The 144,179-nt window shown below is 38.4% G+C and overlaps 3 protein-coding genes and 1 non-coding gene across 10 annotated transcripts; all 4 read right to left on the bottom strand.

The window, feature by feature from the left end:
• Positions 1-35,369: 35,369 nt before the first annotated feature.
• On the bottom strand, positions 35,370-91,584 carry LOC103407895 (pentatricopeptide repeat-containing protein At5g27110). 2 transcript variants are annotated; one of them, XM_070819151.1, is made up of 4 exons: positions 91,261-91,553; positions 78,329-81,043; positions 77,124-77,700; positions 35,370-35,869 (listed from the first exon to the last, which is right to left on the bottom strand). In XM_070819151.1, the coding sequence occupies exon 2, from the start codon at positions 80,904-80,906 to the stop codon at positions 78,807-78,809; it is 2,100 nt and encodes a 699-aa protein (XP_070675252.1). In that variant the 5' UTR covers positions 80,907-81,043; positions 91,261-91,553; the 3' UTR covers positions 35,370-35,869; positions 77,124-77,700; positions 78,329-78,806. The 2 variants fall into 2 exon arrangements, with proteins under 2 accessions (XP_070675252.1, XP_070675253.1); XM_070819152.1 differs by having other exon boundaries at positions 77,124-81,043; positions 91,261-91,584.
• A 66-nt stretch (positions 91,585-91,650) lies between these two features.
• TRNAE-UUC (transfer RNA glutamic acid (anticodon UUC)) lies at positions 91,651-91,722 on the bottom strand. The gene has a single exon. It is a non-coding gene; the product is annotated as a tRNA-Glu (tRNA).
• A 1,884-nt stretch (positions 91,723-93,606) lies between these two features.
• LOC103426810 (PH, RCC1 and FYVE domains-containing protein 1) lies at positions 93,607-102,888 on the bottom strand. 2 transcript variants are annotated; one of them, XM_008364897.4, is made up of 9 exons: positions 102,147-102,888; positions 100,477-100,563; positions 99,969-100,058; positions 99,230-99,310; positions 98,911-99,105; positions 96,687-98,828; positions 95,398-95,544; positions 94,536-94,921; positions 93,607-94,142 (listed from the first exon to the last, which is right to left on the bottom strand). In XM_008364897.4, the coding sequence occupies exons 1-9, from the start codon at positions 102,213-102,215 to the stop codon at positions 94,010-94,012; spliced, it is 3,330 nt and encodes a 1,109-aa protein (XP_008363119.3). In that variant the 5' UTR covers positions 102,216-102,888; the 3' UTR covers positions 93,607-94,009. The 2 variants fall into 2 exon arrangements, with proteins under 2 accessions (XP_008363119.3, XP_028955843.2); XM_029100010.2 differs by having other exon boundaries at positions 94,511-94,921; positions 102,147-102,884.
• A 9,243-nt stretch (positions 102,889-112,131) lies between these two features.
• Positions 112,132-120,148, bottom strand: LOC103426792 (homeobox-DDT domain protein RLT1-like). Of its 5 annotated transcripts, none has more exons than XM_008364878.3 (9): positions 119,877-120,124; positions 116,486-116,593; positions 115,760-116,395; positions 114,495-114,571; positions 113,531-113,902; positions 113,338-113,424; positions 113,117-113,208; positions 112,951-113,008; positions 112,132-112,465 (listed from the first exon to the last, which is right to left on the bottom strand). In XM_008364878.3, the coding sequence occupies exons 1-8, from the start codon at positions 119,881-119,883 to the stop codon at positions 112,987-112,989; spliced, it is 1,401 nt and encodes a 466-aa protein (XP_008363100.3). In that variant the 5' UTR covers positions 119,884-120,124; the 3' UTR covers positions 112,132-112,465; positions 112,951-112,986. The 5 variants fall into 5 exon arrangements, with proteins under 5 accessions (XP_008363100.3, XP_008363092.3, XP_017184283.3 ...); XM_070819145.1 differs by lacking the exon at positions 112,132-112,465 and adding an exon at positions 112,678-112,793; XM_008364870.4 differs by lacking the exon at positions 112,951-113,008 and having other exon boundaries at positions 119,877-120,148.
• Between the last annotated feature and the right edge of the window lie 24,031 nt (positions 120,149-144,179).

Genomic DNA, 144,179 nt, shown 5'->3' with positions numbered 1-144,179 from the left:
TTCTCCAATTCGTCCGTCTTCTTGGCTTGATTTTGCATCTCTTTGTTTCAATTTTCTACTTCCTGGTTCAAAGAGGTGAGTAACTTACTAAACATATCATTATCCAAAGACGTACCTAAATTTGTTTGGGAAAATTGTAAGGGAGGTTATGGTGGCTGCATAGGCGTGGTGTAGAACTCCTCATATGGCTGCCAATATGCATCTTGTTAAGCCTCCTTGGCTTGATTTTGTGAGCTCTGCACCAAAGAATTTAATTCATTAAGAATTTGATTATAATCTATTGACGAACCAGAGTTTGATTGAGCATATTGCATAGGTCTTGAATAGAACTCCTCATATGGCTGCCAATATCCTTCGTGTTGAGCTCGTTGAGATTCCCACCACATAGAAGTTGAATGATCACTCCAATCTCTTTGTGGACATTGATTGGCTTGATATCCTTGCCTATAAGACGCACCAAATGTAGGGACACTTTGCATTGTAGTCCTTTCGGCGTACTACGACAATTTAGAAGTAAGATTTGCCAATTGAGCTTGAATGCTAGAAAAATCCATGTCCTACTTCTCTAGTACCTTAAATCAAAGAAAGAGAACTAAATCAAATATCAAAAGTAAAATAAACAAAACAAAACCAAACAAGAAACTAGAAGACACGAAAAGAAACAAAGTCAGTAACTAAAACAAAAGACACGAAAAAGAAACAAAAACAAACAACGGGGGATTAGCAAAGTTGCTAATCACTGGCAACGGCGCCAAAATTTGATGCGAAAATTAACTTAACACACAAATTAAACCCTCTTGTTGACAATTGTAGTATGGATAAGTAAGGATCGTTCTGGACCGGGGATTAGGAGGGATTGCTAATCTACTCTAAATTGACTTAGAAACACAAAAATAAACTTAAAAACACTTAACAAGACTCACAAGACTCAAAACAAACTTAAAAGACTCAAAACTGCCTAAGAACAACACTAAGGCAGTTTATGTTACTAACACAAGTTTTGGACGAAAATTGATTATATCTTGACTCAAAACACTTAAAAACACAATCTAAAACAAGTTCTAACTAATATGACTCAATATAGTAAAGGGGATTTTGGTTTTGGCCGAAAATAAGGAAAACAAAGCAAGACTTAAAACTAAACAGATTTGCACGAAATTTGTTGAATTAGATGGATGATGGGCTAGCTAGAGTGTTTTTCTCCACACATGACACACTTGCATTCAAATTGATTTCCAATTGCTTCTCTCAATAAGTCATGAAACTCAATACTCCAAGTTAACTGTGACAACACTTTTTTAACCTTCAAGGTCTCCTTAAGTTAATGAATTGGATGGGAAAGCACATACAACAACTCAAAGCATTCTCTAAAAGTCCCCTACGTGAAAAGCACAATAAAGGTACAATCAAAGATCATTAAGTTTCATGAAAACTATAAGCATTGACAAGGCAATTGTAACTATGAAAAGCATGAAACTTTTGCCAAGAATTCACTTAACACGATCGTTTATAATGACCTCCACTACTTGCAAATATAAGTTTGTAACTATTAGGTGAAACTCCCTTATATTTTAGCTTCAAATCCTTGCATGAAAACTCCACTACTTGCAAATATAAGTTTGTAACTATTAGGTGAAACTCCCTTATATTTTAGCTTCAAATCCTTGCATGAAAACTAAGTGTGCACTCTTAATAAACATACAAGAATAAGTTATCAATCAAACGGTTAAGCAAATTGCATTCACAACTTATGAAATAACAACTGAAGGTAATCAATTCATAATGCAAGTATAATCATGGTTTTGAATAGCTCCCTAGCCAAGAAGGGCTTAGTTCCTCATAAACGCAAAACAAAGATACATAAATTTAGACATTGAAAACAAAGAATGAAAACACCTAGAAACGCTCCAACAATCCAACGTCTTGAATGGCAAGCACATCCAAGGGTCTCCTTCCTTCTTCTTTGCTGTGGCACAAGGAATGGTTGAAGGTTTTTGTGGTGATTTATGGTGGTGGATGGATATAGGTTGGTTATGGTGAAGGGTGAAGTGGCTTAGAATGGTCATAAAGGGGTCTTATTTATATGGGAAGCAAGGGCTACGAATTTATTAAATTTGGAATCAGAAATCATTCAAAAATAGGCAAGTAAGGTGCATGAATTAAAGAGAATATGAAAGGAAATTTGGAAGAGTGTAGGACAGATTTAGGAATGTGTTTTGAGGCACAAAATAGGTAAGAATCCTCTCCCCTTGTGCAGCAAGGATTGAGACAAAAGGGTAATGCAATTTTGGGTCAGAAAATAGGTAAGAAAGAGGGATATGTGCAGATTTTGGAAGAGAAAGGGAAAGGGAATTGCGGCAAGGAAGGATCCTTGCAGATTTGGTGTGGCATGGACTTTAGGGAAGGTTTAGGGCTTCTAGAATATGTAATTAAATGTCCTAACATATTTTTGGAATCCTTTTGTGGCTGGAACATAGGTGAGAAAGGATTAGGAAACTTCCAAGCCAAGAATAGAAACTTTCAAGAATGGAAACCTCCAAGAATAGAAACTTCCAACTTTAGGCACTTTGGCTTCCAATTCTGAACTCTTTGTTCTTCATTTTCATTTCTTCATTTCTTTCATCTCATTATTCATTCCTAGCCTTCTTTGATCTTCAATTTCGTCCATCCACCTTGCTCCAAGCATAAGCTATCCATTCCATGCCCAAAATTGCTCCAAAAGGCTCCAAAATGCACTTCTTTGCCACTTTAACCCTTTGGACCTACAAACACACGAAAATGGCTTGAAATACTAAATTAACTAAGAAATAACAACATAATTGCATAAAAACAAGCTAACTAAGTCGCCTAAATATGCTCCTATCAGAGCATAAGACAGCATAGTAAATAGGATGAGGGTTATACCACTGAAGATAACCATCTCCTGAGATTTGCCAGAATCCTCGTTTACACATAAGCACAGCTACTAAACATGGAGGGGCGAAAAATAAAGTTGAGTGGGTCAGAAAATAACGTTTTGTAAAAACCTTTTCAAAAACATTATAACCCCTTGCCGTAAAATTAAGTATAGTTTCCAAAAATATAAGTACTACATATAGTAAGAAAATATTTACAGTAGCCTACAAAGTCTCAAGAAATCAATAAGATATAGCTATAGCAAATAAGCACAAGGTGACCAATATCACATAATCTCGTAATATGAAAACATAACATAACAAATGCTCATCGACACATGCTGACACACGAGTCGGAGTTGCCTAATGCAACATGTATGACAGGATTGGGTGTAATAAATGCGCTCTAATACTATAATCACATGAAGACTGACGCCGATGCGTGGTCACATACGAGTCGGAATTGCCTAATGCAATATGTACGACAGGACTGGCACCTAACTTGGATCCAAGGCAAGGAAATGGTGCGGATGTGAACATACATGTGAAAGACTGGCCTTGGGCGGAGTACTAACACCGGGATGCAACAATGATGAGCAGATGACATAAATAAAATCGTGCCACAAAGATTTGATAACTCTAATCAACGTAGTAATAATCACTGCTGTAATTATAATATCATGGTATCTCATGAAGGAAAAATTTTGTCCTAGCTAAGAACAAGTATGAACATTTGAATACACATGCAAGCTATTAACATTTTAAAGTAGGCATGCATCCAAAAACAATTCATAAAACCCATGACTTTCAAAGCCTAGTATATGGTGAACCAAAAATAAACTCTTTAACAACATTAAAGAGAAGTAAAGATTTAGTGATTCTTTACCCTTGAAGCTCATCCTTGATTACACAAGGGATTCACCCAAGTGGAGGGCCTTCAAGTCACCTCCAAGCTCCTTGAATCCTCCTTGTGTTTTCCTCCCTTTAGTGCTCCTTTGATGATTTGAGGAAAAAAGATTTGTTCTCCAAAACACCAAAAGCTTGATGTCTCTAAGTCTCTTCACCAAGGATGTATCTTGTGAAGATGATATGGATGACTAAGGAAAGAAGAGATTGCTAGATGTCCCTCCCCTTAGTGGCCGGCCTCCTTAGAAGAAAATGGAGAAAATGTTTCACCCAATTTCAACAAGAAGAACCCTAATTAGAAAATAGCTATAAAGTTGTATTTATAACCTTTTCTTTGGTGAGTGGCAAACTTGTAATTAAGCAAACTTTGCCCATCCACCCTAATGGCCGGCCATCCTTTGTTATTGGGCTAATTTGCCCATTTTGTTTTAGTTGTCATACAACTTAAACATAATGGGCCTTGTGGACCAAAACGTTTTTGGGCCCCGAAACCCAAAACCAACATATAAGCCCAATACGAACCTTTCGTATAATTAATTAACTAATTAATTAATCTTGACCATTCTTCAATTAAACCATTTAATTGCTTATCCATCTCATTTAATTTCTTCACATACATCCTTACTCGGTGTACGATCCATTAGGTTCTATTTAGCGAGGCAGTGGGCGATGTTACTCTTAACGATCGATTGTGAATTGAAACCACATTTCAATTCTCCCTTTTTGTTGATTAGTGTTTGCTAACCATTAGGGCTTCCACAAACCATGAGTGACGCCTAGCAGCATATCATGATTACCCAAGCTAAGTAGAATTGGTTGGAGAACCTATCCAGTTACAACTACAATGCAATACGATCCTTCTCTAATACAATACTCTTAATCACATTGTTTAAGTGATAGTTTGTTTCATGTCTACTATCCAATGTGATACTTTCCTATACGATTCCCTTGAATATGATTTGGAACAAACTTCCTAAGTCATATTCATTTGCTTTGGCCAACGACTTTAGAATCATATCTTAGAGTATTCTCCCTCCATCATGGAAGGTTAGAGATCCTTTGTTGTGCATTCATATGCCTACATGACTAGATAGCTTGACCCCAACAATGCCGTGGACACTCCAAAGGAATGCCGTTGACAGGATCAAAGATCAAGGACCTAATCATTAGACATCGATGATGCCTCAGGTCAAAGGACTACTTTGCATATTGCAACCTTAGAGTTCATACATGACATGTATGTTCGAACTCTCTTTTGATCGTCGTTCAGTGAACTCGAGTACTCTTTCGAGCACCTATGTGTTTGTCTTAGTGTCCAACACCAAATGACTTGAGACTAGTTATACTCACGATTGAGTCAACATAACACATACTAGCCTTAGCGGATTGTCAATGCCCAATTAGCAATCCTATGGCTAGGAACGTTTTAGGAATGAACATAAGAGAAAGGTCTCGATAATCTAACTCATTAGATCACTTATCTCTTAGAACAAATACATTCCTTGGATTCCCTTATTGGTTAAACACATGATACAATAAATAGTGATTAACAATAAGATTTGCCCTTCATTAAACATATAAAAGTTTAATACAATAAATATTCCAAAAAGCTATTACATCAAATGAGTGGCTTTGTGGGCATACTTCCAACAATCTCCCACTTGCACTCAAAGCCACCTTCCCATGTATCTAATACCCATCTTTTCCATATGACGGTCAAGCTGGATCTGAGACATTGGCTTTGTCAGTGGATCTGCTACGTTATCGGCTGAAGCAACTTTGAGGATGTTGATTTTCCCCTCGGCAGCATATCTTCTAATGATATTGAAGCGTCTGTCTATATGCTTGTTCTTTTGATGTGCCCTAGGTTCCTTGGCTTGAGCTATCGCCTCACTATTATCACAGTACAAAGTTACTGGTGATGTAATGGTTGGAACCACCCCAAGTTCAGTCATGAACTTCTTCATCCAGAACGCTTCTTTGCCGGCTTCAGCTGCAGCGACATATTCAGCCTCTGTCGTGGAATCAGCAATTACACTTTGCTTCTTGCTTTTCCAACTGACAGCCCCACCATTCAGAGTGAATACATATCCGGAGTTGGAACTTCTATCATCGACGTCAGATTGGAAATCTGCGTCTGTATAGCCTTCCACTCGCAACTCTGATGCTCCTCCATACACGAGGAACATGTCCTTAGTTCTTCTTAAGTACTTAAGGACCGTCTTGACAGCTCCCCAGTGTTCTGATCCTGGGTTAGATTGATATCGACTAGTAATGCTAACAGCATATGCAATATCTGGCCTTGTGCATATCATGGCATACATGAGACTTCCTATGGCTGAAGCATAAGGAATACAACTCATTTGCCGTATCTCTTCAGGAGTTTTAGGTTCCATGGATTTAGAAAGGTGAATTCCATGTCCAACAGGAAGAAAACCTTTCTTAGATTGTTCCATCTGGAACCTACTTAGCACCTTATCAATGTACATAGATTGGGATAATCCAATTAATTTTCTGGATCTATCACGATAGAGCTTTATCCCAAGTACATAAGATGCATCTCCCAAATCTTTCATGTGGAAGGTTTTGGACAACCACACTTTTACAGAAGAAAGTACTGCAGTGTCATTCCCGAATAGTAATATGTCATCTACATATAACACTAGGAATACAACTGCATCCCCAACGACCTTTTGATAAACACAATTGTCGTCTTCGTTTTGAGTAAAACCAAACGTTTTGATCTCATTGTCGAAACGAATGTTCCAGCTCCTGAAGGCTTGCTTAAGTCCATAAATGGACCTTTGAAGCTTGCATACCTTAGTCTTTTCAGACTTGGACACGAAACCCTCGGGTTGAGTCATATAGAGCTCTTCCTGTAGGTAGCCGTTCAGAAAGGCCGTCTTCACGTCCATTTGCCATATCTCATAATCATGGTACGCAGCTATTGCAAGCAAAATCCGAATGGACTTAATCATGGCTACAGGAGAGAAAGTTTCTTCATAGTCAATCCCTTCTCTTTGCCTGTAACCCTTGGCTACTAGTCTAGCCTTATAAGTCTCCACGTTCCCATCAATGCCTATCTTCCTCTTGAAGACCCATTTGTTTCCAACAGGTACAATACCTTCTGGAGGGTCTACAAGAGTCCAGACCTGATTTTGATACATGGAATCCATCTCGGATTTCATGGCCTCTTGCCATCTCTTTGAATCAATGTCGGACATTGCTTCAGTGTAGTCTCTAGGGTCCTCCTTTGTTTCATTGTCACCTAGAAGGTACAATTCATCAAAGTCATTGTCTAAGCCATACCTCTTAGGTGGCTTACTAACCCGTTCAGATCTACGTGGAGCTAGGGGTTCAGGAACAGGGTTGTCAATATGTCGAGTGCTTGTTTGTGGTTCATTATTAATCTCATTAATTTCCATCTGTTTGCTTACAGTTCCTTTGAGAACAAATTGTTCTTCAAGAAACATAGCATTTCTGGCGACAAAGACTTTCTGGTCGTCAGGATGGTAGAACTCATATCCCATAGTTTCTTTAGGATATCCCACAAAATAACATCTTACTGACCTCACTTCAAGCTTAGTAGCTTCAAACTTCTTGACATATGCTTCACAACCCCAAATCTTAACATGTTTAAGACTTGGCTTTCTTCCATGCCATATCTCATAGGGCGTTTGTGGAACTGACTTGGAAGGTACTCTATTAAGCAAGTAAGCTGCTGTATATAGAGCGTATCCCCAGAATGTTACTGGTAGATCAGCAGAACTCATCATAGAACGAACCATGTTCATCAAGGTTCGATTTCTCCTTTCAGAAACTCCATTGAGTTGTGGAGTTCCCGGTGGAGTCCACTGTGATATTATTCCACACTCTTTGAGGTAATCTAGGAACTCGTTACTCAGATATTCACCCCCTCGATCCGATCTTAGGATCTTTATCTGTTTCCCAGTTTGCTTCTCAACTTCATTCTTGAATTCTTTGAACCTTTCAAAGGATTCTGACTTGTACTTCATAAGATACACATAGCCAAACCGAGAGTGATCGTCGGTGAATGTGATATAGTAGGGGAAGCCTCCTCTCGACGTAGTAGACATAGGTCCACATACATCAGTGTGGATTAACCCTAGAATTTCAGTGGCACGCTCTCCTTTTCCAGTAAATGGAGATTTGGTCATTTTCCATTTCAAGCAACATTCACAAGTACATATCCGGTCATCACCTAATGGGCGGAAATATCCGTCTTTCGACATCTTGCGAATCTTATCAAGGTTCACATGTCCAAGTTTAAGATGCCACATCTTTTCTTGGTTAACTTCTTCTCTAGCCCTTTTGGGTTTTGAGGTATTCCCGCTTTCAACACAGTGCAACCCACTATTCGTCTCTAGGTGAAAAAGTCCCTCTATCATATTACCATGAGAGATAATACGACCGTTCAAGTATAAAGTGCAACTCATTTTGTCAAACAATACTGAGTGCCCATCTCGTAAAAGCTTAGAGATGGAAATCAAATTCTTTATACATGAAGGAAAATATAAACAATTTTTAAGTTCCAGGACTTCCCCAGAGGGTAGGTTAAGCATGTAGGTGCCTATTGCTTTTGCTGAGATTTTAGTGCCGTTCCCAACTCGCACAACCATCTCATTATTGCGCAGTGATTTGCTCCCCACTAGTCCCTGCATCGTATTACAGATATGTTGACTAGCGCCTGAATCAAATATCCAGGAACTGGAGCTCACTGTAAAAGCACTCTCTATGACAGAAATAGTCTCTTCAAAAGTTCGTGTCATAAGGCTCGCAACGCGCACCCTGTATTTCTTCTTCCAACGTTCATCCTTTCCACAATGAAAGCATGTTCCTTTGGATTTCTTTGCCTTCTTCTTATGCAACCTTTTCCTTATGTTTGCAATCTCACTCCCACTGTCCATTTTGAAACCTTTTTCAAATCTACAGCACATGTCAATCATCTCTTTCAAAGAATGATCGAATCTATTCACTTTATAGTTTACAATAAACTTAGTGAAATCATCCGAGAGAGATGCAAGGAAAAAGTCTTGGGCCATTTTCCCATCGATGGAAGTTCCTAAACTTTTAAGATCTTTAAATATCTTTTCCATCTTTTGTCCATGTTTATGGACCGATGTCCCCATTGCCATTTTGGCATTCATTAGACTACAAACATTTGAGAATCGTACATTACTAGTCTCAATGTCATGCATCTTATGCAAACTTTCAACCATGGCACAAGAAGTGTCCATGTGCTTATGTAGCTTCATAAGCTCCTCACTAAGTGAAGTAAGGATCAAGCATTTGGCTTGTAAGTCATCCTCATAGTGTCTAACATAATTTTGACACTCCTCATTTGAAGCTAATTTCGTAGGAGGTACATGAGGAGGGGATTGCTTAAGCACATACAATATGTCTTTAACCTTTGAGACATTCTCAATGTGGCGATACCAAGCAAGGAAACGTTGGCCCTTAAGGCCCCTTTTGTCAAGTATAATGGTGGGTATAATTTTAGGCATGTCGTTCACTACATAACATAACAGAAATCGTATTAGATTGTTTGTTTAAAGCTATTTGATTGGGTCTTTGAATCAAATAGTACCACCCACTATTTTTGGCAAATTCCACATCCCTCAATAGAATTCGAGAGTTATATTGAACTCTTAGTGGGTTATGGGAGACTCACCATTACCAAGACCACCTCACGATGATACGATATTGGTTAGCAAAAATAATGATGAGAGAATAACGCATTATTCATTTACAACTTTTGTAATTACCCATCCGTTTGGCCTCTAGAGAATGTTGCCTCACGATGATACGATATCGGCACCATTGCACTTAGTTAAGTCATTCCCACCATGCTTAGTTCATGAAGGGGTTCAAGAATAGCCTCACAATGATATGATATCGGCTATCCTCGTTGCCTACACTCACCTCATCATATGTTTATGGACTCCTCCTGGATGTAAGCACATACTTTGTACTCCCCCATGATAGGGTGAAGCCGGTGCATGAGTCACAAACGATTGGAGCCCACCATGGTGGAAGGCCTACGAAGAGATGTTCAAAACATCTCTCGCTTATCAACTTAATATTCGTTTGTCGAGGGAGTAGTTTTGGGCTACATCAAAACATTTTAATCACATTAAAAGAACTTGGGCCTATCACAACTATTGGTCCAAGTCAATATGATTTAGTAGCATATAATACTCCCACTGTTTCGTTGAAACAAGCGAGACTATATGGAACTACTAACGAATGCATTGCATCCTCATATGGACTATATAGTCATACTAGGTTTTAGGATGATTATGAACCGTTTGATTTGATCCAACACGAGCCTTGTGTTGGACCTTGGGTTTAAGGTAGATAGTTGTTGATTTTAGTTATGCGTTTAATCCAATTAAACGGTTATTTCCTATTGGGCGTTGGACCCAACTATTCCATTTTGCATACATATAAACAAAAAGGAATACATGAAATAATAATAAGGGCTTATGCCCTTTTACAACATAAATCAAATGATGGACTTATGTCCATTTACAACAAAATGAATTAATCAAATTACATTCAAATCTATACTACTAAAACCCAAACATTCAAAATGTATATCGGCCAATCACATAGCTCAATTATCGTGGCCTTTGGTTCATAATCACCCTTTTCTTAATCAATCACATTAACTAAGAAAACAACTTTAAACAATTGGTTTTTGGATCCATAGAATTGATTTAAATGGAACTAAATGAAATGAAAATCCAATTCTCATTAAAGAGACAAAACAATTTTGTTCTCATTTTATTTGGGCCAAAAGGAAACTATGACCACAACAATTGGGCCATAATGCAAATACAAAAACTTTTGGGGTCACTTTGTATAAACACAATAGTCCACAACTTCATGTAAATACAACTAGATCCCAAAATTTTAATAATGTAAAAACATCATTAAAGGATCAAAACAATTTGTCCTTTAGAGTTTTTAAGCCTAAACGTAAAAACGTAAACTTTTGGGCCAAAATGCAAATACACAAAAGTATCTAAAACTTTATGTAATTGCACAAAAGGCCCCAAAAGCACCCCCACTAGGGGTGGCCGGCCATTTAATGAAAAATTGAAAAAAAATCTAAAAAGTTTTTGCAAGTTGATTTTATTAGGTGAGGTTAAAGGTGAAGGTGATGGTTTGTAAGAAAAACTTAAAGTTTATGACAAACATTAAAACATTTCATCACATCTCACCAATAACATCACCCATCAAATAATAAATCAATTATATACCAAAACTTTATGAAAAACATAAAATTTTTGAATCAAAACTTCAAAACTTTATGTTCTTGGCAAGAACACCAAGAACAATGAAGAACACCATGAAAACTCATAATAGTTCCATGGATGTTTTCATTCACCAAAACTCAATTTTTCACCTCTCAAAAGAGGGCTAATATCCTAGGGTACTTAGGGGTTCCAAAAGTCACCTTAAAACCATTTTAACAAGACAAACATGAACCCAAAAAGTCACCCTAAGGATTTGGCCGAATTTCCCAAAACTCATGGCACCAAATTTTAGTTCCAATATTCATGCTTAAATGAAATACATCTACAACATTTGAGATGCTAAATTTTCTAGCAAAATTTATATATTCAAAAGCAAGAACAAAGCTTGTAACATTTACAACATTTAAATCACAAAATATGAACATCACAAAACCCAAAAGGATTCACCATAAACTAGGCCTAGGCTCTGATACCACTTGAAGGAAAAATTTTGTCCTAGCTAAGAACAAGTATGAACATTTGAATACACATGCAAGCTATTAACATTTTAAAGTAGGCATGCATCCAAAAACAATTCATAAAACCCATGACTTTCAAAGCCTAGTATATGGTGAACCAAAAATAAACTCTTTAACAACATTAAAGAGAAGTAAAGATTTAGTGATTCTTTACCCTTGAAGCTCATCCTTGATTACACAAGGGATTCACCCAAGTGGAGGGCCTTCAAGTCACCTCCAAGCTCCTTGAATCCTCCTTGTGTTTTCCTCCCTTTAGTGCTCCTTTGATGATTTGAGGAAAAAAGATTTGTTCTCCAAAACACCAAAAGCTTGATGTCTCTAAGTCTCTTCACCAAGGATGTATCTTGTGAAGATGATATGGATGACTAAGGAAAGAAGAGATTGCTAGATGTCCCTCCCCTTAGTGGCCGGCCTCCTTAGAAGAAAATGGAGAAAATGTTTCACCCAATTTCAACAAGAAGAACCCTAATTAGAAAATAGCTATAAAGTTGTATTTATAACCTTTTCTTTGGTGAGTGGCAAACTTGTAATTAAGCAAACTTTGCCCATCCACCCTAATGGCCGGCCATCCTTTGTTATTGGGCTAATTTGCCCATTTTGTTTTAGTTGTCATACAACTTAAACATAATGGGCCTTGTGGACCAAAACGTTTTTGGGCCCCGAAACCCAAAACCAACATATAAGCCCAATACGAACCTTTCGTATAATTAATTAACTAATTAATTAATCTTGACCATTCTTCAATTAAACCATTTAATTGCTTATCCATCTCATTTAATTTCTTCACATACATCCTTACTCGGTGTACGATCCATTAGGTTCTATTTAGCGAGGCAGTGGGCGATGTTACTCTTAACGATCGATTGTGAATTGAAACCACATTTCAATTCTCCCTTTTTGTTGATTAGTGTTTGCTAACCATTAGGGCTTCCACAAACCATGAGTGACGCCTAGCAGCATATCATGATTACCCAAGCTAAGTAGAATTGGTTGGAGAACCTATCCAGTTACAACTACAATGCAATACGATCCTTCTCTAATACAATACTCTTAATCACATTGTTTAAGTGATAGTTTGTTTCATGTCTACTATCCAATGTGATACTTTCCTATACGATTCCCTTGAATATGATTTGGAACAAACTTCCTAAGTCATATTCATTTGCTTTGGCCAAAGACTTTAGAATCATATCTTAGAGTATTCTCCCTCCATCATGGAAGGTTAGAGATCCTTTGTTGTGCATTCATATGCCTACATGACTAGATAGCTTGACCCCAACAATGCCGTGGACACTCCAAAGGAATGCCGTTGACAGGATCAAAGATCAAGGACCTAATCATTAGACATCGATGATGCCTCAGGTCAAAGGACTACTTTGCATATTGCAACCTTAGAGTTCATACATGACATGTATGTTCGAACTCTCTTTTGATCGTCGTTCAGTGAACTCGAGTACTCTTTCGAGCACCTATGTGTTTGTCTTAGTGTCCAACACCAAATGACTTGAGACTAGTTATACTCACGATTGAGTCAACATAACGCATACTAGCCTTAGCGGATTGTCAATGCCCAATTAGCAATCCTATGGCTAGGAACGTTTTAGGAATGAACATAAGAGAAAGGTCTCGATAATCTAACTCATTAGATCACTTATCTCTTAGAACAAATACATTCCTTGGATTCCCTTATTGCTTAAACACATGATACAATAAATAGTGATTAACAATAAGATTTGCCCTTCATTAAACATATAAAAGTTTAATACAATAAGTATTCCAAAAAGCTATTACATCAAATGATTGTGGGCATACTTCCAACATCTCATGCGTACCTATGAACCTATAGGGCGTAGAATAATTCCCTAGGTTCAGTGATTTCATTACTTCATGTAATTTTAGTCTAAGCAAGGCATACGTAGTAAATTCTTTTCAAAGTATAATTGGAAACTAGCAAGTATGCGTATACTTATAAAAAGAAATGACCCACTCACAGTTACATAGTCGAAACGAAGCCTCCGGGCCTTGCTTGACCTCGTACACCCTTGGGATACATTTCCCCTAAATGTGAAATTACTAATTTAATTAGTTTAATAACACATATATGGAAACTTAAATAAAACCTCCTTAGATTGCTCAAACATAGGGTTTGAATATACGAAATCAATCTGCTCGACATCACGGACCTACACAAATTGACAGAAAGTTAATCGGAGGCCGGACAGGCCGCCACACGCCGGCTAAGGCATAGCCATACACGCCACCACGAGCAGGCAAAGCCCTGCAGCCGTTAAGAATATTCCATTAGTTTGATAGAATATTTTGTTAAATAACTAACAGAGTTTAACGGCATTACCTAACGCCGTTAGAATATTCCGTCAACTTTGACGGAATATTCTGTTGTCTTCTCCGATGGTCCTCATCGGTCGTCGTTGTCCGCCTCCATCTGAACTCACCAGAATCTGGAAAATTTCGCTGGTTTCTGGGTAAAATTTCAAACCTTCATATCTTCTTCATTTCTCAACCATTTTTCACAAAATTTATATGGAAATGAAGCTTATGAAGAGAAGAACACGATTGTACCTTTTGGAGGCCAAAAAGTAGATGGAGGTGGCTTTAAAATGGATCGAAAGGTACGGTCGAAACTCCGACTTCTCAAAACCTTGTGTTTTGAGGTTGTTTCTCCTTCAAACCTTCACTAAAGACCTTAGGGAGTTGAGTGGAGGCCTTTAGACTTTCTAAAAACTTGAACTCGCTCGTAATGTTGGAAATGTGCCCTAAAGCCAATCATATGATGATACTTTACGGACATTTCACATGTTAAACTAATCTAAGTTTAATATCAAGGGCAAAGATTATTGTTTGAGCCGTCTCATATAAATGTTATATGCTTAAACGATAAAGTCCAAGGAATATGTGATTGGGAGAATACGATCTAAAGAAGTTAGATTTGAAGGAAAAAAAATGTCCTAGCTAAGAACAAGTATGAACATTTGAATACTCATGCAAGCTATTAACACTTTAAAGTAGGCATGCATTCAAAAACAATTCATAAAACCCATGACTTTCAAAGCCTAGTATATGGTGAACCAAAATAAACTCTTTAACAACATTAAAGAGAAGTAAAGATTTAGTGATTCTTTACCCTTGAAGCTCATCCTTGATTACACAAGGGATTCACCCAAGTGGAGGGCCTTCAAGTCACCTCCAAGCTCTTTGAATCCTCCTTGTGTTTTCCTCCCTTTAGTGCTCCTTTGATGATTTGAGGAAATAAGGATTTGTTCTCCAAAAACATCAAAAGCTTGATGTCTCTAAGTCTCTTCACCAAAGATGTATATTGTGAAGATGATATGGATGACTTAGAGAGATTTTAGATGCTAGTAAAAATCTTCTAAGTGGCCGGCCTCTATGTAGAAAAATGAGAGAAAATGTTTCACCCAATTTCTATTAGAAAACCCTTGTTAGAAACAAAGCTATAAAGATGACTTTATACTTCATCTCTTAGGTTAGTGGCAAACTTGCAATTAAGCAAAAATTCCCACTACCCTTGCTATGGCCGGCCTCCTTTTGTTATTTGGCTAAACACCCATATTTGTTTTAGTTGTCATACAACTTAAACATAATGGGCCTAGTGGACCAAAACAATTTTGGACCCCGAAGCCCAAACTAACTTAAAAGCCCAATACGAACCTTTCGTATAATTAATTAACTAATTAATTAACTTTGACCATTCTTCAATTAAACCATTTAATTGCTTATCCATTTCATATAATTTCTTCACTAACATCCTTATGTGGTGTGCGATCCATTAGGTTCCAATTAGCGAGGCAGTGGGCGATGTTACTCTTAACGATCGATTGTGAATTGAAGCCACATTTCAATTCTCCCTTAAGATTAGTGTTTGCTAATCTTCAGGGCTTCCACAAACCATGAGTGACACCTAGTAGCATATCATGGTTACCCAAGCTAAGTAGAATTGGTTGGAGAACCTATCCAGTTACAACTACAATGCAATACGGTCATTCTCTCATACAATACTCTTAATCACATTGTTTAAGTGATAGTTTGTTTCATGTCTACTATCCAATGTGATACTTTCCTATATGATTCCTTTGAATATGATTTGGAACAAACTTCCTAAGTCATATTCATATGCTTTGGCCAAAGACTTTAGAATCATATCTTAAAGTATTCTCCTTCCACCATGGAAGGTTAGATATCCCTTGTTGTGCATTCATATGCCTACATGACTAGATAGCTTGACCCCAACAATGCCGTGGACAATCCGAAGGAATGCCGTTGACATGATCAAAGATCAAGAACCTAACCATTAGACATCTATGATGCCTCAGGTCAAATGACTACTTTGCATATTGCAACTTTAGAGTTCATACATGACATGTATGTTCGAACTCTCTTTTGATCGTCGTTCAGTGTACTCGATTACCTTTTTCGAGCACCTATGTGTTTGTCTTAGTGTCCAACACCAAATGACTTGAGACTAGTTCATACTCACGTTTGAGTCAACATAACACACACTAACCTTAGCGGATTGTCAATGCCCAATTGGCAATCCTATGGCTAGGAACGTTTTAGGAATGAACATAAGAGAATGGTCTCGATAATCTAACTCACTTAGATCACTTGTCTCTTAGATCAAATACATCCCTTGGATTCCCTTATTGCTTAAACACATGATACAATAAATAGTGATTAACAATAAGCTTTGCCCTTCATTAAACATATAAAAGTTTAATACAATAAGTATTCCAAAAGCTATTACATCAAATGAGTGGCTTTGTGGGCATACTTCCAACAAGATTCATGAGACCATTCTTTCGTAGACACATCCTAAATGTTCCTGATCATAGGATTGCCAATTGGGCATTGACAGTCCGTTAAGATCAGTACGTATTGTGTCTTCTCTCAGGGAAAGTGACTAGTCTCGAGTCATTGGTGTGTGTGACATCAAGTCAAGTACGTAGGTGCTCAATAAAGAATGAGTTCACTGAACACGATCAACGAAGAGTTCTCATATTCATGTCACATGAGAACTCATGGTTGGGATAATGCAAAGTAGTCCTTTGACCTGAGGCATCACAGTTGTCTTGTGGTTAAGTACTTGATCTTTGATTATGTCAAAGTCACCCCATCGGGGTGTCCACGACATCATTGGGGTTAAGCCACTTAGTCATGGAGACAAGTGAATGCGCAACAAGGGATCTCTAACCTTCAAACCGTTGGGGGAGAATACTCTATGATATGATTTAGAATCTCTGGCCAGAGTATGAATGAGATTTAGAAAAGTCGTTCTAAATCACATTCAAGGTAATCATATAAGCACACGAATCACATTGGATAGTAGACATGAATAAATAAACTATCAAACCAAACAATGTGGTCAAGAGTATTGTATTAGAGAAAGACCGTATTGCATTTGTAATCCCAAACTGAATAGGTTCTTCACCTCTTCTGATTAGCTTGGGTAACCATGATATGCTGCTAGGTGTCACTCATGGTTTGTGGAAGCCCTAAACGTGTGTAATCACTAAAGGGAGAATTGAAAGTAAGTTTCAATTCACAATCGATTTGAAAGAGTTCTAATGGCCCACTGCCTCGCTAAAAGGAACCTAATGGATCGTACACCGTGTAAGGTGGAGATTGAAGAAACAATGGAGATGAGTAAGAATGATTAAATGGTTTAATTATTTATTTATGGCAAGGATTAATTAATATGTTAATTAGTCAAACGAATAAAGTTCGTTAAAAGACCACGGGTTAGTTTTGGGCCTCAAGGCCCAATGGGCTTCAAACGTCAAGTCCATTGACTTAAGTTGTATGACAACTTAATTCACAAAGGCCCAAAAGCCCAAACAAAACCCCATGGCCGGCCATTTAGAGGAAGGGTAGTGAACTTGCTTTAATTACAAGTTTGCCACTCAAATGAATAAAGGTATAAATATGACTTTATAGCCAAAATTCATTTAGGGTTTGTTTTGGAGAAAATTGGAGAGAACATGTCTCTTCATTTCTCTCTAAAGAGGCCGGCCCCTTGGAGGGTGTATCTAGCCATACTAACTACTCCAAGGTCACTCATTTCTTCTCCAATCTAACCTTGGTGAAGATACTTAGAGGTTCTCAATTTTGGGAACTTGGAGAAACCTTTTCATCCATCCAAATCCATAGATTTTAGATGCAAGGAATGAAGGCCCTCTCTTTGGGTGATTAGCCTTTGCTTATGCAAAGAGGAATCTACAAAGGTATGATTTCAACTCACTTTGTTTTGAGTTGAGTTTTGGTTCACCAATCTACTAGGCTTTGAATTTCTTGGTTAATGTTTTGTTTTTAAGTGCATGCAAGCATGGTTCCGCCTTTAATTGTTAATTGCATGCTTATAGATGTTGCTTAAATGAACATGTTTTCACAAAATAATCCTTCACGTAACTCGTCAGAGAAAAACTGAGCCGAGTCAGAGCTTCCGTGTTCGACGTCCAAGACTCGGTCAAACCATGATCCAATGGCACGGTTCTGTTCGTGGTGGTGAGACGAGTTCGATGGTATGGTTTTCAAGCCATGTTTGTGTGTTTTGGTGTTTGTTTGAGGGAGTTGCAGAGTCAGATGTGAAAGAGAGTCTTCGGGAGAGAGAGAGTTGCTTTCTGAAAATGACAATGAGAGGGAGTTCCTGATTGGTAAGGTAAGAGAAGGAAAAAAATGTGAGTGGTAGAGAGGGATTTGAGGAATTTGATTGGTGAATGGAACCAGATCCACCAATTAAGAAAGGGATTGGTGGATTTTGTACTATTTTTAATGTACAAAATCTGCCTCCCTATAGTATTTCAAGCACTGATAAATTTGTAAACGCATGTACAAAAATACCCGTAATTAACGTACTTTAATAGAGTGTAACTTTTTCATTACAAATCCGATTCGGGTCTAACTTGAGTCCATGCGTTCGTGACGACGAGTACTATATCCTAACTGCTAGGAATCGAACCCAGGTTTCCTGGGTGAAAGCCATATATCCTAACAGCTGGACGACAATGGATTATTGATTCTATGTCTAAATCATTACTAACAGTTAGTCTTTTGAAAGGGAAGACGTGATAGACGATACAATTAAGAGCTCATATTATCTGGTTGATTAACAGTGTTATGTATTATATTCATAGATTAACGACTCCACCAGTTATCCTTGTTGGGCAACTTTTCTTAGGCTATAATCTGGTGCTTGGGCCATGCTGCTTCTTAAAGCATCCAATGGTGGCTCTAAATAGAGTCCCTAAATATAGGGACCTAAGACTTCCAACGAACTGAAATTGAAGACCTCAAAGTATCCCAATATATAGGGAGTCGTTGTATATCTCAAATAAATCCTTAAATGTGAGGACTTTATATAGAGACTCAAAGAGTAGGACCATGTTGATTTTGAGTGGGAATGTTATGCGCAACAGCTGTTTTTTTTGTTTTTTTTAAAGCCTCTAAACGAGTCCTTAAAGTTGGTGGTGGGAGCCTCTAAGTAGGAGCATTTCATTTAATGATGAGAGGACATGTATGAACAACATTGAGATACAAATTGAACTTAGGTTTCTCTTAGTGTTGTAGTACTCTCTACAAACTGTAGAGGCCATCATTGCAACTTTGGCAGGATGGACCTTTACTATTCAAAAGATCAGATTGTTTCTATCATTCCATATTTGCCAGCAAAGGAGGAGAACCTTACTAAAATCAAACAACTCCACCTCATTGCTAGCATTCAACTATGAGTTAACCAATCTGTTTGTACCATACTTGACCAATCCCGAAACTACCGAGCACCGGTCAACGTTATACCGTCAAGGACCCAGAAGAGTTTCTTTCCAACCAGGAAGCCAATCACAACGTAACACGTGTCAACATCAGAAGCCAATCATAGCGCGACACGTGTCAACATCGGAAGCCAATCACAACATGACACGTGTCAATGTCAAAACAAAGTTAGAAACTCTCTTCTATAAAAGGAGATCATTCTCCCACAATATTGCCTAATGTCATTTGTACTAAATCATTCACTAGTACTTACTAAAGGAGAGCTTGAACCTATGTACTTATGTAAACCCTTCACAATTAATGAGAACTCCTCTACTCCGTGGACGTAGCCAATCTGGGTGAACCACATACATCTTGTGTTTGCTTCCCTATCCCTATTCATTTACATACTTATCCACACTAGTGACCGGAGCAATCTAACGAAGGTCACAAACTTAACACTTTCTGCTGTACCAAAGTCCTCACTGATTTTGTGCATCAACATTTGGCGCCGTTTGTGGGAACGACACTTATTCCCACTCTCTTCAGCTTTGTCAAGCTGGTTTCCACCAATCGTACACTTTCTTTTGACCAGGCATCCCTCTCCAACATGGGGAGTGAAGGAAGCCACAGCACACAGAACAACACCCCCTTCGCACCTGGTACGAAGCAACGAAAGAATGAACAAAAGAAGTTTGCTCTTCAGGCTAAAGTCAATGAGTTGGAGGCTCAGAGCAACAAGATAGCGATGAAAAATGAGATCCTCCAAGAGCAGTATGAGAAGGTCTTCGAGATGCTCCACGAGGCTAGATATACTAAAATACACGAGCTCATCACCTTTGTGGAAGTCAACCATCAACTGGGTGCCCCCCAACACGGAAGGTCATTTGCCCTCGACATGGGTATTCCTGTTGAGGAACGAGCTACTCATTGAAATGGTGACCAACATGAAACTTCTCTCAACCCAGCTGCTTCAACCCGAAGCAGGAGGAGTAGAGGAATGCACCTCCTTACAGAAGGAGTGGAAGGATCAAAAGCTGTCTTTCGCGACTGTCGAGACTTCCTAAAGCAACGTTGAGACAATCTCATCCATGTAAGCTCAAAGATCAATGACCCAAGGGTCTTTGAAATACTCGGTTCTCTCCCATGTCCCAGGCTGGCTACCAATTTGGGGAAGGGGCAACAAGTCCTAGAGAAACACGAAGGTATAGGGGACTCAGAGATGTTCCGACAGACATACCTTGGAAGTCAGTACGGCGAGTCCAGGGAAAAATCACATGCTCTTGATCAAACCTTTCTACTTCCAAGAGGAGATGGAGATTTACGAAAGAAATCTCCAGTGGTACATGACTCAACTCAGGACCCTCTTGTCCTACAGCTCCTTAAGGAAGTAAACAAGTTGAAGGCCGAATGACAAGCTGAGATACCTGATTGGAACCAACCTAGACTTGACCCTCTTACAAGAATGATCCTCGACACCCCCTTCCAAGCAAAGACAAAGCAGAAGCTTGGCTTGCAACTTTATACCGGAAATAAGGACCCGATTGAACACCTTAACCTCTTTGAGTCCACCATGGCATACCGGATGCACACCGACAAAAAGCGATGTCTTATCTTCCCCTCCACCCTCTCTGGCGGAGCTCTAAACTGGTATTGCGGTCTTCCACCTGAGATGGTAGACTCATTTGAGGAATTGAGGAAACTGTTTGTTTCTCAACACATTTTCCAGACCGATCGGTTGCACTCTGCGGATAACTTGTACACTGTTCGCCAGAATCCAGACGAGTCATTACGTATGTATGCTGGCCACTTGAGCCATGAGTATTCCCGTTGTGCTAAGGCAGATGACAAGACTGCCTTCAAAGCCTTCACGGCAGGCCTACGTGACTGTTTCTTTAAGTACATGATCAATGCCAACACTTAGAAGACTTACTCTGAGGTGATGGCACATGCTTATAACCATGCGTCCGTCAAGGCAAGAACATACCAAGAGAAACCCCCAACAACGATCCCCTATCAGCAAGTGGGAAGTGAAAGCCAGACCCACCCAAATGAGAAGACCTCAACCTTCCAAACAGTAGCGGTGCCTTCATCTGCCTTACTTAATACTTTGCCAAGACAACAGACATATCAATCTCAGGGCAAAAGGAAAGATTTCCATCTTCACCAGTCTCATTTTAGTAAAAGGAGTAAAGGACACTACCGTGATAACCAAGGGTATCGCCACGATAATCCCAGACCCCAGGTAGTCAACACAGTAGGTCAAACACGTGTCAGGACAGGCCTTACCCCTAGGTATGAGGCATACACACCTTTGAACGCCACATGCGTGGCCATTAGCATAGCACACCTGATACCGAAGCCAAAGCCGAGGCACCCGGATTACAAGCCCAAGAAGAACACGGGCACGTTTTGCTGCTACCACGAGCATAACGGCCATGATGGTGAGAACTGTATCACCTTTCGTGATCATATTGAAGCTTTGGCACGTGAAGGAAAAATTGATCAATTCCTCCTTCACCCTCTAAGGGGTAACCGTAACCAACGCCAGGTGAATGTGATATATTCCATAAGTGGCGGCACACCCATATCTAAATCTTCCAACAGGGCTATGAAAAATAGCGAACGAGCTTTAAGGCCTTGCCACCAAGTGTTTCACGTGGAAGACATCAGGGGAGGCAAGTATCAAAAGCCTAACTGGGATCCAATATGTTTCTACCCTGAGGAAGAAAGAGGTATCATCTACCCTCACAACGACCCACTGATCATGGAAGCTCACATAGCTAACTTTGAAGTATGACGAATCCTGGTAGACACGGGGGCTTCGATCAATATCATATTTGCTAAAGCTTTCAGGGCATTTAATGTAGCTGAAGACTTGCTCGATCGCTCGATTTCTCCTCTGATAAGCTTCTCCGGTGATATTGTGCAACCTTTAGGGAACATACACTTACCTTTTTTGCAAGAGAACACTGAGGTCTTCTCCTGGTCATACGAGGACATGCCAGGCTTCTCTCCCGATATCATATGTCATCGCTTGAGTATTGACCCCAAGACCAAGCCGGTGAGACAGAAGCGAAGATCTTATGACGCTGAACGCTACAAAGCAATAAAGGTAAAAGTTGAAAAACTCAAAGGCATAGGCTTCATCCGCGAAGTCAATTACCCAACATGGGTAGTAAATGTGGTCCTTGTTAAGAAAAATCCGACCAAAGAAAGTCTCCTGCTCCAAAAGGTCTTATGAAGAATGTGTGTCAACTACACCGACCTAAACAAAGGATGCCCGAATGATAACTTTCCTTTTCTTCTCATTGATAGACTTATAAACTCTACGGCAGGGTGTGAACTCCTGAGCTTCATGGATGCTTACTCAGGATACAACCAAATCCTCATGAACCCTCCGGACCAAGAACACACAGCCTTCACTACTAACAGAGGACTATATTGCTATAAAGTCATGCCTTTCGGCCTAAAGAATGCAGGAGCGACTTATCAGAGACTTGTCAATTCAATGTTCGTCGAACAAATTGGGAAGAGCATGGAAGTTTACGTTGATGATATGCTAGTCAAGAGAAAACATGCTGACCAACACATCACGAACCTATCTGAAACTTTCACCATTCTGAAGATGTATTGAATGAGGTTGAACCCCAAATGTGCCTTCGGCGTAGGCTCTGGCAAATTCTTAGGCTTCATGATAAGCCAACGAGGCATTGAGGCTAATCCCGAAAATATCAAAGCAATCATCGACATGAAGGAACCGGTAACTTCAAAAGACATCTAGAGCCTTACTGGCAATGTGGCAGCCTTAACTAGGTTCATCTCTAAGGCCACTGATAGATGTGCTCCATTCTTCAAAGCACTTAAGGGAAGTAAGAAGTACATTACATGGACTGATGAATGTGCCAAGGCATTCAAGAACCTCAAGGATTACATGAGTAAAGCCCATATGCTCTCCAAACCTAAGGTTGGTGACATTCTCATTATCTATGTATCAGTATCGGCTTCAACAGTAAGTTATGTTCTCATTCGAAAGGATGGTAATGAAGAACGGCCTGTCTACTATGCTAGCAAGGCCTTACAAGATGTGAACACACGATACTTCAACATTGAGAAATTGGCTCTAACATTGGTCATGTCTGCTCGAAAACTTCGCCCTTACTTCCAAGCACACTCCATCATCGTACTTACCAATCATCATCTTCTACAGATACTCCAAAGTCCTGACATTTCGGGGAGAATGACCAAATAGGCGATAGCATTGGGTGAGTTTGACGTCTCCTACCAACCAAAGCCAGCTGAGAAGGGCCAAACAGTGGCAGACTTCATCGCCGACTTCACATATCTTGTTGACATTGTTTCTACGCCTAAAGAAGTGGTTTCATTACCCTCATAAGCTCAGAAAATAGAACCAACAGCCCCAGCATGGAGTCTATATGTTGATGGCTCGTCCAACCAATAGGGTTGTGGAGCAGGACTAGTCCTTATGACCTCTGACAAAGTGGCAATGGAGTATGCTCTTCGTTTCAAATTCAAGGCATCGAATAATGAGGTCGAATATGAAGCCCTTCTAGCAGGCTTACGGTTGGCCAAACACCTTGGGGTTAAACGAATTGATATCTTCAGTGACTCCCAATTGGTGGTTAACCAGGTCACCAACAACTTTGACGCTAAGGATAACTCTATGGCAACATATCTGGCACAAACACAATTGTTGCTCAAGCACTTCCACTACCAGATCACCCAAATTCCTCAAGCGGCAAACAGTCATGCAGACGCTTTAGCTCGCCTCGCCTCAGTAGTGGAAGACAAAATTAGGAGAAAAATTCAGGTCAAATTGTTGGCAGCACCAAGCACCATGGCCACGGAAGTGTGCAACTTACAACAGGGGGATAGTTGGATTACCCCGATTTATAAATTTCTTACGCATGGTACCCTCCCAAACGATAAGGTCCAAGCTAAGCAGATTTGATACAAGGCTACCCGTTACTTGATCATTAATGACCAACTCTACAAACGGGGTTTTAACCTACCATACCTAAGATGCCTTACGCCCGCGGAGGCAGAAATTGTCCTTCTGGAAATACATGAAGGAGTCTACGGAGATCATACTGGATCTCGATCCCTAGCACAAAAAGGCTTTTCGCCAAGGATATTACTAGCCAACACTCCACCAAGATGCCATCAGAATATCTCGTTCATGTGATAAGTGTCAATGCTACGCAACTATTCTTTACTCTCCTCCCGAGCCGCTCCCTCCTATGATCAGCCCTTGGCTCTTCGCCCAATAGGGACTTGATTTGATCGACCCAATGCCTGCAGGGAATGGCAAGGTCCGCTATGCAATCGTTGCAGTTGACTACTTCACAAAGTGGGCTGAAGTAGAACCCTTGGCAACCATTACTGAGACAAAAATAGAAGACTTCGTATAGAAGAACATCCTTTGCAGATTCGGCATTCTTAATGCAATAGTCACTGATAACGGGCGACAATTCGACAACAATAAGTTCAAGATGTTCTGCTCTAAGTTCAACATCAACTTATGTTTTGCCTCCCCAGCTCATCCCCAGTCTAATGGACAAGTCGTAGCCATCAACAAAATAATCAAGGGAAATTTGAAAACCAGCTTGGACAAGGCTAAAGGTTGTTGGCCAGAATTTGTACCCCAAGTTCTTCGGTCATACTGCACTTCATATCGGACATTAACAGAAGAAACCCCATTCTCACTTGCCTTTGGTACAGAGGCAATTGTCCCAATTGAGCTTGAGCAAGCAACGTTCCGAGTACAGAACTACGTGCAAAGCGAAAATGACAAACAACTTACCCTCAACTTAGATCTAGTCGAGGAACACAGAAACCAGGCTCACTTGAGGAATGTCGCCTACAAGCAGCGCATCTCTAACTACTATGACTCAAGGGTCAAACCTTGTTCTTTCAAAGTGGGGGACTGGGTATTAAAGAAAAGATTACTTTGCGACAGAGTCCCGAGTGAATGAACACTTAGTCCAAACTAGGATGGACTGTTTGAAGTTATTGGCATCAGTCACCCTGGCTCCTACAAGCTTAGAAGCTCTGATGGCAAAACCTTTGGCCATCTATGGAACGCTGATCACTTGAAGTACTATTACAAGTAAACTCACATTGTACAAGTGTTAAGCTTTAGCCGTTCGGCATCCTATGTAACGAAGACTATTTGGCATGAATTCAATAAAGAGGTGATTTAGACAACTCAGTCCTAATCCTCTTACATTCCTAGCAATGAAACACTCAGGTTCAAAGCTTCAACATGAATGCTTCCAACATGAAACAAAGTCTAAGTATATGTCAAAAAGACTATACAAATAAATGAACAACTTTACAGTATATTCATTTAATTATACATTCCAACATATTCATACATAAGCTAACTGTGCTTCGAAAGGGTTTAACATACTTTGTGTCATTTGACACTTGTTACAATATGCCTCGACACCTTGCCCTTATTCTCACCAACCAGGTGATAAAATGTAAAGAATGACCTCATCTTCATGTCACCAACCTAGTGATGAAATGTACAACCCGTACTCTAATATCATTTGGCAACTTGCCACTCATGCTACCAACCAGGTGAAGAAGGAACTCACTATTCATTCCACCTACCAAAAGATGAGCGGTACAACTTGTACATGTGAACTCCTAACATTCACAAATAATCAAAAACCCTCAAACTTGACAACTCAACTAGGAGAGCACTTATGCCCAACAAGAGTTATAGTCACCAACAAAGTCTTATTGCAAGCCAACAACAACTTCAGTGCATGGCATACGAAGATCAAGCTATTTAGCCCTCTTACATCTGCTTCAGACATTTCTCCTCTGTAACAATGCAAACACTACAACTCGTAGAAAGCTTCACACACTCTTAATCAAGACAGTGTAAAGCAAAACCAATTTATGGTGCCAACAAAAGCTTCATCAAAGGAGTTCAACTATAATTCTCAAAAGCTTCACACACTCTTGATCAAGACAGTGTGAAGCAAAACCAATTGATGGTGCCAACAAGAGCTTTATCAATGGAGGGCAACCAAAATTCTCAAAAGCTTCACACATTCTTGATCAAGACAGTGTGAAGCAAAACCAATTTATGGTGCCAACAAGAGCTTCATCAATTCTCAAAAGGTTCACACACTCTTGATCAAGACAGTGTGAAGCAAAACCAATTTATGATGCCAACAAGAGCTTCATCAATGGAGGGCAACCATAATTCTCAAAAGCTTCACACACTCTTGATCAAGACAGTGTGGATCAAAACCAATTTATGGTGCCAACAAGAGCTTCATCAAAGGAGTTCAGCCACAATTCTCAAAAGCTTCAAACACTCTTGATCAAGACAGTGTGAAGCAAAACCAATTTATGGTGCCAACAAGAGCTTCATCAAAGGAGTTCAACCACAATTCTCAAAAGCTTTACACACTCTTGATCAAGATAGTGTGAAGCAAAACCAATTTATAGTACCAACAAAGAGCTTCATCAATGAAGGGCAACCACAATTATCAAAAGCTTCACACACTCTTGATCAAGACAGTATGAAGCAAAACCAATTTATGATCACACACTCTTGATCAAGACAGTGTGAAGCAAAACCAATTTATGGTGCCAACAAGAGGCTCATCAATGGAGGGCAACCACAATTCTCAAAAGCTTCATATACTCTTGATCAAGACAGTGTGAAGCAAAACCAATTTATGGTGCCAACAAAAGCTTCTTCAATGGAGGGCAACCATAATTCTTAGAAGCTTCACACACTCTTGATCAAGACAATGTGAAGCAAAACCAATTTATGGTGCCAACAAGAGCTTCATCAAAGGAGTTCAACCACAATTCTCAAAAGCTTCACTTACTCTTGAACAAGACAGTGTGAAGCAAAACCAATTTATGGTGCCAACAAAAGCTTCATCAATGAAGGGCAACTACAACTCGTAGAAAGCTTCACACACTTTTGATTAAGACTGTTCGAACAAATTCAATTTATATGGTTCATCCAAACCTTCGACTACTACAAGGTGTGGCTTGCATCACAATATTTTACTCAATAGTGTGGAAGCAAAATTTGTATATGTTGTCTCTCCCACATTTTCAAATTTCTAATTTTCCCAAAAAAAATAAAAAGGAAATTAGGAAATTCAACAACTTCAACAAATGGAGGGCAACTACAATTCTCAAAAGCTTCACGCACTCTTGATCAAGATAGTGTGAAGCAAAATCAATTCATGGTACCCAACAAAAGCTTCAACACCAAAGCTTCACCTACAAAGCTTCAACTCCAAACCTTCACCTACAAAGCTTCAACACAAAAGTTTCACCCACAAAAGCTTTACCCACAAAAGCTTCACACACTCTTGATCAAGATAGTGTGAAGCAAAATCAATTCATGGTACCCAACAAAGCTTCACCTACAAAGCTGCAACACCAAAGCTTCACCTACAAAGCTTAAAATATATATATATATATATATATATATATATATATATATATTTTTTTTTTTCGGAAATTCGAAAATTTGAAAATTCAGAAATTCGAAAAGAAAAAAAAAATATTGCTTAGGCTTCCTCTTCTTTTGGCCTAACAACTTTCATAACAAATATATATGAAGAAGGAGTTTTGGGCTACCACTTAGAAAGGAAATGCCTCCTTCGTCAACTCCCTCGACCAGAGACTTGGGGGACTCCTACCATATGCTACTGCACCTTGATACTCGGAAGTCTCACGACCACTCAGTAACTTGGATTTTTCAAGTTCTTCAACAAAGAAGTTTTCCTCACTCGGGAAATTAAGGGAGCATTACCTCAACATACATGCTTCACTCACAAAGCTTCAACATATAGCCTTCAACAAAAGAAAAAATTCAAAGAACTTAGTGAAGAAGGCTTTGGTGTATTTAACACAATACGTTGAAATGAAGCAAAGCTTATTTATTGATATCTTCGATAAGTTACAAATATGTACATATACATGAATCAAAATAAACAAACAAGAGGGAGCCTTCACAAAAGTTGCTCAGGAAAAGTCTCAGCAGTCAGCAGAGCCTCAGAAAGAGTAGGCACTGGAGGGTGATCATTCGGAGCCTCAGTACTGGGCAGAACCCCAGAAGGAGGAGGCACCGGAGGTTGATCATTTGGAGCTTCATTACGCGATACAGCCCCTGAAGACGAAGGCAATAAATGCCTTTGGAACAAACCCACAAACCTCTGATGATTAAGTAAAATATGACCATCAGATTCCTGCAGCTGGTCAAGCTTCCTCTTCATGTTTGTAGCATAGTCATGTGCAAGCCTGTGCAACTGTTTATTCTCATGCTTGAGTCCTATAATCTCTTGTTTAAGACTTATCACTTCAGCCGCCAATGATTCAACTTGGCGAGTTCGAGCAAATAGGCGTTGGGCCATATTAGACACAGAACCTGCACACTGAACACTGAAAGCCAGAGAATCCTTAACAGCCAACTCATCAGACTGTTTGGAAAGTAGTCTGTTATCTTTGGGAGTGAGAAGGTTCCTGGCCACCACCGCAGCGGTCATATCATTCTTCATCACAGAGTCCTCAACGGTAAGAGGACCAATAGGGGATAAGAAGGATGGGCGCCATATGTTGTCTTAAGCAGACATAGCTGCCTTTTCAGCAAAGTTCAAGTCAAAACGATGGTCGGATGGGCCAGACATTTTCAAAAATAATGAAGGAGAAATGAGGTCCAATAAATCTCTGAAGTAAAAAAATAAGGGGAAAATTCCTACAAGCAATAACTCTCTGAATGTACTTCTTGCACACAATTGGTGCCCCTACAAAAGAAAGGGCAACAGGGCCGTTGGTTCAAAAATCGAAGAGGCACCACTCTTCGGATTTCGAGAAACAGATTTTCCTGAGTAAAATATGTCGACAATCTTCACACGTAACATCAGCTCCTCAAGTACCACAGATAACTTTGTCAAAGATCTCTGACAAAATTTAGACACATAAATTTTAAAGGTCCAGCTACCCTAGTATTACCCACAAGGGTAAATGAACAGCACCACTGCTTGATAACTGGAAAGTCTATATGTGTGTCAACCTTCGTGCTCCGTGACAAGGCAGACTGGCAAAAATGCCAACCTTTACTCACATTCGAGAAAACACTCCCAACAAGTTTGCTTTCTCAAAAATTGAAAAGGCACCGCTCTCCGAATCTCGAGGGCCAAACTCCCAACAATATTACTTGCTCAAAAATCAAAGAGGGTGCTGAATCTCGAGAACCAGACTCCCAACAAGATTACTTTTTCAAAATCGAAGAGGCACCGCTCTCCGAATCTTAAGAGCCAGACTCCCAACAGGATTGCTTTCTCAAAAATTGAAGAGGCACCATTCTCCGAATCTCAAAAGCCAGATCCCTAAAAGGATTGCTTGTTCGAAAACTAAAAAGGCACCGCTCTTCGAACTTCAAGAGCCAGATTTCCTTAGATAAAGCTTGTCTGCAATCTTCACACGCAACATCATCTTTCTAGATACCACAGACCACTTTTTCAAAGTGCTCTGACAAAGTTAAAACACGTGAATCTTGTAGCTCCCACTACATTGCTATGACCGAGAAGGGTAAAGGAACAGCATTACCACTCACTATTGGGACAATTCCTATATATGTCGACCTTTATCCTCCACAGCCAGGCAAACCTGCAAATAAAAAAAAATGCTCAACTTTTCTTCACATCCGAGGGGGCACTCTCAGCAGAGTCTCTCGAAATACTCAGCTTCTTTTCCCCCCGATAATACATCTGCAAACAAGCCACACCAGAGCAAGAGTATCTCATATCATCAGGGTTAAAAACAAAAGTTTCCCATATCATGCGTTTTCCCTGTCTTTTCCTTTGGCCTTGTTCTTACCTGCAAGATAAGGAGAAATAGAGCAATCAGTCAGCACTTGCAATCAAGCTTCCAATCAGGAACTGACTACCTGGAACTCCTTGCTTGATTACTTACCTGGCATTGCTCTCCAGTACTCATCTTCAACATCTTATGCTTCCAGAAAAGATACCACATTTACCTGAGGAACAAATAAGGCAAGTGAGAAGGATACAAGGAAGCATGTGGAGACAAGCGCAACAGAACACATGCCGATTCATCTATTAGTTTGTCAACAAAAAAAGTATCACATATCATCAAGGTTGAACGCACTCTTGATTTGATGGACTTGTTTTGACCCTCAAATTCTTGAGTCGGCCTTATACTCTGGAGGAAACCAGAAAACCCTTCAGCCCAGTTTAAGAATAAGCATGTGGAAAGTTACTTCTTCAAAAGAAAAAGTATCGCATATCATCTCTTCTCATTATTCTTCTCTTTATCCTTCTTACTAACTGCAAGATAGGGAGAATGAGAACAATCAGCCGGAATTCAAAATCAAACTTCTGATCTAGGACTGATTGCTTAGAACTCTGATTGCTTACCTTGTCTGTCACCTCTTTCAGCAAATCTCCTAGCTCGGCGACTTAGGGGACTCCTACTACATGGTTTGTATCACACTTGACTAAGCCTGAAACTACAAGTAAGCTTCAAGTGAAATTGATACATTACCTTGTGCATCTCCACCGGTTAAAGATACCACCCTTAGATGGAGGAAGAGTACTTCCAAAGAAGATGCCACATTTACTTATGAGACAAATAAGGCAAGTGAAGACGATACCACACTTCGGTACTTAGAAGTTTTATGATTACTCAGCAACTTGGATCTTGTAAGTCCCTAACCAAGGAGTTTCCCTCACTCGGGAACTTAGGGGAGCACTATTTGTACCATACTTGACCAATCCCAAAACTACTGAGCACTGGTTAACGTTATACCGTCAAGGACCCAGAAGACTTTCCATCTAACCAGGAGGCCAATCACAACGCGACACGTGTTGACATTAGAAGCCAATCATAGCGCGACACGTGTCAACATCGGAAGCCAATCACAACACGACACGTGTCAATGTCAAAATAAAGCTAAAAACTCTCTTCTATAAAAGGATATCATTCTCCCACAATATTACCTAATGTCATTTGTACTAAATCATTCACTAGTACTCACTAAAGGAGAGCTTGAACCTATGTACTTGTGTAAACCTTTCACAATTAATGAGAACTCCTCTACTCCGTAGACGTAGCCAATCTAGGTGAACCACATACATCTTGTATTTGCTTCCCTATCCCTATTCATTTACATACTTATCCACACTAGTAACCGGAGCAATCTAACGAAGGTCACAAACTTGACACTTTCTGTTGTACCAAAGTCCTCACTGATTTTGTGCATCAACACAATCAATTAAATACATCCCAACACTAACAGGAGAAGGGCCACTAGATATTCTCCAAACTTGTTGAGCAAAGTCGCATCTTATGAAAATATGTTGTTGATCTCCCTCACCAATATTACGAAAATGACAAACAAGACTAGTATTAGGAAAAGATCTGTGAAATCTCAATCGTGTGTGGAGCCTAATGTGGCCGAGAATAACTACCTATCCCTTACAGGAATCGAATCTATGTCTACATACCTGTAAAAAATGAGAAGTTGAAAATACCCAAATCTTGGGCACAGCAAACTATTAGCTTAGTCGTAGAGTGCACCATTGATAATTGCATCATTATGTATGGGCTGTAAGGGCTCCCACAAAAAAAAAGCCAACAAAGTCTTTTTATCTCTTGGGGAATTAAAGTTTCCACATTTTATTCAATAACACAGCATATAGGTGTATTGTTGCTTAACTTGCAACCAAGTTGCTGACTTTATAGTGAATTCACCATTAGCAAAAGGACAAATCAATAAGGTCTTGTTCCAACTGTTGTTATCAATAAAATCACACTCACAAATTCCAATAAGCATTCCCTCTTTGGGATTCAGGTAAAAGATTGAAAAGAAGGAAAGGAAAACCCCAATTATGGGTCAAGACCTAAATGTCCTTGCCATTTCCCACAATCCATCTCAAACCTATTAAAAGAATATCCCTAGAATTTAGGACTCCCAATGAGCTAGGGAATGATGTTGTTTTACTTTAGTACTTAACAAACTCCCATTTCTTAAATATCCTTGCTTAACAATTTGGACCCACCAATTGCCTTTATTAGGAATAACCTTCCAAGCAAGTTTCGTCAAAGGAAGCATTATTAAAATGGTCAACCCTTCTTATACCAAGGCCTCCCATAGACTTAGGAGTACAAACATCCTTCCAGGCAACGAGGGCCAATTTAGTTTATTTACCTCAATGAAAAGTTCTACACTGTTTGTTAAAGCATAAGTTATTTTGTTAGGATATTTAAAACAAGCCATGACCTAATTAGGCATGCCAAATAAGTTAGATTTAATTAAGGTTAGGGTACCCACATGTGGGACCATGATTTTTCAAGGTTGGAGTAAGGCTCATCCACATATAGTTATCTTAGAAGTCCAGTCATGGACTCAACTAGCTCCGAGTGGAGCTAGAGCAGACAAAGCAGCGGTGCCACCATCACCTTGTTCCGAGGCAATACATAAAGTCCGAACGACTATGCTAGATGACCATGCTTGTCTGGCAAGATACGCGATCTGGTTTGGATATGGACTCAATCAGATCCTTATAAATCTTAAAGCTCCTACAATCTAAGAATTGGTGTCGTAAGTAATCACAACTCTTAAGAGGGTGCATTATCTACTTAGATGTCCTCTAGGACCCTCCCATCTTAGAACGAGGATTCTATCCTTAAAAGGTCTATTTCTCCACGATATGAATACACCCATCTAGGGTTCTTCTTTGGTAAAGCAATTCCCATACTTGAATTCTCTTGCCCACTACTTGAGTATAAAATTGCTTACTAACTTGATAGCTGTTAGTGCATTTTTTGGTTTCCTTCCTATGTTCCAATGACCTCTTATTTTTCAATGACCCAAAAAATCATTTCCCAAACATAAACTTACCAAACATGAGAAATGCAACAGTTTTCCATTCTCAAACCCTATTTACCACATACCAAATACATCAACACATGTCCTTAAGGATACCATGAATACAAGGCCCATCTATCCGAGCATTGTATACTTGAGCGTTCTCAAGATTCATTAAACCTAATTATTTTAAGTGCGACAAGTTAGCCACTCAATACTACGGTCTAGTGATATTCCTCTTCACTTGTAAGTGAAAGGTCTTGGGTTTGAATCTCATGGATGGAGAATTCGATACCAAATTAGTTTGCCCATTGTGTGGTTTAGCTGAACTCCCCCTCCCTCCCCTTCAGCTAAAAATTATTCCTTTTTTTTTTGGTCAAAAATAAAACTTCATTAATGTTCGGGAATATTACAACCCTTCAAAAACAAAGAAGATATAAAACAAAATAAAGAGGCCCAAGTAATAGGAGAGCAACAATCCAAAGCACAAAGAAAGCCCCATACTTAGGCCCAGAGAAAGTAAAGATAACAAAGCATAACAAAGAAAACCCTAAAACCAAAGTGAGCAGCAAACCGCCAGTAGCCACCAAGGTCACGGCCAGGGAGGAAAAAAACCCAATCAAGAAGTTGAAGAAAGCAACGCAGCACCACAACAGCGCCAAAATAGAAAAAGCACATGAACCAAAGAGTAGATTTGAAAGTGTTGTGCCAAATCAAGACACCCGCCACACCATCCACAACTATAATTGCAAGGGAGGTCAAAACAAGTAGCAAGAGGAAGGAAAAGACAAAGGCAATGTGTAAAACACCCTTGTTACAACGTGAGTCATACCACACCGCCAAATTTTGCCGGCATGCCAGTTCGGCAGCAGGTAAGGGGGATGGGTCAAGTGGCAAGACCGGATCCAACACTCCAAAATCTAAAAATTGGTTATGGGAGGGGAAATATGAGGGATAGCAAGGGGGATGAGAAAATATAAGGTGGGGGTATGCTGAGGAAGGGGAACGGCGTTGGTGGGTAAGGAAAAGAAAATTGAAAATAGAAATTCGAGAGAAGATGAAAGAGATGAGGAAAATGAGGGAGACCTCAAACTAGAGGAACGAAAGCGGCGATGATCACCAAAAAGGCATGCCAAGGACCCAAAAACCGGCAGAGCCGATTTGAAGCAGTGGGAGCTAAAAAAGGGTAAGGGAGAGGAAGAAAAAAGGGAAGGAAAACGAGAAAGACGGTTGTGGAAGGTGTATGAGGGCATGGAAGAGGCTAGGAGGAGGAAAGGAGAGGGTGCCTCCAACCCAAGCCTTAGCAAAGGGCCAGCATCACCATTGAAGCTAGGGTTTGGTGCTCTTTCAATTAAAATATCTCTTGAATCAAACACATAAAGTGCAATTGAAGCTAAAAATTATTCTTTGAATGGAATGCGTGATAACCGACATAATGATGTGATTTTATTTTTATTCTGAAGTCACACTCTAAAAGGTAGGATCAATTCACAATGGGGCTAAGAAATGCTAAAGGTATTTCAGCCTATTTCTGGCCACAGTTAAATGACACACGTCCTCTCAAGATTTTCAACCAGAGAATCACTTATGTTTTGTCAACTTTGTGTCTCAAACCCAAAACCAGAGAACTCCAACAAATTGCGCCGTGTAGGCGTTGGGCATTATTCATGGAGTGACTACATCAATTGACCATGTTGGGCTACTTTGCTTATTGGGCCGTATTGAGTTTAATGCGGTTATTAGCTTTAGCATGCCGATACGTGAGTCCAATTGAAGAGGCTACTTTGCTTTTTTACGCCGTGTAGACTCTGGATGCAAGTAGATGATTTCTATTGAACTTTAGTGTGTCAATGTGTCATATAGCGACTAACAAATCATGCGTTAAACAAAACATGAGATACCAATAAAAGTTTATGAAGCATTTTTCATTTAATTTTCTGTAAAACAAAGGATTTAGGGCTTAACGTCTCCGCCATGGAAATTCAAGTGATTGGCCCAACCAAGAGGATCGATTCTACAACTGTGTTCCATTGTTCCAGTACACAACATTGTGATTGGTGAATTATGTGCACTTCACATCACATGGCAGCGTAGAGAAGGTTATATCATGTACAATGCGCGCATGTTAGCGTAGGCAATGCCTCGAACATACACAGCGTAAACACATTTATGAACCATTGCGTAAACACATTTAGGAATTTACATTTTCACCCTCAAACCCCCACACAAGGAACATAGGGAAAAGTTGGAATACAACAAAATTAGAGAAAAATGGAAAAAATTAAAAACGCAATCAAACCCATTTAAAATCTCCCTCCTATACCAAACCTTTGCTTCTTCAAACCTTTATGAGAATAAAAGCCAACGCTAATTAACGAATTAGACCTTCGTAACCCAAGCTTGAACCTGAAAAAACATCAATCCCATTTACAGATGACTGCTCCTACATGTCAGCGAGCCAAGTCCTCGCTCCCAATGCCTACACTAGACTTGTCTACCATCCGCACATTGTATTGTTCATATACTCTTGCTCGGTTCTCTGCCCACCACTGTTCTGCTTGTTTCTCACTAAATCGTTTCCGACTGCATTCAACAACAACAACAACAACAAAGCCTTTTCCCATTAAGTGGGGTCGGCTATATGAATCCTAAAACGCCATTGCGCTCGGTTTTGTGTCATGTCCTCTGTTAGATCCAAGTACTCTAATTCTTTTCTTAGGGTCGCTTCCAAAGTTTTCCTAGGTCTTCATCTACCCCTTCGGCCCTGAACCTCTATCCCGTAGTCACATCTTCGAACTGGAGCGTCAGTAGGCCTTCTTTGCACATGTCCAAACCCATTTTGTGTACGTGTTGATGCTTCACCGCCCAACATTCTGTGCCATACAGCATCGTCGGCCTTATTGCCATCCTATAAAATTTTCCCTTAAGCTTCAGTGGCCTACGACGGTCACACAACACGTCGGATGCACTCTTCCACTTCATCCATCCAGCTTGTATTCTATGGTTGAGATCTCCATCTAATTCTTTGTTCTTTTGCAAGATAGATCCTAGGTAGTGAAAATGGTCGCTCTTTGGTATTTCCTGATCTCCGATCTTCACCCCTAACTCATTTTGGCCTCCATTTGCACTGAACTTGCACTCCATATATTCTATCTTTGATCGGCTTAGGCGAAGACCTTTAGATTCCAACACTTCTCTCCAAAGGTTAAGCTTTGCATTTACCCCTCCTGAGTTTCATCTATCAACACTATATCGTTTGCGAAAAGCATACACCAAGGAATATCATCTTGAATCTGTCCTGTTAACTCATCCATTACCAATGCAAAAAGGTAAGGACTTAAGGATTGTTGATGCACAAAATCAGTGAGGACTTTGGTACAACAGAAAGTATTAAGTTTGTGATCTTCGCTAGATTGCTCTGGTCATTAGTGTGGATAAGTATGTAAATGGATAGAGACAGGAAAGCAAACACAAGATGTACGTGGTTCACCCAGATTGGCTACGTCCACGGAGTATTTGAGTTCTCATTAATTGTGAAGGGTTTACACAAGTACATAGGTTCAAGCTCTCCTTTAGTGAGTACAAGTGAATGATTTAGTACAAATGACATTAGGAAATATTGTGGGAGAATGATCTCGTAAATCACGAAACTTCTAAGTACCGAAGTGTGGTATCGTCTTCACTTGCCTTATCTGTCTCATAGGTAAATGTGGCATCTTCTCTGGAAGTACTCTTCCTCCATCCAGGGGTGGTATCTTTAACTGGTGGAGATGCACAAGGTAATGTATCAATTTCACTTGAAGCTTACTTGTAGTTTCAGGCTTGGTCAAGCGTGATACAAACCATGTAGCAGAAGTCCCCCAAATCGCCGAGCTAGGGGATCTGCTGAAAGAGGTGACAGACAAGGTAAGCAATCAGAGCTCCAAGTAATCAGTCCCAGATCAGAAGTTTGATTTAGAGTTCCGACTGATTGTTCTCATTCTCCCTATCTTGCAGGCAGCATGAAGGATAAAGAGAAGAAAAAGGAGAATAGATGATATGAGATACTTTTGCTTTTGAAAAAGTAACTTTCCACAAGCTTATTCTTGAACTAGGCTGGAGGGTTTTCTGGTTTCCTCCAGAGTATAAGGCTGACTGAAGAATTTGAGGGTCAAAACAAGTCCATCAAATCTAGAGTACGTTTGACCCTGCTGATATGGGATACTTTTGCTGTTGACAAAGTAATGAATGTATCGGCACGTGTTCTGTTACGCTTGTCTCCACATGTTTCCTTGTATCCTTCTCACTTTCCCTATCTGTTCCTCAGGCATATGTGGTATCTTCTCTAGAAGCATAAGATGTTGAAGATGAGTATTCGAGAGCAATTTCAGGTAATTAATCAGGTAAGGGGTTCCAGGCAGTCAGTTCCTGGCTGGAAGCTTGATTTCAAGTGCTGACTGATTGCTCTCTTTCTCCTTGTCTTGCAGGTAAGAACAAGGCCAAAGGAAAAGACAGGGAAAAAGCATGATATGGGATACTATTGCTTTTAACCCTAATGATATGAGATATTCTTTCTCTGGTGTAGCTTGTTTGCAGAGGTATTATCAGGGGGAAAGAAAGCTGAGTATTTCGAGAGGCTTTGTTAGGAGTGCCTTCTCAGATATGAGGAAGGGTTGAGCATTTTTGCAGGTCTGCCTATCCGTTGAGGATGGAGGTCGACATATATAGGAGTCTCCCTAACAACAATTAGTAATGCTATTCCTTTACCCTGCTTGGTCATAGCACGGTAGTGGGAGCTGCTAGCTTCACGTGTGTTAGAGCAATTTGAAAAAGTGGTCTGTGATATCTGGAAAGCTAATGTTGCGTGTGAAGATTACAAACAAGCTTTATCCAAGGAGATCTGGCTCTCAAAGTTGAGAAAGCGGTGCCTCTTCGGTTTTCGAACAAGCAATCCTTTCAGGGATCTGGCTCTCGAGATTCAGATAACGGTGCCTTTTCTATTTTTGAGAAAGCAATCTTGCTGGGAGTCTGGCTCTCAAGATTCAGAGAGCGGTGTCTCTTCGATTTTTGAGAAAGTAATCATGTTGGGAGTCTGGCTCTCGAGATTCGGAGGGTGGTACCTTTTCGATTTTGGAGCAAGCAATCTTGTTGGGAGTGTTTTCTCGAATATGAGTAAAGGTTGGGCATGTTTGCTAGTCTACCTTGCCACGGAGCACAGAGGTTGACACACATAGACTTTCCAATTATCCAGCAGTGGTGCTGTTCCTTTACCCTTGTGCGTAATAATATGGTAGCTAGACTTTCAAAATTTATGTGTCTAAACTTTGTTAGTGCTGTTTCTTTGCTATTCTTTTACCCTTCTTGGTCATAGCGATGTAGTGGGAGCTGCAAGCTTCACGTGTCTAAACTTTGTCAGAGATCTTTGGAAAAGTTATCTGTGGTACCCATAAGCTGATGGTGCGTGTGGAAAGTGGATGATTGAACAGTAAGATTCACGTGCTTTCTACTTCACCAGAAATCTTCAACAGAATGCCCGTAATTTCAGCAAAGCTGAGTGTGCATGTGATAGGTGTTGACAAGGCTGAAAAAAGCAGGTGCCTCTTCGATTTCTAAGATCGGCCCTCGTGGTCTCTGAGCAGCCCAGCTTTTGAGAAAGCAAGCGCCTCTTCGATTTCTGAGATCGACCTTCGTGGTCTTTGAGCAACCCAGCTTTTGAGAAAGTAAACGCCTCTTCGATTTCTGAGATCGGCCCTCGTGGTCTCTAAGCAGCCCAGCTTTTGAGAAAGCAAACGCCTCTTCCATTTCTGGGTAGGCGATTCTTCGATTTCTGAAGCTCTGTTGAGTGCAGATTTTTATAGAGGCTGGCATTAAGTTCCAAAACACACTTGAATTTCCACCAGTAGAAGCTCCATTCTTGCACTTCTAAGATCTTGATTTGTCCGACCTCTTCTCTCTTCAACACCTTTGAAAATGTCTAGCCCCTCCGACTGTCGTTTTGACTTGAACCTTGTTGAAGAGGCAGCCATGCCTTCTCCAGACAACATATGGCGCCTATCCTTCTTATCCCCTACTGATCCTCTTACCGTTAGGAATTCCATGATGAAGAATGATATGACCGTTGCGGTGGTGGCCAGGAACCTTCTCACTCCCAAAGATAACAAACTACTTTCCAAACGGTTTGATGAGTTGGCTGTTAAGGATTCTCTGGCTCTGAGTGTTCAGTGTGCAGGTTCTGTGTCTAATATGGCCCAACGCCTATTTGCTCGAACCCGCCAAGTTGAATCATTGGCGGCTGAAGTGATCAGTCTCAAACAGGAGATTAGAGGGCTCAAGCATGAGAATAAACAGTTGCACTGGCTCGCACATGACTATGCTACAAACATGAAGAGGAAGCTTGACCAGATGAAGGAATCTGATGGTCAGGTTTTACTTGATCATCAGCGGTTTGTGGAATTGTTCCAAAGGCATTTATTGCTTTGGTCTTCTGGGGCTGTACCGCGTAATGAAGCTCCAAATGATCAACCTCTGATGCCTCCTCCTTCTAGGGTGCTGTCCAGTACTGAGGCTTTGAATGATCCCCCTCCGGTGCCTTCTCTTTCTGGGGCTCTACCGACTGCTGAGCCTTCTCCTAAGCAACCTTTGTGAAGGCACCCTCTTGTTTATTTATTTTGACTCATGTATATGTACATATTTGTAACTTATCGGGGATATCAATAAATAAGCTTTGCTTCATTTCAACATATTGTGTTAAATACACCAAAGCCTTCTTCACTGAGTGGGGTCGGCTATATGAATCTTAGAACGCCATTGTGCTCGGTCATGTGTCATGTCCTCCGTTAGATCCAAGTACTCTAAGTCTTTTCTTAGAGTCTCTTCCAAAGTTTTCCTAGGTCTTCCTCTACCCCTTCGGCCCTGAACCTCTGTCCCATAGTCGCATCTTCTAACCGGAGCGTCAGTAGGCCTTCTTTGCACATGTCCAAACCACCGTAACCGATTTTCTCTCAGCTTTCTTACAATTTCGGCTACTCCTACTTTACCTCAGATATCCTCATTCCTAATCTTTTCCTTTCTCGTGTGCCCACACATCCAACGAAGCATCCTCATCTTCGCTACACCCATTTTGTGTATGTGTTGATGCTTCACCGCCCAACATTCTGTGCCATACAGCATCGTCGGCCTTATTGTTGTCCTATAAAATTTTCCCTTGAGCTTCAGTGGCATACGGCGGTCACACAACACACTGGATGCACTCTTCCACTTCATCCATCCAGCTAGTATTCTATGGTTGAGATCTCCATCTAATTCTCCGTTCTTTTGCAAGATAGATCCTAAGTAGCGAAAACGATCGCTCTTTGGTATTTCCTGATCTCCAATCCTCACCCCTAACTCATTTTGGCCTCCATTTGTACAGAACTTGTACTCCATATATTCTGTCTTTGATCGGCTTAGGCGAAAACCTTTAGATTCCAACACTTCTCTCCAAAGGTTAAGCTTCGCATTTACCCCTTCCTGAGTTTCATCTATCAACACTATATCGTCTACGAAAAGCATACACCAAGGAATATCATCTTGAATATGTCATGTTAACTCATCCATTACCAACGCAAAAAGGTAAGGACTTAAGGATGAGCCTTAATGTAATCCTACAGTTATAGGGAAGCTTTCGGTTTGTCCTTCATGAGTTCTTACGGCAGTCTTTGCTCCTTCATACATATCCTTTATAGCTTGGATATATGCTACTCGTACTCCTTTCTTCTCTAAAATCCTCCAAAGAATGTCTCTTGGGACCCTATCATACGTTTTTTCCAAATCTATAAAGACCATGTGTAAATCCTTTTTCCCATCTCTATATCTTTCCATCAATCTTCGTAAGAGATAGATTGCCTCCTTGGTTGGGCGCCCTGGCATGAACCCGAATTGGTTATCCGAAACCCGTGTCTCTTGCCTCAGTCTATGCTCAATGACTTTCTCCCAGAGCTTCATTGTATGACTCATTAGCTTAATACCCCTATAGTTCATGCAATTTTGTACGTCGCCCTTATTCTTGTAGATAGGCACCAAAGTGCTCTTTCACCACTCATTTGGCATCTTCTTCGTTTTCAAAATCATATTGAAATGGTCAGTGAGCCATGCTATACCTGTCTCTCCCAAGACTTTCCACACTTCGATCGGTATATCGTCTGGGCCCACTGCTTTTCTATGCTTCATCTTCTTCAAAGCTACAACCACTTCTTCCTTTCTGATTCGACGATAAAAAGAGTAGTTTCTACACTCTTCTGAGTTACTCAACTACCCTAAAGAAGTACTCCTTTCATATCCTTCATTGAAAAGATTGTGAAAATAACCTCTCCATCTGTCTTTGACCGCGTTCTCTGTAGCAAGAACATTTCCATCCTCATCCTTGATGCACCTCACTTGGTTTAGGTCCCTTGTCTTCTTTTCCCTTGCTCTAGCTAGTTTATAGATATTCAACTCTCCTTCTTTTGTATCTAGTCGCTTATACATATCGTCATAAGCCGCTAACTTAACTTCTCTCACAACTTTCTTGGCCTCTTGCTTCGCTCTTCTATACCTTTCACCATTTTCATCGGTCATGTCCTTGTATAAAGCTTTACAACATTCCTTCTTAGCCTTCACCTTTGTTTGTACCTCCTCATTCCACCACCAAGATTCCTTTTGGTGTAGAGCAAAGCCCTTGGACTCTCCTAATACCTCTTTTGCTACTTTTCGGATACAACTAGCCATGGAATCCCACCTTTGGCTAGCTTCCCCCTCTCTATCCCACACACACTAGGTGATTACTTTCTCTTTGAAAATGGCTTGTTTTTCTCCTTTTAGATTCCACCATCTAGTCCTTGGGCACTTCCAAGTCTTGTTCTTTTTTCTCACTCTTTTGATATGTACATCCATCACCAACAAGCGATGTTGATTAGCCAAGCTCTCTCCCTGTATAACTTTGCAATCCTTACAAGTTATACGATCCCCTTTCCTCATTAGAAGAAAATCTATTTGTGTTTTTGACGACCCACTCTTGTAGGTGATCACATGTTCTTCTCTCTTCTTAAAGAAGGTGTTGGCTAAGAAGAGATCATATGCCATTGCAAAATCCAAGATAGCTTCCCCATCCTCGTTTCTCTCCCCAAAACCATGGCCACCATGAAAACCTCCATAGTTGCCTGTCTCCCTGCCCACGTGTCCATTTAAATCTCCTCCTATAAATAACTTCTCCGTCTGGGCAATTCCCTGCACCAAGTCTCCAAGGTCTTCCCAAAATTTCTCCTTCGAACTCGTTTCTAGCCCTACTTGAGGTGCGTACGTACTAATCACATTGATGAGTTCTTGTCCTATTACAATCTTGATTGCCATGATTCTATCTCCTACCCTCTTGACATCTACAACATCTTGTGTCAAGGTCTTGTCCACGATGATGCCAACACCGTTTCTCGTTCTATTTGTGCCCGAATACCAAAGTTTAAACCCTGAGTTTTCTAGATCCTTTGCCTTAAGACCAACCCACTTAGTTTCTTGTAGGCACATAATATTTATCCTTCTCCTCACCATAACTTCCACTACTTCCATAGATTTTCCCGTTAAGTTTCCTATATTCCACGTTCCTAAACGCATTCTACTCTCTTGAACTCTACCCTTCTGTCCTAGCTTCTTCACCGTCCCCCGTCCAATAGGATCAAAGTACTTCTTTTGTGTGTCATGTGTAAAGTTGATATGAGCATATGCTCCCAAACAACTTTGAGTGGAGTCGTTTGAAAAGAAGTTTCTATGGCCTCCTTGCTCATTTAACACTGCATCCGGGTGCCGATGGAGATACAGCGACCCTTACTCACTTATCACTGTGATCGGGCCACACAGTGCGCCACTTACGGGTGACGCCCTAGCTTTAGTGCGATTTCGTTCTTGATTCATTTTCATAAGGATTCGACGTAATCGAGGAGTGCCGGCTGTCGACTACCTGACGCCCTCCCCCTCCTCCTTTACCCGGGCTTGGGACCAGCAATGTAAGAAAACTTACACAGGCGGAGTTTTCCGACTGCATTCAACAATGATATAAATTAGGAATACAGTATGAGTATACTAATGATATGTTAAACTTCTATAGTTCTCACTAAATCGCTTCCGACTGCATTCAGCAATGATATAAATTGGGAATACAGTATGGTATACTAATTATATGTTAAACTTCTATAGTGCATATAAAATTCTCTCTCTCTCTCTCTCTCTCTCTATCTCTATATATATATATATATATATATATATATTATTCTCTCACAGATACTGTACCAACATAAGCAATCTATGAATCCAACCCACTTATTAGGTAGATTTTTGCCTGAAAACAGTCTAGAGTTTGGAAAGAGAACATTATACTATATGGAAAACTAACCAAAACACCCTCAAAACTTTACTTTTAATCATCAGGACAGATTTTTTCAAAAATACCGATCCTACCCTTCACACATATGTACAAGATTGGGTCAGTTTTATGCAAAGTTCATGTGGATACATCCAAAAGAAGAAAAAAGTGATTGACATTTTCAGAAAGCATTTGCATGCAAAAGGATATGTGGCAACAACCAAGACAATATAGATTCACATGCAAAAGAAAATGTGGTAAATGTTGGAAGTATGCCCACAAAGCCACTCATTTGATGTAATAGCTTTTGGAATACTTATTGTATTAAACTTTTATATGTTTAATGAAGGGCAAAGCTTATTGTTAATCACTATTTATTGTATCTTGTGTTTAAGCAATAAGGGAATCCAAGGAATGTATTTGATCTAAGAGATAAGTGATTTAAGTAAGTTAGATTAACGAGACCTTTCTCTTATGTTCGTTCCTAAAACGTTCCTAGCCATATGAAGGAAAAATTTTGTCCTAGCTAAGAACAAGTATGAACATTTGAATACATATGCATACTATTAACTCATTAATATAGTCATGCATCCAAAAACAATTCAATAAAACCCATGACTTTCAAAGCCTAGTATATGGTGAACCAAAATGAACTCTTTAACAACATTAAAGAGAAAGAAGAATTTAGTGATTCTTTACCCTTGAAGCTCATCCTTGTTTACACAAGGGATTCACCCAAGTGGAGGGCCTTCAAGTCACCTCCAAGCTCCTTGAATCCTTCTTGTGTTTTCCTCCTTTAGTGCTCCTTTGATGATTTGAGGAAAAAGGATTTGTTCTCCAAAACACCAAAAGCTTGATGTCTCTAAGTCTCTTCACCAAGGTTGTATCTTGTGAAGATGATATGGATGATTAAAAGAAGAAGAGATTGCTAGATATTTCTTCCTTTAATGGCCGGCCTCTTAGAAGAAATAGAGAGAAAATGTCTCATCAAATTTCAACTTACCAAACCCTAAAGCTATAAAGTTGAATTTATACTTCATTTCTTTGGTGAGTGGCAAACTTGCAATTAAGCAAACTTTGCCCATCCAACCCCAATGGCCGGCCTCCTTGGTGTTATTGGGCTATTTGCCCATTTTGTTTTAGTTGTCATACAACTTAAACATAATGGGCCTTTTGGACCAAAACGCTTTTGGGCCCCGAAACCCAAAACCAACATATAAGCCCAATACGAACCTTTCGTATAATTAATTAACTAATTAATTAATCTTGACCATTCTTCAATTAAACCATTTAATTGCTTATCCATTTCATTTGATTTCTTCACATACATCCTTACTCGGTGTACGATCCATTAGGTTCTAATTAGCGAGGCAGTGGGCGATGTTACTTTTAACTATCGATTATGAATTGAAACCACATTTCAATTCTCCCTTTCATTGATTAGTGTTTGCTAACCATTAGGGCTTCCACAAACCATGGTTGACGCCTAGCAGCATGTCATGGTTACCCAAGCTAAGTAGAATTGGTTGGAGAACCTATCCAGTTACAACTACAATGCAATACGGTCCTTCTCTAATACAATACTCTTAATCACATTGTTTAAGTGATAGTTTGTTTCATGTCTACTATCCAATGTGATTCTTTCTTATATGATTCCCTTGAATATGATTTGGAACAACCTTCCTTTAGTCATATTCATTTGCTTTGGCCAAAGACTTTAGAATCATATCTTAGAGTATTCTCCCTCCACCATGGAAGGTTAGAGATCCCTTGTTGTACATTCATATGCCTACATGACTAGATAGCTTGACCCCAACAATGCCGTGGACACTCCGAGGGAATGCCGTTGACAGGATCAAAGATCAAGGACCTAACCATTAGACATCTATGATGCCTCAGGTCAAAGGACTACTTTGCATATTGCAACCTTAGAGTTCTTACATGACATGTATGTTCAAACTCTGATTTGATCGTAGTTCAGTGTACTCGATTACTATTTCGAGCACCTATGTGTCTGTCTTAGTGTCCAACACCAAATCACTTGAGACTAGTCATACTCACACTTGAGTCAACATAACACATACTAACCTTAACGGATTGTCAATGCCCAATTGGCAATCCTATGGCTAGGAACGTTTTAGGAATGAACATAAGAGAAAGGTCTCGATAATCTAACTCACTTAGATCACTTATCTCTTAGAACAAATACATTCCTTGGATTCACTTATTGCTTAAACACATGATACAATAAACAGTGATTAACAATAAGATTTGCCCTCCATTAAACATATAAAAGTTTAACATAATAAGTATTCCAAAAAGCTATTACATCAAATGAGTGGCTTTGTGGGCATATTTCCAACAATCTCCCACTTGCACTCAAAGCCACCTTCCCATGTATCTTATACCCATCTTTTCCATATGACGGTCAAGCTGGATTTGAGACATTGGCTTTGTGAGTGGATCTGCTACGTTATCGGCTGAAGCAACTTTGAGGATGTTTATTTTCCCCTCGGCAGCATATCTTCTAATGATATTAAAGCGTCTGTCAATATGCTTGTTCTTTTGATGTGCCCTGGGTTCCTTGGCTTGAGCTATCGCCCCATTATTATCACAGTACAAAGTTACTGGTGATGTAATGGTTGGAACCACTCCAAGTTTAGTAATGAACTTCATCATCCAGAACGCTTCTTTGCCGGCTTCAGCTGCAGCGACATATTCAGCCTCTGTCGTGGAATCAGCAATTACACTTTGCTTCTTGCTTTTCCAACTGACAGCCCCACCATTCAGAGTGAATACATATCCGGAGTTGGAACTTCTATCATCGACGTCAGATTGGAAATCTGCGTCTGTATAGCCTTCCACTCGCAACTCTGATGCTCCTCCATATACGAGGAACATGTCCTTTGTTCTTCTTAAGTACTTAAGGACCGTCTTGACAGCTATCCAGTGTTCTGATCCTGGGTTAGATTGATATCGACTAGTAATGCTCACAGCATATGCGATATCAGGCCTCGTGCATATCATGGCATACATGAGACTCCCTATGGCAGAAGCATAAGGAATATAACTCATTTGCCGTATCTCTTCAGGAGTTTTAGGTTCCATGGATTTAGAAAGGTGAATTCCATGTCCAACAGGAAGAAAACCTTTCTTAGATTGTTCCATTTGGAACCTACTTAGCACCTTATCAATGTACATAGATTGGGATAATCCAATTAATTTTCTGGATCTATCACGATAGAGCTTTATCCCAAGTACATAAGATGCATCTCCCAAATCTTTCATGTGGAAGGTTTTGGACAACCACATTTTTACAGAAGAAAGTACTGCAGTGTCATTCCCGAATAGTAATATGTCATCTACATATAACACTAGGAATACAACTGCATCCCCAACGACCTTTTGATAAACACAATTGTCGTCTTCGTTTTGAGTAAAACCAAACGTTTTGATCTCATTGTCGAAACGAATGTTCCAGCTCCTGGAGGCTTGCTTAAGTCCATAAATGGACCTTTGAAGCTTGCATACCTTAGTCTTTTCAGACTTGGACACGAAACCCTCGGGTTGAGTCATATAGAGCTCTTCCTCTAGGTAGCCGTTCAGAAAGGCCGTCTTCACGTCCATTTGCCATATCTCATAATCATGGTACGCAGCTATCGCAAGCAAAATCCGAATGGACTTAATCATGGCTACAGGAGAGAAAGTTTCTTCATAGTCAATCCCTTCTCTTTGCCTGTAACCCTTGGCTACTAGTCTAGCCTTATAAGTCTCCACGTTCCCATCAACGCCTATCTTCCTCTTGAAGACCCATTTGTTTCCAACAGGTACAATACCTTCTGGAGGGTCTACAAGAGTCCAGACCTGATTTTGATACATGGAATCCATCTCGGATTTCATGGCCTCTTGCCATCTCTTTGAATCAATGTCGGACATTGCTTCAGTGTAGTCTCTAGGGTCCTCCTTTGTTTCATTGTCACCTAGAAGGTACAATTCATCAAAGTCATTGTCTAAGCCATACCTCTTAGGTGGCTTACTAACCCGTTCAGATCTACGTGGAGCTTGGGGTTCAGGAACAGGGTTGTCAACTTGTTGAGTGCTTGTTTGTGGTTCGTCATTAATCTCATTAATTTCTTTTAATTCTATCTTGCTTGTTCTATTAAGAACAAATTCATCTTCCATGAATATAGCAGTTCTGGCGACAAAGACTTTCTGGTCATCAGGGTGATAGAATTCGTATCCATAAGTCTGTTTAGGATACCCCACAAAATAGCATTTAATGGATCTCGATTCAAGCTTTTCAGCATCTTGTTTCTTAACGTATGCTGGACAACCCCAAATCTTAAGATGTTTAAGACTTGGCTTCTTTCCATACCATATCTCATATGGTGTTTGTGGAACAGATTTAGAGGGCACTGCATTTATCAAATAAGCTGCTGTGTGTAGTGCATATCCCCAGAATGATATTGGTAGATCAGCGGAACTCATCATAGAACGAACCATGTTCATCAAGGTTCGGTTTCTCCTCTCAGAAACTCCGTTATGTTGAGGAGTTCCTGGTGGAGTCCACTGTGATACAATTCCACACTCTTTGAGATAATCTAGGAACTCATTACTCAGATATTCACCCCCTCAATCCGATCTTAGAGTCTTTATTTGTTTCCCAGTTTGCTTCTCAACTTCATTCTTGAATTCTTTGAATCTTTCAAAGGATTCTGACTTGTACTTCATAAGATACACATAGCCAAACCGAGAGTGATCGTCGGTGAATGTGATATAGTAGGAGAAGCCTCCTCTCGACGTAGTAGACATAGGTCCACATACGTCAGTGTGGATTAACCCTAGAATTTCATTGGCACGCTCTCCTTTTCCAGTAAATGGAGATTTGGTCATTTTCCCTTTCAAGCAACACTCACAAGTACCCATCTGGTCATTACCTAATGGGCGGATATATCCGTCTTTCGACATCTTGCGAATCTTATCAAGGTTCACATGTCCAAGTTTAAGATGCCACATCTTTTCTTGGTTAACTTCTTCTCTAGCCCTTTTGGGTTTTGAGGTATTCCCGCTTTCAATACAGTGCATCCCACTATTCATCTCTAGGTGAAAAAGTCCATCTATCATATTACCATGAGAGATAATACGACCGTTCAAGTATAAAGTGCAACTCATTTTGTCAAACAATACTGAGTGCCCATCTCGTAAAAGCTTAGAGATGGAAATCAAATTCTTTATACATGAAGGAAAATATAAACAATTTTTAAGTTCCAGGACTTCCCCAGAGGGTAGGTTAAGCATGTAGGTGCCTATTGCTTTTGCAGAGATTTTAGTGCCGTTCCCAACTCGCACAACCATCTCCTCATTGCGCAGTGGCCTGCTCCCTGCTAGTCCCTGCAACGTATTGCAGATATGTTGACTAGCGCCTGAATCAAATATCCAGGAACTGGAGCTCACTGTAAAAGCACTCTCTATGACAGAAATAGTCTCTTCAAAAGTTCGTGTCATAAGGCTCGCAATGCGCACCCTGTATTTCTTCTTCCAACGTTCATCCTTTCCACAATGAAAACATGTTCCTTTGTTTGCCTTCTTCTTATGCAACCTTTTCCTTATCATTGCATTCTCACTCCCACTGTCCCTTTTGAAACCTTTTTCAAATTTACAGCACATGTCGATCATCTCTTTCAAAGAATGATCGAATCTATTCACTTTATAGTTTACAATAAACTTAGTGAAATCATCCGAGAGAGATGCAAGGAAAAAATCTTGGGCCATTTTCCCATCGATGGAAGTTCCTAAACTTTTAAGATTTTTAAATATCTTTTCCATCTTTTGTCCATGTTTATGGACCGATGTCCCCATTGCCATTTTGGCATTCATTAGACTACAAACATTTGAGAATCGTACATTACTAGTCTCAATGTCATGCATCTTATGCAAACTTTCAACCATGGCACAAGAAAGCTTCATAAGCTCCTTACTAAGTGAAGTGAGGATTAAGCATTTGGCTTGTAAGTCATCCTCATAGTGTCTAACATAGTTTTGACACTCCTCCTTTGAAGCTAATTTCGTAGGAGGTACATGAGGAGGGGATTGCTTAAGCACATACAATATGTCTTTCACCTTTGAGACATTCTCAATGTGGCGATACCAAGCAAGGAAACGTTGGCCCTTAAGGCCCCTTTTGTCAAGTATAATGGTGGGTATAATTTTAGGCATGTCGTTCACTACATAACATAACAGAAATCGTATTAGATTGTTGTATAAAACTATTTGATTGGGTCTTTGAATCAAATAGTACCACCCACTATTTTTGGCAAATTCCACATCCCTCAATAGAATTCGAGAGTTATATTGAACTCTTAGCGGGTTATGGGAGACTCACCATTACCAAGCCCACCTCAGAATTATATCATGTTGGTTAGCAAAAATAATGATGAGAGAATAACGCATTATTCATTTGCAACAACCTTTTGCAATTACCCATCTAGTTTGGCCTCTAGAGAATGTTTGCCTCAGAATTATATCATGTTGGCACCATTGCACTTAGTTAAGTCATTCCCACCATGCTTAGTTTATGCAGAGGTTCAAGCACAACCTCAGAATTATATCATGTTGGTCATACTCGTTGTCTACACTCACCTCATCATATGTTTATGGACTCCTCCTGGATGTAAGCACATACTTTGTCCTTCCCCATTATAGGGTGAAGCCGGTGCATGAGTCACAAACGATTGGAGCCCACCACGGTGGAAGGCCTACGAAGAGATGTTCAAAACATCTCTCGCTTATCAACTTAATATCCGGTTTTTGAGGGAGTAGTTTTGGGCTACATCAAAACATTTTAATCACATTAAAAGAACTTGGGCCTATCACAACTATTGGTCCAAGTCAATATGAATTTAGTAGCATATAATACTCCCACTGTTTTGTTGAAACAAGCGAGACTATATGGAACTACTAACGAATGCATTGCATCCTCATATGGACTATATAGTCATATTAGGTTTTAGGATGATTATGAACCGTTTGATTTGATCCAACACGAGCCTTGTGTTGGACCTTGGGTTTAAGGTAGATAGTTGTTGATTTTAGTTACGCGTTTAATCCAATTAAACCGTTATTTCCTATTGGGCGTTGGACCCAACTATTCCATTTTGCATACATATAAACAAAAAGGAATACATGAAATAATAATAAGGGCTTATGCCCTTTTACAACACAAATCAAATGATGGACTTATGTCCATTTACAACAAATGAATTAATCAAATTACATTCAAACCTATACTACTAAAACCCAAACATTCATAATGTATATCGGCCAATCACATAGCTCAATTATAGTGGCCTTTGGTTCATAATCACCCTTTTCTTAATCAATCAAATTAACTAAGAAAACAACTTTAAACAATTGGTTTTTGGATCCATAGAATTGATTTAAATGGAACTAAATGAAATGAAAATCCAATTCTCATTTAAAGAGACAAAACAATTTTGTTCTCATCCTTTTGGGCCAAAAGGAAACTATGACCACAACATTTGGGCCACAACGTAAAAACGTAAACTTTTTTGGGCTAAAATGCAAATACACAAAAGTATCTAAAACTTTATGTAATTGCACAAAGGGCCCCAAAATTAACCCCACTTGGGGTGGCCGGCCATTTGGGAAAAATTTGAAAAAAAAAATCTAAAAAATTTTGCTAGTGGTTTTTGGTGGGTGAGGAAAATGATGAAAGTGATGATTTGTTTGAAAAATAAAGTCTATGACTAATTATGACAAATATTAAAATCATTTCATCACATCTCACCAATAACCTCAATCATCAAAATTTAAACCAAAACTTTATGAAAAACATAAAACTTTTGAATCAAAACTTCAAAACTTTATGTTCTTGGCAAGAACTTCAAGAACATTGAAGAACACTCATGAAAACTCATAATAGCTCCATGAATGTTTTTCACTTACCAAAACTCAAATTTTCACCATTCAAAAGAGGGCTAACATCCTAGGGTACTTAGGGGTTCCAAAAGTCACTTTAAAACCATTTTAACAAGACAAACATGAACCCAAAAAATCACCCTTTGGATTTGGCCGAATTTCCCAAAACACATGGCACCAAATTTTAGTTCCAATATTCATGCTTAAATGAAATACATCTACAACATTTGAGATGCTAAATTTTCTAGCAAAATTTATAAATTCAAAAGCAAGAACAAAGCTTGTAACATTTACAACATTTAAATCACAAAATATGAAAGTCACAAAACCCAAAAGGATTCACCATAAACTAGGCCTAGGCTCTGATACCACTTGAAGGAAAAATTTTGTCCTAGCTAAGAACAAGTATGAACATTTGAATACATATGCATACTATTAACTCATTAATATAGTCATGCATCCAAAAACAATTCAATAAAACCCATGACTTTCAAAGCCTAGTATATGGTGAACCAAAATGAACTCTTTAACAACATTAAAGAGAAAGAAGAATTTAGTGATTCTTTACCCTTGAAGCTCATCCTTGTTTACACAAGGGATTCACCCAAGTGGAGGGCCTTCAAGTCACCTCCAAGCTCCTTGAATCCTTCTTGTGTTTTCCTCCCTTTAGTGCTCCTTTGATGATTTGAGGAAAAAGGATTTGTTCTCCAAAACACCAAAAGCTTGATGTCTCTAAGTCTCTTCACCAAGGTTGTATCTTGTGAAGATGATATGGATGATTAAAAGAAGAAGAGATTGCTAGATATTTCTTCCTTTAATGGCCGGCCTCTTAGAAGAAATAGAGAGAAAATGTCTCATCAAATTTCAACTTACCAAACCCTAAAGCTATAAAGTTGAATTTATACTTCATTTCTTTGGTGAGTGGCAAACTTGCAATTAAGCAAACTTTGCCCATCCAACCCTAATGGCCGGCCTCCTTGGTGTTATTGGGCTATTTGCCCATTTTGTTTTAGTTGTCATACAACTTAAACATAATGGGCCTTTTGGACCAAAACGCTTTTGGGCCCCGAAACCCAAAACCAACATATAAGCCCAATACGAACCTTTCGTATAATTAATTAACTAATTAATTAATCTTGACCATTCTTCAATTAAACCATTTAATTGCTTATCCATTTCATTTGATTTCTTCACATACATCCTTACTCGGTGTACGATCCATTAGGTTCTAATTAGCGAGGCAGTGGGCGATGTTACTTTTAACTATCGATTATGAATTGAAACCACATTTCAATTCTCCCTTTCATTGATTAGTGTTTGCTAACCATTAGGGCTTCCACAAACCATGGTTGACGCCTAGCAGCATGTCATGGTTACCCAAGCTAAGTAGAATTGGTTGGAGAACCTATCCAGTTACAACTACAATGCAATACGGTCCTTCTCTAATACAATACTCTTAATCACATTGTTTAAGTGATAGTTTGTTTCATGTCTACTATCCAATGTGATTCTTTCTTCTATGATTCCCTTGAATATGATTTGGAACAACCTTCCTTTAGTCATATTCATTTGCTTTGGCCAAAGACTTTAGAATCATATCTTAGAGTATTCTCCCTCCACCATGGAAGGTTAGAGATCCCTTGTTGTACATTCATATGCCTACATGACTAGATAGCTTGACCCCAACAATGCCGTGGACACTCCGAGGGAATGCCGTTGACAGGATCAAAGATCAAGGACCTAACCATTAGACATCTATGATGCCTCAGGTCAAAGGACTACTTTGCATATTGCAACCTTAGAGTTCTTACATGACATGTATGTTCAAACTCTGATTTGATCGTAGTTCAGTGTACTCGATTACTATTTCGAGCACCTATGTGTCTGTCTTAGTGTCCAACACCAAATCACTTGAGACTAGTCATACTCACACTTGAGTCAACATAACACATACTAACCTTAACGGATTGTCAATGCCCAATTGGCAATCCTATGGCTAGGAACGTTTTAGGAATGAACATAAGAGAAAGGTCTCGATAATCTAACTCACTTAGATCACTTATCTCTTAGAACAAATACATTCCTTGGATTCACTTATTGCTTAAACACATGATACAATAAACAGTGATTAACAATAAGATTTGCCCTCCATTAAACATATAAAAGTTTAACATAATAAGTATTCCAAAAAGCTATTACATCAAATGAGTGGCTTTGTGGGCATACTTCCAACACCATAGGATTGCCAATTGGGCATTGACAATCCGCTAAGGTTAGTATGTGTTATGTCGACTCAAGCGCGAGTATGACAAGTCTCAAGTCATTTAGTGTTGGACACTAAGACAAACACATAGGTGCTCGAAAGAGTAATCGAGTACACTGAACAACGATCAAAAAGAGAGTTCAAACATACATGTCATGTAAGAACTCGATAGTTGCAATATGCAAAGTAGTCCTTTGACCTGAGGCATCATAGATGTCTAATGGTTAGGTCCTTGATCTTTGATCATGTTAAATGGCATTCCATTGGAGTGTCCACGGCATTGTTGGGATCAAGCTATCTAGTCATGTAGGCATATGAATGCACAACAAGGGATCTCTAACCTTCTATGGTGGAAGGAGAATACTCTAAGATATGATTCGGGAGTCTTTGGCCAAAGCATATGAATATGACTTAGGAAATTTGTTCCAAATCATATTCAATCGAATCATATAGAGAAGTATCACATTGGATAGTAGACATGAAACAAACTATCACTCAAACAGTGTGATTAAGAGTATTGTATTAGAGAAAGACCGTATTGCATTGTAGTTGTAACTGGATAGGTTCTCCAACCACTTCTACTTAGCTTGGGTAACCATGATATGCTGCTAGGTGTCACTCATGGTTTGTGGAAGCCTTGAAGATTAGCAAACACTAATCAAAGGGAGAATTGAAATGTTGTTTCAATTCACAATCGATCGTTAAGAGTAACAATCGCCCACTGCCTCGCTAATTGGAACCTAATGGATCGTACACCGAGTAAGGGTGAAAGTGAAGAAATATAAATGAGATGGATAAGCAATTAAATGGTTTAATTGAGAATGGTCAAGATTAATTAATTAGTTAATTAATTTTACGAAAGGTTCATATTGGGCTTTTAAGTTGGTTTTGGGCTTCAGGGCTCAAAAGCGTTTTAGTCCATAAGGCCCATTATGTTTAAGTTGTATGACAACTAAAACAAAATGGGCAATTAGCCCAATAACAAAGGTAAGGCCGGCCATAAGGGTGAGGGTAGCAAACTTGGATTAATTACAAGTTTGCCACTCACTTGAAATGAAGTATAAAATCAACTTTATAGCTTTATTTCTAATTAGGGTTTTTCTTGGTGAAATGAGGTGAAACACTTTCTCTCATTTTCTCTAAAGAGGCCGGCCACTTAAAGGGGATTTAGCTAGCAATATTTTCTTCTCTAAGTCATCCATTTCATCTTCACACTTCATCCTTGGTGTGGAGACTTAGAGACATCAAGCTTTTGATGTTTTTGGAGAACTAATCCTCAAATCCTCAAAGAAGCAAAGGAGCACTAAAAGGAGGAAAATCACAAGGAAGATCCAAGGAGCAAGGAGGTGACTTGAAGGCCCTCCACTTGGGTGAATCCCTTTTGTAATCAAGGATGAGCTTCAAGGGTAAAGAAACTCTAAATATTTCCTTCTCTTTAATGTTGTTAAAGAGTTTATTGGTTCACCATATACTAGGCTTTGAAAGTCATGGGTTTTATGAATTGTTTTTTAATGCATGCCTACTTTAATGTGTTAATAGTTTGCATATGTATTCAAATGTTCTTACTTGTTCTTAGCTAGGACAAAATTTTTCCTTCAGTAAACACTGCAGCAACCAAGACAACATAAATTCACATGACATTCAAGCAAAGACAAGACAGCCAGCTTTCAGAAACAGTGCTGACAGCTTTCAGAAACAATGTGTTGTCACTATTCAAAAAATTGTAAATAGATGAAATATTATTTTTTGAAGAATTAGATTTTGTATATAAGGGAGCATTTCCTCCCATACAGAATTCACCTGAATACCACACACCTATCTCAACATCTGAAAACACCATACTCACTTCATACACTCAAGCATTCGTAGCCTTCATAGCATCCTTGTAAACACTTCTTTGTAATCACTTTCTTGTAAACAACTATCTCTGTAAACATTCCATATATCAATAAAAGTTCAAGTGTACATATTCAAGCAATCTCCAAGTCTTAAGTAAGTTTTCTTTTCCTTTTTTAGTGTATTTGTTTAATTAGACTTCTAGTCCAAAACAAGGAAACACTATTGTGGTTATATTATTAACTTGCTAAACTGACGATCATACTTTGTTCGAGAACTCTGTTATAGTTGAATGTTTGCCATACAAATAACTGGACATTAACCAGGGTACCTCTGAGTTCTTCGGACCTCTGAGTTTAGCCGTTAAGGCCTTATACTTGTACTGTGAGTGGCCGTCATGCTGAAACATGTCGAGTTCCATGTACAAGGTTCTATGTCTAGTTGTTATAATGGTTATCCGACTATTTAACCGAGCATGCGTTTCGAATATGGTATCAAAGCCAAGTTTAGCATTTTAATAATATAAGCATAATAGTAAAGTACCTTGAGGATAGAAGTCATTGATACAACTAATATCATATTTGTTTATTGTGTATGAACAACAGATATTATTGTCCCTGTAGACCCTGTCAACCACAATTACCAGGTATTTATTGTCCCAGACATCCAACTATAACTAGCATAAAGAGAAGATTAACATATATATCTAAAAGAATTATCAGTACTTTGAAGAAGCAAAAGTTTTATCTTGGCTATCTTGAACATCCTTCATTTATTCGTAAATATAATAACACAGAAGTGCAGCATAAAGTTTTAGAAGCAAAAAGAACAACAGATCAAGCTTTAGAGACCTTGAGAGAAGAAAGAGAGTTTTTAATAAACCAGTTAGCTGTAACTCTAGAGAAGGGTAGACTGTAGTTTATGATAGATTATCTTAATTTAGAAATTAGTGAACCTCAAAAAAAAGAAAAATAACTTTAGACCAAAATAGTTTAGTTTGTCATTTTCCATCAAGAAAGCATAATCATATTTTGCACAGTGAAGAAAATCCGCAAGCCAATAGTATTGTAGATCTTATTATTAGTCAAGCAGAAAATAATAAGCATAATCATTTGTTAAACCAGTTGTTAGAACATTTTCAAAAAAATTCCATAAAGATAATTAGACAAAATTTAGATTATATTACATCTCAGTTAGAAGATAATAATAAAAATATTCAAAGGTTTCCTAGCAAAAGAGAGATAAAAGAGCTTGTTAACCTCATAGATAGTAAGCCAAAGCAAGTAGAACTTAGGTCATTAGAAATAGTTGAACAACTAAATTAGAAGTTCAAAAAATTCAATTCGTACAAAAGGAGTTGAGTGACCAAGTAGATAAGCTGCATAATAAAATAGATAAATTATTAGTTTAATGACAGATTCTAGAACTAGCAGAAAATATATTCAAGCTTTGAAAGAAATTAGTAAATTAGATAAAGAACCAGTAGGATTAACAAATTTTTCAACACAAGTATCCAGTAGTAATATTCCCATTAGGCAAAATAATTTGATTATCCAATTAGTTTTAAGTTTAGCTGAAAAATTAGATCAAGTTGAAGAACAAATAGTAGAAATAAACCAAGTTTTACATAACGCATCTTCATCACTTCCACCATCCTTGCTAGATAAATTAGAAAATTTACCTTTGAGTGCAAATAATAATAGAAGACCTAAGCTAAATCCTTTTGATAATAGAAAATGGAACTCTTTAGGAAAAAAGGAAAAAAAGTAGTTACAGCGGAAGATATTTATCCAAATGAAGAAGAAGCACAAGAATTTATTCGAAGAGGTTTTGAGAGAACACAGAAAAATAAATATAACTTGTATCAATTAGGTTTATTTGAAAACAGAAGTAGAATTGTAAGCAGCATCAGTCAACATGAAGTTAGCTGTATTGATAAAGAAGTCACACTTAATCTAATTAGTAAAGAAGCAATTACTCATTTGAGAAAATCACATTTTAGTCAGATTCATATAGGAACAATATTAATTGGAACAGCAGGATTAACCAGAGCACAAGTAGGTACAAAAGCTTTAGTATACATATATGATGATAGATGGGATAATCACCAACAAGCAGCAATAGCAACAGCTGAAGTAGACTTAAGTTCAAACTTAGCAGTCATAGGTTGTATTCCAAATTATGTTATGACGATTAATGAATTTAGTAAATATATTAAAGTGAGCATAAGAACAAAAAATTATAATATGAAAGGAGAGTATAAAAATTTGTGTATTAGCTTAATGTATATAGGTAAAGTGTCTGATAGATATAATCATAAGTTTAATTTAGAGTTTCAAAATTTAGTTCAAACATTTGGCAGTAAACATGTAAATATGATAGAAGCAAAACCCGTAGATAATAGCTTTTTAGAAAGAACTCAGCGGACATTACCTAATTTACAAGTAGCACAAAATAGACAACCAGATAAAGTACAAATATATGAAACTAGTACAGGTCAAGCAACATTTAGGTTTAGTAATTATAAGCAACTAGAAAAAATAGAAGAATATGAGAGTGAAATTGAAAATGAAAGTATACATATGGCTTTTGATAATTTAGATATTAATTTAGTTGAACAAAATTTTGATCATACTGTAGATAAACTTATAGAAGATATTGATCATTTAGATGAAGAACAATATTGGGAAAAATATAAGACATATGATTTAGGACTACATAAAATTCCAGACGAAGAAATGAAAATTTTAATCTTAGAAATAGGAGTAGAACACATTTTAGGATCAAAAGAATATAATAATTTATTAGAATTGAAAGCAGAATGTAATCCAGCAGAAGAAAGTAGTACATCAGGAGTAGAAAATCCAGGACACGCAAGCAGAACCGATCTACAATTTTTTAGACCAACAAATGAACAATATAATGAAAAAGCAAAAGTTGACTATATGGAAGAAAGTATGATAAAACCAAGAAAAAATAGGATTCCATATTTGAGAGGGTTAGAACAAATTAATATAGCTGGTAATATATTAAATTTAGATAATGTAGATCCACAAGATTGGGAAAGAACGATTGAGAGATGGGAAAAAGGCTGCGTACATGCAGCATTAATGTTACATTTTAGTAATTCACAAAACATGTTAGATTACTTTGAACATACTTTGGATGGTTTAGTTTTTTATTATTTCCAATCATGGAAAGTCCAAAATCCAGAACAGCATCAGGCAGCTAAAACACATTTCAATATTGATGGTTTTGTTATTTTGATTAAACAAGAGTTTTTAGATCATAATAGGTTAGATGGCAGAAGCGAACAAGAACAAATAAGAGCAATTAGAAATTTAGAACAATTACAAATTTGCGATTTACAGTATATAGTTGAGTATACAACATATTTCTTTAAATATTTAGGAAGAACAAGTAGAATTAGTGATATTAATTTATTAGATACTTATATGACAAAAATAAAAGAACTAATAGGTGAAAAGATTTGGAATGAATGGCAAAAGCATTCGAAGAAAAATGATATTGTTATAGGACCTAGAATTCAACATGTATATGATATACTTAGACAAGAGTGTAGTCAAATAAAGGCTAAGAGACAAATTAGGAAACAATTTTACATGAGTTGTAAAAATATAGATTTACCACAACAGTATGGTTGCCATAAGAAAAATAAGATAAGAAAATACACAAAAAGAAATATAAGTCATATAAACCCTACAAACAACATAAGAATTTCAGTATAAGACCTTCAAGAACATATAGGAAAAGAAAATATATTCCAAAACAATTTAGAAAAAGAAGTGGCATACCTTGGATTAGGAAATATAAAGCACCAAAAGATAAGAGTAGTTGTAAATGTTATTCATGTGGAGAAGCTGGACATATTAGACCTAAATGTCCAAAATTAGGTAAACAGTCGAAAGAAAAAGTACATTTGATGGAGTTGTTTAAGTTAGAAGAAGATAAGGATATTCAGTCAATATACAGTTTAGATAATTTAAGTGATAATGAGAGTATTTATAGTATAGAGAGTATTAACATGATAGATTCAGACTCGGAAGATTCAAGTAGCACAAATAGTGATCTAGAAGAGTATATGTGTGCATTCATAGAAGAACAGCATGAAGAAGAATATAAATACATTAATTTAGGTTGGCCAGAAAAATGTCATAAGTGTAATAAATTAGTTGCAAATAAATACTACAACACATACTCAATATTATGTGAAAAATGTTATAGTAATAGGTTATTAGAAGTTAATTCAGCAGAATCAGAAATATTAGGAAATATTGTTCATAGTATAGAAAAACCAAAAAATAGTTATTTAATCACTATAAATTGCAAAATAGAATTAGCAAAAGAACATAAGATACAAACCATAGGTATGATAGATACAAGGAGTACAAAGAGTGTCATAAGAGAAGAGTTAGTACCAGAAAAATATAGACAAAAATTAGAAAAACCAGTAAGAATAACACAATTTGACGAGAGACCAGTTTACTTAACACATTGTATAAATAATGAGTTTATTAAAGTAGAAAAACAACAATTTAATTTACCATTAACATTTGTTTCACCAGTAGGATCATATCCATTTATTTTAGGATTAAACTTTTTGAAAAGTTTGCAAGGTTTTTTATTTATGAACCCTAACATAACATTTTTCAAAAGAAGCATTACAATAACTGACCAAAGTAATATTGTAGAAGCATACAAAAACATAAGTATAGAAGAGCCTAGTGGCCAAGATAGTTATCATTTAGAAAACTCAAAAGAAAATGATGAGCATAATAACGTAGAAGAGTTTGATGAAGACATTTTTGAACATGAATACCCGATTTTAGAAGACTGAATCTGTATAGAAATATTATAGTTAGATAGACCACAGAGTTTAGAAGAATTTTTACAATTAGCAGAACAAACTAGGATTATAGGAGAAGACCCACAGTTACATTGGAGTAAAAATAAAATACTAGTAAAATTAGATATAATTAACCCAGATTTAACCATTAAGACGGCTGATATGCCTTGTAGTCTAATAGATAAATAAGAGTTTGAGCAGCAAATAAAATAGTTGTTAAATTTAAAAGTAATTAGACCATCTAAGTCTAGACATAGATCAGCAGCATTTATTGTAAGAAAACATTCGAAACTAAAAAGAGGTAAGGCTAGAATAGTTTATAATTACAAGAGATTAAATAAATTACCAAATAAGGATGAGCTTATAAATAAAATTCAAGAAAGTAAATATTTTAGCAAATTTGATTGTAAATCAGGTTTTTGGCAAATAAGATTAGCAGAATAATCAATTGAGTGGACAACTTTTACTTGTCCAGAAGGACATTTTGAGTGGCTCGTTATGTCATTTGGACTTAAAAATGCTCCATCAATCTTTCAAAGAAAGATGGACCAAATTTTCAAGAAATATGATAATTTTTGTAGTGTTTATGTAGATGATATTTTAGTACATAGTAAAAATAAAAATGAACATAGGAAGCATTTAGAGATAGTATTACAAGAATTTATCAATAATGGAATTGTGATTAGCAAAAATAAAATAGCATTAGAAAAGCAAGATATAGAATTTTTAGGAATGTATATCAAGTCAGGTACAATACAATTACAAGATCATATAGCTAAAAAGGTGTTAGATTTTCCAGATAAATTAGAAGATAAGCAACAGTTACAAGTGTTTTTAGGATTGCTAAATTATGCAAGAAATTTTATCCCTGATTTAGGAGGAAAAATAGCAGTATTACATAGTAAAACTAGCAAAACAGGACAAAGATATTTTAATAGTGAAGATATTAAATTAGTTCAAAAAATAAAACAAGAAATTACTAAACTTAAGCCATTAACATTACCACTAGATAATAGTTACAAGATAGTTGAAACAGATGCTTCATCATTAAGATGGGCAGGTATACTATACCAGAAAAAATATAGGGAGCCTCCAAAGTCTGACGAACAAGTTTATAGATATTCTTCAGGAAAGTTTAGTGATATCCAGTCAAGATTACCATCAACAGATTTAGAAATTCTAGGGATAATTAATTCACTTGAAGCATTTTCTTTATTTTTACATAATGAAGTATTTACGATTAGAACAGATTGTCAAAATATAGTTTCTCATTATAACAAGATACATGCTAATAAACAGGCAGCTCGAAGATGGGTTAATTTTGTTGATTCAATTACAGGAAATGGTTTTAAACCAATTTTTGAACATATAAAAGGTAATGACAATACATTAGCTGATATCTTATCAAGATTAATTTGTTGAACAGGTATGGAATATCGTGGACCATCATCAGCAAATAGCACAAGGCTGCAAGGCAGAAGAGTTTCTTTCAATGGCATGATGATGCACCATCAACCTCCACCATTCAGTGGATTTCAAAATAGCATGAGCACACCAGCATCACCACCAATACCTACATTCAGCTTTAATGGCACTATTGTTGAAGGAATCAGAAATCCAACTCTGAGATATAGGTCAAGGGTACCAGGGCTTTTTGATAGGCAGCAGGTTCTCTTAGATAATTTCTGGAATATCCAAATTAAGCAGCCAAGCATGAGGTTAGGTCATGAAAAATTAATTAGAGCCTTGGAACAAGAGTTTGATAGCTTTAATTTTAATTTCCACCAAAACCAGCAGCATATTCATTCTCTTGAGCACAACCTTCAAGCCATTTCTAGGGACCATGAGTCATTACTTGGTAAGTTTACCAAAATGAACCAAGAACTCCAATCTCTTAGAATGCAGCAAAATGCAAGTGACACCTTGAAAAGAGAATTAAAAATAGGTTTAGAAACTGATCATCATAAGAATAAAGGAAAAGAGGTTATTGAACCCATAGAACAAGAGGCTAATGAGCCCATAAAAGAAATTAAGATTGAGCTCTTAGAAGAAGACGTTGAAATGGAGCAACATCAAAGTAATGATCAGCATCAGGTTCTGAGTGACAAAGAAAACAAGAAAAATATGAAAGTTTTCTTAGGAATATATCTTCAGACTTAATATTAGATGATGTCTTATTAGAAGAAATTTCAAAGGCGAAACTAAGAATAATGCCAACAGATATGCAAAATGAGATCCTGAGCAGAGCATCACAGTCCATGAAAGAGTTACAATTACAATTACAATGCGCCTTGTATCAGTCCATCTTTGATCCAAAACCAGGGATGGATATTATTACAAAGATGTATCATCCATGTCTTTGTGATAGTACAGAGAATTGTATTTGTAAACTAGAGGTTAGCGTAGCTGTGGCCAGGATTAACATGAGAGATTTTAAATCATGGCATTTTAGTTATGAGCATCAGGAAAAGCATAATGTGGTAGAAGTTACCCCTACCTTACTATTAGAGTTTGCTTATCTCGATAAAATATTTATTAACCGTATTTCTCAACTAGAATCATTTCCTGAAAAACTTATAAAAGTAGCAGAAGATTATCTAGAAAGGTGGAAGGAAATTTGCATAAGTTTTATTAGTAGTCCTCCAGATTGGTATGTACATATGCATAAAGAGAAAGCTAAGCATATAGCCATGATCAATGAAGAGTCCTTTAGACTGAACCCTATCTCCTCACATAGGTGGACTCCTTCATACAAAGATATTTTAAAATTTAGAGGGATTCAAATGTTTGCTTTAGATGAGTTTGAAGATTTTAGGTATGACATGGTACTAGTAGCAGAAAACTCCGCCTGTGTAAGTTTATCTTACATTGCCGGTCCCCAAGCCCGGGTAAAGAAGGAGGGGGAGGGTAACAGGTAGTCGACAGCCGGCACTCCTCAGTTACATCGAATCCTTATGAAAATGAATCCAGAACAAAATCGCGCTAAAGCTAGGGCGTCATCCGTAAGTGGCGCGCTGTGTGGCCCGAGCACAGTGATAAGTGAGCAAGGGTCGCTGTATCTCCATCGGCACCCGGATGCAGTGTTAAATGAGCAAGGGGGCCATAGAAACTTCTTTTCGAACGACTCCACTCAAAGTTCTTTGGGAGCATATACTCCTATCAACTTTACACAAGACACACAAAAGAAGTACTTTGAACCTACTGGATGGGGGAGGGTGAAGAAGCTAGGACATAAGGGTAGAGTTCAAGAGAGTAGAATGTGTTTAGGAACGTGGAATATAGGAACCTTAACGGGAAAATCTATGGAAGTAGTGGAAGTTATGGTGAGGAGAATGATAAATATTATGTGCCTACAAGAAACTAAGTAGGTTGGTCTTAAGGCAAAGGATCTAGAAAACTCAGGGTTTAAACTTTGGTATTCGGGCACAAATAGAATGAGAAACGGTGTTGGCATCATCGTGGACAAGACCTTGACACAAGATGTTGTAGATGTCAAGAGGGTAGGAAATAGAATCATGGCAATCAAGATTGTAATAGGACAAGAACTCATCAATGTGATTAGTGCGTACGCACCTCAAGTAGGGTTGGATACGAGTTCGAAGGAGAAATTTTGGGAAGACCTTGAAGACTTGGTGCAAGGAATTGCCCAGACGGAGAAGTTATTTATAGGAAGAGATTTAAATGGACACATGGGCAAGGAGACTGGCAACTATGGAGGTTTTCATGGTGGCCATGGTTTTGGGGAAAGAAACGAGGATGGGGAAGCTATCTTGGATTTTGCAATGGCATATGATCTCTTATTAGCCAACACCTTCTTTAAGAAGAGAGAAGAACATGTGCTCATCTACAAGAGTGGGTCGTCAAAAACACAAATAGATTTTCTTCTAATGAGGAAAAGGGATCGTATAACTTGTAAGGATTGCAAAGTTATACCGAGAAAGAGCTTGGCTAATCAACATCACTTGTTGGTGATGGATGTACATATCAAAAGAGTGAGAAAAAAGAACAAGACTTGGAAGTGCCCAAGGACTAGATGGTGGAATCTAAAAGGAGAAAAACAAGCCAGTTTCAAAGAGAAAGTAATCACCCAGTGTGGGTGGGATAGAGAGGGGGAAGCTAGCCAAAGGTGGGATTCCATGGCTAGTTGTATCCGAAAAGTATCAAAAGAGGTATTAGGAGAGTCTAAGGGCTTTGCTCCACACCAAAAGGAATCTTGGTGGTGGAATGAGAAGGTACAAACAAAGGTGAAGGCTAAGAAGGAATGTTGTAAAGCCTTATACAAGGACATGACCAATGAAAATGGTGAAAGGTATAGAAGAGCGAAGCAAGAGGCGAAGAAAGCTGTGAGAGAAGCTAAGTTAGCGGCTTATGACGACATGTATAAACGACTAGATACCAAAGAAGGAGAGTTGGATATCTATAAACTAGCTAGAGCAAGGGAAAAGAAGACAAGGGACCTAAACCAAGTGAGGTGCATCAAGGATGATGATGGAAAGGTTCTTGCTACAGAGAATGCGGTCAATGACAGATTGAGAGGTTATTTTCATAATCTTTTCAATGAAGGACATGAAAGGAGTACTTCTTTAGGGGAGTTGAGTAACTCAGAAGAGTGTAGAAACTACTCCTTTTATATTTTATCGTCGAATCAGGAAGGAAGAAGTGTTTGTAGCTTTGAAGAAGATGAAGCATAGAAAAGCAGTGGGCCCCGACGATATACCGATCGAAGTATGGAAAGTCTTGGGAGAGACAGTTATAGCATGGATCACTGACCTTTTCAATAGGATTTTGAAAACGAAGAAAATGCCAAATGAGTGGCGAAAAAGCACTTTGGTGCCTATCTACAAGAATAAGGGTGACGTACAAAATTGCATGAACTATAGGGGTATTAAGCTAATGAGTCATACAATGAAGCTCTGGAGAGAGTCATTGAGCATAGATTGAGGCAAGAGACACGGGTTTCGGACAACCAATTCAGGTTCATGCCAGGGCGCTCAACCATGGAGGCAATTTATCTCTTACGAAGATTGATGGAAAGATATAGAGATGGGAAAAAGGATTTACACATGGTCTTTATAGATTTGGAAAAAGCGTATGATAGGGTCCCAAGAGACATTCTTTGGAGGATTTTAGAGAAGAAAGGAGTACGAGTAGCATATATCCAAGCTATAAAGGATATGTATGAAGGAGCAAAGACTGCCGTAAGAACACATGAAGGATAAACTGAAAGCTTCCACATAACTGTAGGATTACATCAAGACTCATCCTTAAGTCCTTACCTTTTTGCGTTGGTAATGGATGAGTTAACAGGACATATTCAAGATGATATTCCTTGGTGTATGCTTTTCGCAGACGATATAGTGTTGATAGATGAAACTCAGGAAGGGGTAAATGCGAAGCCTAACCTTTGGAGAGAAGTGTTGGAATCTAAAGGTCTTCGCCTAAGCCGATCAAAGACATAATATATGGAATGCAAGTTCAGTGCAAATGGAAGCTAAAATGAGTTAGGGGTGAGGATCGGAGATCAGGAAATACCAAAGAGCGATCGTTTTCGCTACTTAGGATCTATCTTGCAAAAGAACGGAGAATTAGATGGAGATCTCAACCATAGAATACAAGCTGGATGGATGAAGTGGAAGAGTGCATCCGGCGTGTTGTGTGACCGCCGTATGCCACTGAAGCTCAAGGAAAAATTTTATAGGACGGCAATAAGGCCGGCGATGCTGTATGGCACAGAATGTTGGGCGGTGAAGCATCAACACGTACACAAAATGGGTGTAGCGAAGATGAGGATGCTTCGTTGGATGTGTGGGCACACGAGAAAGGATAAGATTAGGAATGAGGATATCCGAGGTAAAGTAGGAGTAGCCGAAATTGTAGGAAAATTGAGAGAAAATCAGTTACGGTGGTTTGGACATGTGCAAAGAAGGCCTACTGACGTTCCGGTTAGAAGATGCGACTACGGGACAGAGGTTCAGGGCCGGAGGGGTAGAGGAAGACCTAGGAAAACTTTGGAAGAGACTCTAAGAAAAGACTTAGAGTATTTGGATCTAACAGAGGACATGACACAGGACCGAGCACAATGGCGTTCTAAGATTCATATAGCCGACCCCACTCAGTGAAGAAGGCTTTGGTGTATTTAACACAATACGTTGAAATGAAGCAAAGCTTATTTATTGATATCTCCGATAAGTTACAAATATGTACATATACATAAGTCAAAATAAACAAACAAGAAGGAGCCTTCACAAAGGTTGCTTAGGAGAAGTCTCAGAAGTCGGTAGAGCCCCAGAAAGAGAAGGCACCGGAGGGGGATCATTCGGAGCCTCAGTACTGGACAGAACTCGAGAAGGAGGAGGCATCGGAGGTTGATCATATGGAGTTTCATTACGCGGTACAGCCCCAGAAGACGAAGGCAATAAATGCGTTTGGAACAAACCTACAAACCGCTAATGATCAAGTAAAACCTGACCATCAGATTCCTTCATCTGGTCAAGCTTCCTCTTCATGTTTGTAGCATAGTCATGTGCGAGCCGGTGCAACTGTTTATTCTCATGCTTGAGCCCTCTAATCTCCTGTTTGAGACTCATCACTTCAGCCGCCAATGATTCAACTTGGCGGGTTCGAGCAAATAGGCGTTGAGCCATATTAGACACAGAACCTACACACTGAACACTTAGAGCCAGAGAATCCTTAACAGCCAACTCATCAGACCGTTTGGAAAGTAGTCTGTTATCTTTGGGAGTGAGAAGGTTCATGGCCACCACCGCAGCAGTCATATCATTCTTCATCACGGAATCCCCAACGGTAAGAGGACCAGTATGGGGATAAGAAGGATGGGCGCCATATGTTGTCTGGAGAAGGCGTGGCTGCCTCTTCAACAAAGTTCAAGTCAAAACGACGGTCGGAAGGGCCAGACATTTTCAAAGGTGTTGAAGAGAGAAGAGGTTGGACAAATCAAGATCTTAGAAGTGCAAGAAGGGAGCTTCTACAGGTGAAGATTCAATTATGCTTTGGAACTTAATGCCAGCCTCTATAAAAATCTGCACTCGACGGAGCTTCAGAAATCGAAGAGGCGCCTGCCCAGAAATCGAAAAGGCGTTTGCTTTCTCAAAAGCTGGGCTGCTCAAAGACCACGAAGGCCGATCTCAGTAATTGAAGAGGCGTTTGCTTTCTCAAAAGTTGGGCTGCTCAAAGACCACGAAGGCCAATCTCAGAAATCGAAGAGGCGCTTGCTTTCTCAAAAGCTGGGCTGCTCAGAGACCACGATGGCCGATCTCAGAAATCGAAGAGGCACCTGCTTTTTTCAGCCTTGTCAGCACTTGTCACACGCACACTCAGCTTTGCAGAAATTATGGGCATTCTGTCGAAGACTTCTGGTGAAGTAGAAAGCACATGAATCTTACTGTTCAATCACCCACTTCCCACACGCAACAATAACTCATGGGTACCACAGATAACTTTGCCAAAGATCTTTGACAAAGTTTAGACACATGAAGCTTGCAGCTCCTACTACATCGATATGACCAAGAAGGGTAAAAGAATAGCAAAGAAACAGCACTAACAAAGTTTAGACACATAAATTTTGAAGGTCTAGCTACCATATTATTACCCACAAGAGTAAAGGAACAACACCACTGTTGGATAATTGGAAAGTCCCTATGTGTCAACCTCTGTGCTCCGTGGCAAGGTAGACTAGCAAACATGCCCAACCTTTACTCACATTCGAGAAAACACTCCCAACAAGATTGCTTGCTCCAAAATCGAAGAGGCACCGTCCTCCGAATCTCGAGAGCCAGACTCCCAACATGATTACTTTCTCAAAAATCGAAGAGACACCGCTCTCCGAATCTCGAGAGCCAGACTCCCAGCAGGATTGCTCTCTCAAAAATCGAAGAGGCACCGTTCTCCGAATCTCGAGAGCCAGATCCCCGACAGGATTGCTTATACGAAAACCGAAGAAGCACCGCTTTCTCAACTTCGAGAGCCAGATCTCCTTGGATAAAGCTTGTCTGTAATCTTCACACGCAAAATCAGCTTTCCAGATACCACAGACCACTTTTTCAAAGTGCTCTGACACACGTGAAGCTGGCAGCTCCCACTACCGTGCTATGACCAAGCAGGGTAAAGGAATAGCATTACTACCGTGCTATGACCATCCTCAACGGAGAGGCAGACCTGCAAAAATGCTCAACCCTTCCTCATATCTGAGAGGGCACTCCCAACGAAGCCTCTCGAAATACTCAGCTTTCTTTCCCCCCGATAATACCTATGCAAACAAGCTACACCAGAGCAAGAATATCTCATATCATCAGGGTTAAAAGCAAGAGTATCCCATATCATGCTTTTTCCTTGTCTTTTCCTTTGGCCTTGTTCTTACCTGCAAGACAAGGAGAAAGAGAGCAATCAGTCAGCACTTGGAATCAAGCTTCCAGTCAGGAACTGACTGCCTGGAACCCCTTACCTGATTACTTACCTGGCATTGCTCTCGAGTACTCATCTTCAACATCTAATGCTTCCAGAAAAGATACCACATCTGCCTGAGGAACAGATAGGGAAAGTGAGAAGGATACAAGGAAGCATGTGGAGACAAGCGTAACAGAACACGTGTCGATACATCCACTACTTTGTCAACAGCAAAAGTATCCCATATCAGCAGGGTCGAACGTACTCTAGATTTAATGGACTTGTTTTAACCCTCAAATTCTTCAGTCGGCCTTATACTCTGGAAGAAACCAGAAAATCCTCCAGCCCAGTTCAAGAATAAGCATGTGGAAAGTTACTTCTTCAAAAGCAAAAGTATCTCATATCATCTATTCTCCTTTTCTTCTCTTTATCCTTCATGCTGCCTGCAAGATAGGGAAACTGAGAACAATCAGCCGAAACTCGAAATCAAACATCTGATCTGGGACTGATTGCTTGGAGCTTTGATTGCTTACCTTGTCTGTCACCTATTTCAGCAGATCCCCTACCTCGGCGACTTGGGGGACTCCTACTAAATGGTTTGTATCGCGCTTGACCAAGCCTGCAACTACAAGTAAGCTTCAAGTGAAATTGATACATTACCTTGTGCATCTCTACCAGTTAAAGATACCACCCCTGGATGGAGGAAGAGTACTTCCAAAGAAGATGCCACATCTACCTATGAGACAGATAAGGCAAGTGAAGACGAGAGCTTAAACCTATGTCATTTGTACTAAATCATTCACTTGTACTCACTAAATGAGAGTTTGAACCTATGTACTTGTGTAAACCCTCCACAATTAATGAGAACTCCTCTACTCCGTGGACGTAGCCAATCTGGGTGAACCACGTGTTGGAAATGTGCCCTAAAACCAATCATATGATGATACTTTACGGACATTTCACATGTTAAACTAATCTAGTTTAATATCAAGGGCAAAGATTATTGTTTGCGCCGTCTCATATAAATGTTATACACTTAAACGATAAGTCCAAGGAATATGTGATTGGGAGAATGCGATCTAAAGAAGTTAGATTCATGAGACCATTCTTTCGTAGACACATCCTAAACGTTCCTGATCATAGGATTGCCAATTGGGCATTGACAGTCCGTTAAAATCAGTACGTGCTTTGTCTTCTCTCAGGGAGAGTGACTAGTCTCGAGTCATTGGTGTGTGTGACATCAAGACAAGTACGTAGGTGCTCAATAGAGAATGAGTTCACTGAACACGATCAACAAAGAGTTCTCATATTCATGTCACATGAGAACTCATGGTTGGGATAATGCAAAGTAGTCCTTTGACCTGAGGCATCATAGTTGTCTTGTGGTTAGGTACTTGATATTTGATTATGTCAAAGTCACCCCATCCGTGGGTGTCCACGGCATCGTCGGGGTTAAGCCACTTAGCCATGGAGGCAAGTGAATGCACAACAAGGGATCTCTAACCTTCAAACCATTTGGGGGGGAATACTCTATGATATGATTAAGAATCTCTGGCCAGAGTATGAATGAGATTTAGGAAGTCGTTCCAAATCACATTCAAGGTAATCATATAAGCACACGAATCACATTGGATAGTAGACATGAATAAACTATCAAACCAAACAATGTGGTCAAGAGTATTGTATTAGAGAAAGACCGTATTGCATTTGTAATCCTAAACTGAATAGGTTCTCCACCTCTTCTGATTAGCTTGGGTAACCATGATATACTGCTAGGTGTCACTCATGGTTTGTGGAATCCCTAAACGTGTATAATCACTAAAGGGAGAATTGAAAGTAAGTTTCAATTCACAATCGATTTGAAATGGTTTTAATCGCCCACTGCCTCGCTAAAAGGAACCTAATGGATCGTACATCGTGTAAGGTGGAGATTGAAGAAACAATGGAGATGAGTAAGAATAATTAAATAGTTTAATTATTTATGGCAAGGATTAATTAATATGTTAATTAATCAAACGAATAAGTTCGTTAAAGACCTCGGGATAGTTTTGGGCCTCAAGGCCTAATGGGCTTCGAACGTCAAGCCCATTTACTTAAGTTGTATGACAACTTAATGACAAATAATTCACAAAGGCCTTAAAAGCCCAATGAAACCCTATGGCCGGCCATTTTGTTAAAGGAGTGGGTTTTGGACTTATACTCCAAGGTCACTCATTTCTTCTCCAATCTAACCTTGGTGAAGAGACTTAGAGGTTCTCAATTTTGGGAACTTGGAGAACCATTTCATCCATCTAAATCCATAGATATAAGATGCAAGGAATGAAGGCCCTCTCTTTGGGTGATTAGCCTTTGCTTATGCAAAGAGGAATCTACAAAGGTATAATTTCTCAACTAACAAATGTTGTTTTAAGTTGAGTCAAGGTTCACCAATCTACTAGGCTTTGAATTTCATGGGTAATGTTTTGTTTTTGAGTGCATGCAAGCATGATTCCGCCTTTTAATTGTTAATTGCATGCTATAGATGTTATTCAAATGAACATGTTTTCACAAAATCTTCCTCTAAAACATAAATTACGAGTTGGTCATAGATGGATGCTTTGGATCGTTAGATCTTGATCCAATACCTTCTTGTTAAAATTGTATAGAGGCGAAATGTTCGAATCTTTATTCTTTTGGAAAGAAGAAAGAATCACAAAGTTGTTGAGGTTAATTCACTTAGATGTTAGTGGCACTTGTCCACAACATAATACTACTCATGTTGTTTGACATTCACCGAAGATCACTCTCGGTTGGACTATAGTTTATTTTGAATAAACACAAGTCCGAATACTTTGCAAAAGGTTTCAAAGAATTCAAGAAATGTAAGTTGATAAGTAAGACGTCTAAAGTATTTGCCTTCTTAGATTTGATCCAAGGAAAGATAACACTTTAGAACAGTTTCCTTGAAAAATATTAAGGAAAGAAGCATCATAAGATAATGGATTTCTCCATTAGGAGAAGAACGAACAAGAATAAGATTTAGTTCGTTGGATATTATCAATTACCCATATATAGGATATATACTTCTAAGACAATATGATTGTCAATTAGAAGATCTTCCAAAAATTTTCATGACTCCATAGGATGTAGTTGGAAAGAAAGACAAATCTTAATCATGTTAAGATTTGGGGTTGTGTGCTAATAAGCAATATTTGTTTAAAAATTATCTTGTGGGTATCCTTAAATTAACATTTGGATATCACTTCTATAAACCAACTAACAAATGTTGTTTGTTGGGTAGTTCATTGTAATCCTACACCAGGATTTGCCTAAGATAGAGCAAATGAACGAGAGATAGAACTCAAAGAATGGGTTCTTTGAGAGACAAGATAGTAATCAACAAATATAACAACCTAGTTCCTATACCACAAGCTCCAAGGTAGTCGAGAAGGATTTATAAACCGTCTCAGTTGAATGGTTTGAACTTTATTACTATGTCATAGAGTTGCACCTCTTAATTCGAAAGAAATAAGAATGAAAATCCTTATGACTACATTGAGTGTATATATGATATATACTCAAGGAAATGGTAAAGTACCATTTGACCCGAAATAATGAAACCTTCATAAGCTAACTGGTAGCTTAAAGTGACTACAATCAAAGAGAATGGTTGACTTGGAAGAAACCATCTTTAACGTAGTCTTGGTTTCAATTAGTTCGAAGATTGCGAGCTACAACTAAATGGTGATTCAATGTTTGGACATAATATGGGTTTCTGAAACCATTATTAAGATAGTCTTGATAATATATGTCTAAAACTATAAATCACAAGACATGTAAGTTGTAGAGATCCATCCATCATGAATCTTAGCAAGCTAGTGGGAGCTATAAGCATCTTATGAGAAAATGATCAAATCGTTTGATTTCTCATAAAGATGTAAATGAATCTTTTGTTTACTAGGTTTACACAAGATTAGTGGGAGTTAATCATGTTCCTAAAATTTAAATATATATGATATATTAATTTTGGAAATGAAAAGAATACTTCTTCGTTAAAGTTATGACTTTAAAACATTATATAAAGATAGAATGTATATGGGAGACATAGTCTATATACATGGGATGGAAATCTATATTGATAGATTTTAGGATATAATTGGATTATATCAAGCCCTAAATATAGACAAAAGATGATAGGAAGTTTCTCATATGATGATGAACTTCAATCAAAAAGGACAACTCTAGTGAGACTAAGAAGTTGCTCTTCTCAAAGAGAACGTACTCTTTGACTCCCAAAGAAATAATGCGTAAATAGAATCCTTTATGCATACGCAGAAAGGTGATTTATGTATTTCATATTGTATGAAAAACATTGATATGAGTTGTACCTAGAACGGTACAAAACGATATCAGTGCAAGCCCAGGATCAGAACCATGGCAACTGTCAAGTGAGTCCTTAAGTATTTAAGAAATACTAAATGATAAATTCCTCAAAGATCGATGAAGAATTAGAGTAACGTAATGGAAGCGTAAATGTATTAGATGATGAATCTAATCCATCATTGGATGTTTCTTCATTATGAATGAAGAGATAAACAGATATCTCTTTATTATGACTAAAGAGATATTTGGATGGAAACATTAAAGTAATGACTTTAGTGTGTTCCATTATGAATGCAAAATATATTGCCATATAGAAGTTTACAACAATGTTGTTTGGATGGGAAAGTTCATTTATGAACTCTCTATTTGGTTCCAACCAGAAAGTGTCTGACACTAATGGGGCGATAGCTCAAGCCAAGGAATCAAGGTCTCATCACGATTCGAACTCAAATGAGAGACTGAACCACATGATTAAGAATCATGTATAATGGTGACGTCGTTATTCTCAAGGTTGCTTCTATGGATAACATATAGATATCCATTGTCTAGGCCTACTACTCAGCCATTTATGAAATGACTACATAAAAGGTATCATCATTGATGACCAAGCTGATTGGCTCTAGTGCAAGTGGGAGATTGTTGGAAATGTGCCCTAAAACCAATCATATGATGATACTTTACGGACATTTCACATGTTAAACTAATCTAGTTTAATATCAAGGGCAAAGATTATTGTTTGAGCCGTCTCATATAAATATTATACGCTTAAACGATAAGTCCAAGGAATATGTGATTGGGAGAATGCGATCTAAAGAAGTTAGATTCATGAGACCATTCTTTCGTAGACACATCCTAAACGTTCCTGATCATAGGATTGCCAATTGGGCATTGACAGTCCGTTAAGATCAGTAAGTGCTCTGTCTTCTCTCAGGGAGAGTGACTAGTCTCGAGTCATTGGTGCTCAATAGAGAATGAGTTCACTGAACACGATCAACAAAGAGTTCTCATATTCATGTCACATGAGAACTCATGGTTGGGATAATGCAAAGTAGTCCTTTGACCTGAGGCATCATAGTTGTCTTGTGGTTAGGTACTTGATATTTGATTATGTCAAAGTCACCCCATCCGCGGGTGTCCACAGCATCGTCGGGGTTAAGCCACTTAGCCATGGAGGCAAGTGAATGCACAACAAGGGATCTCTAACCTTCAAACCGTTTGGGGGGAATACTCTATGATATGATTAAGAATCTTTGGCCAGAGTATGAATAAGATTTAGGAAGTCATTCCAAATCACATTCAAGGTAATCATATAAGCACACGAATCACATTGGATAGTAGACATGAATAAACTATCAAACCAAACAATATGGTCAAGAGTATTGTATTAGAGAAATACCGTATTGCATTTGTAATCCTAAACTGAATAGGTTCTCCACCTCTTCTGATTAGCTTGGGTAACCATGATATACTGCTAGGTGTCACTCATGGTTTGTGGAAGCCCTAAACGTGTATAATCACTAAAGGGAGAATTGAAAGTAAGTTTCAATTCACAATCGATTTGAAATGGTTTTAATCGCCCACTGCCTCGCTAAAAGGAACCTAATGGATCGTACACCGTGTAAGGTGGAGATTGAAGAAACAATGGAGATGAGTAAGAATAATTAAATGGTTTAATTATTTATGGCAATGATTAATTAATATGTTAATTAATCAAACGAATAAGTTCGTTAAAGACCTCGAGATAGTTTTGGGCCTCAAGGCCCAATAGGCTTCGAACGTCAAGCCCATTGACTTAAGTTGTATGACAACTTAATGACAAATAATTCACAAAAGCCTTAAAAGCCCAATGAAACCCTATGGCCGGCCATTTTGTTAAAGGAGTGGGTTTTGGACTTAATTACAAGTTTGCCACTCTAATGAATAAAGGTATAAATATGACTTTATAGCCAAAATTCATTTAGGGTTTTTCTTTTGGGGAAAGGATGAGAACATAAGCTCTCCTTTCTCTCTAAAGTGGCCGGCCTCCTTGGAGGGTTTAGCTAGCAATCCTACTACTCCAAGGTTACTCATTTCTTCTCCAATCTAACCTTGGTGAAGAGACTTAGAGGTTCTCAATTTTGGGAACTTGGAGAACCATTTCATCCATCTAAATCCATAGATCTAAGATGCAAGGAATGAAGGCCCTCTCTTTGAGTGATTAGCCTTTGCTTATGCAAAGAGGAATCTACAAAGGTATAATTTCTCAACTAACAAATGTTGTTTTAAGTTGAGTCAAGGTTCACCAATCTACTAGGCTTTGAATTTCATGGGTAATGTTTTGTTTTTGAGTGCATGCAAGCATGATTCCGCCTTTTAATTGTTAATTGCATGCTATAGATGTTATTCAAATGAACATGTTTTCACAAAATATTCCTTCACCACGTACATCTTGTGTTTGCTTTCCTATCTCTATCCATTTACATACTTATCCACACTAATGACCAGAGCAATCTAGCGAAGATCACAAACTTAATACTTTCTGTTGTACCAAAGTCCTCACTGATTTTGTGCATCAACAATCCTTAAGTCCTTACCTTTTTGCGTTGGTAATGGATGAGTTAACATGACATATTCAAGATGATATTCCTTGGTGTATGCTTTTCGCAAACGATATAGTGTTGATAGATAAAACTCATGAAGGGTAAATGCGGAGCTTAACCTTTGGAGAAAAGTGTTAGAATCTAAAGGTTTTCGCCTAAGCCGATCAAAGACAGAATATATGGAGTGCAAGTTCAGTGCAAATGGAGGCCAAAATGAGTTAGGGGTGAGGATCGAAGATCAGGAAATACCAAAGAGCGACCGTTTTCGCTACCTAGGATCTATCTTGCAAAAGAATGGAAAATTAGATGGAGATCTCAACCATAGAATACAAGCTGGATGGATGAAATGGAAGAGTGCATCCGGCGTGTTGTGTGACCGTCGTAGGCCACTAAAGCTTAAGGGAAAATTTTATAGGACGGCAATAAGACCGGCGATGCTGTATGGCACAGAATGTTGGGCAGTGAAGCATCAACACATACACAAAATGGGTTTGGACATGTGCAAAGAATGCTTACTGACACTCCGGTTCGAAGATATGACTATGGAATAGAGGTTCAGGGCCGAAGGGGTAGAGGAAGACCTAGGAAAACTTTGGAAGAGACCCTAAGAAAAGACTTACTTGGATCTAACAGAGGACGTAACACAAAACCGAGCGCAATGGCGTTCTAGGATTCATATAGCCGACCCCACTTAGTGGGAAAATGCTTTGTTGTTGTTGTTATTGTATGGTACTAGTAGCAGAAGAAGAAGAGATGTATATTTACAACAAGACAAGAATCAGTCATCAGCCTTATTGGAAGCCCCAAAATTTCAAAGAAGAAACAGCAGAAATATATTACAAGGTGAAAGAAGATAGAGAAAGAGATGCGGAGCTAGTAGAAGGCGATGAACAATATTGGAATAATTTGTCAGAAGAAGAGCTGCATAACATCGACAACATGATGGAAGCCTGAAGAGCTAGCTGTAAAATTAGCATAAGTTTAATAGCATAATATAAAATGATGTATTCCCAGACAGAAATGTCAACATCTTTGTGGACCCCGTTGTAATGGCATAAGAGTAAATAAAAAGAAGTACTTGATCCATTATGGACCTTTCATACACAAAATGTCCTTATAATTAAGAATGAATAGTTCCAGACCATTTTCGTTAAAACTCTCTATACTATATATATACATATACACACTTTTATCGGAAAGGGAAAAACACACCCCCCGTTATGTAGGCAAGTACAGTATACCTGAAACGAACTCGCTTGATATCCTTGGCACCTCTTGGTAGGGAAGTAAGTGTGATGTATACACCAGGCTCATCTTGCTCAACCCATTCAGTTTCATGATGAGATTCGTTTTCTTTAATTTTGTTCCCATTTCTGGTTGCTACATCTAGATGTCCTTGTTTGTTGTGACTTGAACTGCGGTTACTGGTGGTGTTGGACCCATTGGAAAGCAATTGGCTGTTTGATCCATAAATGTCATCGCCCACATGAAGTCTTCAATTGTGTCCTGACCATATGGTCCATATCACGGTGCGCAGCAGAACCGTCATGAATTCTAACTTCATGTTTAAAACCAGGACTTAGTACAACAACAACAACAACAACATAGCCTTTTCCCACTAAGTGGAGTTAAAACCAGGACTTAGTAAATAGAACAAAATTTTGTTCATTTTAATTCGGCAAAGTAGCTTGATAAGACTTCCGACGATGTATCAAGCTACGAGCAACTATGAAAAGACCAAAACAAGCTGCACTGCCACCATTGCTTCTCCATTGTGCCTCCATCAACCTTACACCACAAGTAAGTATACGCCTAATCCTATATTGTACAAATTAAGATGCAGGAATTATACTCTATACCCTAGATCGTACAATTAAATAAAAACTGGAGAAAATACTAATTAGGTGACCACGAAAGTAACCATAAACGCTAGATCATCACTAATCAAGAGGCAAAACCCCTTACCAAATCAGCTAACCCTTGGACTGAGCACTTCGTGCTCATTTTTTGGGTTATTGGGCTGCACTCTTGAAGGAGTTTTATGCTTCCCTCAAAAAGGAAAGTAGAAAATTGCAGAAGCATAAAATTTGTGTTTGGTGCTTCTTCCAAATTCATTCTTGTATAAGGGTCTTCTTGCAGCCTAATGTACTCAAGTTTTTGAAGATGTTTAGTTTGAACAGTGTAGAAATCTATTATGTCATTACGGAAAGAAAAAGAGCACAAAACCAAGATAAGCAATTGAGCAAAACAGAACATATGAAGAAAGAGTGAAACACATGGATTATATTATGACCGGAACATTTGCATCAAAGCACTTTATTGTTCAAATAACGTATTGTATTGTTCAAAGTTGATAACAATTAGTCAAGTTTCTATGACATAATCATTTGATATGCACAACCCTACCTACAAAGAATTTATCATAACAAAAACTTGCGTGGCATACCTGCCCGATTTAAGCTTTGTGGTAAACGAACAACATTTTTAACCCTCGAGGGCTTCATATTCATCTAAAGTGTCCAGTGTTTTAGGCTTCCCAGAAGATGTCTAAGGGAGTGAATTTCTTTTCTCCATTCCGTCCAAGTCCTCGCATGATTCCAACTTCTTCAAGTACAGGACAAGATTTGTTATACATTCCTCTATCATTTCTGCACGAAGGTGCAAAATATATTTGAAAATCGTTGGCCACTCATCTTAAACCCCTATCACATTCCTTTCCAGCAGTGTCATTATCAATAGTTTCACCCCCCACCTTTGACTTAGACCAAAGTACCAAATCTGACAATAAATCAGAAGCAAAGTTCCATACTACATCTCCTTGCGTCTGAAGGAACATGAAGTTCCATGAATCCTATACCAGGGATTCTCAATATGTGTCTTAAGTTCTCCAGCAAGAATATACAGATTGCTTTCTCTATAGTATATCATATATCTGCTGCTCTATTTGGAAACAACTCATCTCTCTCCATGTGACTGGCAAGACTTGCGAGACATTCATATACCATTTCTGATTGTGAGTGGGACTTGTCTTCAACAAAGAAAGGCTGGATCCTCTTGTTAATCTCAATCCAGCTACAGCCCGGATATTTCCTTAATCCTAATTCTTTCATCTTTAATCTCACCTTCCGCACTTCATCCCATTTCTTTACAGAAGCATAAATATTTGATAACATAATATAAGTTGAAGGATCATCGGGATTCTTCTCCATTAACAACCCTGCGATTTTCACACCCAAATCTAGATCCTTGTGCAAACAACAAGCAGAAAATAGTGTGCTTAACAAGTCAACATCCTCCCTAATTTCCGGAGTTCTTTGCAAAATTTGATATGCTCCATCCAATCTTCCAGCACGTCCAAGAAGATCCATCAAACAAGAGTAGTGTTCTACTCTAGGTTTAATTCCATAATCAGTGATCATCTGACTGAAATAGTGACAACCTTCATCAACTAGCCCCACGTGGCTACAAGCAGATAGAACCGCAAGAAGAGTAACTCCATCAGGCTTTGCATAGGACTGCTGCATTTCACCAAAAAGCTTTAAAGCTTCTAAAGCTTGACCATGAGCTCCGTATGCAGTGATCATGGAGGTCCATGACACAAGATCTCTATCTGGTAATCTATTAAAAACATAAAGTGCTTCATCCACCACACCGCATTTAGCATACATATCAAGGAGAGCCCCCATCACTATTTCGTTGGTTTCCAACTCACTATCAATGAGAGTTCTGTGAATCTCCTTACCCTTTTCCAGTGCTGCAAGTTGCGAACAAGCTGATAAGATACTAGTTACTGTGATGGCATTTGGCCTTACACCAGCTACTTTCATGTCATCATACATGGCCAGAGCCCCAAAATAATCACCCACTTTCACATATCCAGAAATCATAACATTCCAAGAAGCTGCGTTTGTCTTCGGCATCTTTTCAAAGACAATTTTAGCTGATGAGACACTTCCACACTTGAAGTAGAGATCTAGGAGCGAGCTGTAAATGTAGATATCAGCCTCAATAATGTTTCTTATAATAAACGCATGTATGAATTTTCCGTGCTGTAGTTGGGCTGACCTTGAACAGGCCAACAGTATGCTACTAAAAGTAGTTAACGTGGGACTCGTTCCTTCATCATTCATCCTTCTAAAAAGTTGGATACAGGATCTACTGTCACCTGATACACTGTATGCTGTGATCATAGAATTCCAAGAAATTACATTCTTTATTGGGATTTGCTCAAAAACCTGTTTTGCCATATCTAAACATCCGCATTTTCCATACATATCCACAAGAGCAGAACAAACAAAGGAATCCAAAACCAAGCGACTTTTTATTAACTCCTTGTGAATCTCCATACCTCTCTCTAAATCTGAAATTCTTGCACACGATGAAATAACAGTTGTAAGGGTTACTGAATTGGGCATAAATCCAGAATTCCTCATCTTTTCATACAAGTCTATTGCCTTACGAGCTTGCCCATCTTGATAATAACAAGAAATTACAGTATTCCAACATGCCACATCTCTCTCGGGCATTTCATCAAACAGCTGTATAGCACACTCAAAAATGTTGCATTTAGCATACATGCACACAAGAGAGCTGGCAACAACAATATCTGATACGAAACCAATCTTTATCAAATGGTTATGGATCATTTTTCCCAAACTAACTTCACCCAATGCACCACAGCCCTTAAGGACACTTGGATAAGTGTAACTATCAGGACAAAGATAAGGGTAGCGCAGCAAACTGCCAAAGAGCTCAAGAGCTTCGTTGAACATGAAGTTCTTGGTATAAGCTGTCATGAGGCCATTCCACAGGGAAATACTGGATGGGTTTTCAATGGATTGGAAAACAAGCTTTGCAGAGTCATTAAAATGGCAAGAGAAGTAAAAGTCTATCAGGTTTTTGCAAAGAGCAAGGTCATTCTGTAAGCCTAGAGTGAGAATCTTTTGGTGGACGAGCTTGCCTTGCTTCAGCAACTTGGAACTAATACACATTCTTAAGAGACACAATAGTTTTGTGGTGTCCATTCAAGGTGTAGTAGAGAAAAAATGATGAGAGTGTAGAAGAATATTGTTTTGACCGAAAACTCACAAGTTGAAGTTCAGCCCACGATGTTCCTTAAACCTTACAGCATTAAACCATTGAGCCTCACATGTACCAAACTCTGCACGTGAACATAGAAATATGATTAAATAAAACAGTGCAAAACACCTCAATCAAACTTTTAAATCATGAACCCGAAACATAGTTATACAAAAACGTGAGTCAACCCATTTTTCTCAACATAGCTTACAAATATTATTCAGTTTATCAATTCCACCCTGGTTTCCATTTAATCAAGGACGAAATGCTCTATGAATTCTGCTAGAGGCAAAATAATATAAATATGAAAAACGATCTTCCAAGATTAATAATCCAGAAAACTCTCAAGGTAAAACAGTCCTGCAAACGACACTTGTTTAAAGATAAAGCAAAATGATAGTCATTGTGCAATGTCTAGTTGAAGAAATGTATATTTTTTGTTTTCATTCAGTTCGAAAAGTTGAGAATGGTTGTTTTTCAACTGGTTATTTCACTGACTTGACAGACTCCAATCACATATTTTTCTCTTTGATTTTAAAGTTATCCGCACCCCAAACAATACCTGACTTTTGTCCCTTGCTATATACTGTCTTTTCACACAATTTCAGGGTTAGCTGTGTAAATACTGTCTGGAAAAGAGTTGGTCAAGATGTCCCTCAACTCAACTAGACAGTAAGAAAGGCGTATACTATTAGCAATAGATAACAAAACAGTCTTGGAGAGTAACATGAGAGAACGAGAAAGACATATTCTTTCGGTAACAAGTGAAGGATTCATGAGAGATTTGTTAAAAATAAAAAAGGGAAATAGGTAATCAGCTTTTGACAATTTCAGGCCGGCTAAAGTTTGCTAATATTAACACGTTGGGGTTGCCCTTTCCTTTTTTTTTTTTTTTTACCTCTCTCTCTATGCATATTTTGTGTTTCACTTAGCAAAGGATAATGAGGTATAAAGAATCTTGAGCCTAAAATTCTTCCTGATCCCCGTTGAGGGACAATAACTTGTCCCGAAAATTATCTTCTAATTCAAAGCACAAGCTCAACATAAAACACAAAAACAAAGTCCTTACATATGCACCAGGACGACACAGAAACTTGGCAACATAAATTGAGCTATAGTATCTTTCAACACTAAGAATGTGCACATAATTCAAGTCAACCTATTTACTGAAAACGCCCAAAAAGTGATAGAAAGAAACCCCAATTTACCACTGTTCTAAAAATCCCCACCTAGCACCGCCTAGATTCCGCCTAGCACCGCCTAGGTGCTAGGCGGCTGACCAGCGCTTCAATTAATTCTTACAAACAACAACAACAACAACAACAAAGCCTTTTCCCACTAAGTGGGGTCGGCTATATGAATCCTAGAACGCCATTGCGCTCGGTTTTGTGTCATGCCCTCCGTTAGATCCAAGTACTCTAAGTCTTTTCTTAGAGTCTCTTCCAAAGTTTTCCTAGGTCTTCCTCTACCCCTTCGGCCCTGAACCTCTGTCCCGTAGTCACATCTTCGAACCAGAGCGTCAGTCGGCCTTCTTTGCACATGTCCAAATCACCAGAGCCGATTTTCTCTCATCTTTCCTACAATTTCGGCTACTCCTACTTTACCTCGGATATCCTCATTCCCAATCTTATCCTTTCTCGTGTGCCCACACATCCCACGAAGCATCCTCATCTCCGCTACACCCATTTTGTGTACGTGTTGATGCTTCACCACCCAACATTCTCTGCCATACAACATCGCTGGCCTTATTGCCGTCCTATAAAATTTTCCCTTGAGCTTCAGTGGCCTACGACGGTCACACAACACGCCGGATGCACTCTTTCCATCCAGCTCGTATTCTATGGTTGAGATCTCCATCTAATTCTCCGTTCTCTTGCAAGATAGATCCTAGGTAACGAAAACGGTCGCTTTTTGTGATCTTCGCTAGATTGCTCCGGTCATTAGTGTGGATAAGTATATAAATGGATAGAGATAGGAAAGCAAACACAAGATGTACGTGGTTCACCCAGATTGGCTACGTCCACGGAATAGAAGAGTTCTCATTAATTGTGAAGGGTTTACACAAGTACATAGGTTCAAGCTCTCCTTTAGTGAGTACGAGTGAATGATTTAGTACAAATGACATTAGGAAATATTGTGGGAGAATGATCTCGTAATCACGAAACTTCTAAGTATCGGAGTGTGGTGTCGTCTTGACTTGCCTTATCTGTCTCATAGGTAGATGTGGCATCTTCTCTGGAAGTACTCTTCCTCCATCCAGGGGTGGTATCTTTAACTGGTGGAGATGCACAAGGTAATGTATCAATTTCACTTGAAGCTTACTTGTAGTTTCAGGCTTGGTCAAGCGCGATACAAACCATGTAGTAGGAGTCCCCCAAGTCGCCGAGCTAGGGGGTCTGCTGAAAGAGGTGACAGACAAGGTAAGCAATCAAAGCTCCGACTGATTGTTCACCTTCTCCCCATCTTGCAGCAGCATGAAGGATAAAGAGAAGAAAAATGAGAAGAGATGATATGAGATACTTTTGCTTTTGAAGAAGTAACTTTCCACAGGCTTATTCTTGAACTGAGCTGGAGGGTTTTCTGGTTTCCTCCAGAGTATAAGGCCGACTGAAGAATTTGAGGGTCAAAACAAGTCCATCAAATCTAGAGTACGTTCCACCCTGCTGATATGGGATACTTTTGCTTTTGACAGAGTAATGGATGTATCGGCACGTGTGCTGTTACGCTTGTCTCCAAATGCTTCCTTGTATCCTTTGCACTTGCCCTATCTGTTCCTCAAGCAGATGCGGAATCTTCCCTGGAAACATAAGATGATGAAGATGAGTACTCGAGAGCAATGCCAGGTAAGTAATCAGGTAAGGGGTTCCAGGCAGTCAGTTCCTGGCTGGAAGCTTGATTCCAAGTGCTGACTGATTGCTCTCTTTCTCCTTGTCTTGCAGGTAAAAACAAGGCCAAAAGAAAAAACAGGGAAAAAGCATGATATGGGATACTCTTGCTTTTAACCCTGATGATATGAGATATTCTTGCTCTAGTATAGCTTGTTTGCAGAGGTATTATCGGGGGGAAAGAAAGCTGAATATTTCGAAAGGCTTTGTTGGGAGTGCCCTCTCAGATATGATGAAGGGTTGAGCATTTTTGCAGGTCTGCCTGTCCGTTGGGGATGGAGGTCGACATATATAGGAGTCTCCCTAACAACAAGTAGTAATGCTATTCCTTTACCCTGCTTGGTCATAGCACGGTAGTGGGAGCTGCCAGTTTCACATGTTTTAACTCTGTCAGAGCACTTTGAAAAAGTGGTCTGTGGTATCTGGCTCTCGAGATTCGGAGAACGATGCCTCTTCGATTTTTGAGAAAGCAATCATGCTGGGGGTCTGACTCTCGAGATTCGGAGAGCAGTGTCTCTTCGATTTTTGAGGAAGTAATCATGTTGGGAGTCTGGCTCTCGAGATTCGGAAGGTGGTGCCTCTTCGATTTTGGAGCAAGCAATCTTGTTGGGAGTGTTGTCTCGAATGTGAGTAAAGGTTGGACATGTTTGCTAGTCTACCTTGCCACGAAGCACAAAGGTTGACACACAGGGACTTTCCAATTATCCAGCAATGGTACTGTTCCTCTACCCTCTCTTCGATTTTGAGAAAGTAGTCATGTTGGGAGTCTGGCTCTCGAGATTCGGAGGAAGGTGCCTCTTCGATTTTGGAGCAAGCAATCTTGTTGGGACTGTTTTCTCGAATGTGAGTAAAGGTTGGGCATGTTTGCTAGTCTACCTTGCCACGAAGCACAGAGGTTGACACACAGGGACTTTCCAATTATCCAGCAGTGGTACTGTTCCTTTACCCTTGTGGGTAATAATATGGTAGCTAGACCTTCAAAATTTATGTGTCTAAACTTTGTTAGTGCTGTTTCTTTGCTATTCTTTTACCTTTCTTGGTCAGAGCGATGTAGTGGGAGCTGCAAGCTTCACGTGCTCAACTTTGGCAGAGAACTTTGGCAAAGTGATCTGTGGTACCCATGAGTTATTGTTGCGTGTGGGAAGTGGGTGATTGAACAGTAAGATTCATGTGCTTTCTACTTCACCAGAAGTCTTCGACAGAATGCCCATAATTTCTGCAAAGCTGAGTGTGCGTGTGACAGGTGCTGACAAGGCTAGAAAAGTAGGTGCCTCTTCGATTTCTGAGATCGGCCCTCGTGGTCTCTGAGCAGCCCAGCTTTTGAGAAAGCGAGCGCCTCTTCGATTGATTCGGAGAACGGTGCCTCACCGATTTTTGAGAAAGCAATCATGCTGGGGGTCTGGCTCTCGAGATTCGGGGAGCAGTGTCTCTTCGATTTTTGAGAAAGTAATCATGTTGGGAGAGTGGCTCTCGAGATTCGGAGGGCGGTGCCTCTTCGATTTTGGAGCAAGCAATCTTGTTGGGAGTGTTTTCTCGAATGTGAGTAAAGGTTGGGCATGTTTGCTAGTCTACCTTGCCACGAAGCACAGAGGTTGACACACAGGGACTTTCCAATTATCCAGCAATGGTACTGTTCCTTTACCCTCTCTTCGATTTTTAAGAAAGTAGTCATGTTGGGAGTCTGGCTCTTTAGATTCGGAGGACGGTGCCTCTTCGATTTTGGAGCAAGCAATCTTATTGGGAGTGTTTTCTCGAATGTGAGTAAAGGTTGGGCATGTTTGCTAGTCTACCTTGCCACGAAGCACAGAGGTTGACATACATGGACTTTCCAATTATCCAGCAGTGGTACTGTTCCTTTACCCTTGTGGGTAATAATATGGTAGCTAGACCTTCAAAATTTATGGGTCTAAACTTTGTTAGTGCTGTTTCTTTGCTATTCTTTTACCCTTCTTGGTCAGAGCGATGTAGTGGGAGCTGCAAGCTTCACGTGCTCAACTTTGGCAGAGAACTTTGGCAAAGTTATCTGTGGTACCCATGAGCTATTGTTGCGTGTGGGAAGTGGGTGATTGAACAGTAAGATTCATGTGTTTTCTACTTCCCCAGAAGTCTTTGACAGAATGCCCATAATTTCCGCAAAGCTGAGTGTGCGTGTGACAGGTGCTGACAAGGCTGGAAAAGTAGGTGCCTCTTCGATTTCTGAGATCGGCCCTCGTGGTCTCTAGGGAGCCCAGCTTTTGAGAAAGCGAGCGCCTCTTCGATTTCTGAGATCGGCCTTCGTGGTCTTTGAGCAGCCCAACTTTTGAGAAAGCAAACGGCTCTTCGATTTCTGAGATCAACCCTCGTGATCTCTAAGCAGCCCAACTTTTGAGAAAGCAAACGCCTCTTCGATTTCTGAGCAGGCGCCTCTTTGATTTCTGAAGCTCCGTCGAGTGCAGATTTTTATAGAGGCTGGCATTAAGTTCCAAAGAACACTTGAATCTCCACCAGTAGAAGCTTCATTCTTGCACTTCTAAGATCTTGATTTGTCCGACCTCTTCTCTCTTCAACACCTTTGAAAATGTCTGGCCCCTCCGACCGTCGTTTTGACTTGAACCTTGTTGAAGAGGCAGCCCCGCCTTCTCCAGACAACATATGGCGCCCATCCTTCGTCTCCCCAACTGGTCCTCTTACCGTTGGGGATTCCGTGATGAAGAATGATATGACCGCTGCGGTGGTGGCCAGGAACCTTCTCACTCCCAAAGATAACAGACTACTTTCCAAACGGTCTGATGAGTTAGCTGTTAAGGATTCGCTGGCTCTCAGTGTTCAGTGTGCAGGTTCTGTGTCTAATATGGCCCAACGCCTATTTGCTCGAACCTGCCAAGTTGAATCATTGGCGGCTGAAGTGATGAGTCTCAAACAGGAGATTAGAGGGCTCAAGCATGAGAATAAACAGTTGCACCGGCTCGCACATGACTATGCTACAAACATGAAGAGGAAGCTTGACCAGATGAAGGAAACTGATGGTCAGGTTTTACTTGATCATCAGAGATTTGTGGGTTTGTTCCAAAGGCATTTATTGCCTTCGTCTTCTGGGGCTGTACCGCGTAATGAAGCTCCAAATGATCAACCTCTGATGCCTCCTCCTTCTAGGGTTCTGTCCAGTACTGAGGCTCCAAATGATCCCCCTCCGGTGCCTTCTCTTTCTGGGGCTCTACCGACTGCTGAGACTTCTCCTAAGCAACATTTGTGAAGGCTCCCTCTTGTGTGTTTATTTTGACTCATGTATATGTACATATTTGTAGCTTATCGGGGATATCAATAAATAAGCTTTCCTTCATTTCAACGTATTGTGTTAAATACACCAAAGCCTTCTTCGCTAAGTTCTTTGAATTTTCTTTTGTTGAAGCTTGTATGTTGAAGCTTTCTGAGTGGAGCATGTAGGTTGGGGTAGTGTTCCCTTAATTTCCCGAGTGAGGAAAACTTCTTGGTTGGAGACTTGGAAAATCCAAGTCACTGAGTGGGATCGGCTATATGAATCTTAGAACGCCATTGTGCTCGATCCTGTGTCATGTCCTTCGTTAGATCCAAGTACTCTAAGTCTTTTCTTAGAGTCTCTTCCAAAGTTTTCCTAGGTCTTCCTCTACCCCTTCGGCCCTGAACCTCTGTCCCATAGTCGCATCTTCTAATCGGAGCGTCAGTAGGCCTTCTTTGCACATGTCCAAACCACCGTAACCGATTTTCTCTCATCTTTCCTTCAATTTCGGCTACTCCTACTTTACCCCGAATATCCTCATTCCTAATCTTATCCTTTCTCGTGTGCCCACACATCCAACGAAGCATCCTCATCTCCGCTACACCCATTTTGTGTACGTGTTGATGTTTCACCGCCCAACATTCTGTGCCATACAGCATCGCCGGCCTTATTGCCGTCCTATAAAATTTTCCCTTGAGCTTCAGTGGCATACGGCGGTCACACAACACGCCGGATGCACTCTTCCACTTCATCCATCCAGCTTGTATTCTATGGTTGAGATCTCCATCTAATTCTCCGTTCTTTTGCAAGATAGATCCTAGGTAACGAAAACGGTCGCTCTTTGGTATTTCTTGATCTCCGATCCTCACCCCTAACTCGTTTTGGCCTCCATTTGCACTGAACTTGCACTCCATATATTCTGTCTTTGATCGGCTTAGGCGAAGACCTTTAGATTCCAACACTTCTCTCCAAAGGTTAAGTTTTGCATTTACCCCTTCCTGAGTTTCATCTATCAACACTATATCGTCTGCGAAAAGCATACACCAAGGAATATCATCTTGAATATGTCCTGTTAACTCATCCATTACCAATGCAAAAAGGTAAGGACTTAAGGATGAGCCTTGATGTAATCCTACAGTTATGGGAAAGCTTTCGGTTTGTCCTTCATGAGTTCTTACGGCAGTCTTTGCTCCTTCATACATATCCTTTATAGCTTGGATATATGCTACTCGTACTCCTTTCTTCTCTAAAATCCTCCAAAGAATGTCTCTTGGGACCCTATCATACGCTTTTTCCAAATCTATAAAGACCATGTGTAAATCCTTTTTCCCATCTCTATATCTTTCCATCAATCTTCGTAAGAGATAGATTGCCTCCATGGTTGAGCGCCCTGGCATGAACCCGAATTGGTTGTCCGAAACCCGTGTCTCTTGCCTCAATCTATGCTCAATGACTCTCTCCCAGAGCTTCATTGTATGACTCATTAGCTTAATACCCCTATAGTTCATGCAATTTTGTACGTCGCCCTTATTCTTGTAGATAGGCACCAAAGTGCTCGTTCGCCACTCATTTGGCATCTTCTTCGTTTTCAAAATCCTATTGAAAAGGTCAGTGAGCCATGTTATACCTGTCTCTCCCAAAACTTTCCACACTTCGATTGGTATATCGTCTGGGCCTATTGCTTTTCTATGCTTCATCTTCTTCAAAGCTACAACCACTTCTTCCTTCCGGATTCGACGATAAAAGGAGTAGTTTCTACACTCTTCTGAGTTACTCAACTCCCCTAAAGAAGCACTCCTTTCGTGTCCTTCATTGAAAAGATTATGAAAATAACTTCTCCATCTGTCTTTAACCGCGTTCTCTGTAGCAAGAACCTTTCCATCCTCATCCTTGATGCACCTCACTTGGTTTAGGTCCCTTGTCTTCTTTTCCCTTGCTCTAGCTAGTTTATAGATATCCAACTCTCCTTCTTTGGTATCTAGTCGTTTATACATATCATCGTAAGCCGCTAACTTAGCTTCTCTGACAGCTTTCTTCGCCTCTTGCTTCGCTTTTCTATACCTTTCACCATTTTCATCGGTCCTCTCCTTGTATAAGGCTTTACAACATTCCTTCTTAGCCTTCACCTTTGTTTGTACCTCCTCATTCCACCACCAAGATTCCTTTTGGTGTGGGGCAAAGCCCTTGGACTCTCCTAATACCTCTTTTGCTACTTTTCGGATACAACTAGCCATGGAATCCCACATTTGGCTAGCTTCCCCCTCTCTATCCCACACACATTGGGTGATTACCTTCTCTTTGAAAATGGCTTGTTTTTCTTCTTTTAGATTCCACCATCTAGTTCTTGGGCACTTCCAAGTCTTGTTCTTTTGTCTTACTCTTTTGATATGTACATCCATCACCAACAAGCGATGTTGATTAGCCACGCTCTCTCCTGGTATAACTTTGCAATCCTTACAAGTTATACGATCCCCTTTCCTCATTAGAAGAAAATCTATTTGTGTTTTTGACGACCCACTCTTGTAGGTGATCACATGTTCTTCTCTCTTCTTAAAGAAGGTGTTGGCTAAGAAGAGATCATATGTCATTGCAAAATCCAAGATAGCTTCCCCATCCTCGTTTCTCTCCCCAAAACCATGGCCACCATGAAAACCTCCATAGTTGCCTGTCTCCCTGCCCACATGTCCATTTAAATCTCCTCCTATAAATAACTTCTCCGTCTGAGCAATTCCTTGCACCAAGTCTCCAAGATCTTCCCAAAATTTCTCCTTCGAACTCGTATCCAACCCTACTTGAGGTGCGTACGCACTAATCACATTGATAAGTTCTTGTCCTATTACAATCTTGATTGCCATGATTCTATCTCCTACCCTCTTGACATCTACAACATCTTGTACCAAGGTCTTGTCCACGATGATGCCAACACCGTTTCTCGTTCTATTTGTGCCCGAATACCAAAGTTTAAACCCTGAGTTTTCTAGATCCTTTGCCTTACTACCAACCCACTTAGTTTCTTGTAGGCACATAATATTTATCCTTCTCCTCACCATAACTTCCACTACTTCCATAGATTTTCCCGTTAAGGTTCCTATATTCCACGTTCCTAAACGCATTTTGCTCTCTTGAACTCTACCCTTCTGTCCTAGCTTCTTCACCCTCCCCCGTCTAATAGGATCAAAGTACTTCTTTTGTGTGTCCCGGGTAAAGTTGATAGGAGCATATGCTCCCAAACAACTTTGAGTGGAGTCGTTCGAAAAGAAGTTTCTATGGCCCCCTTGCTCATTTAACACTGCATCCGGGTGCCGATGGAGATACAGCGACCCTTGCTCACTTATCACTGTGCTCGGGCCACACAGCGCGCCACTTACGGGTGACGCCCTAGCTTTAGCACGATTTTGTTCTGGATTCATTTTCATAAGGATTCGACGTGATCATGGAGTGCCGGCTGTCGACTACCTGACGCCCTCCCCCTCCTCCTTTATCCGGGCTTGGGACCGGCCATGTAAGACATAGGCGGAGTTGCTTCAATTAATTCTTAGGCGTTTAAAAATTATGAAAGGGCGCCTAGACTTGCTTAGACGCCCGCTTAGACAGCTTAGGCGCCCGCCTAAATCCAGACTCAATTTTGGCAGAAAATAGATAACTTTATTTTTCATTTTATTGTATTCTATAAATTATAAGAGAATTGTTGATTACTTAGATGAACACACATTATATGTTTGTTCTCCATGTTTTCATTCTGTTCTAATACTTTATAATCTATATGTCATTTTATTTTGCAATTTATGTATCTCAATGCAATTATGTATTTTTTAAGTTTAAGTGGACACTTATTTACATCGATATATAATAAATTTACTTAATCCGGCTAGTCCGCTTAGCTGCTAAGCTCCAGACCACCGACTAACTAGCGTCTAGCGTCTTTTATAAGCTTGCAATTTACAAGCTGCAACAAAAATTAGAATACCCAAAACAAAATCCCTTTTACTTCCGCATATGCCCGTCAAACCAAACCGAACAAGAAGCATTTAAAAGATGGAAGAGTAATCGAAGAGATGAAATAAGAACATCAAAGGATGATTCCACAACAAAGCCAAGATAAGGTAGGGAAGAAAGCGAAAAGTAGAACAAAAACAAGGGTCTTGAAGCAAATATGAAAAGTGGGTTATGGAGAAATACCGACGGCACCGCCGATAGCTCTGCCAATTACGGCGCCGGTGGCAACGCGAGTCAAGCAGCTGTTTTCCTTACCATCTGTGAATCCCTGTGTCAATGGTTGTGCGGATTCTGTGCGATGTTGGATGAATGAAAATTGATATGCAGAGAAGGAAGTGGGTAGGGTATTGATTTGGTGAGGAAATAATTAGGGGAAGAGGAGTGGGGCACAAATTGCTTGAGGCAGACTCAGAATCAGAGAGCAGGGTTTTGGGCTTTTGGCGTCCGTCCGTCCGTCATTATGTTCTTGTCTTTCTGATTATCAAACTTAAAACACCCAACTTATTTTCATTAGTTTTCTTTTATTTATTTCAGAGTACAAATCATTTTAATAAAATTAAAATTTAAAAAAAGTTCCGTTGCCGGGAATCGAACCCGGGTCTCCTGGGTGAAAGCCAGATATCCTAACCGCTGGACGACAACGGATTACTAAACGAAATGATAAACTTTTATTTTATATTAGAATAAATAATGGTAATCTTAACTCTCAAAGACGAGAAAAGAAAAAGATGGGCCTTGTACCTCTCTACCAACTAAACTTGATGACACTATTACAAAAACACATCTTCCCATGTATAAAACAGGAAACCTGCCAGCCAACGCTTAACATTAAGATTTAATGGATTCTCTTTTTTATATATATGTAAGGGGTGGTTTGGGAGTAAGGTGCTTAAAAAAAAAGCATCTATGAAAAAAAGCTGTGAGGGTTTTAGGTGTTTGGTAAACTGAAAAAAAAAAGGCTTATTTTGGAAGCTGCTGTGAGAATAAGCTGAAATCAAAGGAAAAAGCTGAAGCTGCTATTTGCAGCTTTGGAAAACTGGCTTTTTTTCAAAGCACACGGAGCTACAGTGCTCCTTTAATGAAAAGATCCACTATCAGACTGCTTTTTTTTCCAAAAGCACTTTTACAAAAAAAATTACCAAATATTGTGCTGATTTATTTCACAGCCGTTTATTCTCACAGCACAGCCGCTTATTCTTACAGCAACTTTTTTTTAAAGCACAGCAATACCAAACCAGCTCTAAGTAGAATGTTACCTTAGCTCAAATCTCCCACTCTATAATGTAAATATATACTTACATACTTTCATCATAGTAAGTAAACATGTCATTAATATTAGTATCTTTAATTCTTGTCAACATATTTTATGTATTGTTGAAGTTTATCGAAATTCAATAAAATAAAATGAATTTTCTTTAATAAATTATTTTTAAAATTAAACCCTATTTTTGAACTAATTAACGTGAAACTCTCTTCTTCCTATTCAACGCCACAAGAAAGCTTCCTCTTCCCCCAAACAAGTACAAAAGGTCATATAATGCCCATTGCCATTGGACCAAAAAATCATTGCCCTCGTAACCACGTAACCTATAGACAATTATGAGATTGGGGTTCAAATCTACCAAGTAACACTTTATTTCTATAAAAATTCTAAAATACGCTAGACGCTAGTTGGGCGGCGACTGGGGCCTAGCGCCTAGGGCGGCTAGACGGATTTGTGAAGTCTATACTTTAGGTTTGGCTTCCCTTGTCAATATTGTAAGTGTACCACATGTTCAATCTAGCTTTAGGCTTTTCTCTATATATGGGTTGTGTTTGCTGTGAAGAAATGTACAAGGGTCTTCGTGGAACCAAATGTACTCAACTTTTTGAAAATGTTTGGTTTGATCAGTGTGGAAATCTAATATGTTATTACAGAAACAAAAAGAGCCTAAAACCAAGATGTGCAATTCAGCAAAACAGAATATACGAAGAAAGAGTGAAACGCACATGGTTTATATTATGATCGGAACATTTGCATCAAAGCACTTTATTGTTCAAATAACGTACTGTATTGTTCAAAGTTTCTCTGACAAAATCATTTGATATGTGCAGCCCTACCTACAAAGAGCAAGGTTTGTGGTAAACAAACAACGTTTTTATCCCTCGAGGGCTTCTATTTCTTCTAAAGTGTCCAGTGTTTTAGGCTTCCCAAAAGATGTCTCGAGGAGTAAACTTCTTTTCTCCATCCCGTCTAGTCCTCGCGTGTCATTTCTACAGGAAAGTGCAAAATATATTTGAAGACAATCGTTGGCCACTCATCTTAAACACCATTTTCCACACATATCGACAAGAGCATAACAAAGGAAGGAATCCTTAACCAATCGATTTTTTATCAACTCCTTGTGAATCTTCATACCTCTCCCTCAATCTCAAAGTCATGCACACGATGAAATAACAGTTGTAAGCGTTACTGAATTAGGCATAAATCCAGTGTTCCTCGTCTTTTCATACAAGTCTATTGCCCTGTGAGCTTGGCCATCTTGAAAATAAGAAGAAATTACAGTATTCACTTCACATCATATGGCAGCGTAGAGAAGGTTATATCATGTACAATGCGCGCATGTTAGCGTAGGCGATGCCTCGAACATACACAGCGTAAACACATTTATGAACCATTGCGTAAACACATTTAGGAATTTACATTTCTCACCCTCAAACCCCCACACAAGGAACATAGGGAAAAATTGGAATACAACAAAATTAGAGAAAAATGGAAAAAATTAAAAACGCAATCAAACCCATATAAAATCTCCCTCCTATACCAAACCTTTGCTTCTTCAAACCTTTATGAGAATAAAAGCCAACGCTAATTAACGAATTAGACCTTCGTAACCCAAGCTTGAACCTGAAAAAAATATCAATCCCATTTACAGATGACTGCTCCCACATGTCAGCGAGCCAAGTCCTCGCTCCCAATGCCTACACTAGACTTGTCTACCATCCGCACATTGTATTGTTCATATACTCTTGCTCGGTTCTCTGCCCACCACTGTTCTGCTTGTTTCTCACTAAATCGCTTCCGACTGCATTCAACAATGATATAAATTGGGAATACAGTATGAGTATACTAATGATATGTTAAACTTCTAGAGTATACTAATGATACGTTAAACTTCTATAGTGCATATAAAATTCTCACTCTCTCTCTCTCTCTCTCTCTCTCTCTCTCTCTCTCTCTCTCTATATATATATATATATATATATATATATATATATATTATTCTCTCACAGATACCGTACCAACATAAGCAATCTATGAATCCAACCCACTTATTAGGTAGATTCTTGCCTGAAAACAGTCTAGAGTTTGGAAAGAGAACATTATACCATATATATACATATACACACTTTTATCGGAAAGGGAAAAACACACCCTCACATAGGCACATACCGTTATGTAGGCAAGTACAGTATACCTGAAACGAACTCGCTTGATATCCTTGGCACCTCCTGGTAGGGAAGTAAGCGTGATGTATACACCAGGCTCATCTTGCTCAACCCATTCAGTTTCATGATGAGATTCGTTTTCTTTAATTTTGTTCCCATTTCTGGTTGCTACATCTAGATGTCCTTGTTTGTTGTGACTTGAACTGCGGTTACTGGTGGTGTTGGACCCATTGGAAAGCAATTGGCTGTTTGATCCATTGGAGTCTGGTTCTTGGAATGTTACTTGACCGTTCAATCGGTCAATCGGAGGAATAGAAACTTCATTGGAAGGATCAGAACCCCAGGAAGAAGCTAGAGAGGGTGATTTGATATTCCGCACTGCTCCAACAGGCAGCCGTTCAGCCATGTCCTTCAACTGGTCAACATATACAAAACATAAAATTAACCATCAGCAAGACTTGGCCTACAAGAGCACAAGTGACTATACAGTAAGGATTTATTTGTCTCCGGCCGCTTAAATAGATCACCAGAACTGACTCAGGAAAATTATTTTAGCACATGGCACTGTAGATAATTATCGTTGACAGTTCGATGTGGTTCAACATGTCATACACATTTGTTGTGGGACAGGAAAAGAATCTCTACAAACATACTAAGCAAGCAGTCGCCACATGTCAAATGACAACCAGAATCAATCTGAGAAGCCATTTCTTCACTGTTTCTGGTGAAAAAGAACCCTTAAGTACATTTAGTTACATTTTCAAAAGATAGCAAACCTTACAACATAAAGAACAATATAATCCCCAACTAACAAATTACATTTGAGACAATGGTTAGAAAATAACAATGAAGTATTATACCAAAGCACATAAACATCCATCGTATTCTTACTTGGGCAGTAAGTGACTGGATCACTTCCTTTGCTACTTTGCGTTTTGCAGTCTCCGCATCTGCAATTGCTATTGCTTCCTTCAGCTGTTTAGTTGTTCTTTCCAGCTCAACTTCTTGTAGTTGGGCTTTCCGAGTAAGACTTTCAACCTGAAAGATAATACTAGTCAGACAAAACGCTCAAAGAGAAAACTGAACAAGTCTAATATGAATAGTTGGGTATTGGAAAGTAAATTTGAAGGGAATGGACAGCCAACAACACTCCTAACACTCCTTCGGACAAAGTAGATTCATAAAATCAATTATCTATTAAAAGTCATATTTCTGAAAGTAGAAATAGAATAATAAATTGAAACAATCATGTTATTTTCTTTCTTGGTACGTTTCTTTTTAATTATCCCTGAAAACAGTTCTTTTTCACCAGTTGATTTCTTTCTTTTGCTCTCTCTTTATTCACTCTTTGCTACATTTCTTATTGTTAATTGCTCAGCTAAACATGAAAACTCATGCATCATTGTCTGCCATTCCTTTGAGAATATTCATCTTCAACTCTGTTGATCAATTCTGCCCAAAAAATTATCGCTTGTTTCCTCCATTCATTTGAAATACTCGGTAATTGAATTTTAATTTGGCAATAATTTGACCAAAAGGAATATTTAATGTTCGTGTTGAAAGATCATTTCTTTTGTTGGAGGGGAGAGGGATTTTGATTTCTACCATTCCATTGTGTATAATTCCTATCCTAAATTAAAAAAAGAATCATACTTGTGATTTCTTATAAATTCTCACCAATAGTTAAATTATCACAAATCAGGATACTCTTCAAAACTCCACAATTAAAATAAGTTGTAGGGGTTTAATTTCCGTCACTACACAAATAAGGAGTCACACTTTAAGAGGGCTTTGAATTTAAAAAAAAAAAAGGGTTTGGTAAGGGACTTTTTATTAGTTCTCCATACTTAATTTCATGAAATTAAAATTGGTGAATGGAGAAAAAGACATCAAGTAAAGTCAATTTTCCACTAGTAGCTGACTTGCAAGAGAGCCGTGCGCCTATACTAGTTGAAAAACAAATAAGGAGTCACACTTTAAGAGGGCTTTGAATTAAAAAATTAAAAAATAAACAAAGGGTTCGGTAAGGGACTTTTTATTAGTTCTCCCATACTTAATTTCATGAAATAAAATTGGTGAAAGGAGAAAAAGATATCAAGTAAATTTTCCACTAGCAGCTGACTTGCGAGAGAGCCGTGCACCTATACTAGTTGAAAAATAAAAATATAAGTAGTGGATACCTGTGATCTTAGTTTGATAACCTCCTGGCTAAGGCTTTCATTTGTCCTTTTAACATCATCTACAACAATCTTTGGCGATGTGAGTCCTCCCAAAGTTGGAGTTGGTGTTGTAGAACGAGGTGGGCTGGGGCGCCTTGAAATTGGGGATGTAGCTCGAGAAATGATTCTTGATCCAGGAACAGAAGCTGAGAAAAACTTCTTGGATGACCCAAACACTGGATTAAAAGTTTTAGAAATATTAAGAGCTCCCCACTGTGAGCCTCCATTTGGAACAGGTGACACTCGACTGCTGTTAAATTCTAGTTTCTTATTTTTCTTTGATGAACGGGTTTCCACATGCTTCAGAGATTCCATTGAAGAAAACCTGGCAAGTTGCACCCGAGATCTGGAGTCCAACTTATCATCTTTATCAATAAGCTCATTTGACCCCTGATTGATACTTCCTCTTCTGCTTACAGAGGTCTGGGATGAAGTGCCAGTTTCAGCAGCTTTTCTCAGTTTATTAAAACAATTATCACAGACACGATAAGGTTTGCTGGGATTTGGGGCCATGGAAACCTTGAGGGATTTCTTACTGCTGCAAGAATGACAAAAAACAAGCCCACAATTATAACAATTATGGCGTTTTCTTTTAAAATTAAAAGGAAGCCGGCAACCCGAACACATTGACTGATCAACTCCTGAAACCCATTTATGAAGGCAAATAACTGCAGTAAAATTAGCACCGCAAGCAATACTCTGGACTTGCTTATCTTTCAGAGCTTCAACTAATGTTGGGGAGTTCCGGTCATCTATATTCCCATGACCTAAACGACCATTTGCTCCTTTTCCCCAAGTATACACTTCAGGTCTTGAAGTTAAAACTGCAACATGATAGGTACCACAAGCAATCTCTTCCACATAACTTTTGGAGAGCTTTCCCTCAACTCGAGTGGGGAGCTTTCCATCAGCTTGAGGATTTCCTAACTGGCCATAAACAGGACTTCCCATTGTGTAGACATGACCAGATGTTGTAAGAGCAACTGTCATACTATGTCCACAAGCAACTCGACAAAAATTGGGTTCAACAAGAGCGGCAACACAGGTAGGCACAAGTTTTGCTTCCTTGTCACCATGCCCAAGCCTACCGTTATCACCATCTCCCCAAGTGAACAGCTTTCCCAATGAACAGTTGCTGGCACTTGAATTCCCAACCATGACTTCTACAACTGCAGCAGTATGCCAAACGCCACAAGCTGCTTGTACAGTGCGAAGGCCCTTTAGGGATTCTACTTCCCTGGGAATTGAAACACTTTTCCGATCACCATGGCCCAGAACACCAAATGTGCCATCACCAAAAGTAAACAACTGCCCAGCGGATGTTACAACTGCTGTGTGCCAGGGCCCACAAGATATGGATGAGACATGTATAGCCTCCAAGGGTCCATTTACTCTTTTGGGGACCCAATGGCTCACTTCATTTCCATGTCCAAGTAGACCAAAATTGTATGTTCCATCACCCCATGTGTACAGATCACCAGAAAGGGTAACAGCACAAGTATGGTACTCACCACAAGCAACAAGCTCAATGTTGATATTACTAAGTGCATCAATGAGCTTTGGTTGCAAAACGTCAACATCTACACCATGCCCAAGCCTGCCCCCTGACTCCTCTCCCCAAGAAAAAATCTCCCCTTGCTTAGTTACTAAAGCAGCATGACGACCACCACAGGCAATGTTTTGGACGTCAAGTACAACTTTAGATTCTAAGGCTTTGGGCAACAAAGAATCCATTTTTGCACCAAAACAGCTTCCAACTCTGTGAGAACCACCACCCACAACACCATCTCCTATGCCTTCTCCCCACATGAAAACATCTCCCAAGGCATCACCATCATCATGACCAGAACCTTGGCTTGATGAGCTAACAGCACTGGATAGACTAACTCTAAAAGCATCCATTGCCATTGCCTTCATCTGCCCAGGTACACCGTCTGAGCCACCAGATGACACAGAATGTACTGAAGCACTAGCCGAATCTGAAGGGAAGAAACCCTTGGGAGGAGGAACAGCACACAGTATCACATCTGAAAGTGCCTTATCCAGACCATTTTTAGGAGGACTTTCATATGGACTATGAAGGCGAAGGTGATCTGCACTATCCTGAATTGAACGAAATAAAAGAATATAATTTACATTTTGAATGCAAGTGAGGAAGAGCATACAAAGGAAAAAGAAGCCATACCTTCTGTAAGCTATCGTTACTACCAAATGCAGAATGTAGAGGAGAGCTTCTCCGCGTGTATGTTCTAGGGCTATTTGCTTCAGATGGAATTCCATCACTCCTTGACTCTGTTCTCCATTTTCGATGATGGCTTCGGGATATCAATGCTTTTAAGCCACTAAACCAAACCTCAGCTTCATCTTTATCTTTGCAAATCTAGTACAGAAGAATCATATCACTGAATATATACACTTTAAAACAATAGTAAAACCATTCTACTATGACCATAGGGTAGAACGAAGGACAAGATAGCAATCAAAGAGAGTAGATTGAAGCTTACCAAATCTAGTGATCTGTCACTATATATTAAAGAAAATGACTGGTACTCCTTCTCAGGCCGTGGATACCTTTGAAAGATTGGCTGGAAGAAATAGGGGCCATGTTTTATCAGTACAAAACAGAAAAGTTTTATCTTTTAATTTTTTACTCATACATTAGCATCATGTTGCTGCAGATGCATAAAGATATGGAGCTCCTGATTAAATTAAAAAGAAAACAATACGCAAGCACAAATGCACACCCACTGAGGTATGACAGTTATAATGAGAAATCGCCAGTATCACAATTATCATACAAATCAAAATACTAAAAAAAATCATCCTTAAAATTAGTAAATTCAAGGAGGAAGGAGGAGAAATGGCACAAGAATAGAGAAATCCAAGGCTTCTTATGATCCAGAATGGCACATGACATATACCAGTACTACACACACAGTGGTATATATTTAAAGATGGAAAAGAGAAAATAAAATACAAACAGGTAACCCATGGCTAAATACGGTCAAAATATCTAGCTTGTCCACAATCAGTGGTTTCTGGTTTAAAAGTTAAAGTTACAACTTAATCGTATATTAAACGCAAACCAATTTTTTTCCAGCATCATTTTCAATAAAAAAATCATCAAAATGACGTAGTCATGCAACCACATTGTAAAAAAAAATAAAATTAGTAATATAAATATAGTCAAAATCATGTGAGTGGAGATATACAGTTTATGCATCTTCACAGTTAGACACTTACAGTGCGTTGCCCAGAAATAATTCTAGACACATGGCTTAGCTTAAGGAGCTTTTCCTCCTTCCCAGAGAACCATATTAGAACGGATTCATCCTGAAAGTAGAAAGCAATGATGAATTATATCTATTAACATGAAAAATAATGTATGACAGTGTCATGAAACTACTGTATTGAAAAGTACAAAAGCTTGTAGCCACAATTACATGCCTCATGAATAAATATCATAAAAGATTGTTGATGAGAAAGGAATCAGATGAAACTGTTGAAGAGGATCTGGGTAGGTGTACTTAATTAGTTTAATAGGATTTTATTCTGCCTGATGTAGGTGCTGAATATGATCATGTAGTTAAATCTTTCTATGTTTAAGGATGGGTTGAGAATGGATGGAAGTAAAGGATGCATATGGTACTCTTGCAAGGAAAAAAAAAGAACAATATGGATATGAAGAAAGGCAGACACAAACACAAAATTAAAATAGTAAATCAGAAAGAAAATTCAGGATCAAACTTACATTGGAAAGACGAAATGGACAAAACTTTGGCTTCCCCCTTCTTCCATACTTGAGCAAGCATGCCCCTTTCTTTAGAGCAGTAATAGCCTGTCGTAAGAAACAGTCAAGAGTCTACCATAAGCATATTCAGCACTTTTGTGTATGAGAAGAAAATACTAAGAAAAGAATACTAGAGAAGTACACGAAAGGATAAGTAAATTATTTATTCATTAAACACCTAAATAATAAAAATATGAAAAGGACAAAGACATTTTAAGATAGAATATACATAGGAGCGAGCATTCAAACTGAGTTCTAGTATACAATTCCTTTTAATAATTCATACTGAGTTTTGCTATCATTTGGTATACAATTCCTTTGAAGGATCAGCACACTTAATTCAACCAATGAAAAATCAAACTGAATTAAGTGAAAGATGACATAACCACTCATAACAATTCAATCTATACTTGTATTAATCCCGGGAAGAGGTGCTCCACAGGTTATGAATGCAAAATTCCTAGGCACCAGTTTGAAGTGTTGATAGAAGGAAGTGAAACCTATCAGCAAGGTGGGAATAAGAAAGAAAGTTCCTATCTCCAAATGTTACAAAAGCATTCAGTTCCATCATTATTCAATTATTGCCCCAGATTATCTAATATTTTTACTTTTTAATTTTATCAAAGAAAATTCGAGATTATATTGCCAACATCCTCCACCTCTACTACATTAAAATCAATCCCAAATTGACATGCTTCTTTGCTTTGGAATCCTATGGTCTCTAACCCTCCCTTTTGAATGAATATAATTACACTGCAACCACTTAAAATCATTCATATTTCATGTTTTCCAAATTATGTGCATCAACCATCATCATTTGCTACTTGCTAGGAACAAATACTGCTCCTGATCCAGTTTTGGTTCCTTGGTTTGTGTAGATTAAATACATTGTATGTGATAAAACAACAATCAATTTTTTGAAGAACAATCAATACATTGTATGTCATAAAACAACAATCAGTTAAATTGATCTTTTATTTTTTGTTTGTTTGCAAGGTAACGCAACTCGATTGCTAAACACATACGTGAACCCCAAACAGCTGTCATCCCTAAACTTAGAGCAACCAAGATACTTCCCTTCAACTATCCAACCCCCAAACCCATATCGCAGAAAGTAGTGGAAAAAAAATAGTGAATTTCAATAATGTGACCAGAACAAAATATACAATGCATAACTAGCTAACTCAGAATCACGTGTATAAATAGGAAACCCATAAACCCAGTAGTCAATTGTCTTTCACTCCATTTGAGCAACACCCCCAAATATCAATGTTAGCAAAAACTAAACTCCACGACTTCATCTAAATGTAGTCCTATAAAATCCACAAGCTGCAATCGCTGCACGTCCCACGAGTTACAATCTCATTCAACTAATCCTTTCATCCAATAAGCAACGCATTGCCACTTGATCACATTGAACAAAACTCACAACATCATTATCGCCATCATCACCACCACCACCAATATAGCGTCTCATACAACAAGATAAACCACTCAATTTTGGATCAAATAACACCTCCTTATTAGTTTAAGCAAATTACAAAGCATTCAACATTTACAGCAACACCATTAAACAGCAGAAAATAAAATTAAACCCAAAAAATAATCGAAACCAATTCGTAGAACAATACCTGCTCGATGTCTCTTTCAACGGGGCCGGTCCTGCTAAGATCCGAACCCATCCTATCGGTCCGCGACATTTCTTCTCCTCCTCAGAAACCCTAAACAAGTCAAGGTTCTAAACCCCAATTCGGGACTCAACCACTCTCGTACCCAAACACCGCCATTCACAGACTCTGAACTCAGCCGCCAAGTGGAACCCCATATCCTCGTCCCCAAACAGGCGCCAATCTCCACCGACACTCAAATCCACCATCGTCGGCACCTTTAGTCCAACTCCAATCCAGCTCCCTCAGTCCGTACAGAAGCCAACACACTCAGAGTCTTGGAGTCTTCACGTCTTTAGGTGAAGTCCAGAAGCTTCGTCGTCCGGCGCCGAACGAAGCCGAGAGAGAAATGGAGCGAGAGTTCAGTGATTCCGAGAATTGAGGAAGCGGCGAGTCGACGAGTCACCGAGTCGCTGACTCCGGAGATTGTGAGGGAGAGGGAGAGACAGAGAATCTAGAGGAGGAGAAAGTGAGGGAAAAGGAGAGGATGATCTGATTTTTGGTTGTGAGTTGCAGAGGAGGAGAGAGAAACAGCTTTAATCCAGAGAGAGAGGAGGAGAGAGAGGTGGAATTATTTTCTTTTTCTTTATTTTTCTGCAGAAAAAGTGTAAGAAATTATATGATAAAATGATGGCGAGACCTCGAAGTAGAATGGTTGAAGAGAAAAGGAGGTCAGGGGAAAAGAAGATACCCGAGTTAATTTCCTAATTTGAGTCATTTGACGCTTGGGAAAAAAATAATATTTTATCATTTGGCACTAGATTTTTGGTCTTTTTGTCCTTTTCTTCTCTCTAATTTGTTGCTTCAAATTACTAAATTTCTATTTATAAGTGGTAAAAAATATCACTAGACTTCTAATTTATTGTTATTGATGAAAATGATGCACATTTTTATTTTTTATCTTTGTTTTGTTATTGGTGAAAATTTTTAAAAAATCATAGAAAATAAAGAAAAAGATGTTCATTTCTCGTATATTTTCAATCTCAACACAACAAATCTATATTATCTATTAATAGAGTTATTATACAAAATAGTTCCTGACATGTGTATGATCAATAGAAATGGTGCCTGAGATTTAAAATCAATAGAAATAGTCCTGAGCTTGTCCACCATGATTTTTGTCATTCCGTTAAAAACTCTTTGGCCAATTTTCAAAACTTCGTAACTCAATCGATTCTTAACCAAATTCGACCCATAATATATCAAAATGAAGATAAGAAAGTTTAGAACAAGATTATATCTATTTGGAAGCCCAATGATTGCCGGAGATGGCCGTAAAATAACCTGAAAGGTGACTGGTCCACGGAAAAACTAGAAAACTAGCCAGAAACTGGGTAAATTTTAAACGTTCATAACTTCTTCAATACTCAACGAAATCGAGTGATTCAAAAACGAAAATCATACTTCTCAATGAGACGAAGATAATGGTATCTTTTTTAACTGCTAACTATCCGTGATTTGGCCGAAAAACTGCTCAAAAGTGGCTAACTAGAAAATGTTTAGCCACTTTTGAGCCGTTGTCCGACCAAACCACAGCAAGTTAGCCTTCGAAAAAGGTACCATTCTCTTCGTCTCGTTGAGAAGTATGATTTTAGTTCTTGAATCACTCGATTTCGCTGAGTATTGAAGAAGTTATGAACGTTTAAAGTTTACCCAGTTTCCGGCGAGTTTTTCAGTTTTCCTGCGGAACAGTCACCTTTCAGGCTATTTTTCGGCCATCTCTGGCAACCATTGAGCTTTCAAATAGATATAATCTTATTCTACACTTTCTTATCTTCATTTTGATATATTATGGGTCGAATTTGGTTAAGAAATGATTAAGTTACGAAGTTTTGAAAATTGCCCAAAGAGTTTTTAACGGAATGACCAAAATCATGGATGGTGGACAATCTCAGGGACCATTTATATTGATCATGCAAATCTCAGGGACCATTTTTGTATAATAAGCCCTATTAATATCCATAATTGAAAGAAAATATCATTCGATAAAAGTGATAATAAAATGCATGAATTTTTAGAGCTATAATGCATGTATATTGCTTTAAATTTGTGGCTTATGAGATTTCTAGTATTAATTGAAGTCTTTTAGTTTTCTAGGAGTTTTATTGTAAGATTTATTTTATTTGTCTTTTTATAATTCTCATTGTAAGTTGTAAGCCGATAAATCTTGTATTTGTAAGGCAAAGAAGGAGTAGAAGTTGTTTGAATTATCATATTGAAATTTGTGTTCTATATCATTTTAAGTGTTTTGCTCTTGTTTAAGAGTTTGTCGCTTAGTTCTTCAAGTTGTCTACGTCGTAGGCTAGTACTAGAAGTGAAGTTTTTAGTATTTTCAGGTCTCTTCTCGCACTAGGAGATAGTGGACCCCCTATCTATCCTACCATATTCATTTTATTTCAATTTATTTTCTCACCACGCTGCTAGTGAGTAGTGGTGTAACTAGAATTTTAGCTTAGAAGGGACCCGTAAGGCTCAATCTGAAACGCTCTCATAATCTTACAAAAATTACTATGTCATGTGATGAGCAATTGAACACCGTCGTTTAGTCTGCTATGGTATCGTCCCCCATCATTATCGTATTCCTTAAACCTAAACCCCAAGTCTCTATGACTTTCTTCCTTTCTCCCTCCTCCTCAAAGCTCACAAGCATCGGATTGTTTGGACTCCATAGGAGCCACCAACCTCAAATCAAAGTCAATAAAAGAAATTAAACTAAAAATGTTTGATTTGGGTCATAAGCCTACTAAAAACCTTGAAAATCATTAACATAACACTAAATTTTTACGCGAGAAAAAATGTCAGGATGGGGTTGAGACTATCGTGGTCCCTTCATAACTCTGCCTTTGCATGTTGTGCCATGCATCAAAAAAGAGAAAATGAAAAATCGAAATGTGAAATAAGATAACACTTAATAAATACAAGGGTATATTATATTTTGCATATATAGGTTAATTATGTGGCAATTGCGGATCCCACTTTTTTGTTGATGTGGAAGTAAAAGAATATTACGAAGATTTTTTTTTTTTTAGTACATCGATATTTTATATTAAGGGGAGGAGGAGTTCGGCAAAGCCACACAATGGGCAGTCTAATTTGGTATCAAATTCGCTATCCACGAGATTCGAACCTAAGACCTCTCACTTTAAAGTGGAGAGAAATACCATCAGACCGTACTACTGAATGACAATATTACGAAGAATTTAGTTTGAAAAAAAAAAAATGCTAAAATATTAAAACAAATAAAAAAATAAAATATTACGAACAATTTATTTCATTTGACAAGTGTCTTTTTGTACTTGTTTTGCAGCAATCAAAGGTTTTGATCAATATGGTTGGAGGATTTCATTTCCTCTGAGGCTGAGATAGATTATTTTGAAAAAGAGTGTCTGTTTTTTCCTCTCTAACTTAGATTCCCTAGGAGCTTAAGTTTCAAATCTTCATTTAGACCTAGTTTTCCGGTTCATGTTGGTTTCTTCCTTCAACTATTTGATTGGAGAACTGGCTGGTCTTTTGAATCCAGATTCCATATTATCATCATTATCATATCATTTTGCATTGGACATATTGCTCTTGGTGCCACAAGGAGAAGAGTTAAAGGTTGGAGTTGCCTCTTCGTGAAGACCGAAGAGGTCTCCATCTCGTGCAAAGTAAGGTTACATAAAGGTAAAGTTGTTCCTTAGATTAGATCTAGGAAATAAGCTTGATGTAGTACTTTGTATGAACCTTATTTGCACTAGTAGATTGAACTTCGTGGAGCCCTCAGTTTTTTAACCCAAAGGTGGGTTTTTTTTTTCGGGTCAAATCTTCTTGTGTTCCTTCATGCTTAAACTTGCTTACATATCTAGATATGTTTATGGTATGTTGTATGAGCTACTTAGTTGACGGACTGTTGTGAGAAGTTGTTTAACTTTATATTGTTGCATTGTGAGATATAACTGTGTTGTTGTTGACTAGGCTAATGTACTAGTCTACTAAGTTTATTTCGTGAATTTGGGTTTTTTGTTCTGACAAATCTGTACTTGTTGACTAGTTCCTGTGTCTACTCCTCATTGCATGTTTTAGTTGTTAATATGTGTATTGAACTTGACTATTGTTGACTAGGACAACTTACAGTAACCTAAGTTTGGTTGATTGATTTGTGTTTCATTTACTAATAAATTTGAACTTAGTTCATTGGTGACCTTAACTAATCAATCTAGCATACTTTAATTTCTAATTACATGATATTTCCACCTAATATCAATTCAAATCCATTTATAATGAAAATAACGAGCGCACTAAACATATGTGCGTAAAAGGAAAAAAAAAAGATGTGCAAGAAAAATAGAGACTTATACCTACTTTACAATATTATAAATAAATAAAATATTTTGTTCAAAGTACAATCTCATGCCGCTATGTTGTCTAACAATCAAGTTGGACGCCTCGTTAAGTGAATTCTATATGATGTTGAGAGATATTAATAGTTTTTCAAAATGGCATGCATGTCAGATACATATTTAGCAATAGGGATACATGATTAACTAGGGACTTTAAAACAGCCAAAAAAAAATGAAGTTTGCTAGACGCTATTACTTGTTTATGGGTAAATAGGGAACTTTAACGAAAAGCACCCGGTACTGTTCACTTTAACGAAAAACCACATTTTTACACTAAAAAGTCAATCTTGGTACTATTCACTTTACCCTTTATTTTGTCTTTATCATTAAAACTCAAAGTTTTCAAGCAATTTTCATTAGTTTTCCTTAAATTATAACCATGCATGTGTCCTTAATAAACATTCCTGCATGATGCTCTTGACAAGAGCAGTTGGCTTTTCCATTGGTTGACACCAACAACACGGTAAAGTTGTTGATAATGAATTTCATATTGATAAGAAGAGGGATCTTGCGTATGCTTATAAGTATTTGGACTACTCCTCATATTGTCAATTGGTTTTATGGTGAAACCCCAATTTTCTTTAAGGTATCAAAGCAGGTTGTCTCACATGTGAAGTTCAACGGCCACACGTGCTCCATATCACTCCATTGTGTTGTCTACGTGTTAGGCTTGAAAATTCGTCATGCTTGAGGGGGCATGTTGATAATAAATCCCTTATTGATGAGAAGGACCTTGGATGTGAATATAAATAGTTATGCTACTCTGCATATTGTCAATTGATTTATAGTGAAACTCAACTTTAACTTTCTTCAAAGGTTCACTTTTTACAAAAAGCGGGTTATACTTTCTTCCTGGCAGTGGTCCAAACTCCAAACCTTTTCTAGTTTCAGTGGGATCGACGGTGTTCTTATCTATCCATGATCTAACATTCCTTACCACATAAACCCTAACTAAGTACTATTGCCCAACAAAAAAGAATTGCTAGGTTAGCACAAGTCAATGTTTTACCAACGTGGGTGAGGCATCCCTCGTTCTGTCGGTGTTCTAAAGCATGTAGTTCGTCATGCCTTTCAACTTTTTGACGATCTGTGAGGCTAAAGCTATAAGTGGTCCAAGAAAAAAAAGAACGAGCTTTGTTTGTGCAATTATATAGATTGTAGAGTTCAGGTTAATGATTCTGCCAAATGGAGAAATGTGAAAAATAGCAATGGATCGGATAACTGAGGCCATCTAGCATTTGCATGATGTTACAGACGATGTAGCACAGGATATATATTAAGTTTACAAAGTTCATGTTGTCTACAGTGTTTGTCATGTTTACTCAAATAACTGAACTGTTTTCGAATCGCCAAAAACACTTTAATCATATTTGGCACAAGTTCTTCTAGGTTCAAAAAAGCATTTGAAGTGCCTTTTTTTTTTTTTTCAAAAAATCACTTATTGTGTGTTTCTTTTAGAAAGTGCTTCAAGTGCTTTTCTAGAATGCAAGTATTTTTGTTAATAATTTCAATGTGCTTTAGAAGGGTTTATAATAGAAATGCTTCTAAGCATAAACGCTTTTTTAAAGCAGTTCAAAATGAGTCCTTAATTAATATAGTTATATAAACAATAGTTTGTAGGGAAGAATTTTTCATTGTGACCGGAATACGAATGGTATACAACGTGTTTTTATATAAGTAGTGAGAAATTTTATTTTTTAATTTTTTAACACACATATCCCACCGTTTGTATGATGACAAGTAGTGTATCATCCCGTGTTACGGTCACACTAAAAAAATCTCTCCTCGAAAAGCCAGATATGGTTATCTAGTAGTTGACACCAATATGAAAGGGCAACACGCGAACACGGATTGCAGTGATACGTTGTAAATACGTTAATATGCTTAATACACCCTGGAAGCTCCAAAGCTAAACCCTTGAAAGCGCATTTGGTACACATGGTTGAATTAGAATAAAGCTGTCATATTTCAAGGCATATTGAAAGGGGAATTGAATGTTTTTCATTTGGAAGGATTAGAAGAGGATTAGTTGCGAAGGAAATTCATCATTTCTAATCTTGTTATTTTTCAGTACAAGCGATATTCTACACTAATCTACACTAAAGAGGAGGGAGAAGTTTCAAACTTAGGACATAGTACGTTAAAGAGGAAGATCTTATAACCATTAGGGCAATCCACCACTTACCCTAATCCTACCGTTTTAAGAAGGAAGAAGCAATGGAGCCAGTGGAGATCTTTATTAATATTTTTAATTAGGGCAATGCCTTTTGTTTCATTTTCAGTCTCACTGCTGTAATTAGGCGTCTTATTGGATCTCTAATTACTTGGTAAAGCACTCTTGTAAATTCCTATATATTCTTGTACATTGAAGAAAAATAACATCTCAGAAACTCTCCATTTTCATTTTAACTTGACATCTGAGCATTACACTCAGAAATATACTATGTTGGTACAGTGCTCTATTTAATCCCGCTGCGTATTATGATGTTATATCGTTGTTATGTTATCGTTGTTAATTTTACCATGCCTTTTTCTTGGACTAAGACGTGGAGAATTGACCACCACGAATTATATGACTTGAGTGATTAGGTTCATACTCCTCAGATTACCACCAGTGCCAATGGCGTGCCTTCACTGTGGCGGGTGGAGGCATTATCTCCTTTACTCCGACTCTAGCTTTCATTTGTGTTTTTCTTGTTCCTAGTCTTAATTGCAACTTATTTACTGTTGGTAAACTACGTACGCCACTTACTGTTTCTTCCAATACCTCAACACAGCAGAAGGCGACTGAAGATGATAAAAGGGTAGGGAGGTTGTAAATCATGTCAATGGACATGGACGGAGCCAATGAATGCCCACTGGGGGCAATACCCCAATCAAGTAATTCGTTGGTTAAGCTGCATACTGTAATTATATATACATGTGTTATGTGAAGAAAATATGTGTCTAATATCAAGCATATCTTCATACTACTTTTATTCTATATCAAATTTAATATGAGGAAAAATGCTCTTGTTTTTTCATTCAAACAAAAAAACTCCTCCTCCGCCTCTCATGTATTAATATTTTTCTCATTAATTTATCACTTTCCACTACTACATTGGAAACTTTTGTAACATTGGAATAGTGAAATTTACAAAAAAACAAATAAAAAGTTGTTAGATTTTATGCCTTCATCATGGAAGTTACGTACTGTGACATCCCATATCGCCCAGAGGAGTGATCCTTAAATGTATATTCTCATCCCTACCTAGCACGAGGCCTTTTGGGAGCTCATTGGCTTCGGGTTCTGTAGGAACTCCGAAGTTAAGTGAGAAGGAGGCCAGAGCACTCACAGAATGGGTGACCTATTGGGAAATTGCTCGTGAGTTCCCAAAAACAAAACCGTGAGGGAATGGTAAGCCCAAAGCGGACAATATCATGCTACAGTGGTGGAGCGGGCCCGAGAAATGATCCGCCCCGGGCGGGGATGTGACAATTTGGTATCAGAGCCTAACCCTGGTCGTGGTGTGCCGACGAGGACGTCGGGCCCTTAAGGGGGTGGATTGTGACATCCCACATCGCCCAGAGGAGTGATCCTTAAATGTATATTCTCATCCCTACCTAGCACGAAGCCTTTTGGGAACTCACTGGGGGCCCGAGAAAGGATCCGCCCCGGGCCGGGATGTGACAATTTGGTATCAGAGCCTAACCCTGGGCGTGGTGTGCCGACGAGGACGTCGGGCCCCTAAGGGGGTGGATTGTGACATCCCACATCGCCCAGAGTAGTGATCCTTAAATGTATATTCTCATCCCTACCTAGCACGAGGCTTTTTGGGAGCTCTGGCTTCAGGTTCCGTAGGAACTTCGAAGTTAAGTGAGAAGGAGGCCAGAGCACTTCAAGGATGGATGACCCACTGGAAAATTGCTCGTGAGTTCCCAAAAACAAAACCGTGAGGGAATGGTAAGCCCAAACCGGACAATATCGTGCTACGGTGGTGGAGCGGACCTAGGAAATGATCCGCCCCGGGCCAGGATGTGACACGTACCCTACAATATTAGGTTAATTGGAAGGAGCCATCAGCCAAATCTAAAGGAGGGGAATGCATGACAAATAAGTCTTAAGGAAGAGACATCCCACGTTCTCACAATGTCACAGCTATACGCAAAGCATCCCCTTTACAACTACGTTGATTGTTCATCTGCCTCTGCCCCAAATAAGAAGCATATGACTAGAATCGCATAATATATCTCCCATCCTAACCACCCAACGAAATCCACCACTTTGCTTTTATACTTTTTTTTTTTTTTTTGTCAGAAGATAGATTTTGTTAGATTAGATATTAGATTAGCTAACGACGGAGTTTGAACTCACGCTGTAAGTGCTCAATACCTTTCCACCACTATGGTAAATGGCCACTTGCATTTTTATACTATTTTCTTGATGCAACAATATAATTACACTAACAAGTGAAGGAATAAATTAGTATCAAGCTTACCATCCACGAAATTCAAACATAAAACACCTCCCTTACAAATGAAAAAAAATATCATTAATACTAAAAAGCTGCTTTCTTTCACCATTTTAATACGTTGTGTTGGAGGTTTGAATAAAAAATACACAAGTCCTTTTGTCCCACGTTCACCAGTTTAAGCATATGCAAATATGACTTGGTAAATTGGATTGTACACATTGAAAAGGTTGGGGCTTGTGGGGCCTTGGGGCTCACAAGTTGTGCCTAGCTATATATCTTAAACGTCAAAAGATGGGCCTTGGGGCTCTACTACTACTGCTACAATACGAATAACTACTCTTAATTTCTAGGTATATTTCAAATGAATCTCAAAAGTTCAAAACATTCCAAATAACTATTTAACATTTAAAAAAATACACACATGTATTAGAGCTTCATAAATGCCAGGAGAGTCAAAACTCACTTCAATTTAGGGTATTTATGACCTATGTTAACGCTATTGGCCTACTAAATGTCTAATTTTTAGGCAATTATTTAGAATGTTATAACCAAGGTTTTAAAAGATGCTAGCCGCTAGTTGGGCAGCGGACTGGGGCCTAGCGGTGGAACCTAGGATGGGAACCTAGACGGACTAGCCGGATTTAATTAAATTTATTATATAACATATAAATAAGTGGCTACTTACACTAAAAGAATAAAAACTATACTTTTATTGAGAATTTAAGAAAGTCAAAACTTAAAACTTAAGCCATATTGCAATCATCACATACAAATGCAACAACAGTAAGAAAAACTTAAAACCAAATTTGAAAATTCACTAATTAAGTAGGTTATTCAAAAAACCCTTTTAACCTAATTAAAAAAAATTAAAAACAATGGAACTGCCTAGCCTCCTCCTAGCGTGCCTAGGCGGGCTAGGGCCTTTAGCCTGTACCCGATTTTTCTCCATGTTTCGGCCTAAATTGCATCGGTTCTCCACCGCCTAGGCCACCTTTTAGAACACTGGTTATAACAGGTTGAAACCAATTTGGAATCTTACCCAAAAAGTTGCGTGAACTGGAAACAATTAACAAGTGACAATCCCTCAGTTCACGTCAATTAAAGCAAAGCCAAATATAGTTGCTGAAAGCAAGGGCATCATTTAACCAACAAAAAAGAAGTAATGTGAGTTTGATCAGCTTTCTTCCACGAAACAAACCGGTAACAATTAAAGCAGTACACAAAACCACTTTCTACACATATTAACAAATGATCACTGAAAGGCCAAAACCGATTCCCGCCGACGACAAGTGCTTAAATAGAATACATGTTCTCTTCAACTGTACATCCCTAGGGCCTTGTGAATCGCTTACGGCCTTCCATCCTTCAACTATGGGGACCTCAATCCACAGAAGAATTGGTTTCTGCAGTTTCATCCTCACTGAAGCTAGATGGCATCTCCATGGCAATTCTGAAATAGACATGTACGATCATCCGTCAAATATTTATGTTGCAGCAAGTTTAATCCTTGATGATCGCAACACAGACATAGTAACATTTAGTTAATCCTCGTAATGATATATTCAAAAGAAATATAAAAAAAATTTATTTTGTACTAGGACAGAATTAAAGTTGGGTACTGTTCCTATTTCATGCAACTAAATGCAGCTAAATTCGTGTAAAAACTACGATTAAGTGGACGATCAAGATTCCATCTAGCGACAGCTTCATTCTAATGCCATTCCAACCATCCGTAATCTGAGTTTAGGTTATACAGAAATCAACAAGACGAAGAATCCCTCTTCAAAGTAAGATCCTTACTTAGAGCATATACAATTTACTACAAAATAATAGCATGTCACCCTGGTAAAAGGAAATGGCCCAGTAACTGAAACAATAGAGTGAAGCAATTCAGTATGAACTCTAATGCTAGTCGGGAAACAATAACAGCCTAACCTAGAAAAGATTTTGCCATCTACCGTATCTGCAATATTAGCTCTGACATGTAAGGTCGCTGCCAAACATTTAACATGCAGACATTATTTAAACTGACTGGGGAAAATGTGGCATTTGCAGACTTAACTAAAGCAGTCAATAGAGAGAAAAAAGCCCTAATACTAACCCTTTAATCTGATGTTTACGAGGTGGAATTTGAGCAAATGAATTTGGTGCATAGTCTCGTTGAGGGAGATTAACTCTGGCTTGTTTTGTAACCTTTGATCAATAAGAAAAAAAGGATGTCAACCTAATGCCAACCACATACATAAATAAGTAATTGTATGCAATTATGTATCAATGCCATGCATGCCCTATTAACATTGTCCCACTAAAGTTCAAACTCACCACCAATTCATCTGTAGAATTCATTTTTGCTCTAAGTGGATTGTGATAGTCCTTCATGGCCTTACATTCTCCATCAAACTTCTCCTCCTGGAACAAGAAGCAATTAAAAAAAGTCACAAGGCAAGTACTTTTGATATGGCATTCGTTGAATAATAGAGCATATAAGTCAAAAGGCAGTCTCAGAATGCTTAACTATAGAACTTGAAGGCCTTGACTTCAAGTAATCATTCCTTTGGACAGTCTTGGGGTTACTAAATTTATCATACTCATCTAAGCGAGGCTCTGTTTGTTCACTAGTAACTTTCCTACCGTAGTAACCCTTAGATCTCATTCTATCTTTCTTATTGCTATTATAAGCAGAAAACCCTCCAGAAGGTTTATCGTAAATATCCAAGGGAGAATTTTTTCCAGGGAAAGGATTGGTATTGTTGAGAAAAGTTGACTTTTGTCTCAATTGCTTGCTTGATTTCTTCTCCTGAAGATCAAACCCATGCATGATGCTAGGATTTTCCTGCTGTAAATATGAATCCTGGGAATTCAACCTGGAGTTGTATACTTCATATCTCTGCAAGAGCATTAAAAGGCGGAAAGAGTATCACAATAGAGCGAGAGAGAGAGAGAGAGAGAGAGAGAGAGAGAGAGAGAGAGAGAGAGAGATTGTTTATAAGCATTTCAGTTAGGCGGTGGTGGGAGCGAAGACATCATAGAAGAGTTTTATTTTGCTTCCATGAAACCAAGTATTAACAACCAATTATTTGCTTCAAGGACACAAATTAGGAGAAAGTTGTGCTAATCCCAACTTTTTCAACTTATGGAACTGTAATTTGCTTATATGCCAAGACAATGATGCAAGAGATCAAATGGTTCATAAAAATGGGGCTGGTTGACTGCCAATACATAAGTCAGGCGACCTCCTCTCACATCCAGGAGATAATGAGGAGGTGAGATCCAGCTATAAATGTTTTCTTGCCAGATTTATGTTGCCAGACTGAATCTGAACCATACATTCATGCAGTAGCAATTGACTTGATAAGTTTTCCTTGCTGTGATTCGTATATAATGAAAATAAACCAATAAATTAGCCCCGTCACAAAGTTCACACCCTCTCCCCCACCAGATATGTCAAAGTGTAACGAAAATGCATCAGGTCCACTTACAGTGCTTGGACTTAGTTGCCCTTTCACTCCAGATATATCAGGAGAACGGAGGACAGGATTAGCAAGTGTGGATGGTTCTGCATAGCAATGAACAAAACAGACATATAAGACTAGTCTGCAAGAACCTAATATATAAGTATTCAAACAGTACAGGTGAATACTGAAAGACTGAAGAATCTGAATGGAAGCCAATCACACACTGCTAGAGTATAACGTCAAGAGAGAAGAGAGGAGAAGCAATGTTTAGCATTTTTAAGAAACATGCTCAGAAAATAAACAACTCCCAAGTAGGTGTCAACTAAATATTTTTTCGCTTCAGAATACCATGTACATCTAATATTTCAAGAATTACAGCTACAGGACTCAACTGCTAATGCCAACCCAGCAACTTTATTATTTTACCTTTTTTTTTTACTTTATAAAAGTAAGCAGCTGGGTGTTTTCATGAACAATATTTATTTATTTATTTTTTAACTTCCCACTGCATTCCTTCTTAACATAATTGCCCACAATACCATATTTCCCCAACAATATTCCGTCTTCATCAACATTAAAAAAAAATATAAAGAGTAAGTAGAAGCAAAATGAAAATGATTTCAGTTAAAGCTACAGTTTCGCATTTGCATACACACAAAAAAATGTATAATATTAGTCTAAAAGAAATAGAAGTTCTTCAATCCACTAATCATCATAACTACCAAGATCAAGCCAAATCAAACATTAGAAACACATGAAAGCAACAGTTCCAAATGCTAACTACCCATGCTTTAAAAATAAATGCAAAAAATAGGAAAGCAAACACAAGCACTTGTGTTTCACTGTTCAAAGGCCTAAATTTTATCTTCGTGAGCTTGTTATAAAACAATATACTAAATTAAAGGCTCCATCAAGTTCAAATTTCCATGTCTATGCTACTTCACCGAACAAGGCCCAGTGCCCGCAGAAAAACGTAAGCCTTCCATATAGAACAACTTGCATAATAAAATTAAATGTCACACCTTAAAGATCTCGTTTCAATGGTTTTTTTTTTTTTTTTTTCACTCAAATTAACAATATTTATGTTTACACCTTATGCACAAAGCAGATTGAAATTATACAACAAAAATAAAAACTTCACACTAATCACTCGCACAAGAAAAATATGAGAGCGTCAATACAAGCTAAGTAACAAGATCCGAAAAACAATTAGCAATCTTTCTGTTCTCAGACAACTATTTCATGGAATATGAAATTTGTTCCTATGAACAGAGTATGTTATGACGTACCATGGCCTGAATCCATAATCGGTGATTCAAATGCACCAGGAGGAAGCAAATCAAATTCTACACCTAACAGAGGACCATCCTCCAGATACTGCCTCCCGAGTTGCCTCTTAACAGCTGTAATAGCAGCATTTTCTGCTTCACCTTTCACTTTCAAAAACCCTGAGGGCTTATATCCCATGTTTTCCATGCCCTTGGTATGTGTTAGGTATCTAGAAGTTTCCACATCATACGGATCCTCATTTTGAGTCAAGAACCTATCTTGTAAAGACGAGCTACTTTCTGAAGATGTATTTTCCATGTCACCAACTCTCTCTGTATAGTGACTACTATAATTGCGGGTGATATCTGCAGCTGCGAAATCATGCCCAGAAAGCCTTCGACTTTCAACTTCCCTTGGATCAATAAACCTATGCTCTCCATGTTTAGTGCTGCCACAAGAGTCCTGCCCAAGTCCACTAGCTCGATCCTGAATAACACCACTTGAACGATCTTGCCGTCCATTACCTTGTGTTTCATCTCTCGACAATCTTTTGTCTTTTAACCTTCTGTGGCAAAACCATCCAGATATCTGCTTTTCTGACAATCTTAACTGCTCCGCAAGTTGTGATTTCATTTCCTCCGTAGGATATTTATGCTCTGGAAAAAGTAAAAAAGAACATTCTTTTGAGAAATTTGATGGCTCAACACTGAGTAAGACAAAACATAGGCCAAGAGAAGTATCCTTACCATTATAAAATTTCTCCAAAGCCATAAGCTGGGCTGGTGTCTTGAGCTTTCTTTTCTTATTATTGTCTTGGGAATTTTTATTCTCCTCAGAATGCAGTTCATTTGATTCTAAATATCAACCAAAAAGTGAACAAGGATGCATTAGTCACAAAATGAAATCAATGATTAAGATAAATAAACATCCATCAGGGCATAATTGTTTTCGAACCAGCTTCTATGTATGAATATAATGCTTCATTTGTTCAACTATAAATTGTGGTGGTAAAGATAAACATGGCTAATATCAGGGCATGTCAACGACCCGTGGAATAAGATAGAACTCGACAAGAACCAAACCCTGGTTGCTTGAGTTCAGTCACAAAAATCCTTCACTATTTCAAATCCTGCACTTCTGATCTTCTAGAAAAACCCTTTCGATTTATTGGCATCTCCACTTATTGGAAACTAAAGATGCTTTCCTCCTAGTTAACCCAACCCAGTTTTTCTCTATTTAATAGGAAACAGGAACTTTACAGAAAACCAAAAAAAGCATGACATAGGGCACAGATAAGAGATCTCCAATCTTTTTGTCTCCACAAACGGATCATCTCTCCATTCCCTGCAACCAAATCAGAAAACAAAACACCAAAGCCTTGAGAAATGTCTCTCCAAGAACATCTCCTGGCATGATATTCTATTATGTCACCAGTGAAGCCAACTCTACCTTACTATTATGAAGGCTTTTGCTATTCTGTCCCTACCACAACACCCAAATAGAGCCAAAACAGCCTATCGCCACAGGCTGACATTTCTCTTCTTGAAATCCCTCCCCATGATGAATAAATATAGTCAATAGTAGCAATTCCCACAAACCACCCATTCCAAACCAAAAGCCAGAATTAATCTACTCTAGATTTGTGATGTGGCAGAACAAGGAAAGAACGACATGGTCAGAAGATTCTCCCACAGGTTTTCTTAGTGCACACCAAGGAGATAATGAAGAGTACTGTCTTCTCTTCTGGCATATTACATGTGTTAATTCACCAAGAACCACCAGCCAAGCAAGTGAATTAAGATTTTGGTAGGTACCCAAGGCTTTCCAACTGAAATTACAAGGACCAAAGTGGTTGGTTCTTCGGATTATCTAGCAATGAAAGACAAAAGGACATACGACAGAATACCACAGATGCTGAATAGCCCAAATTCTCCTCTCAGCACGAGTAAGATGCAATACCAACTAATAATGCAAGACACCAAATGAGAAAGTTCCACAAATACTCTGTCAATTCAATATCCCCCAAAAGAAGGGGTTCCAAGAAACAACTGAGAGAGTGAGAAACACACTAAGAATGGTCACTTCTGGATTCAACAATATCAAAGATTACAAATTTGAAACTGAGAACTCTTACAAAGTTATTCTAGCAATGATAGTCACAAGAATAACTTTCTTCATTACCATTATTATGATTATGGTAATTCCCATGAACTTTCTTTCTCGTTTAAGACAACAATAATAAGACAACCACCACATCTAAGAAAGACCTTCTGAGAGAAATATAAAATGGTGGGAAGTTTATGCAATTCCTTACTGGGTTGCAGGAATCTGCTATATGATTACAGGTTAAACTAAGCCTATCCAATATACATTTCCAAAACTAGTCACCCAGTGCTCAAATTGGAAAACTAGGGGGGATTCCCTGTAACCATTCATAAAGGAAAATGAAGGTCATAATTGCAAAGCTACATCTCCCATGCAACTTCCTGCTTCAAAAGCTTATGTACTGTGCAAGTCCCTTCCACAACCTGGACCAATGAGTCAAATGTGCCACTTGCGTAAAAGTACGTAGGTCATGGTAGCATGCCTAACAGCATCCTGTTTCACAAGAAATTTTCCACACATTTTGTACATGGAAGAAGGTCATAGTTGCATGCTTAACATTATCCTGTTTCACAATCTTTTTTTAAACTGGATTAAGCTTTTTTATTCATATTCTTTTACTAACTTCAGTAAATCTTTTGTGATACACTGTGAGGCCGGCTTAAGATTTTAATTTCAATCATCATAATTGCTTTTTTATCCATCATTCAAAGATCATGCTTGCAAAAAATTAGACAAATCGAAAATCACACTATGTTTGGATGAAGAAATTTAAGATTACTAAGGAATTTTAAAATGACGGAAATTGAAATGAAGGGATTTTATTTTCTAGAATTTGTGAATTTTGTTGTTTGGTTAACTTAAAAGAACAATGGAATTGAAAACGGAATTTGTTAATTTTAAACTCCCAATCATAGAAATTGGGAAATGACACCTATTTACATGGAATTTAAACTTGGAAATTGGAGGTCCCAAATTCCAAGTTTTTTTTCCACGCGGAAATTCTAAATTTCTATGTTATTAATCCAAACAAGGGAATTGGTGCATGTCAATTTATAAATTCTGACTTTTATCCAAATTCCAAGTTTATTTCCCTCATCCAAACAGTGTAAGACATCCAATTATAGTGAAGAAAATACACAAGCACATTATTTCAAGAAAACAACTAAAATGACAACCATTTTATCAAGTGGTTAAATGGTTTCGGATTAGAGTAACTTTTTTGAAAGCACGATACTTGATGAAAGACCTAAAAACTAGATGGTTCAGATCATTAAAATACACCACAAATCCCCACAAGGGTGTCCCTCAAATAATCTTATTGGAGGGATCCCTCAATTGAAGCTCCCCAAAATAATCAGCATTTACCTAACTTATCCATATTAAACTTTCTTGTTTCAAAACAGATTTTCCAATACAATCATAGAAAATTCAATTACATGAGGTTTGTTATTCAAGCACTAGAACATTTGGAAAACACCTGAAACAGAGACCGTATCATTTACAGAAGAACTCATATAGTACAACCTACCTCCCAGGTTAAGCATTAGCATCATCTATACAAACATTCAAGAATTTCCTGAGATCCCCCTAACGTGGTGCCTAATGCCGTCACCAGAGCTTCTGTGCCGGTAGACCGAAGGAAATCCAGAAAGTAACTAGAAAATTAATAACCCCAAGCCCAAAAATCTTGACGAAAGGCAAATGTGGAAAACATAAACCATTGTAAATATATGAAAAAATTATTAGGCTAAGTATTTGTCCTCAAATACAGTAGGAAACACAAACCATCATGATCAAAATGCCATTTTCCTTCACTTTTAAAAGTTTCCCAGCAATCAATTACCCAAAATTAAAGAACCCAGATTACCCTCATCACCATAAGAACAAGCTCCCCATGCATACAAAATAATCAAATTCCCAAATGGCAAATACAAACAAACAATGCAATACCAGAAATTAACGTAAATCAATCAGAAAACAGAAAACCCATATCCCAAAAACGATCCCAGATGCAGCGGAAAACGACGATACCTTCCATGGTGTGAGTTTCCGGGGAAACTATCGGTTTGTTAGTTTTTGACTTCTATACGGCTAAAAAGCGTGGTCCATTAGACCTGTTTGGGCAGATTGATTGAAGCAAAGGAGTACACAATTGAGCCTGCATGTTTTTGGTTTGCACCCAATTCAATTTTGATGTTGGAGAGAGAAAGGGAAAAGGTTGAAAGGCAGGGGAATTCTCTTTCTTCTCTTCTCCCTCTCTTTTCCAACTTGCTATCTCGGTTTCGCTTCTCTTCATCCTAATTAACTTTTTACAGTTTTTTTTTTCCTATTCTTTATTGTTGGTTTTATCGTTTTAGTTTTTTTTTTTTTAAAGATTTTTAATCAAAATGGTTATTGAGGTTTACTTAACTCCTCACTTTAGTCTCAAGATATTTGAAATCGACAAAAGTTATCCTGAAATTGTCCACCATCAATCAGTTTGGTCATTCGGTGTATGGTCTCCCTAGCATTATCTATTAAGAAAATTCTTAGCGTCGACTAAAGAGGTTAAAATGACGTTCACGTCTTTCTTTTTTTTTTTCTTTTATTTCAGTGTGTTTTAATATTAATTTATCAAGACAAGTGAAATAATAATTTTTCTATTATTTTTCATTTACTTAGGCACATCATATTTTTTTCAATTTGGAAGAGTGAAATAAATTTTGAATTTGAGTGCTTTTTTGCTCACCCTTTAATCTAAAGTAACTGTTACTATTCTCCGTAATCGTGTCACTAGGGTGGGCAAACGGACTCTTGATTAGCAGGTCGGGATGGTGCTCGCGTACATTTGACTAACCATGATTACCTTATATATTTAATTAAAAACTTTATAGAAAATAATAATTAAATGATACCATTTATTTCTTGCTCAATGTCCAACTCAATGAAGCCCATACACTATGTGTGTATAAACAAAAAAATTATATTGTCACTTAGTACTATAGTCTAGTGGTACTCATTTTTACTTGTAAGTGAGAGGTCTTAAGTTCGATTCTTGCCAAGGTGAATTTGAACCACGTTATTGTTAACACATTGTATGGTTAAGTCCACTCTCTACTCCTAAGTGTAGATAATAGTGTTTGTTAAATAAACTATATTATGGTAAAGAGAACTGTGAGAGAGGAAGAGAGAGACAAAATACATGTGTTTTTTTTTTTTTTCAAATTAGAGATGCTGTGATTATATATGGGTGAGGTTTGAAAAAAAAAACAAATTTGGTTTGTGCGAAATTACTAGTTATGATTTTATTTTGTGCTAGAAGACCAAATTGTCTATCTTTTCTTTTTTATTTGACAAAAAAATATTTTATTATAAGTAATTTAAGTTAATTAGACAATTAATTGAATTATCCTATTTTTATTCCTCTCTTCTCGGCTACAGCACAAATCTACCTTATTTTTAAGAGAATAAATCTTCTTCTACAACAGGAAGAAGAAAAATAAAAACTGAACAGAGAAAAAAATAAAAAATAAAATGAGGAAACTTGTGTGTCCAAAAATTTTAGAGAATTTTAACAAAAATCTCTGGGTACTGGTCAGTTTAACGAAAAACCACATTTTTACACTAAAAAGTCAATTTTTGTACTATTCACTTTACCTTTTATTTTGTCCTTATCATTAAAACTCAAAGTTTTCAAACCATTTTCATTAGTTTTCCTAAAATTTAAAGGAAGAGGAATTGATGTCATTGAATTTAGCATAATTCAATCAATTATTTAATAGGAAAACTAATGAAAATAGCTTGAAAACTTTAAGTTTTAGTGATAAGGACAAAATAAAGGGTAAAATGAATAGTACTAGGATTGACTTTTTAGTTTAATAATATGGTTTTTCGTTAAAGTGAACAGTACCAAGAGTTTTTTGTTAAAGTTCCCTTATTTAATTGATACGATGGTAATTTTTTTAATCATTTAATTAATTTTCTTTTCCATGCAGATTTAATTAAACGCATAGGTAATCCTCTTCACTTGTAAGTGAGAGGTCTTAGGTTTGATTTTCATCAAATGCGAGTTTGAACCACATTATTGCTAGCTCATTGTGAGGCTAACCCCACCCCCTCTCGCTTTGTGTAAATAATATTGTTTGTTCAAAAAAAAAAAATTAAACACATAGGTAATCTTGGTTAATAGACACGGGGCACCATTATGAAGGAAGAGTAACTGTTATTTTGGGTTAGAGCAAAACTTTTGTGGGGCTTTACTTGTCACTCAACATTGCTAAATAGCACTATAACCTAATCAAAACTAGTCACATGGCAAGTCTCAAATATAATCTTTCATTATTTTTTATATTTGAAACTCTCATAATTATTTTTCATACTTAAGTAATATACACCATTAGAGTAATTTAGTGGTTCACTCTCTCACCAATCTTCTCTACCATCTTCTTCCCCAATCTGTGTTTTTCATTTCTTCATTAAATTTTGGGATGGTATTCTCTTTGGATCCTCCGGATCCATCTTCTTCTTTCTTCTCAATGTTTCCATATGATACACACTTGCAATTTGAGGTACTTGGTGGAGATATCTGGTCACAAAACTCTCTACGAACTTCTTTTCCATAGATTTTAACACGACACTCAAACTCAAGTTTTCAATATTTACCATTCTCTTCAACAGAAAAACTTTTACAACATTACGCCTCACTGTTGAATAGCCTTCGATTGGGGTTTTCAATATTTTCTTCTATTATTTGCTTCCAAAGATCTAAAACCCTCACTATTTGCTTCCAGAGAAGAAAGAAGATCCGGAGAGGGGGCATGCAGATATGGCAGTGAAAAATCAATTAGCACCGCCTACGAAGCCACAAAGTGGGAAAGAAGACGGTAGAGAAAATTTGGGAAGAAAATTTTAATGGCTTAATTCCCTCCCCCAATATTCTTATGAAGAAAGGGAAGATACAGAGTGAGGAAGGAAGTATTAGATTAATCTCTTGGTGTATATTAATTACCACGAAAAGTGATTATGAGAGTTTTAAATATAAAAAATAATAACAAATTATATTCAAGACTTGTCATGTGGCGAGTTGTGATTTGATAGTAATGTCACTCAGCTGGTGAGCAAAACGAACTCTTAAAATTTAGACAAAGTTAGAATTTTGAAATTGACCACCATTAATTTAGGGTTGGTTTGAGGTTGTGATGCTCTAAAAAAGCAACTTATTAAAAAATCTGGAACAATAAATATGTTTGATAAAACAAAAAAAAGAAGTGCTGTCAATGACAGTAGAAAAATATAGAAAAGCAGAAGTAGGGTCTACCATGCTTCTAAAAGGAGCAAGGAATGTTCTGAACACATTAAATATGTTTGCTAAAGCCTCAGGACAACATGTAAATTTTCATAAGTCTTCTCTTTATTTTTCATGTAATACCAATGCTCATACAAGAACTGCGATTACAAGCATTCTGCATATACAACACAAAACAACCATTGGTAAATACTTAGGTATTCATAATATTGCGTTCTGGAAAGACCTAGTGAATGAGTGTGAGTTAATGAAAGAGTTAAACAAAAACTTGCTGGTTGGAAGGCTAATACTCTCTCTAAGGTAGGAAGATTGATCTTTATTAAGTCAAATTTGATTGGTATGCCTAATCATGTAATGTCGTGTTTCAAATGTCCTAATTGAGTAACTGAAAAGATAAATAAAGAGTGCAGAGATTTTTTTTGGGCGAGGGACAAAAAATTAAAGCCTATTGCTTGGAAGAAAGTTTGCACCTCAAAGGAGCATGGATGGCTTGGTATCATCAGAGTTGATCATTTCAAGAATGCATGCTTAGCCAAATTAGGTTGGAAAGTATTCACAAATGAGAATAATTGGTGGCTTCAAATTGTCAAAAGGAAATACTTAAAGCGAGATAATTTCTTGAGTTGTAAAGTTAAACAAAAGCATTCATTGGCTTGGAAAGGCATTCTTAAGAGTAGGGATGTTATTTACAAGGGTATGAGGTGGAATGTGGGTAATGGTAAGGATATTCTATTTTGAATCCATCATTGGGTTTCTCCATACCCATTGTTCCATTTTATCCCAGAGAATCAATGGGCAACTTTGAATTGGGAAGCTAGAGTAAGTGATTTCATTGTTAATAATTGTTGGGATATAATTCGTCTTTCTCAAGTCCTAGATTTAGATATTGTTAGGAAGATATGTATTATCCCTATTCCTGTTCAAAATGGAAATGATTATTTCATTTGGGGTCCTTTGGCTCATGGTGAGTTTTTAATAAAGTCGGCAACTTGGATCCAGAACCATAATCGTCAAGATGTAAACAGACATAAGTTGCTGAAGAAATTGTGGAAGTTGATGATTCTCCTAAAGGTAAAGATTTTTTCGTGGCTCCTCATACATGAAAAGTTGCATACCAAAATTCAACCGAGTAACATTTTGCGTGGTTAATAAATTTTTTTTACGTGGTTTGAGTGACTTAAGTAAAGCTCTTCTTAATTGCTGGCAAATTTGGAATGATAGAAATAATAAAGTGTTTAGGAGTATAAATCGAATCCCTACTCGGAGTATATTGATTGTAGCAAATGTAGGATTGTCCTACTTCAAGGTTAATTGTAAGCAGATTTCTTGGGGTGAAACCAATACCCTGCATCGCATTAAATGGAATTCCCCTCCTCCTGGTTTTATTAAATTAAACTTTGATGGTTTAGTCAGGATGGAGAAAGTGGTTGCTGTTTTTGTTCTAAGGAATGAGGTAGGGCAACCGGTCGGTACAAGTGCTTTTAATCTAGATTGCGCCACTATATCTGTTGTGGAAGCCGTTGCTGTAAAGGAAGGCCTTTTGTACGCCAAGCACAAAGGTTTTAGGAACTTAATGGTGGAAGGGAACTCCAGACTTATGATTCAGGCAATGCTAGGCGCTTGGGATACTCCTTGGCACCTTAAGCCAATTGTGGATGATATTAGAAGGCTGGCTTCTGAATTTTCTTGCATAAGGTGGAAAGGAAGCAAGCTTTGTGGCTGGCGCTTTAGCTCACTTTGGCCTTAGTATAGTGAACCCATATTTATGGGAGTATTGTTTACCAATTTTGGCTATGGAGACTTTTAAATTTGATTGTATAGGAAATAGTTGTATTCGTGGTTTCAAGTTTTAATAAATTTGTTTCTTGATAAAAAAAATGCTTCTATAAAAAGTGTTTTTTTTAAGCATAATAACCAATGCTTATTTAATGAAATTTTTAAATAACAAGTATACCCCCTCATGTTTTACAAAATTACAATCTTTGCCCTACATTATTGTCTTTGACAATATCACATTAAGTACCATATCTTTTTTAGTCATTTAATATATTTAAAGCAATTTATATAAAAATTTACCAAACACTCAGACACTACTTTTTTTTTTTTGTAAAAAAGTTTACCAGACATTAAACAACTTTATTTTATAGCTATTTATTCTTATAGCACAGCAAAAACAGTTTTTATTTTTTTAAAACACACCAATACCAAACTAGTCCTTACTTGTTTGGATTCACAAGTATAGAAGTTAAGAAATCCAACGTGGAAAAATTTTGAAATTTGTAGGCCTTAATTTTAACTTTAAATTTCATCATAATAGTTGATTTTTTTTTCTTTAAATTTCATATGAGAGAGCGTTAAAATAAAAACCAAGACAAACACAACATCACTCCCATGGTCATCTCTTTTATATGCTTGCAACCATCTTCGATACCACAAGTCCCATCACCATCAACGCTGCTATTGCAGTCACTTTGCCATGACCACCAGTGCCATTGCCGCCACCATTACCCTCACACCACAACCATCACAACACCACCACCACCACTTTCCCATGACATCACCACCACAACCATCCTATAGCCATTATCCCCACCTCCACGCCACCACCACCTCAGCTAACAACAAATTTTGATGTTCATCACCAAAGTTCTAAAAGACGCTAGGTGCTAGTCGGACGGTGGATTGAGGCCTAGCATCGCCTAGGCGGGCTAGGTGGATTTATGTAAAATTATTAAATATCATAGAAATTAACTAGAACTACAACATAATACATGAATAAAAATTATGTAACACCTTATTAAAAAAAAAGCAAGAATATATATGTATATCTAGGTAATGTAGGAGTTTTAAGTACATATTATGGTTTTAACATAAGCTTGAAGTCAGCTTCTCGCAGGCAGATAACGCTTATTGTAGCTCCATTTCCTTGGACTCAAGTCTACTGGCAGCCTTCTTGAGTCGAACCACGTCATTATGCACGGTGAGCAACTCTACGTCATTTGCATCGCGGGCAATCTAAAGCTCTGAAATGACATGCTTGAAGTCTTGCACTAGTATCGCTTCGACGTCGATCTGTTTTTCTGTAGCGTTGTATTTCCCCTAAATCATGTCTAGCTGACCTTTCATGTCACTGATCTCTTGGTGAGCAGTCTCAAGCTGCAGAATAATGGGGGCAGAGACATCAGATCCCTTCAAAAAGGCAAGTTTAGATTCCAACTCTTTACTTTTTTTAGCAGCCAAGCAAGCTTTTGCTACCATGGCTGCTACTATCTCCCTAGTAGCCTTGGCGTCATCCTACTCCACACTGGTGTACTCGGTTACCAGGATCACAGATTTCTGCATCATAGAGAGTAGGGAACCCCTCAGTGAATGTGTAGCAACCCGTCTCTAACTTTACGATTTTATTAATTTTAAATGAGTGAATTGACGAAAATGCCCCTAGAGGCAAGGAATTTGACTTCCGTTGACCATCGTTTAGAGAAACGTATGACTTGTTCTTTTAACATATTTGTGTAGTACTTGATGATACAAACGCGTGGGCACAAACATAATTAAATTTGGAGCTATGACAAAGATTTTTTGGACTTATGAAGTCCAAGGGCATTTTGGTAAATTCATTATTCAAGATAAACTACCCTTTTATTATTTTAATATTTTTTTAATGTATGATTTTTCTGCATGGTGGGACCCACCAATATGGGTCTTCTATCCCTTTTGTCCTTGTGTTCTCTCCTTCTCACTCTCCGGATCTCATCTCTCTTGACTGTCTCTCTCTTCTCTTTTTCCCTTAAACTATCCATCTATTCTCTCTATAAAAACAATGGAGCCGAGTAGCAGCAACACCACCACCTCACCGTACTCCGGCAAACCTCACAACCAAACCACAACTATCAACCTTGCAGAAGACTACCACTCTTGTACCTAGTTTGCTAAGAACGCCCAAGTGGAAAAATGGAACTACACAGTGACTTTTATCACTGTTCACTCATTTCTCCGACCATGGTGAGCCTCGAGACCCTTAAATCCTTCTTAATTTGAAGCTCTTATGTTGTTTTAACCTTAAAAATGAGTTTGGGGGATGATTTGATTCAAAACACACATTGGGAGGATTTTCCCCAGTTTTCCGGCGAGAGATCTGAAGGCTTCGAGCCGTTTGTCGGCCAATTCCAGCCACGTCAGGACCCCATGTTGGTATATTTCTCTTCTTCTCCTTTTGAGCTTTAAATTGGCATATTAGATTGCTAGTTTTAGTTGAGTTTCGAAGCTAGGAAGAGCCGGGAAAGTTTTCAAACCAGGATTCCTAGATTCCGGCGGTTGTAGCGGCAACCGGCCGAAGAATATTCTATTAAAGTTAAATGGTGACTTAACAGAATATTCCTTCTGAGGAGAGAATATTCTGTTAAAGTTTACTGTTGACCGTTAGTTGACTTTTGTTGACCTTTTCAGAATTTTCTTGAAAACCCTCATAGGCTAATTTCAACACCCTGAGTCCATTTTTGGCATCCATTTAGTGAAATTCTAAATATTTAACGTAGTTGACTATCAGGGCGTCTCGGTTGACTTTTTAGGGTTGACTGTTGACTTTTCGTTGACTTTTTACGAAAATTGCCCGGGACCCTTCTTAGCGTATTTCGATGCATTGATTCTGAATTCACAATCCATTTCTCCAAATTCAAATGTTTTAATTGAGTTTTACTAATGGATCCCAATATTATACTTAGGTTCAATTACTATCAAAGACTCTGGCTATCCTAGTTTGAACGGCTACGACCACACAAGTAACTGTGAGTGGGTCTTTTCTTTTATGTAGTATATATATTTGTTTGTTTACATTTATATATTTGAAAAAAGAATTTTCTACGTTACACCTAGATTAGGGTAACGTATATAAAGTTACTGCATTGACGGAATTCATGCAATTATACTACGTCCTACGGGATGCACAAGTATGCGTATTAGTATGGATGCTTTAATGGTGTTTATGGTTATGAATAGTATTTCATTGACTAGGGTTGTTAAATTATCGAATTATCGATTTACCATTGCATGTTTATATTTGTGTTATCTGCTCATTGTATGTTGTACTGGTGTTAGTACTCGCCTGGACCATGGCCAGTCTTTTCACGTGTATGTTCACATCGCATTGTACGCTCACTTTGGATCCATTGTAGGTGTCAGTCCTATCCTAGATTGCTATAGGCAATTAGGACTTGTATTTGATTCGCCTAGCGCCAATCTTCTCGTGATTATAGTACTAGAGCGTATATCATTATTACACCCAGTCATATTCATGTCAGAATACCTCTACACGAAACCACCTCACAATACCAATTCCTTACCAATCATTTGAAACCATCTACCTTAACGGGCTCTAACCTGTAATCAGCCTATGGTGAACCTATTAATTGACGATACTGTCTGATAACCATGACATGTCAGCTAGTATTTAGGTGGTATGATTTCAGATACTGGACACAAGTACTAGTATCTGGAAGTTATACCTTTATGCCAGAAAGTCGGTTCACAGTTTCAGGGTAGCGAACAATATCAAAATATCATATGTGCATTAATTAGCAGCGCAACTGATAGATTGATTAACAGTGACTATGTGAGCCAAAGAAATTAAAATCGTGAAGACTTAAGGGCAAGCCTTGTAGGGGGATAGTAAACTCGTAGTTTTTCTAACCACATTACCTATTTAGGTAACCCAAACATTCTCGATCAGTCATCCTTGAGGTCACTTTCATAGACAAACATTAGAATTGGGGCACGAGTTAATTCCCGTTGTAAGAGTGACTTGAGTATCAAGAAAGCTGTGAAAGACCTTTTATACGTGGCATATAGAAAGGAAGTAGTATGGTACGTTTCAATGAACAATATTTCTAGCGTAATTTCTCAAAATTTTACTTGGGACATCACCAAATTGTGAAATGAAGTACACCATCGATCCATTTTCTCATACTACACCAGTTTTCCTTTTGCATTTTCGAATGACTTTTACATCTTTAAGAAAACTTAGTTATAAAAGCTTACAGATTGGGAATTTACCCAACCAGGAACCAAACACCTTACTTTGGGACCTCAAACCTATCCGCGAAGGCGGAAGACTGAACCTTAGGATCGTACCTAGATTTTAGAAACTCAATCAGGTGACGATTAAAGACTGTTAACCCCTACTTCAAGTTGATGGTCTTTTTGACCAACTTTTGGAACTCGGGTTTTCTTCTGTAGCTTGTCGAATTTGTAGTGGTCTAACCGATGACTTTCTCACCTTCCCTAGCAACGAGAGTAAATTTTCTAAACGCTGACAGTCAGCTTTATACCAAATTCCTCAAATATTACCTTTGTTTAGATTGGTACTTTTCTTGGGATGTAATCTCAGCAGACGACATTCTTGTCAATTTCCAAAAAGATTGCAAATGTTGAAAATTTCATATTCCACAAATCGTTATGAAATATGCGATATCCTTGGCCTTGTTAATTTTATCAGCAGTTTGTTAGTGACTTTTCAGCAGTGGTGTTTTTCCTTGGCCAAGGAAAATTAGTTTAACTCAGACGTGGAATACAATTAAAGTTGTGACAACTGAGATGTTGTCTATTTCCCACCATTGTTCGTACACCTTTCAATAACATTGAGAATTTTGAAATCCATGATGACGTTTCCTTGAATGATTTGGTTGCGTACCGATGTAGTATGACAAAGTATCGCTTATGTTTCCCAACGGTTGGAATTGTACGAAATGAACCATCTTACTTATGACCTGGAGTCAACAATTATCATTCTTACTTGAAAAACCGGATGACATTTCTTTGTGGAGAAGCATGTCCAAAATCTTTACCAACCTTAGACTTCTCAAATACATCTTCAATTGTAATGAGCTAAATTTCTGACAGTAGCAATGGAAAAACTAAATCAACGTCTACGATTGCACTATCGTGTATTCCTCCCGGTGTTGCAAACGTGATTATTGTTCACCGTAGTAAAAGATGTATTGATAGGAGCATATTTATGCGACTTAGTTAGCTTGTTTTCTTGCATTTATGTTGTTAGTTCTTACTTATTATAGTGTTTTAAGCTATTTTCGTGTGTTTGCAGGTCCAAATGACAAAGTTGGCAAGAAAGTGCATTTTGGAGCAGTTTTGAGCCAAGAATGGATAACACATGTATGGAGCAAGGTGGATGGACGTTTTGAAGTTCAAAAGGCTAGGAATATGATAAGGAGATGAAGAAATTAAATTCAAGGCAAAGAAGATAAGGAATCAGCTCAAAAGAAGGAAACATTATCTAAAACCTTATCCAACCTTATCTTATCATATCCTAATCTTATCATACCTTAAATCCAGCTGTAAGGGGACCTAAATATCTGATTTCTAGAAGCTATTTCTAGAAGCATTCCCTTCTAGAAGTCCCAATTTCTGCCACAAAACATTTTGCTTCTAGAAACCCTAAAAACATGGCGCTTCCTTCCTTCTAGAAGGCCTTTGCCTTGCCTTGCACTCCATTCCCTTTCCCTCCAATTCCTGCCGTGCATTTCCATTCCCTTTTCCTTCTTGGATTCTGATTTAGTTAGCCTTTTCTTTATGGATTTGGATTGCAAAGCCTTTTTAGAAGTTAATTAGGTTGTGACCCTTTTCTTGAGGCCCAAGCCTTGTGCCGCACCCTAGGGCTCTAATCCTTTATTTCAACTAATTTCTAACCCTAGTATGATTTCCCTAGGGTTTGCCTAGCCTATAAATACATAATTTCAGCCACAAATTCGACCACCACCCCCCATATAATTCCACACCACAATTCACACCAATTCACTGAAAATTCATCAAGTGCCACATCAATGAAGGGAAGGAGAAGAGGAGATTTGTGCCGTGCCACCATTCAAGGGTTGTGTCACAAGTCACCTGCAACCATTGGAGATTTTCAGAGTTCTTTCTTCCCTCGTTTCGTTTCCATGTTTATTTTACTTTGCTTTTCAATTATTATGAACATGTGGAACTAATTTCTTGTAGTTAGAGGTGAATTTGATTACTTCCAGTTATTGTTTCTTGAGTCTTGAATGTGATTTGCTTATCAGTGTTATCAAAACTTGTTTATGTATGTTGATTGAGGATGCATACTTAATTTGCATGCATGAATTTGATGCTAGAGTATAAGGGAGTTTTACCTAATCGTTATGAACTTATATTCACAAGTAGTAAAAGTCACTAGTCATGATTGTGTTGAGTGAATCCTTGGCAGGAGTATCATGCTTTTCATAGTTACGAATGTCTCGTCAATGCTTATGGTTTTCAAAGAACTTAATGACCTTTGATATGTCTTTCTAACATGCTTTTCATAGTTAGGGAACTTGATAAGGATAATTTGGTTGCGATGCGTATTCCATCTAATTCAATGAATTAAGGAAAATCTGATGGTTAATTTGTGCTATCACGGTTAACTTGGGGTGTTGTCATTCATAGTCTAAAGGAATAATAACTGGAAATTGGTTTGTATGCATATGTCATGTGTGAAGAAGGACCCTCTAACTAGCCTATTTCACCATTCAATTCACCTGATTTCGTACTTGGTTTGTTTTAGTTTTGCAATCTGTTTAGTTTAATTAATTTCGGCCAAATCAATCCCCCTTTAATTAAGTGTGTTAGATTAGTTAGAAAAGTGTTTAAATCTGCCCAATTTAGTGTTTTGAGTCTTATTAGTTTTAAATTCGTCCAAATAACTCCTTAGAGTCTGTTTTGAGTCAATTTCACTTAGTTGTGCTGTTTTGAGTGTTTTGAGTAAGTTTTGAGTCTTAAGTGTCTAGTTTAGTGTTTTAAAGCTAATTTGTGTAGATTAGCATCCCTAGTTAATCCCTGGTTTAGAACGATCTCTACTTACATCTTTACTACAATTGTCAACAATAGGGTTTAATTTGTGTGTCAAGTTAATTTTCACATCATGTATCTACCCTTGAACACTTTCAGTATGTCCTATCCCAATTCAGTTGGAATTCTGATGTGAAAAATAAGTTAACACACAAAATTAAACCCTCTTTTTATTAATTGTAGCAAAGTATGTAAATAGGGATCGTTCTAGACCGGAGATTAGGAAGGATTGCTAAACACTTGAAAACTGACTTAGAAATGTAAAAACAAAGTTTAAAGCACTAGATTAGACTCAAAGAATGCAAAACTCACGTTAAAATACTAAAACGAACCAAAAGAATCAAAACAGCAACCAAACACTCAAAACTGCCTAAAAACCACTTTCTGGGCAGTTTTGGGACTCTAACTCAACTTGGACGAATTTTGGTTTCCTAGTGACCTAAAACACCTAAAAACATAAACCAACACACTTTCCAATTAATCTAGGAATTCAAAATAATTGGGGATTTGATTTGGACGAAAATAAACTTAAATGGCAGATTGTAAGAGAAACAGATTGTAATACAAAGTTATGAAGAATCAATGGATGATGGAATGGCTAAGGGGTTCTTCTCCACACATGAAATATATGCAACGTAAATCAATTTCCAGTTATCAATTCAATAAGTTATGAACCTCAACACTCCAAGTTAATTAGGTCCGCTTAAATTAACCTTCAGATTTCCCTAGGATCATTGAATTGGATGAATATGCATCGCAAACAAATTATTCCTAACAAGTTCTTTATATGAACAGCATGATAAAGACACAAGTTAGAATCATTACGTTCTTTGGAAATCATAAGCATCGACAAGGCATTCGTAACTATGAAAAGCATGATACTCTTGCCAGGAATCTACTTAACACGATCGTGACTAGCGACCTTCACTACTTACGAATATAAATTCATAACGATTAGGTGAAACAAATTTATATCCTAGCATCAAATTCAAACATGCAAATTAAGCGTGCACTCTCAATCAACATACAAGAATAAGTTCTAAATCAAATGGTTAAGCAAATTGTATTCACGACTTATGTAACAATAACTGGAAGTAATCAACTCATTTCACATATATAATCATGGTTTTGAATACACCCTTAGCCAAAAACGAAATTAGCCAATCATACTTAAAGCAAAACAAAGATTACATGAATTAGACATTAAAATCCAAAGAAAGAAAACACCTAGAATGCTCCAACTTGGCAGCAAGTGCATCCAAGATTCCTCCTTTCCCTTGCTTGCGGCAGATTGGGTTATGGACAGGTTTTGGGTAGTTTTATGGTGTAGAATGGATGGGGAATGGTATGGAAAAGTTTAGGGTGAGTGTGGAGGAGTGTTTGATGGTTGGAGGGTGGTAGAGAACTCGGCAAAGATGGTGGAATAAGGTGGAGTGGCTGTTATGTTTTCTAGGCACTAGAATGGTGTTTTTGGGGTGTTTTGCTGCCTAGGGTGAGTATGGACGAATTTTCTGCATGAATGATGAATATGGGAGGTTCAACCCTTTGCCAAGGGTTGTAAACATGTATATATAGGCCCCAAAAACCCTAGAGAATCAGATTAGGCAGTGGGGAAATGCACAGCAAGGAGGGTGAATTTGTGGTGTGCAATGATCCAAGGATGAAAATGGAGCAATGATGCAAAGTATGGAGGGTAAAATGGAGTGGTATTTCAGCTAGGGAGCATGAATGATTGTGTTCATTGCATGGAAATGAAAAGGGGAGGTGAAATGTTTCAGAAATTAGTTAAAGGTGCAGCAACATGTGTTGCACAAGGCATTGGATCCCAAATGTGGATGATGGAGCATCAATTGGTGCATGGAATGGTTGTGAAATCTGATGGGTGAAGGGAACAAGAGGTATGCAGCAATTGAGTGTGATAATTGAGTGTATTGAGGCATGAAATCAGAAATATTTTAGGGGACAAGGATGATTAAGCATGCATGGGAATCCAAAGGGAATGCTATGTGGATTGCATGGCAAGGATGTGTGTCCTTTTGTGGCTGAGTTCATGATCCTTTGTACACTAATTCTTCACATTCTTAGCCTCTTTAAGTCTTCAATTTCGTCCAAACCTTGGTTCCAAATATGTGACATGCATTCCAAGCTCCATTTTGCTCCAAAATGCTCCAAAATGCATCTTCTTGCCTACTTTGTCCTTAAAATCTGAAAACACACGAAAATGACTTTAAACATTAAAATAACTAAGGAAACACGACATAAATGCACAAGAACAAGCCAACTAAGTCGCATAAATATGCTCCTATCAAATTCACGAGTATCGATATGGCATTACTTACAAATCATGAAAGGATCATTCGAGTGGTTATGATCACTTCCTATATACAAATGGAGATGGGGAAATATCACCATAAGCTTCTGGAATGAGGCATCTCGTACAAGTGGAGAATATGATAATGTTCGATAATTACTGACTAACTTGACAAGTCAACTCACCTTCCGTTGGTCCAGAAGGACTGCATTTAGACCACTTGGTAAAATTCCTCATTCTTGAAATTATCAGATTTTCTGATGTTTCGATCAACATCTACTCTGATTGTGATTCCATTTTCACTTCTTTGTGCCGAAAGGCATTCCAAACAACCTTGGGTACATGTCTACCTTACTGCACTTCATATTGTTTTTGGGGTAGACAGATCGACTAGAAGAATCGCTCAGACATGGAAATTTTAGTTGCGACCATTAATTCCTCAATCACCCAATAAATACTCTACTAAACGAATCTTTACCATTGGTGATTGAATATTAAGGAAGCTACAGTTGAAGCAAGATATATGCATTTAACCCAGTTACCTTGTATTCTAGATTTGATGGACTTGTTTTGACCCTTAGATTCTTGAGTGTTCATTTAGCCTTTTCAGCGTAATTTTTCGCTAAACTTGAGAGAAAATTTATAATGAATCTACTTGCTGAGGCATATGTAAATTATAATGTTCAGTTGCATAGTGTGCATGACACTACTGTACCTAATTGTGATGTGTGTTTCGCTTCCAAGTCTTGGGAAGCCTTCTTGAATGCCATGTGTATTAAGTTTTGTGACATACCACACTTTACCCTCAGACTAACGGCCAATCTAAACGAACCATCCGGACCTTCGTGGCATGTTGCATTTATTCGTTTGATAGTTTTAGCATGATTGTAGTATACATTTATCTTTGTTAGAGTTTCGTGTAACTGCGGTTCCACTTTCGGTTTTTGGATATGATTTGAGACATAGTACATAAACTCTATGCATAGTACATAATTGATAGATGAGTATTACGAACAGGTATTCAAATGATCAAGATTACGATATAGCAAAATTGCACGCTATTGTCGATGCTGCCCGAGAGGGTAGTGTGTGAGCACGATCAAGGCGTTAATAAGATGATTTATGTGTATTTCCCAATGAGGGGCAAGATGGTAATATTGCCCCTTCGGGAATTATTTCCTTGCTTATCGTGACAATAGTAAGTTGTCGGCATTGCGGGTAGCATACCGTAGTATTGATAGCTCTTTTGTTGGATTTGTTAAGCAAGTGGACAATTAGGCCATTTACGTTTGTTATTTATTTATTATTTGGACCAGACTCAAAGATACTACAATTATTCTCGGAGTACGTTACGCTACAAGTGTGTAGATGAAAAACTTTCTATTTTCAGTTTTAATTGTAGTACAATTATTTTAACCTTACATTTTTATATAGGTATTTTTTATGATAGTATTGTGCTGAAGGAGAGGAAAGTTTAAGTTTGGAGGTATGAAAGATGAATCATTGCAATCTGATCGCGACAAAATGGCATTCTCTTTTATGCAACCGCTCTCACTTGATTTCTTCTTTATATATATATATATATTTTTTTTTTTTTTCTATCATTGAATATTTTATGTATAGCAAGTTATTTCAAATATCAGGGACAAATTTTTTTTAAGGTGGGTAGATTGTAACAACCCATCCCTAATTTTACGATTTTATTAATTTTAATGAGTGAATTGACAAAAATTCCCCTAGAGGCAAGGATTTTGACTTCCATTGGCCATCGTTTAGAGAGATGTATGACTTATTCTTTTAGCATATTTGTGTATTACTCAACGATACAAACACGTGGGCACAAGCAAAATTGAATTTGGAGCTACGACAGAGATTTTATGGACTTATGAAGTCCAAGGGCATTTTTGTAAATTCAGTATTCGAGATAAACTACCCCTTTATTATTAAAACAATGGAGCCGAGCAGTAGCAGCACCACCTCGCTGTGCTCTAGCGAATGTCACGACCAAACCACCACCATATCATCACCATCAACCTCGTGGAAGACTACCACTCTTGTACCCAGTTTGCTCAGAACGCCAAGTGGAAAAATGGAACTGCACATTGACTTTTATCATTGTTTACTCATTTCTCCGACTATGGTGAATCTTGAAACCCTCAAATCCTTCTTATTTTGAAGCTCTTATGTTGTTTTAACCTTAAAAATGAGTTTGGGGGACGATTTGATGCAGAACATGCACTGGGAGGATTTTCCCTAGTTTTTTGGTGAGAGATTAGGCGGCTTTGAGCCATTTTTCGACCAATTCTGGCCACGTCAGGACCCCATGTTGGCTGAAAAATGGCAGTGAATTTCTGATAAAAATACAGTCTCGTGTGGAGAGCACATAACAAACTATCTTTATGTTTTCTAAACTGCACGTTGCCTATTTTGTATAACTTAACAATTGATTCATTGAATATAATTTATAAGCTCTAACTAATTAAGCTTGAACTTGGAAAATGTAGAGCAAGGATCGAACATTAGTATTGAGATGATACAATTTTTTTAAACTCGACTCAATTATATATTAGAGTGACCAATATTTAGGGGTGGAATTTTTTCCTGAAAATCCCGAACCGTCCCGAAATTTGACCGAAAAATACCCAAACTGAATTTCCCGAAACACTTGGTACCCGAAATCGAACCCATCCCGAAAGTTTATGTTTGGGATTTGGCCACAAGTTTGAATGCGTTCGGTAATCCCGAACCGAACCGAATGTTATATCTATCTATATATATATATATATATTTTTTTTAATTTATAATTAGAAATTACTTGGACTGTTGGATTGATTAAGATCTAATCCAACTGTCCATTGAGTTAGGTCATTTTGTTATCCTCCTTCCTTCGATCTCCCGAACACTCACACTCTCACTCAATCTCTCGAACGGCTCTCATGCTCCCGCCACTCTGCTCCTCCATCGATTCGAGTTATAGCGCTCCTCTCGTCCTCTGTCCACTTCAACGACGCTCATCCCACCCTCCGTCCTCTTCATTCAACGAAGTGAATCTGACACCAATCGAGTCCCAAAATCTAGGTAAGGGTTTCTGAATTTCTGAAATCTATGCCTATTGATGCGAGAGTGAGAGGTTAATTAATGGAACGTAATCATCCTTTTCTTCTTCTTTTTTTGCTTGAATCGTGTTTTCTCTCTCTTTTGGGATTTAATTTCGAATTAGGGTGGGTGCAGTGCAGTGCAGGACCTGTATGCCTTTGGAAGGGTAGGTGCACGAATTCATGGGTTCATTCAGATTAAGATTAGGGTGGGTGGGCGCATGAATTTGTAGAATAAAGTTATAGGGGATGGGGAAATAGGGCCTGCACGAATTGCAGTGGGTTTTAGATTAGGGTGGGGCAGTGCAGGACTGCAGGCCTTTGGGACTTGGGAGGTGGGTCACGTGATAGAACCCCACTTCAACCTTTACTCAAATGAAAGATATACTAACAAGAACACCAATACAATCAAATATTCACTCACCCTTTGCATCTGCACATATCTCAGCTTATATAGCTGGTTACAAGCTAAAGAAATCCAACTCAACAATTGACACCTGGTTAACAAAGTGATGCCACTTGGCATCCTAACATTACCCCTCCCTTAGAAATCAACCTTGTCTTTAAGGTTTAGCTTTGAAAATTCCAGTAGCATTCTTTTGATTATGATTTGGCAATGGATCCAACTACTATAGGTTGATCTAGAGACAATGAGTGACATAAGCCAGTAGTATATAATAGCACCATTCCTATTAATTTGCTACAACAATATATGCTTCCACAAGTAGTACGAAGACTGATATGTTTTTCCCTTGTAAACAAGCAATAACATATGTACTGAACTAATGAAACCATAAGTCTGTGCTTCCACCAAGAGCTTACTGCTGAAAACATTAACTCCACATTACACCCTCCAAAAAAATTTGAGCAATGGTACTGACCAAAAAGTCATCTCAGATAGTTTGGTAGGGACCACTACTTGGGCTGTTTGGCTTGGCTAGAGCCAAAGGCAGGTTTTGTGGCTGGGGCCATGAATTAAGGCATTGGGGCGTAGTGCTAGGTGAGCCGCATGGCTCATGTCTTTTAGGCTCTTGGACCTACCATGGTCAGGTCGACGATTGAGAGAAATGAGGAGGTTGCAGACCTCATGAGCTGCTAAAATGCTGGGTATGTAGGCCTCCTGTCTGCTAGTCCGAGAGAAAAAAAATGAAGGAAAAACCAGTATGGGTTGAGTTCCCCTGTTGAGTACCGTGAATGGCGTTGGCTACTTAGTTCTCTTGGCCAGGAGAAAGGTAAGCTGCTCCATAAAAATGAGGTAAAAAAGATCAAGGCAAATGCATTGGCTCGTCTGATCGATGTCGTGGAGCCTACTATGAATGAAGGTGGTAATAAGATCTTCCCTGCTCGCTCAAGAGATGTCGGTTGAGAAAAAACTAAAGATTTCCTCAGCTGCTCGTGAGGGTGCACCTGCTGCCAAGAGGCCTGTGATTGACATGGCTTCTTCCAATGGGAAGCAAAATGAGGCTACTAGATGTGAGCATGTGGCGCTTGCCGTGTCAAAAATGGCTAGTACGATTACTGATAGGATTGCTCAATGTAGAGGTTCCGTCATGCCCCTAGTGTCGAAGTCTGATTGATTGGGGAGCCTACACCCCTTACTAAGGCTACTCCTACGGTGTCCCAAGTGCCTGTCTCATCGACGTCATTAGTGTCGTTGAGCCGCTCAGTACACGGCGACTGCACCGGTGTCGCCGCAATCCGAAGCCTTCTGATCACACTTCCTCAGCATCCAGAGTCGAGGGTGAGGCCTCCCAGCCAGGTAGTTTTTTCTAATTCTCAATCACTATGTTGTATTTTTTTTTCATTTTCAAATTGGGTGCAAATTTGCTGGATTGTGAAAATGTGGTGCGGGTTGTGAATTATTGCTATTTTACTGTTTTAAGGTTTTGGGAAATGCTATACTATTATGGGAGGTTGTGTCGAATTTTCTGTAAAAATTTATGCTTAGGGTTTTTACCATTTAAGTATTTTTGGCCAGCTTAAAAAAATTCCAGGGGACCTAGTCGAATGCTGAAGCCGACACAGAGCGTACGTCTGACCGGCTCCAAGATCAAGATTGAATATGACCCGCAACATCGTGGAGCGGCTACCTCACAGCAGCATAGTAGCGTCGTTAGTAGCTGTGGTGTTTTTATTCGACAAAATTGTCCTGTGCAGTGGGAGTCTTGAGCAGAAATTCCTGAGGAGACAAAGAAACTGGTGCAAGGCAAGTTGTCGATTAGTATTTTAATTTTTAACCTTTATCATTTTTTTAATTTTGTTTACAAATATTAAAAACCAAAATATATTATCTTAAAATTATTAAATTTCTTACTATTATTTTATTGTTTTTCATATTCGTAGGTCATTTATGATCTTAAGGACATATCCCTCAAGGTCATGGCCTACTTAGAGGAGACCTTAGCAACCCAGTACAAACATTGGAAGAACAATCTTCACACGTATTTTAAGCAATGGGATGATCTAAAGATCGCTTGCCTACATGGTCCAATCGAGTTGCAGGATCGGCCGAAGGATTGGGAGTGGCTCTGCAAACATTTTACGGACCCAAATTTTGTGGTATGTACATAATATTTTAATAGTAATTTATTATTGTTTTACTTATTTTTTTAAGCTTATTTTATTAATTTATTTCAAATAGTTGCACTAACATGTATATTGTGTGTTTAACAGAAAAAATTTGTTGCTGGCAAGAAAGCTCGAGAGTCAAAGACATTTCTCCACCATTCTGGTTCGAAGCCCTTTTCGTATAGGCTTGAGGCAAAACGTCAGGTAAAAGTATATTATTTTTTAAATTTTATACAATTTATTTATTATTATTGATAAATAAAATTTTCTTAATGTTGTTTTCTTCATGAGGGTTCTAAGTTCCCAGAGATCGACCTGTTCGAGGAAGTTTATGTTCGACCTAGTGATGAGACCACTCAGCAGCTTCATGTAAGTACATGTAATTGTTATTATTCTTATATGTATGAATCATTCAAATATTATTTATATTTTGTTATTAAACGTTATATGTTTTTTCTTTATTATTACATGCTACTATGGTGGAAAAGCACACTATTGTTCTCCAAGAAGCAACATTGCAGCTTACCCCAGAGACCCCGATCGAGGACGTCACGGTACCTAAGGATGCAGGTTTTCAGATCCTAACTGATGTCCTGGATCAAAACTTCGGTCGTTGTCATGGCAAGGTTGTTCGGTGCCTCTTCTTCTAGATCGAACACAGCAAATGTCAATGCATTGAAAGAGGAAATGAGAACCCTAAAGGGTCATCTTGCGGTCCAGGGCGAGCAGATGAAGGCCTATGTTGGGCATATGAGAGACCTTGTATGAGCTATACAGATGTTTGGCCTCCAAATCTCGCTACCAACACCTGATCTTGCTACACTATCGACCTGCGAGCCACTTCGCCCTACCGATACCCAGTAGCCTGATGTATCAAACCTAGAAGACTACTTGTAATTTTTTCTTTTTTTTTTGTTCGGACATCTTGTATGTGTTGTAGGGCTATTTGATTGAACGATCTAGGGTTTAGAGAGAGGGGTCTGCTATGGTTAGAGAGAAGATAGTGATTTAATTGTGATATGTGTTTGATTTACCCTATTGTGCCTTTATTAATAGTAGTATGAGAGGTAAAAACCTTTCCCTTTAGGATTACAACAATTAATAGGTAATCTACTCCTAATAGGAATATAAGATACATTCCCAGATTCCCTAGGATTTACACAATCACATTCCTATTCTAAATATGTGACATAAACTTTCCAGCGTTATCCAGTCAAATCGACTTAATCGGATAATCAGAGTGGTGAGCCCTTAGCTTAATGATTTAAGTTAGGAGTTTAGCAAACACGGCGTAGCGTATGGACAACAAGCAAACATGTGACCATCTTGTCGATGCATCAACCAACACCATAAAGTATCTAAATGGTCCTCAAGTTGGTTGGATAGGTCCATAAATGTCCCCTTGAATCCTCTGAAGAAATTTAGGGGGGTTGTGAATAATCTTTGTATGGGAGGGTTGAGTATTCAACTTCCCTAGACAACACACTTTGCATGGCGGGAGTCCAACATAGGGATGTAACTTATGCCCGTGTGAAGATTTGAGGATACAGCGCATCATGTCACGTCTATGATGTCCCAAATGGTCATGCCAAAGCAACAAAGTGTCCTGGAACTCAGGCATATGGCTGGCCACACTATGGGCTTCTATGCCGCGAATGGTTATGATGTACAACCCACTCAGCAGACATTCCAACTTCTTGTGAATATGCTTCTGGCCATATTCGTATGAAGTGATACAAAGAAATTCAGAACCATTATCTTCAGTGGTTTCAAGATGATATTGATTATCTCAAATATCTCTAAAACTCAGCAATGTTCTTCCAGAACGTGGAGAATAAAGTGCCTCCTTAATGGTCAAAATTGTATCATTAGACAACATGATACGTGCCTTTCCGTATCCTTCAATCAGGTTGGATTGGCTTGAGAGAGTTGTCAAAGGAGCTTTCTTGGGTATTAAGTTAGTAAAATAGTGTCGTTCATGCAAGATGGTGTGCGTGGTTGCACTAGCTGCCAAACAACTAACTTCCTCACTTGACATACCTAGAAATAAATTGATTGAATTGGTCACATGTATAAATATAAGTCCATTCATTCAATTAAGCAATTCGAGAAAATAATATCCATTCAAATAACAATCCATAATTCAAAACAAACCAAAACCAAACAAATTATTCCAAATACTTAGAAAAATTGTTCAAAATTAAACCTTAAATCTAGAAAATAGGGGGTAGGGCTGGCCACTCCTAGTGGGTTTGGCCACTAGGGGTAAACACCCTAAAAACATATCTAATTTATTGATCCATAGGCACTGACACCTCCTGAAAATTCGATATCTCCATTGATGTAGTTGCATCTTCCGGATGATCCACATGTGCAAAGTTAGACTCACGATGGGAATGATACTTGGCAATAGCCTAAGGGGAAGCTCGGCATACACGTGACCAATGATCCCTTGATCCAGAGCAATAACACATGTCCAGTTCAGTAAAAGCGGACTGAATTAGAGATTTGCCCTTGTTCTTAAAGTTTGGGTCCTTAAGGGTGAGTGGTGGACGCTGCTGGGTCACATTTCTTTCTTTAGGTGCGGCACTCTATTGACCTTGGCCCGTAGTGGTGCTTGCCACCCATTGCCACGGTTACGACAATTCTTTCGTCATTTATGGCTACTATAATTAATCGTATGCGCTTCAGGCGTGGCATTCAAGCCAGTAAGTCGCGATTGATGATTCTTCATCAAAAGCTGGTTCTGCTTTTCAACGAGAAGTAAAACAGAAATCAAATCTGAAAACTTGGTGAATTTATGTGCCCTATATTGTTGCTGCAGGACAATATTGATGGCATGGAAGGTTGAATAGGTCTTCTCCAGTAGACCTAATTTCAACAAAGAACGGATTCTACAAACTTCAGAGTTGTATTCATTCACGGACTTAAAGTCCTGGAAGCGAAGATGTTGTCAGTCGTGTCTTGCTTCAGGCAAGTATATGTCTTTCTGGTGATCGAAACGGTCAGCCAGAGCAAGCCAGAAGGTGCGTAGGTGTATCTTCAAATAAAGATCATTGCAATAGCCTAATGAGCTTTGTCAACAAGTTTGTCAGCGATAGGTGTCTCGATGGTGGCTCTAATGCCCTTTGCAGTTAGATGGAGCTTCACGTCTTGAACCCACTTTAGATAGTTTCTTCCCGAGAATTCTAGAGCGGAGAAATCGAGCTTGTTCAAGTTCGACATGTCTCTAAAACTGAGGGAAAAACGTGAGTAGTCATATGGTAAGCCATAGACATATATTGTAGAACATGCAGGTTCTATAGACACGTATTGGTTTAATTTATGCATGAAAACTATAGGTTTCATATGGTATGTTTTGAATGAAAACTTCGGGTTTCAAAGGCACTAAATTTGAAACTATAGGTTCAATTTAGTTTTAAGAACAATTAGTTCATAATGAGAGGTTCCTACAAGAAACACAGAATGCAATATACTAATTTGAATATAGTGGATTTGAGGTTCTTTGGGAACTCAAATGTGGGAGCTTCGTTACAATGAAAGTATGTGACAGTTCAAAGTATAAAAATAAATTATTGAATCGTTAATGTCCAAAAGTGATCTTCAAGTCAATAATTTTGGATTCATTATCAAATTAATGGATTGTAGGTCATTTTTAATTAATTCAATAAATCGGGCCATACGGGGTCAATTTTAGAAGCTAAATAATATTAAAATAATATTATTGGATAAAAAATATAGCCCCAAAAATATTTGGGTTGGGTGCCGTGAGTAGGCAAGGCCCTAAGGCCTCGGGGGTGAACTGCAGGCCATGGGCGAGGGAAATTAAGAGCAGCCCAAACTATAGGTTTGGGCTTCAAGGGGGTGCGGGTCAAGGCCCAACGACAACTGGCCTGTGAGGTGAAGCACGAGAGGACAAAGCCCAGCCCCTTGGGCTGGTGTGTGGGTTCGTATGGGAGCCCAACCACATAGGCTGGCTTCCTGTGTTGCGAGCTGCAAGAAAAACTAAGCCCAATCAAGTGGCTAGCACCAGAGGGAGCAGGTCTACGGGCCTAGGTGTGTGCGGGACAAGAACCCAGCAAGCAAAGCTTGCCGTGGGTTTAGTCTGGATCCAAGAAGGCTATGAGCCTCTTTAGAGGTAGAACAGGTAGAACTGGGGCTCTATGCCCATGCCAGTCAATCGGGCCGAAAGCCTAGAAGTTCAAATAGGTGCAGCAAAG

This window comes from Malus domestica, chromosome 03 (assembly GCF_042453785.1).
Source record: "Malus domestica chromosome 03, GDT2T_hap1".
NCBI classification, from domain to species: Eukaryota; Viridiplantae; Streptophyta; class Magnoliopsida; order Rosales; family Rosaceae; genus Malus; species Malus domestica.
This window is presented reverse-complemented; position numbering and strand designations above follow the sequence as displayed.

What these genes read in the sequence shown, in the direction of transcription:
- LOC103426810 (XM_008364897.4), bottom strand. Translation starts at nt 102,215, where the DNA reads ATGTCGCGGACCGATAGGATGGGTTCGGATCTTAGCAGGACCGGCCCC. An exon ending in GTAACGATAGCTTACAGAAG is followed by an intron (nt 98,829 to 98,910) that starts GTATGGCTTCTT and finishes CGTTCAATTCAG; the next exon opens with GATAGTGCAGATCACCTTCG. An exon ending in TTATCAAACTAAGATCACAG is followed by an intron (nt 95,545 to 96,686) that starts GTATCCACTACT and finishes ATTATCTTTCAG; the next exon opens with GTTGAAAGTCTTACTCGGAA.
- LOC103426792 (XM_008364870.4), bottom strand. An exon ending in TTTGGAGAAATTTTATAATG is followed by an intron (nt 116,396 to 116,485) that starts GTAAGGATACTT and finishes TACTTTTTCCAG; the next exon opens with AGCATAAATATCCTACGGAG. An exon ending in CAAGGCCTTCAAGTTCTATA is followed by an intron (nt 113,425 to 113,530) that starts GTTAAGCATTCT and finishes TTCTTGTTCCAG; the next exon opens with GAGGAGAAGTTTGATGGAGA.
- LOC103407895 (XM_070819152.1), bottom strand. Translation starts at nt 80,906, where the DNA reads ATGGACACCACAAAACTATTGTGTCTCTTAAGAATGTGTATTAGTTCC.